Source organism: Ammospiza caudacuta, chromosome 3 (assembly GCF_027887145.1).
Source record: "Ammospiza caudacuta isolate bAmmCau1 chromosome 3, bAmmCau1.pri, whole genome shotgun sequence".
NCBI lineage: Eukaryota > Metazoa > Chordata > Aves > Passeriformes > Passerellidae > Ammospiza > Ammospiza caudacuta.
The window spans coordinates 82,344,500-82,488,189 of record NC_080595.1 but is presented as its reverse complement, the minus strand read 5'-3'; the positions used below and the strand labels follow the sequence as shown (position 1 = coordinate 82,488,189).

Below are 143,690 nucleotides of genomic sequence, written 5' to 3'. Positions count from 1 at the left end.
GTGTAATAATGTCCCTTCCAAGTACATTTATTATCATGGATCTAATCACCTTCTCTGCTACAGCTGCAGATGCATTGTAGTATCTTAAAAATGTAAATTAAATAATCCACTGATGAATCTGTTGTGCAGATTTAGCATATTGATGAAGAGGATTTCAGGTGCATCACAGAAGGGGTTTTTTTACAGCATGCATCTGGTTATTACTGATTCTTGGTGGGGAAAGGCTGTATGGTGGGATCTCTTTGCTCATCAGGAGCACAAGCTCCATCTCAATGGCTTTGCCTGAATTCAGCTGGGCTGGAGTCTGAGGATCAACCACCATGCCCAGCCCCAACAGGGACACCTGGGTTCTACACATGTGTTTTGGAATCAGCCCTCTGTGACCTCTGAATGTCTGAGGCTATGTAGTCTAATACAGAAAGGTGAGTTTAAGCGAGATTTCATCTTTGGCTGCTATTGGATCTTCTCTGACTTCCATATCTTTGAGTTTGGATATTTTTCTGCCTATCCATAGCTGCTGCCTAGTAAGAAGTAAATTTCCTAATCTTCCCACATAGTCAGTGGAACAAGAAAAGACTCCTTCTGATATTGCTTTTATCTCCATTGTCTCAGTTGTGAGCCTATGAGAGTTGCAACCCTGGTTTAGGTACTTAAAGATTAAATTGGGTGCATTTAGACTCGATTTCCATTCTCTGTTTGGTTACAACATTTCACCTCTAAGGAATGAAATATTTCTGTTACCCTGCTGATACCGTAGCACATGCTTTAGGAGAAGCTGAAAGGCAGGAAACAACAGTGATCACAAATGAAAAAGGAAAGCACTGTTGCTAACAGCAGAAAAATAACTTCTGCCCATCCTCCCGTCTCAAGCTGTCAGCCTGCCACTAGACCTCCCTACCCACTCACTTCTGCCTCCCCTGCTGGGCTGGGCAGCAGTTTTCCTACTTTTCTTTTTTTTTTTTTCCAGTAGAGTTTATAGAAATCAATGAAGGTAAGAAAAAGAAGAGAGCAAAGGAAATGATGAAGAGACATGGGTGACAGTTAGGGGGTGGAAGTGAAAGGGTGGGTGTGAATGCTAGAATGAGAAAAAGAGTGAGATTGCCTTTTGAAAACAGGAAGAGCTGATAAAGAAAAGAGCCCTGAGTAAAGCCATGAGTACAGGAAAGAGTACTCTAGACATGGAGAACACAGATCAAATGAAGAAGAAAATAAATGGAAATGAATGAATAAGAAGAGTAAGACAAGAAAACTGAGTTTGGATAAGCTAATTTTATTTACACTTCCAAATAAAGATTTCTTCCTGAAGTCATCCTACATCATAGTTAAAAACAAAACAATAAACAAACCAAACAAGTGATTTCAGGCAGATAAGGATGACAACTCATACTGCCTGCCTTCTTCAGTCTTCACAATAAACATATGCAAATGGCTCTAAGCATGGAAATCCTGCTGCAAAACTCCCCTTCTGCCAGAAGTCTTGCAATGGAGAGATTGCAACATGGATAAGCAAGTCTTTGGAAGCCAGGCATGTATGCCACTTCATCTTACACCACTTGCCTCCTTTTTCAGGTACATCTATAAAAATGACTGAGAGGAAGATGGGGGCAGATGTACACGAGAAATCAGTACTTTGATAGAAAGCAGAGGTTTGTGGTTGGGTGTGTCTATCTCAGCTCTCTGGACTTTCAGAGGCCTCCCTCTTCCCCACGCTCCAACCTGCTCCTGCTGCTGCTTTTCCCTTGAAGGACTGTTAGGTTACTGCTGCAGAGTTTGAAAAGCAGAGATGTGAAATATCCTGCTTCTGTCACCATTGCCTAGTCAATGCTTTTCCTAAGACTCCTTGAATTAGCTGGAGCAGGGCCAGCTGGACTTATTGACAATTACTCTGAGGGAAGGAATGAGTTCTTCCCCATCTTCCATCACTAGAAATCAAGCTGGCCAGAGGGAGAAGAGGTTATTTTTATATCAGATAACAGTGTTTGATGGAAGATAAGCAGAAACAATCAAAACTAAACTATAGTTTTTCTATTTCTTGAAAGTAGTGTTGTCTACCAGCTTTTGCTAACTATAGGACTTCTGCTCCACAAAATTACCTTCTTATGGATCTGCTCCAGACTCACTATAAGCATCTGCAGATCATGGAGAAACAGGAAATAATGGCAGGGAAGAGGGAAGCAAAGGGCACCCTCTTTCATCTGGAAAAACAAAAAGAATGGGCAACGTTTTGCAACCCTTGGTAAGATCGTGTAGGAAAGATGAAGATTAAATATCACCCATAAAAATAAGCAAGACAAGCATAGAAGCAAAAAATTAATAACTAAATTACTCTGATCTTGCCAAGGGCCTTTCATTTATGGTGTTTACCTTTAGAAAAGCTGCAGGGAGTCTATAATAGGAAGATAAGCCAATCCAGAATGCCTACAGCAGCTTCCCTGATATCAGTAAAAGATCTGCTCTGAGGCATGTTCCAGGTTTTCCTATGGTGATGAGCTGGTGGCCATGGCAATCCAGCTAGATGTTTGTTTGGTCTGCTGGTGGTGTTGAAAACCCTGTCTGTGGCAGGGGCCTCTGCTGTCCCCTGTCAGCAGGCTGCTGCTCTTCTCCTGGGTAAGGAACATGCACCTCAGTGTGTGTTCAACCTTACCACATATGAAACAGTACATCCCCCAGGAAGTAAAAAGCAGGCTGCAAACAGGCTTCAGTTTAGCCAATTGAATTTTACTAGTCCAGTTTAAAAGATTGTTCCTGCATCTTCTAAATTAGCTGATATGGGGGTCAGTGAGACTTGTAAGAACTGCTTTGCTTGGGTGACTTACCAAAAAGACATTAAAGCAGGTTAGTTGTATGTGTGATTTGCTTGGGAACATATCGACAAATTTCTCATACATGGCTTCAGTCCTGTTTCTTCTAGCAACTAGTCAAGTTGCTGCTAGGACTCTCCCCATAGAGCTGGAGTCCTGGCAGATGTTCTTAGCCATTTGGAAATGATGATCTGTAGGTCGTTGTGACATAAAGTGTGAAATCCAGCAAGTGCCAGCATGAGGGCTGCTATTCTGGAATTCCTAGACACTCATTTTGTGGCCCAGTGTCCTCTGAGAATATCCTCACTGATCCTTGTTGATGCCATATTTATACACCTTGAATTCCATCTCAGTTTATCAGATGGTGTCACATGCTATGCAGTCCAGGGAGACAGCCATGGTCTTAATTTGTTCCCTCTTTCTCCTACCTTCCCTATGCTCCCATTAAAAAGTATTCTTTGCCTGGCTCCACTGCAGTCAACCCTTTCGTTTTTTTATGATACCTTATTTTATTGTGCCTTTCAAGTAAGAAATCATGAGGACAAGCAGTTAATTTGGCTTTTATTTTAATGAGCTGTAAGACATTCTTGTCTTCATCAGTTTCTTTGGACTGTACCATGGAAATTTTATACTTATGGCATTTTTTTCCCCTTCTGGTTCTTCTAGTGTTTATTTTTGTCATTTCTAGAGAGTATGAGCACTGAGCCCTTCTGTTGATATGTCTCAGGTTTTGTGTTGCACCAAACTTCTTCATGAGGGTCCCCTCTTCCACATCATTTTAGCCTGCACGTTATTTAGCTGAATTTTCTCAAAGTTGCAATTTGGGCTGTGTTGATTCACATTCATTTCTGAGTTGTGTATGTACAGAGAAGGAGCTGTGCATTTTTTTTTCAAGACATATTTATAGTTGTTTGTCTGACCACAGATTGCTGACGAGGAGATTTCCTTGGAGATTGCTTGAGTTAACTTTGAATGTGGTCAGTGGTGATGCAGACAACATACTGAGCTCTAACATAGTTGCTACAGTTCCCACAAGTCAATTACTGAGTAATCTCAGTGTTAGTTGCTGTAAACAGGGCAAGCTTAGTGTGGATGAGCCTAAGGCGAGTCCAAGTGCTAATCAGCACACTGAAGTACACCAGGTTCATATCACAGATGCTGTAATTACCAGCCAGGAGGAATCAGAACTGTTCTCAGTGAACTGAGTCAACTAAATACTGGTAAGTGTGGACATTGGCCTCAGAGCTGATATTCAAAGTTAAGCTTCAAGTCAACATCTGAAAATACCGAGCTTTTGGAAATAGGTCTGTGACATGAAACTGGAAAAGGAGGCAATTGAGAGGCCCTGAAGAGAGATAAAAATTGGCAACTAATATCTGGTTTCAATCTCCTAAATCACAACTTACAGAATTGCTGTGGCTGAACCAGTTAAGCAAGGCCTGAGTTTGCTGGTACACAGAAATAACCTGTGTCTGCCTGCTGTGATGGCAGCCACGGCTTTCTCCTCTTGGTTGTGCCAGCAAGCCTCCACCTGTGCTAGGAATTTAGCTACTCCCAATGTCTCTAAAATATGTACAAACTCATCTTCTCATGATGTGCTGGCTGAGTCCAGGTGATAAAAACAGAGCAGGAATTTCTGCTGCCCTGGGATCAGTGAACACAGATTATCCTGCTGCAAAGCAGGTTATCAAAAATGAGTTTCTTACTAACGTAGAAATAAAAAGCCTCAAACTGTATTTCTCTGGGGCAGGAGGGACTAGTGTAAATTAATTGTGTGATGTCACCAAAGCTTAGAGGCTTGAAAAATAAGGGAAAGGAGGGGAAATATTTGGTTGCCATCAGAGTAATGACTACAGTACTGCTATTGTCAAACCTGCATTATGCAGGGTGTAGATGTTTCAATCAAAGGGGAGTTTCGTGCTCTCAGCACAGGGGTGGGATGTGCTCTTTGCCTGACAGATATTGAGAGGGATAATTCTCTAGCAGCTTCCAAGTAAACAGAGGTGAAATTGAAGTTTTCACTGGGAGATCACACTGTATTAAGCAATAAAATTTGCTCTGACTTACACTGCGAGTGGCTGTGCTGGCTCCCAGGTGGGTGAGTACGACAGGGGCAGCGTGGGTGCCACTACTGCACATTGTTTGTTTCTGTCACTATTCTTCCTGTTTCCCGAGCACTAAAGCTACCAGTAAGTTAACCAAGAGCGACAAAATTTACTTTGGCATGTCTCCAAATTCCTCCCACCAGCTGTAACTCATTGTGACTTAATTTTGGCCCAATATTTCCTTCTTGTTGAAAAATTGCCCTGCCATTCCCTTTAGCTCTTTGACCTATGACTCAAAAAGCAGCAGCCTTGGCACTGCTTGTTACTGTGAGCCCTGGCACTTGATGAAGAGCTCTCCAAACAAAACTCTGTGCCTAAGTAGACAAAAGATACATGTCTAATTAAACCTCTCCTGCTGCCCACTTTTTTTTTAAGTTTATTTAAAATGTAGGATTATCGATTTCTCTTCACATTAATTAGATTAAAATGCAGTGGGTATTTTCCTCGGTCTTTTTCCCCCCAGAGGTATTATCCTAACTTCATTTAGATTCTTGTCTGCTCAGTCCTGCTTCATATATTGGCTAGAATTTTTCATGCCCTCTGCACCATAGATTGCTGTACTCCTCAATGCCCCTTGCATTTCACCCTGACAGGTTGCAACAAGTGTTGGAAAGCATAAATAAAGAAATATTTTTGCTTCAGTAAACTTGACTGCTGTTCAAACATCAACCAACCATGGTGTTTGTTTTAAGATACAATTGTTAGCATGACCCCATTAACTGCAAATTTGCTTGTTACATTCTCAGAAATCTGAAAAATCAATAGGTAAGGACCATGAACTCTGGAAAAATGCACCCTGTTCATGTGGCATAGGAGGGGAAAGCTGAAAGTGGAGTAGCCCAGGGGATATCAAAAATTAAGAAGTTCCCTCTCAAAAAAACTTTTCTTGTGAAAATCTTCCTTGTAAAATGTTAAAACAAATTTTTCTTCTTTCTGGGAAATTTGAAAGAGGAAAAAGTAGCTTTTTAAATTAAACATGATCTAATCAATATACATATATATAGAGAGAGAAGGGGGAAAATAGAAGAAAAAAATAAAGGAATTAGATGAAAACACCAGAAAAATGCAATGGCTTAAAAGGTGTAAGCCTGGGGTCAGAGATTGTCATGCTCATGAAAATTTGGCTGTAAATGGCTAAAGGTAGGGAGAAGCAAGCTGGTTTTTTTTGTTTTGGTTTGTCTTTTTTGTACTTAAAGCAGTCATAGCGAGAGTTACTGAACTCACTGAAACACATTGCATGAAAACTGTTTCTATTACAATTTAGTTTTCTGAAAATTCTATTGATCTGACCTCTACAATAGGTAGGTGCTGAAAAAACAGAAAATCTCCTCATTTTGTTTTCCCTCCCCCCCAATGTTATCAAGACCCCCAAATGTTCAAAAGGAAGAGTGGTGGTAGTGGCAATGTGGTAACACACACCACCCAGATGGTTCTTTCTAAAAACGTTTGTGCTGCATATATTACTAGCCATAGCATATATTCTCATTCTGCTCCAGACACTTTCATTTGCTGCAGCTTCTTATAACCACCATGTGCTACTTGGGATTCTGCTAAGTGATGTGACTTACATGTATCACACCTCAGTGGTTCTTCTGTTCTTTTCTAAGTCAAGTCACTTGGAGAGTAGGAGTTTTGCATGTATGTGTTGCATACATAGTGTGAGGCTCTTGGAAAGCCTTTCACAGGCAGTGCAGGCTGTGGAGTTGGTGCTTTGATAAAGGCTTCATTTCATCCTAAACTAGCCCCAGAAATTTCCCTTTCTCCAACAAATGAGGCTGTCACCAGTGACAACGCCCTGGCTGGAGGAAGAAGGTGAACAGCAGCTCACCTGCAGCCCAGAGCCTTGCAGGAGGGTGCTCAGGTGCCCTGAGGTACCTGCAGCATGAGGCATTAGGGTTTGGTGTGGGGGCAGTTATTGTGTTTTGCTTGTTTTGTTTTCCATTCAGTGAATATTGCAGAATGAAATTCTGTCTCAGTTGTGGCTACAACAAAACTGAGCTGTGCTGTAGACGCTGACGAAAGCCATCCTTAGCCTTATTACTATAAACCAGCTGAATAAATCTATCCAGATTGTCTACTGAGGTACAGAGTAGCATCAGAGATTTGTTGTGATCCTTCAGCAACATTCCTCTTTATTTGGGTTGTCTCAACTCTTTATGATCTTGCAGCTTTCCTGTGCTGTTGCATATACCAGTATAAACTGTTACACCATGGAATGTCTGGGATGATGGTGTCATGAATAAATTGACAGCATTTTCATGAAAATACTCAGGGAAAGGTGTTGATGGAGAACTTGCCTTGCACCAACCAAAAATGTTCTGGAGCACTGTGCTGGGAAGAGATAACAAGATATTAGTAGCATAGTTAGAGCAGAGCAAACTTTGTCTAATCTGAATTTTTCTTGCACAGAGAAGGAAAGTCCTGTAGATGGTAACAAGTCCTTTGGCTTGGCACCAAGCATGGACATAATATGGGTTCATGCTAGAAGTATAATTGTTCTAGGTTAAAAGCAGTTCTTACCACTGAAGTTTTGTTGAACATTGCAAATTTGGAGTTGATTCCCATCTGCAGAATTTCTATGCTTCCTTTCTATGCAGACACAAAGTCCATCAGACAAAACAAATGCAAAATAAAGTAAACTTCAAATTGGAAACATGATTTGTATTTCTTAGAATCTACTCCCTCACTAATCTAAAGAGACAATGTTTTTCCTTTGGTCAAATATTTAAACTATTTATCCCACATTTGACCTCAGTGAAGCACTTGTATTTATTATATTGATTTTGTCTGCTTTATTGTAAAGCTACTGAACTGAATAACATCATATAGAAATTTCTAATTTTCTTTTTTGAAGGCTTCTGTCCTGCACACTATCTCTGGCTCACAGATGATCAACACACATTATTAGTATGGGATTAGCTGGAAATTGTTCAGCAGATAATATATCATCATTGTAGATCACTTCAGTGGCTAAAGCTACCTTTTAGCTCTGCAGCATTTAAAGGATTTTCACAGTTCACTTCTAGGCATGCCCAGTCCCTTTTCTTATCTTTATACAGCCATGGTTATAAATTGTACAAGTCAGATCAATAAAAAAGGATTTTGAAGAAGGGTGAAAATAAATGTCATGCTTCATAATTTCTTTTAAGACATCACTATCTTTATTATTGTCACACCTACACTTTGCTAAAAATAAGCACAGGTTAGAAGCCAGAGTTAAATTCATTTTCAGATATGTCCTTTTCAGGTGTTCCCAAAGAAATATTTGGAACTGATATTATACACCACCACTCTTCCAAGTTATATTGCCTTCAAAAACTCAGAAGCAAATCTCCAGGCTTCCAGCCCAAAGGATTCAGGGCATTGTCACTCACTGTGAAATCCCCTGTGAGCCTTTTGGGCCCTAAAGCACTCTCAGAGGAGAAAACACTTGCCTGATGCTGAATTTGGGGGCTAAAGCTGCTGGTGGTTCTTTTGGAGTTTCATGTGTATAAAGACCTGATGGAAAGGGAGAGAGGGGAGTAAGGAGGAGAAAGCCAGATTCTGGCAGTGCAGGAGGCACTGGGCCCAAGTTAAACCCCATGGAATTCCATCTGAGAACACTTTTTCCTCTTGTGAGGGTGGTGAAACTCTGGCACAGTTACCCAGAGAGGCTGTGGAATCCCTGCTGGTGGAGATGCCAAAACCTGACTGGGTACAGTCCTGAGCATCCTGCTCTGAAAAGGTGAGGTTGGATGAGGTGTCCTCCAGGAGAAATCCAGCAACAAGGGGCTGAGGACCATTCCAGCCTCATCCATTTTGTGAGTCTGAAATTTCCCACTGGCTCCAGGAGCTGCATGTATCTTGCAGATGCCTTAACACATTGAAAGGGATGGTGCAATTCAGCATCCCCTGAGAGAAATCTACCTGTGTGTCTCCTTTCACATGTGTGTGGAATCCTGTTTCCTTTGGAATACGCAGCACGCAGACTGAACACTTGGAGAGATCATGTCTGAATGTACAAAAATAAAAGGAGGGAGGGAAGAGAGAAATCTTGCTGGGCTGAAAGCTTTATTGTGAGTTATACTCCTGCAGTGATCAGTGAAAGCAGAGGGAAGCCTCTTCCTGTTAGGAATTACCAGGTCAACCCCTTCATCTGTGAAGACTAAAGCTGTTGAGAGAACCTGCAGAGGTTGTATTAGAGTTATTGACATCCCAGAGATGTCTAGTTTACAACATCAGGATTACATTCCTCTGAATTTTCTTTGTGATCCAACAGCTGATGGTAGAAATGCAAAAATAAAGTATGAAATAGCTCATTTAAATGCTCTTTTGGCAGTTTTTCTCTCTTTAAGGAGAACAGATTGCTGTATGTATATGGATACTTTTTGTTTTGAAGTGTCCTTCCTTTACTTTTGTTACAGGTTTTATTGTGGTTTTACAGATGATGAGATAAAATGAAATTTAACGAGTCTGAAAGAAAAATGAAAGCTAGAGAAACAGCACTCACTGATGCCTCCTTGGTGAATCCATGCCTGCTACTCTGGTCTGGGGCACTGCTGTCCAGCAGCCTCAGCAGACTGTTCCTAGCCCAGATGCTTCTTGTACAACACCAGGGTTGGAGGGATGTGCAAGGCAGACCCTGTGATGTGGGGGATGATTTGGAAATGTTTAGGAAGCTCTGCCTTGTGTTTAGCACTCATCTTTCTTTGTTCCAGCTAATCAATAGTGTCTGTTGCATTTTCTTCTGGTGGGGCTTGACTGTTAGGATTTATTGGCTGAGGCTGCAGGAGCACTTATCCTCCCACCCCATTGCAATGGCAATTTCTGCATTTTTACACATGCTGCCCTCATTTGAGGTCATCTTGATACATCTGACAGGCCATCAAAACACACCTTCAAATGACATAATCAGACAACTTGTGCAAATAATTATTCTGAGAAAATTTTATGCACGAGAACTACTAATTAGAAGAAATTGAGACAGAGATGGGGAAGGAGGCATCAGAGATTGAGAGACTGGGAGTGAAAGATGGATCCAAAGCAAACATATGCCACCCATGCTGCCAAATTGTTTGTTTTAAGGGGGGATTGGGGTTTAGCATGTGTGAAAGCACAGTACTGCTGTCCACCTTGATAAACTATTCTGTTGTCTCCAGTAGACAAAATTGAAGGGAATTTAGCATGCAGCAAGCCCACAAAATTGTCTGAAAATTAAGCCTGGGTGGAAAAGCTGAGAAATCCAGGATTGATCTCAACATCCTGAGCTTAAATAAGATTGTCTGAGAGGAAATGTGATGGCTACAGGTACACAACAGGAAACAGTGAAGAGGTCAGGGATGGAGTATCACTGCTAATGAGTGAGGACAGAACAGGAATAATGGGCTCAGTGTGAGGCTGGACTCAAAAGGTGACTACAAAAATGGCACAGTATCCAGGCGGTCTCTTTGCTGTTTGTGATGTTTGAATGGCTTTCCCAGGCAGAAACTGCAGTTTAACAGTGAGCTGATGCAGCCTTGCTTTCTGCTCTGGGAGGATGTATTTGCAGCAGAGGCTCCCTTGGCAGGGGAACTTCTCAGCTTCTGCTAGAAGTTGGTAGAGTGGAGCTGCAGGAAGGCACAGTGTAGGGAGGGAGCAGGAACCTGGAATGGGGCAGGAAAGAGGGGGTGCCCTGTCCCCCAAATCAGCACACCACAGGGTGGGGACAGAAGTACACTGCAGAGGCCATGGAAAGGAGAAAAGTGAGGGAAATGGGCAGTGCTGCCAGAGGGAGGGAAGAGAGGAGGTGGCCCTTAGGAAGGACAGCCAAGGGAGGTGAATGGAGGCAGCTGGACAGCCCAGGAATAGGAGGATTCCTCTGTGTGTGTGCACATTGCACTGATCAGGGGGCTGAACTTGCTTTACTGAGTAACTGAAAACCCCAGGGTGCTGCTGCTTCCAGCAGAGGTGGGCAGCACTGGGCACATAATTTAGTGCTGCTGTTTCCTCACTCCCCAGGGTCCCATGTTCCAACAGAGGGACTTGGAGAGTTCAGAGGTGGGTAGTCAGAATGATCTTTGGGAGGTGGGCAAGCTCCCATTTTGGAAGCTTGGAACTACACTTTCTGAAAGCTTGTTTCCAACTTCAGCAGCACTGAGTTGGGTTTCTTCCTATAGCAGACAATAGTGCCTCATTATTAAATACATTGATTGCTTTATATGAAGATGGACACTCCTTAGCTTGGCTACCCAGGACTGGTAATCACTTGTGCCACATTTACAGTATAAAATACTTTCCCTCTGTTTATGCCTTGTTTTGTGATGTATTTATTTAGAAAGTGCAATCATATTTCTTCTCAGCCCAGGGTGAGCAAAATGAACCATCCTTTTTCACTCTTCATGACAAATTGTGATCTCCTGCACATACCAGTTAACCTCTCTTTACAACTATTCTGCTTTTAGCCCCTCTTTCTTGTGTGCAGTGGGCAAAACAAAGTTGCAGATTAAAGCTATTTTCTCTTGATACAGATTCCTCATCCTTGCTGGAAATGTATGATGGTTTCCTAAGCATTCATTACATAATTTTTTGAGTCTGGTGAGTACCAGTAGAATAGGTTTCATTAGTCTGACTTCAACAGCCTAAAAGACTTGAAGACAACTTTGGAAACAAGGGAGAATGGATAGAATAAGGCATAAAGTAAGGGGTGGATTCTGCTGCCTGTGCCTGGTGAGCAGGGCAAGGTGCCACTGCATTGTGCATACATGGGGTGTTGTTGCAGGGAGGAATGCCAGGCAGGCAGAACTGCTGCTGCTTCAGCAGCTGCACTGCCTGTGAGGAACTGGCTTACAGGAGGCAGGATGCTGTGAGGATGAAAGCTTTGGCAGCAGGGATTTCCTAGAGGAGTTTTCCTGGGCCTGTCCCTGTGGGAAAACTCCCAGCAATGTTTGCAATAATGGTCTCCACACAAAGGGCAGTGTGCTGATGAGCTGGGTTTTGGCATTGCCTATAAATGAGAATGGAAGGCAATTTTAGGATAGATTTCACAATAGGGTGAATGGATGAAAGAGGACCCAAACAAAGGTTGTGATCATGGTGTGTGAGCTATGGAAATATTAATGGGAAATAGCACAGTTTAGTGCTGTTGGGGGTGGTGTGCCTAACTATACAAACAGAGACTTTATGGTAACTGGAACCTTTACAGAGGAGTCTCACACAGACTCAGTGGCAGCCACCAAGTTGTGTGTGCTGCCCAGTATGCTGTACAATAGTTTTTCCATGCTCCCATTAGCAGCTCTTTTGCTGTGAGGAAACTGAACATTGTCCTTGCTATGGGATCTGTGTCTGGCTGGGCTCCACAGGTTCCTGTGAGGCTCTGAGCAGGCAAGAAAGCCCATTTCCACATGGTCCCCTTGGTCTGGACCAAGACATCTGTCACTCTGATATCACCAGCAAGTGGCTGCATGGTACCTGCAGCAGCCAGGAAGCAACTGCTTATCCTTAAGGACATGGAAGACTCCAGGATGTAAAGCAGTGCTTTTGCCAGGCTTGCCCATTGATGCATTTCAGCATTACTTTCACAAATGCATTACTTAGGTCTCCAGTTGTAAAAATTCACTTATCCAACATTTCAAATAATTTAAAAATAATTGTCCTCTTTTGGGAGGATGTTCTTTCTTGTTAATATTTCCCAGTAAGGTGGTACCTGGTCCATATTTTAAGTCATTCTCAGGAGTGCAGGATCAATCAAAATACTTTTTGCAAAGTATGACTATGCTATTCAACTTGATGCAATTTGATTCCCTCTCTAATGTCATCCTGAGCAAACCTTTAATAAAGGACAGCAGAGCTTGAGCAAAACCCAAAAACCACATTCCCATTTTGAACTTACCTCAGATTCTCCTGCACTGCACATTCACAAAAAAATCAGGGTGTAGATTTAGATGGGAGATGTGACCAGGGGGGAAATGTTTTCTGGCAGGTGCTTGTGGTTTGTTTACCTGCATCAAGAGGAAGGACATGACTGAAGAGGTCCATTCACGGCTGTGCAAACAGCAAAAGCTTGCCGTCAGTAGATGCTTGTGTTTCCACTGCAAAGGTTTAGTGGCTCTGTATTGTACAGGTCCTTGAGTAATGGCAGCAAACTCTCCTTCTGGTGAGGGCACTATTGGAGCTGCAATAAACTTTCCTCCCAGATGAGCAGCCCACGGACATGGAGATGGTTGGGCTGCTGGTGCCTCCATCACAGCCAAGGGGATTGGAGCAGGATGGTGGCACAGCCTTCAGATGGAGCTCCCCACGAGTCTGGGGTGAGGGCTGCAGGAGAAAGGGAGGTAAAGTCTCTGGAAAGCCAAGATACACTGGGAAGAGGTTCTGGCAAATGTCCACCAAGGCTGCAGTTATAAGGATGAGGAGTGTGACCAGACTGAAATACAGATCTGGGAGATCTGAATTACCCCTGGGAGAGGAAATACCCCTGGGAGAGGAAATATTAATTTCTGAATAACTTAGTCTATAATATTGTTGCTGATGGCTGTTTCCTTAAGCAACAGTTTGCATGTATGCAGTATATTTAAAATCAGCTTTATGTAGAAATTATTTTAACAGCCACCAAAAGGCAAAGAGATACACCTAAAATATCTTTACAGGGAGGGTCACCTGCCTGTAAGGATGACCATGACAACATAACGATTTGATGGCTGAAGGTGTTATTGATTCCTACCCCTGCACCACATCCTGGATGTTGGCTGTACAAGAGACTGTTTCCAGAATCTCCTGGCCTGGAATGACGAAGGTGCTGAACTGAGACAAGTCACAATCTATGTTTGAATCCCAGTGTTATTTATAGTTTCCTAGTCATTGAAATTACAGCTCCACCTAAATGATGACCATGACACTGGTAGTTGTTGCAGCATCTGAAGATACACCCCCTGAAAGGAGAGGAGATTTACTCTTTTCTGTGAGTTGAGAAATCTCATACAGGCCTGTAAAAACAGGAATAATATAATTTATGCAAATTTAACCTACTAATTTGCTCATTATGGACTGTCAAGTGTAAGAGTATGCCAAAGGGATAGATAATAATTCTATTGTAATGTGAGACATAAATTCTTGCATCTTTTTGTTAAGCAAAGTGAATGTACAAAATAATAATGACTTGCAGAAACAGTGGAAGGCTGCCTCAGATTTCTCTGCTTTTTTATATATGTAACGCTGGATTGTGGAAGTAAATTTAAAATTGGTCCTCCTATATTCACAGCAGCTTGAGTCAAGCATCTTGGCAGGACACTCTCCTTGAAATTACATAAGGGAATTAATTTTTTCAGGACTTGAACTTGTGGAAATGTTGAAGCATGTCCAGCTAGATGGCTGTTAAATGTCTTTAATCAGACAGGGTTTTAGGCGAAGCTTTCTCACCACAATATTAAGTTCTTCAGGGATTTTCTTCCTTCTCTAAGCACCTACAAAACCATAGGGATGATGGACAGATACTTTATTCCTGAGTACTGTTAGCTTTTTTACAATAGCCTGAATACTTTCTTGTTATCATATTAAATTTAGAAAAAACCTGAATGTATGTGCTAGAATTTGACATGAAAATTAGGTTGAATAAAGAAATACTAGAAAAATATTCATTTAATGAGGCGTATATTAGCTCTCCAATTCTGACTTCACATTTTCTTTTCAAAGTGTCCATATGTTTCAGGAATCTTTGGGTTAGAAGTGATTAGGTATTTTTATCTTCAGCTCCTGGCTATCTCCACTTCTCAGAAATAATGGAAGTTGCTCCTCTCATTTTTTCTTGAAATTTGACAATGGAGAGACCTCTTTGCTCGTGTGTTAACAGAGTTCCACAGATTATATAAACCTGCAAAACATTGATTTTGCAGATGAGGGGTGTCAAATTAATTTGAATTATCCCTTTAAAGAGCTTGTACACTGATTAAATATACTAAGTGACATTTAAACTAATGAATTGTAGCTTTGTACAATTGCATATATTAATACAGCATTTATAGTATCCATGGCTGTAAAAATGCACATTCTCTTAAGAGCAGTGGTTCAACTTTAATTTTAAGAGGTGTTCCTAATTTTCACCCTAGAGATTTAAAGGTTCTACAGATGAATGGTCCATGCCACATTTTGGGCTGGAGAGGGTTATGAAGCTCAAGTCCACACTCAGCTCTCAGCAGCAGGGGTGTAGCTGGCCCTGCCTCTGCCCTGGCCCCTATTCACGAAGGTCCCCACTGCTGCAGAGGTTTGCCCAGCTGGACTCCTCTGCAAGACAGAGCCCTTTCTATAAAACAATAAGAGACGGTTCCAATCTGCCAGTTTGATTTTTGGATGCAAAAATCTACATTTCTATGAATAGTTGCATAAAATTGCCTCGAGTAGCTGAGCTGGGGTATCCCCAGCCCCCCTGGATGTGGTCACTGGACCCAGCTGCTCCAGCAGCACAGAATCTCTGGGATTTCACCTTCTGGCAGAGCTGAGCTGAGCTGGAGAGCACAGCTGGCTCCTTTGGGCTCAGGTCATGCTTTGCTCTCAGTGCAAGGCTGTGTGAGCTGCACCTGCAAGCACACTGCTGGCATGTGCTGGCACCTGTCTGCATTAGCAGCTAAAGGGGCTGGAGCTGCCCAGGGACCATCACGTGTTCCCTGTTGGCACACATGGTGCAGCACGAGGGTGACAGGGACTGCATCAGCAGGCAGGTCCCAGCAGGGCTGGGTGCCCCTACTCAGGCTGTGCATGAAAGATCCTCATGCTCCTCTTGTGCTCTGTGCAAGGGAACTGATGCTGCTTAGTGAGTGATATTGTAGGCACAGTCAAGGACAGGAGGAGTCTGAATTATCTTCTTGGTAGATCTGTAATGAAGCACAGGACAAGGCATAAGCCCGAATGCTCTGTGTAGGACATTTACTCAAGCTGGTGGAGCTATGTCCTCTTACTGTCACAGTCTCTCTGATGTGAATTTGTATTATGGCTCCTCTTTGATACTGAGGACTTTGTGCTCTTTAAAGTTCTTGAGTGGGTCTTTTATAAGTGGGAACTAATGTTAAATGCTTCCCTGACTTGGCTTGTCAGCTGCTTAATGAGTCAGGAGAAGAAGGACTGCAATATGTTTCTGCCAGTGGAGTTTAGCCACTGGCTTTTCTGATTTGTGCAGAGCTGCTGGGATATCAGCCCACTGGCTGGTCTGGGAAACTGGTCTGGCAGTGATGTTCTGGTTTGAACCAAAGTGCTCCTTTGGAATGTTATGTCAATGTGAAGCAGAGGAAATGGGTTTAGATTATACAGAAATCCTCACAAAAATATATCTCCTTTTTGTGTTAAATATTTTCTAGCTTTTACTTCTTTAAAATTAGAATATATTCTCCCATTTCTAGCCTTCACCTCCACATAATGCTTGTTTTTCTATCTATCCACTACAACATTTTTCCTTAAGTAAATAAAAAGATTTAATGAACTGCCATTCAGAATAATTCCTTTCCCTTTGATGCCCCACTGTAATTTTCTTATGGAAACAATATTATCAGGCCAAATAATATTCTTCTGGCTCCTTCGCATGTGATTGTGTTGTAACAATACTAAGTTCGTGGCATGTGAGATGTCCCTTTGAATCAATACAGGAGTGAAGAAAAGGGGAAAAAATAAATTATTCAGTGTGGTTCAGATTTGCTCATGCAAGTGAGTAAGCTCAGAGCTCTGAAGTGTAGTAGCAGTCAGAAGTTCTGCTGCCAGCCTTCCTCTCATAAAGTCACCTGTTTTTTTTTCTCCCTGTATTCAATGTTGCATATAATGTGCACAGATTGACAAGAAAGCATTGCCTGCAAGGCTGAAAGCAGAGCATTGTGTGCCCTAAAGTGCTTACTGCGCACTTCTAGGAGGATTTAGGTTCTTGACTCTTGGAGATGATCTGTGGGAGCTGTGTGTTGAATACCCATGTACCCACTCCAGACAGAGGGAAGGACCCTCAAAGAGATAGGCTAATTCTTCCTAAAGCTGCCTTCCTTCCTTTTCCAAATTTTGGGAGCAGTGAGTTCGCTTTGGGAGTACAAAAAATTAGGTCTGCTGCTCTCATTATAGATGGGGACACCTGTGGTGAGTGGACACCACCTGCCTGGAGTCCAGGTTTGGAGGAAATTGAGTGGAGGGAAAGAGGTTTCCTGTAGTACAGCCAGGGGTCCAGGGAGGCAATGGCAGGAATGGTGCAGGCAGCTGACAGGAATGAACCATTTACCAGTCCCTAGCTAGAGCTTGTACTAGGGAGAAGACTGGGGTTCTCCCATATGGATTCCAAGGAAACTGGTTTAGAAATTCTGCAGGATGTGAGGGATGAAGTAGAATTTCAAAGTTAAAGCACAGGCACAGTAGGAAGTGCTGCGTTTTTGCTGTGTTATAGTCACTTACCTTTGCCCACTCCTGCTAAAGAGAGAAGAGGCATCCTTCGACTCAGCCAGAAGAGCCAGCTGTTTTCACATGCATCCAATGTGATGGATCACTCCAAAATCAGGGGCCAGAACATCTGGAGCTAATGTCTGGGGAGGGAGATGGCAGCTCACATGAGGAGAAAAATGAGATATGGTGTAAAGTACTCAAACACAGGAAAGAAGCTGTGCCCTTGTGAATTCCCAACTCTCAAATGTAAAGCCTTCGTAGTGGCTTTAACTACTGCTCAGTGGTGCTTCTGGGAATCACAGAATATTCTGAGAATATTCTGAGCTGGAAGGCTCTCACAAGCATTATCAAGTCCAGCTCATAGGCCTGCACAGGACAGCCCAAAAAACCACACCCTCTGCTTGAGAGCATTGTGCAAGACCTTCTTGAATTGTCTCAGGCTTTGTGCAGTGACCACTTCCCTGGGAAGCTATTGATGATATTTTTACCCGATGAGAGGGAGAGATCTGACTCCATCTTATCAGAAGGCTAATTAATTACTTTATTGTACTATATTATTCTATACTATATTACACTATGTTACATTACATCTAAACTGAATCTGCCAAGCAGTCAACTCTGCACACAACTGCACAGAATGTCATGACTGTCAGCTGACAGTCCTCACACACACACACACACACACACACACTTCTTGGCCCTGACAGGCCAAGGAAAAAAAACACCATCACTTTGGGTAAACAATTTCCATATTGCATTATACTTTTGCACAAACACAGGCATGGCAAATAAGATAAGAATTGTCCTTCCCTTCTCTGAAGTTCAGAGAATGTGAAACCCAGAAATATTCTTGGGAAGTCGTGCCTTGCTTTTCTCTGTGAAGAGAAATGTGGCTACAGGGAGCCTGTTCCACTGCCCACCCCTCTAAATGAAGAACCTTTTCCAATTATCCAGCCTAAACCTCCCTTCATACAATTTCAGACTGTTTCCTCAGGTCCTGTCACTGGTCACTACAGGGAAGGGATCAGTGTCTGTTCCTCCTCTTCCCCTCAAGAGGAAGTTACAGCTGCAATGAGGTCTCTCCTCAGTCTCCTCCAGGCTGAGCAGACCTGTGTGAGCTCAGCTGCTCCTCAAAACACTGAGTAGTTACATCTCTTCTGAAGATGAAGGCCAAAGCTGTTATTACCTTTCTATCATCTCTTGCAGATGGCATTCTGGCTTAATTCTGGTATTATTTCAATTTACGTGGCAGAGAATCACAGCTGTAACTGCTGACATTTACTCTTCTCCACAGAGAAGCCACGTACAAGGACCTAATTCAGCATAGCACTTTAGTGCAAAGTTTGTCTTCCAATGAAGTCTGACAAGCTTCAAGACAAATGTGTGTGTGATGGAGAAAGGGTCCATGTAAAGGTCTGTTCAACCAGAACCAGTGTAGGGTAACACCTGCCTTCCAACCCCAGCTTAGCTGGTCCAAGTCATGCTGCTTTACTGAGGCTAAGAGGGCAACTTGAGCCCCTCTGCAGAAAATAAAGTATTTTCAGTCTCCAATGGTGGTGTCTCAGTACTTTTTGTAACATTTAAATCACTTTAAAGGGTCTTTAAGAATTTACAGTAAGCCCTCAAGTTTTTCCAGAAGCCACAAATTAATTAGCTTGTTCCTTAAATTCCAGCAAGTTAAGTGGAAATGCTTCAGAGGTTCCTTTCCTGGAAAATGTAAAACATCCTTTGATTAACTCCCCACTTCATGATAATGAAGGCCTGGGGTTTTTTTCAAAGATTTTTAAATTTAAGATCGAAGTAGGGTTTTAGTCAGTGTTTGAGATTAAACTGGTACTTTTCTCAAAGTTGGAGGGAAAGAATTTAGTTGGCCACCAGCAAGGAGAGAACCTTCTGCCAATGAGAGAAAGACCATCCAGCTCTGCCTGCTGGCTGAGGCAGCTTGCAAAAAAAGCCCAAAGCAAGGTACTGCTGCAAGTTACAGATGGAGACAGAGCAGAGGCTGGGGCTGCAAACCTTGTGGGTGCACAATATCATAGAAACATAGAATGGTTTGGGTTGTGAGGGACCTTAAAGATCATCCAGTTCTGACCCCCCTGCCATGGGCAGGGACACCTTGCACTAGACCAGGTTGTTCAGATGCCCATCCAGCCTGGCCCTGAACACCTCCAGGGGTGGGGCATCCACTGTATCAGATCCACCTGCTAGCTCAGTGCTCACAGCTCTCTGTGTCTCTCACGAGCCTGCAGAATGAGCCATGGCTCAGCAGATTTGTAAGGGTGTTTGAGAGAGTCCTGTGGACACTGCCCCTGCACCAGGCTATCCACATGTCCTGTCAAACCATTGCATTGCCCTGGTGACCAGTCAGCCCTCTTTCTTGCCACAGCCTCTGGAAATTTCGGGATCCAGATGTCTCCTCCTTGGCTTGCCTTTCCTTTAGTGCATACATAATTGTCCATCTTTTTCAACTGCTCTCAATGATGTTATTGGCTTCCCTTCCCTTGGTGCTTGTTTCTAAGTCCTGTTTCCTGGATCCCCTGGCTGGCAGATTTGAAGTCAGATCTCCTTATAGATGACAGTAAAGGGTAACTAAGCCTCTTGCTTAGGAAGCTGCTAAGTGAAAAGGTCAGATAAGATCTAAAGGGATTTGAGAGACTACAGAGAGAGAATGGGCTCCATACAGGTGCTGAAAACCACGACCTGGCCAGTTCCTGAGCAAAGAAATCATATTGTCATCTACCTGGAGATAAAATGGTGAGGGAGAGGTGTTCTTTCTTTCAGAAGGTCTAATCCATCCTGCTGAGGTAGGTTAATTGCCAGTTCCTCAGCATAGGTTCTGAGGGGTTTGGATCATGCATCTACAGAAGCAGATGTTGGACATTACACCGGTCCTGACACTGAAGCCTTCTCAGATGTGTTCTTGGAAGAGCTCTGTGGGCCTACACTGCAGTAGAGACTTATGAGCAGGTGTAGATGTGGCATATCTGTGCCAAAATACATAGCTTTACTGTAGAACAGGCAGCTTGAGCCAGGTCCTTGAGCCAGGGAATGGCTTCAGGCAAAGCCTGAAAGGGTTAGCAGAGCCTAAAAATGAAGTTTAACCCACTATATCCCTGTTCTCAGCTCCTCTCTGCAGTGAGACTGAGGGCTAGGGAGACATCTCCACGGCCTTCTGCATCCATGTTTACTTAAAACCTGCTGTTCCAAGTCTTGGGCTCCCTGGTTCACTTTCACTAAATTCTGGGTGAGAAAATTTTCCCACTGAATTAAGTGTTATTTTTGCATTGTAAATCCTGAAATCCTTCATGGGTGAGCACTATTACACCTCCAAAGGGGTGGTATTTATTTTGTGCCAGTGCCTGTGAGCCCTGACTGTACAAGATGACTCCACAGACCTAGGTGCTGTACCATTATGCCCAGCTAGTTGAATTTGGAAAATAGCAGTTCCTGAAGTGTTTAACATTTTTGCTGCCCCACAGGATCCAGATACACACGTGCCGTTGTGACATAAGAGGGCTCATTCCCCCTGTCTGAATGGTAATTGCCTCACAGCCCATCACACTGCTCACCTCTCAGCAGGCCCTGGGTGAGATGTCCCCTGTCTCCTCCTTGCCCTTTTCTGCCTGATCCTCACCCCATATATTATATTTTTCTCTTATGTAGTTGCAGGGGTCACTAGGCCTCACATTTTTGCCATCTCTCTGACATGCTCAGTTTGTTTTCCCAATACTGGTGAAACCTTTCTAACAATGGATGTATCCTAAACTCTCAATAACCTTGTTTTAGTTATGTAGTTTAATTTGGACAAGGCAAGTTCACTGTTAAGGAATACTTGCAGTGTGTGTAGAGTGTGAAAACCTCTACAAACTCTACTGGTGGTTGTATCCTTAATGCACAAGTTATTACAGTATGGTTGCTAAAAAGGCTTTGTTGTTTTGCATGACATTGGCTCTTCAATACTAAAATCTCATTCCTTTAGAGGGGTAACTTGGTTGAGTACAGCAACTGACAACTAAACTTCAACTAAAGATTCTTCTGGTTACTTCATATGCCACAGAATTAAAATTTTGATGATTGTCTGGCTCATAAGTGATTAGACTTGGAGACGGGAAAAAATTTTATACCTGATCTTCATTACTAGCTTTGTAACAGTTGATTTTGTTTTCCAGAGGAAACAAAGTAGGAAGTTGCAAAGGATGAAAATATCTGGGAAAAAGACAGTTGAGGGGAAAGACAAGAGTGTAATAAACTGAAGCCTAATGAAAAGGCATTCTTAGAGGGTAGACAGAACAAATACTTGTGCAGTGGGTCATGAAAGTCTGGGGAAGACGATCAGCCCAGCAAAACACTGCTGCAAGGTGGTTGTTTCTGAATTACAGCTGTTCAGGTGCTTTCATCCATCTTCAAAGTAAGAATAATGGAAACCTCTTTCATACTCTCAGGTCAAAATGTACTGCTTCATTTTTCCTTCAATGGAGATATTATGGAAGGTTATGAAGTAGAAAACATTGCTGAGTTACTCCAGGAGAATTGAGTTCCTCTCCTTCTAATGACAGTTTTGCTCTGTAATACATCTAGGTTTTTATACCAGCCTACTGCTTTTTTTATTTAGGTTGTGACATAAGGCAGGATACAGATTGTGTATTTCAATGACTGTAGTACTATTTAAGGAAATAACAAAAGCCAAAGTAGTTGAAAATAAAATACCCAACCTTATTTTAAAGGGAAAAATTGCAAAGCAAGCGTGCTACAAGGAAAGGCAGTTGTATAGTCTCAGAAAGTAGGTTAGGGTACCCAAGAGACAATTTAAATGAGCTAGTAAGGAAAAACAGATCTGGGACAGTTTTGAGATATTCCTCCGATGATATTGTAGAAATGAGTAAATCCAAGGGAAAAAAAAAATCACATTTCATATCTACTGTTTCATGTTATGCTGATTTCTCAAGACCTCAGAGAATCGTTTGTATGTGAACTGTGGCAAGAGAGAATGCCAGGAGGAGACTAACATATGTGACCCAATGTCACAGTAATATAGCAAAATTTACAAGGAAAGAATGGGTTTTGTTTCTTATGATTGAATGTAGGAGAACCTTTTGGGCTCTTTGTTTTTTTGCTGTGCACAGTGTGTATCCCTGCTAAACTGTTATAGTTGCTATCAAGGTTCAAGAATAAAAGCCTGCCCTGGCTGGGATGTCACAGTTTAGCAAGATACACAACAGGACTTAATACAATTTCTTGGGAGGGCGCAGGAGAAGGAGTGAATCATGGCACAGCTGAGATGAGGAACATGAATTGTGGCGTGTGGGCTGGGGAAGGCTCTTGCTAAGGCTGCTCTGAGCACTTTACCTGTGGCTTCGGCAGCAGTGTCTCGGTACAGAAACTCATATGGTGCAAACAGCAGTCAAAAAGTGAAGCACTGCAAATACAAGCCATCAGTTTAGGCTCTTGCTAGCCAAAGGCAAGTCTTTGTGCCTGAGGCTGCTAATGGAGGGGGCTAATGTGGGCAGTCCCTGCTGCAGTTTCTGTGGCTCTGGGCACCTCGGGGTTCTGGTGCTCGGGGTGCTCTCACTCAGCCAGCACAGGAGGAGTTCACAGTACAGTCAAGCCTCAAATCTTTCAGCTTGGCAAGCTGGTCATTTTTTCTCTTAATGTAGAAAGGATCCTTCATTTCAAACACAGTAAAATACTGACAGGCAGAATATTCAGTGGTCCTAGAGCAGCTTTTATGCCTTTGTTCAGTTACGCTCTAGTTGTTCTGTTAGCTGAGAACCTGCCATAGGGGAAAACACCACTTACACCCTGTCCTTATTCTTCTGTAACATCCCCAGGTGAACAACACAGTTTAAAAAAGCCCTCAGTATGACCTTCTATCTTCTTTATGACATGGCTCACTCACCTGAAAATAAGATTTTATCTGTTGGTAAAATTAGAAACCTTTGTGTGAAGTCAAATTTATTTCTACAGCAGTTTGTAATGACATTTATTTCATTTGGGATTAAATTCTGCAATTTCCAAAGCAGTAACTGTGAATACTGCTAAACCTTATGCAGCAGAGCTGCAATTCTAAGCCCATTACAGACTAAGATAAAATTTCCAAATCAGCTGGAGCTAGGTTTACAATATAGGAACAGGAACAACATACAGATTTCACCCCAATGTTACCAGTTTTAACAATTTGGTCATATAATTATAGCAAAAGAAAGTGTGTATGCAAGTTTGCTTGCAGATGTTGATACTGATATAGAAAACAGAATTCAAAAATTTAAATAAAAATCTTGAGGAAAAGCTGGGGTTAAAAACAGAGGAGAAACTCTGTCCAGCAGTGTGTGACAATCAGACTCATCTTTCATCCCTCAGGATTTCCAGAATCAAGTACTATTTATATTTCTACCTACTGGATGATAAGGAGGAACAAGCAGTTTTGTGAGCACAGGTGCAGATGAAGCCCAGTTTCCAGTGTGATGTCTGACAGTCGCATCCTGGCCCAGTGGATGTCTTATCCTTAGGGAACAGAGGGACCTCATAAAAAGGCTCATGTAGCTGGCACTGAGTTGTGGCTTGGACTACAGCTTTTCCATTTGTCAAGGCTCTTACAGTATGTTTTCTCTCTCCACTACTTGCTCAGCCCTTGTGCTTACAATTCTTGAGGAACTAGAATATGTCTGCATTTTTTCTCTTCCTCTGTCAACTTCTGGCTGGGATGAGCCAAAGGGTTCAGAAGTTATTAGAAGGAGACAAGAAGAAAGTGTGGAAGCATTAAGCCTTGTTCCCATAGAAACATGTGTAAAAAGCATTTTTGTTGTCACATGGCAGGCAGGGAGAGCCAGCTTGCAGCTCCTGAGAGCTCGGCCACAGGCAGGGGAATGTGCGGGTGCTCTCTGATTTGGATCTTCATGTTCTCAGCTCTGTGTGCTGTCAGCAGGGCAAAACCAGGCACCAGGAATACCTCCCTGGTTGTCTTCTTCTGGCTGCTAATTCTGGGCGAGGTGGGGACTGCATTTTGGAAAAGGACTGCATGCCTGCAGCAGGGAAGGAAAGCATGTTTTCAGCATAGCCTGACAGAGAGCCAGGAGAGGCCAAAGAGACCAGGCAGCTGCTGAGATAAGCACTGGATAAGGCAGCTACTGAGATAAGCTTCCAACTGGATTCAGAGAGAGAGATTTCTCCTTAGGGCTCGGAGGGACTGCACAGGACACACTGCAAACTAAGAGCCTTGATGAGGAGACCAAAGTTTAGCCCAGAGGCTGGGATAGAATCACAGAAACACAGAACAGCCTGGGCTGGAAGATTACACATTTCCAACCCCCCCCCCCCCCCCCCCCCCCCCCCCCCCATGGGTAAGAATACTTTTCACTGCACCACTTGGTTGCTCTAAGTCCCATCCAACCTGGTATTGAACTCATCCAGGAATGGAGCATCCACAATTTTTCTGGGCAACCTGTTCCAGTGCCTCATCACCTTCACAGTAAAGAATTTCTTCCCAACATCCAACCTAAACCTAATTTCTTTCAGTCTGAAGCCATTCCCTCTTGTCCCATCACTGCATGCCCTTGTAAAATGACCCCCAATTCCCTTGTAGGCCCCCTTTGGGTTCTGGAAGGCTGCAATAGGATCACACCAGGACCTTCTCTTCAGGCTGAACAGTCACAACTCTTTCAGCCTTTCTTTATAGGAGAGGTACTCCATTCCTCTAAAAATCTGCCCTGCAAGGTCATGGATGGCAAGGAAAATACTGGCTGACATTTTACCTGAAAGTTGATTTTTTATACGTACAATCTTATTTTGCATGTGAAACAAAGTCTCAGAGGTGACACTCCCTTATTGTGGACTTTGAGATCCACCTTTTGGTTTGTAGTGTTTTGTGGTGAACCAGTGCTTTGGCCCTGCAGGGTTTCACTCCACATAGCACTCAGCTATAGCATAAAGATGCACAGCAGCAGAGTGTGGCTGCCTTGAGCTGGGAGAGGGAATGGTTCCACTGTGCCTTGGTGACAAGGACTCTGTTCTGGGTGTACACATTCTGCATGGGTGCCCTGTGCTCATTATGCTCTGTCCCTGGGAATCTGGGGACTTTTCTCATGGTTTATTGAGGTACACTGAGTGGAAGTTGGCCAGAATGAGCAGAGTTTCGAAAAACTCAGGCCAAATTCACATATTTCGTCATTGTGTATTTTAGAAAATTATATTTCAGTGTCCAAGTTTTCATGTTGTATCTGGCAGCATGCTGAGCATTATGGAGAGATTTTCTCCCTCTAGGTCCTTCCACATTACTTTCCCATGCCAAGCACAATATGTCCTAAAACATCTCAACTTGTTCTGCACACTGAGGGTGTCCTTTGCACTCCTGACCACTGCATGTGCTGGGTCACTGTGCAGAGCAAAAAGGATTATCCATTGAAGATGCAGGTTGTCAGCTCAGTGGACAAGATTCTACATAGATCTGTATGAAGGGTGTTTTCTGAAAAACTTGTGTAGGGTCTTTCCTGAACTATTTAATAATGAGGAAAGAAATGGTAACAAAGCCCAGACAAAATCTCCATATTTTGGACTTTCTCCATTGCTTTTGCTGAATATCCATTTCCATGTATTACTAAAACCTTCTGGGACCACATTCTGCTCAGTAAAGCTCCTGGTTTTGCCATCTACAGCAGGATTTCAGCTCTTAAATGTACTGCACTTAATATAAGTTGGCATTCTTGTACAAATCTGAGCTGACATCCCTGTATATGAGTGGTTACCATGGTCATCTCAGGTCCTTTTGAAAATGTTGTTCTTAAAGAACAGAGCAGTTGCGGTGTTGGAAATATGGAAAAGAGATGTGGAAGAATAATAAAATGATAATTGGAAACCATAACAAACCCAGTTCATGGCTTGAGGTGACTCCTGTTTCAATTTTGACAGTGTGATTCTGTTATAAATGTTCCTTTCTCTTTCCTCGCTGGGGTGATGTTACATTCTGGTGCAGATCCGAGATGGCAGGGTTGAAATGCCAGGCATTTCTACCCTCCTTACTTGCAATTCCGCATCAAAGAAAATGAAAAGTCTTCCATAAATGTATATGTAGCTGTGGCTGAGGGGTGAGCAGTTAGCATTCTGTTAAAGGCCTGATAATGCTGAGCTAATTAAAGATAATTCAGGGTATCTAGGTTTTGATTCAGTTACTGCAGGCCAACAGTTTTTTTTTTTCAGAAAAGGGATAAAATTTATTCCTCAACTATTTGGTTGGGGAATTTGAAATTATTTTTAAAACAATTTCTCTAAGCATTGATAATTTTTTCTATCCATGTCAGTTGAATCTGACAGCTGCAGATTTATGTCAGACAAATTCTTTCTTCTTTACATTAAAGTTTTTGTAATGTGTTCTGCTGGTGTCTTCGAAATCCTGAGGTTTTTTGTAACCTGCCTAAACTTGAAAAACTGATGAAGATAACCAATTTAAATTTTCTTAGAGAAGAACTGGGTCAAAAGTTTTCACCTAAAATGTGCTGCTCCTTTTTAAATTATTTTTTTCTTTATTAAATTCTCTAAAACATTGAAATTGAAATCTTCAGACTTCCAGGATGACATTTTTAAGGCACAATGCTTTCTTAATGTCAACAGTTGTTTGTGGGTGTAGCTTGCAGGTTTTAGAAAACTAGCTCACTCTCTTAATGAGAAAATGTCTCCAGTTTCCTCATATAATGAAATGTGAAGCAAGTACTGTAAAGGAAATTCTTGCACAAGGAGATGAAAAAAATCACTTGTGGTTGTGCTATCAGTCAGTTGCAGAGCTAGCATGGGTGCTCGGCCCTGGAGGGTCTCCCCAATACAGCTCATTCAGTTCCTAGCTTGAATTGATGGATTTTAACTATAACTTCCAGCTGGAAATGGGTGGTTTGCTGTATCCTGTTGTGCCTCTGGGAATGGTGGCTGCTTGGCAGGGCTGAGGGCAGTGTTGTTGTGATGCAAACTTTGGGGGTGTCATCCTTTGGTGGTTTACAATTTCTGTTCCTGTTAAGGGGTGTGCTGAGTGATCCATGACTGAATGTAGCCACAGAGACCCATCTTATCAGCATTTCTACCCACCAACATCTTTAGTCTTTATTCAGAAATGGAAGCTATTTTAAAAACAGCCTATGAATACGATTCAATGATGTTGTTGTAATTACTGTACCAGACAAGATGGCTCATTTCAGGAAGGGAAAAGTAGTTACAATTGCAGCATTTCATAAAAAGAGGCTTTAATTAAGTTGAGAGGCAAAATATAATAACGACCTTCTTAATGTAGACATGCGGTATCAAAGATCCTTCGACTCACAGGAACATTAAACTGGTAAAGGTTTCTACATCACCATAACTCTTGAATTCAGCACTTGCCAAAATGAATAGGATCATAAAATAGACAGGTTCTTATATAGCAAACTATGGAAGGCTTACAGAATTTAAAAAAAAATTAATTTGGATGAAAAAAGTTTTATTCACAGTGAATGGTTTACTAGTGCATGCATTGGTATAGTGAGAGATAGAACATCCCTGAATTAATGAAAATTACCCAGGTTCCACCTTACTTCTTCCCAATAGAGCTAAATCCTGGCCATATCTTTTCATACATACAGTGCTATTCATATGTGCACTGCTCCCACCAAAGCACTGCCAGTCATGGTAGCAACTTCAATGGCTTTTCCCATGTCCAGTGGGAGTCCTTCAGGGGCGGTCCTGTGATGTTCCACACTGAAAATATCACTGGTTTTCCCGAAGTTCTCCAGCTCCCGTGCCTCCCTGGAGGTGTCTTTACATCCTACCCCAGCTTGTACATGTTGAATTCTTTCCTCTCTCTCTCTGTTTTTATTTATTCTCCATCCTTGGAAAGTGACAGGGCTTCTCTTTGGGACTTGGGATACAAAAACAATCTCAGTGGAAGCAAATAATTTTTTTCCCAAATTCTTATTCTCCACATAAGCAACAGATTCCTGGTGTTATTTAGAAAGCCAGGCTGTGTTGGCTTGATCCCTAGGACTGCCTTTGGAATGAATGATCAGCCTGGGCCAGCTCCTGGGTGTCCCTTCTGCTTCCATGACATTGTCAAAGCCCCTGGGCTTGGCTGCTCTAGCAGCAGATGGGAACATCAGGGAGTAGCACTGGAGCTTCTACCCCAGGAAGGAAAGGGTGAACTTTTCTGGTCAAATAAGCACCAAGTGCCCCTTGTGCTGTGGACTTGGGCGAAGTCTTTAAAACCTTCAACTTAAATCAGAGACTTCATTTCCTATCTTTGACACAGAATTTTTTTCCTAAGTCAGGTAGGTCAGTGTCACTAAAGATAACTTTATAAGCCTGACTCCACTTGCAGTGATAATTTCTGGTTTACTTCAGTATGACTTAAGCATTTGGATCTAAATTTTCTCTGTTTATGAAATGTGGATCCTTTGCTTCCTATTGCCAAACCTGGCAAGTGTGCTCTTTTGTGCATGTGAAAAAATTTGTATAATATGATACTGCTACAGTAATACTATTAATTATTAATGAAATTCTGGCACAGAATAGTAAATGAAGGTCTATTTTCTTCAAGAACTTCATTGGGGCTTTAAAGTGGGGAGCAAACCAAGACTATGGTGCTATAGGCTACACTGTCATTTAATGGTAATTTAAATTATAATGACCCTTTTGGATGAAAGATATTTTGTGAATCAAAATATTTGCATTCATTCTGTATTTCAAAGCTACCCTCCTATTGCTGACTGTCCTTACTGGGAAGGAGCAGGCCTTTTGGAATTCAAATGATTTACAGAGATCATCATTCGCTGGGATGCCTCCACTTTTGTTGGCAATCTATCAAATAGGCTGTCAGTGGGAGTCCAATTCTGCAAGATGAAGAACAGTCAAATCCACTGGCTCCACTGCACCTCATGCTGGTTTTCAGCCAGGTTTGGAGATGGGCTCCCAAACACCCATTCTCAGCCACGGCTGGTGGCAGGGTTGATCATGGCTGCTTGAAATTCTTTCAAAGGTGGGAATGTTTCACTGGCAACAGGAAGGATGCTGAAGGCTCCTGGACAGGGTCTTGATTATACAGCATCAGCATTTTCAAAAATATCCCCAGAAAAGCATTTTCTCTACCTGTAATATTTTAGTTGCTTGGGGTCTTTTTTGCTCATCAGGTTTGTTGACAATGATCAGAATTTAGTAATAATGTAAACATCATCTCTTTTCACTATAGTATGTGCACAAAACTCTTGGGAGATAAATGACCTTTGTCTGGTTAAGGGTTTGGTTTGGTGGACTCTGCCATCTATGTTTAACCAAGAAATTTCAGGGGGCATTGTCTTGGTCTGGAGCCAGGAAGCAGTTTCCCTGGGCTTGGGTTATCTGTCTGCAGGTTTGGGTCAGCTCTCATGGCATGGTCCCACAGACAGGGACTCTTTAGGGCCATCTGGTTTCATGCAAAGGCTTCTCTGAATGATTCTTTGCTGGGCTACCTGGGAAATCCCTCCTCAGTCTGGCTGCTCTGCAGCTTTCAGAGGTATCATTCAGCTGTTTCATTTCTGTTCTGGGGCTGGATGTGCCATGAACATCCCTTTCCTGCTCTCCTTGGGGGCCACATACACCAGCTCCCTCACATCCCAACTGTCCTGGGGCCCCCTTTCCCAAACTGCCAGGAAAGCAAGGTCATGGCAAAGAAGGGGGAGGAAATGTTTTTCTTCCCATCTGTCAACCCCCACATTATTAACATCTGAACTGTGTCCAGTGGTGGACAGTCTAGTTCATCTGAATGGTTTGAGGCAAGTGCTTCTTGTTTTTCAGACCAAAGTGCAGAGATCAGTGCTCAGTGTCTGTTTCCCTGACAGCAGAACACTAATTTTGTGGGGAGGGAAACGCTTGGGAAGATTTAAAACAGGAACCTTTTGGCTCTTGAAGCCTGCTGGATAAACACTGGTTTTGTTCCTGGCAGATGTTCTTAGCACAAGTCTTTGAGAAAGTAGGATGTGAGGCTGGGCTGTCACTGAATGCCTGGGTGGTGCAGGGTGGTGCAGTGCACTGGCAGAAGATGGGCTGGAGGAGACATGGCTCTGCCACTCTACACAAAGTGCTTGAGAATTGATGAAACAAAGGGCTAAATAGGAGCCTGGTGATATAGTTAATGTTGTGATCGAGTTGTTGAACCAGAAAAAATTGAGAGGCCAGGGTGCTCCTTTTTGTCCCTTACCCTCTCTCCTTGCCATCTTTAGCTGGCCTCTGCTCATCATGCCCTCCTGTCACATCCAGTGAGCAGCTGCAGGCTTTGGCTGCCTCCCCAGCCCTCCTCCACTGCAGCTGGAGACAGCCAGGGCTGCTGCTGACCACACTATCCCAAGAGGCTGGATGAAAACACTTTCATCAATCAAGACTAGGTTATCACATTCTTTAAAAATAATGAGACCTAGATATGAAAGCTCTTCTTGTGTCTCCAGCTGCACTTACACCTCTGCAAATCCTTAAGCAGCAAAGTGTCCCACTGCTTGCTGTGGTAAGGTGTAGAATTAGCTCACTAATTTAAAGATGTAAACCCATGGTAATATTACTGGGTTATGTTCTTATGGCTAAAAGCTCTTCTTATGTACTGCTGTCCATTTAGGCAATATTAATGCCTGGATAGGTAAAAGACAGTGTTGGGTTTCTGTTGTTTTAAGTTCCTTCTAAGTTGCTGTCAGTTTGGGAATTTAAATACTGTGTGTGGGTAGAGTTACAGTCAAGCTGTAGAGGTTCCATTTGGATGCTGAGTATCAGGGTTATTTTCTGATCCATGGAGATACTATGTGCTTTGTGCGAGGGAGGCAGGCAGTGGTCAAGGATACTTGAATCTTTTATGACTTATTTGATAACTGAATCTTTTCTTCCTATTGCAGCAATCAGACTAATATATTCAGTTTTCTGATTACTTTCTGAATTCATTCAGCAATTGCAAATGTTTAAGCACCTTCACAGATTTTATTATCTGCAATACCAGATTTAAGCATATTAAATAGAAATGAAAGGTAAATACTGCTTTTTTTCCATTAGAAGTATTTCCCATTTAATTTCTGAGATGTCACCAGTATCTGCATGATGCCGGTATCATATGTAGAGAATGAATTTGCCTGGTAAAACATGAAAAATAAGAGCATAATATAGGTTACAGTTTCAGGCACAAGGGATTGCTCAAATGCACAGACCTGCCTAGGGGATGATCCAGCCCTTCCCAGAAACATGGTTATTTTCAAAGTTATAGAAGAGTGAAGCAAGAGAGTGAGCATGTGGTAACACGTTCACACCTTCTTTCCATCTGCACCTCCCATCTGTCGAGAGGCACAGGTGGTATTTCTCCAGGTTGATGCTCTTCAGTGGGCTCCTGTCCTCCTCCACATTTGTGTAACTCTGTTTTTTGCACCCACAGGCTTTTTGTAACCCTTGGCAAGGAACTCTAGAGATGTGTAATCAGGTATTTTCTGCACTCTCAAAATTTTGTCCAGCTGGAGAGGATTAAATAAAACTGATAGGAGACAGGCTGAGAAAGTATCATCCTGCTTGTCTTCTTTGTCCCACCTGGACTTTGGAGCTCTTTGTGGTGCCTCTGATCTGTTGTCTCTCTCTGGCCTGAGGATGACCAGTCCTGAACCCTCCTTGCCCTGCTCTGTGTCCCTCCCAGCTCATCAATGCTGCTGGAGATGGAGGGCACCTGACCCACGCACCGAGACCTGGAGGTGCTCTCTGCAAGGCCCCAGCACCACAAGCACAATTTCTTTACTGTCCTTTGCTTCTCTCCTTATTTTTATTATCACTATTTCTAACTGCAACTGTGCTGAATTTTTCTAAACTATCCCATCTATTAACAATATGGAAAAAATAATTCAAAATTCATCTTAGGCAGGATTAGATTTTTTCCATGTTTGTCACTGTATTTTTCCATTAATTACCTGCCAGCTTGCTGCCCAAGTACTGCTCAGTGAGATCCTTCTGAAATTCTTTAATTTTTTTTGTTCTAAATAACTCCTTGTCAGCAGCAACATTTTTTGATATCATTATTCAGTCTCTTTACAGCTCATTACATTTATTATAACTTTAGCATCCTTTTCCTGAGTAGTAATGGATTGCTCAGAAACCACTGTCATGGAAGTAAAGCAAGAGCTGTTCTTGTCTATTTATCCACATTGAATTTAATTTGCCATTATAGAAAATTACGTTGCTTTAAAAAACAGAAGATATTTATTTAAACCAGATTTTTTAAAAGAAGCAAATAATGAAACACAAGATCTGTTTTGAGATATGAAATCATGAAAAGTGTATTAGGGCAGAATTTGTTATAATAGCTGAGAATTTAGGTTGATATAAATTAAATAGACTATTTAAGAATAACATTGCTTATTTTCAAAGCTAGAAAAAGTAAGACCATAAAGCTCATAAAAATCACCTCACAAGCATCTAAAGCAGGGTGGGGTTTTTTTTGTCAAAATAAGAAGTTTTACAGCTATTTCATCTCAGCAGGAATTCAGCAGTGGATTTTTTTTTTCAGCAAGTTCATCTAGTTGAGCTCAAAGCAAAATTAATTGAAAGCTGAAAAACTGTTTCAAAATAGGAAAAAATGAATGTGACTTTTCTGCATTCTCATAGAAGTGGGATGTGAGGAGAGCAGTTTTAATGGTTTCAATGTCTTGACTGACCCTGTCGTTACTGATGGCCAGTTCAATTAATTTACCATAGACAATGCCTAAATTAATAAATAAGAAACTTTTTGAATAGCAATCATGTCTCATTAAGGATTTAAGGACTATACAACCAAAATAATTGTTGTATGTTTTTTATTTTTAAGTTGCTATTGTGCTTTGTATCTGTATTTTTAGACAAAAAAATCTTGATCCCAATTACCTAGGGAAAAAACCACATGCAAAGAATAAATCTTCAACTTATATTTTAAAACAAGAAATTATGAGCTACAATAAAAATTTGCAAACCAGACATACAGATAAAGTTTATCCACCAGTCCTCACATAGTACCTCACGTATCTCAGTCTTTTATTAAGTTTTAAAATATTGTATCCTGGTGAATGCTAGAAAATAAGAATGACTTGTTTTTTAGATTCAAGTGACTTATGCAAGATATGAATAAAATTAATTTGTTCCAATCTGCACCTGAGAGAACCTATTGCAACTGATGAAGATTGCGGGTGGTCAGAGTCCACCCTTTAGGAGAGAGCTGCTGCCACTGTAGGTGCTCTAATCTCATAATATTCCTTCCAAGTTTCTAAGCAAGATACCAATAGAGCCAGAGAGTCACACACAATATTGGTTTATGGCAATGGGGTAAATAAAGGCAAATGTCTGGGTACCTGAGTATATTCTGGCTAAATCTTGGTGCAATTTAGCAGCTATTCCAGCTAAACTTAGTCATTGATAGCAGAGATCTCCTGATTTGGAACAAACCAGGTATTCTTCTTGGTAATGCCTCTGATACACTGAACTTGGGCAAATTTTGATTTTCAGGGACCTTGGTAGTGACATGCAAATGGCCCTCATGCTGCAACTTGTTTGCCAGCCAGAACAAATCCACATAAACCCATTGACTGCAAAGAAGGCCTGGCCTTGTTTATGCACGTGTGTGTTTTACCTCTAATATAACAGAAACGTGGTAATTGTTCATTTTGGTAATTGTTCGTTCTGGTAATGGCTGCTATTTTTCATCTACCCCCTTTGAAGTATGAATTAACTTTCTTGCTTCTTCTCTGATGAGCTAAACAGGGTGGCCTTCCTGGAGGAGGATTCAATCAACATGCAAATATCAGATTATATGGAGAATAGATGACACCTCTGTCTCAACCTTTGGGAACTTAATTCATGAAGCATTGCAAGCAAAATAATTGCTTCTCTTTTGAGTCTGTAATTGCCAAGTACACTATATTTGGCATTCAGGGAGAAATTATCACTGTGCTATCAGATAAAAATCTGGAGCTAATGGGAAACACAAAATTTCATGTCAGGGAAATACAAAACAAGGTCATGTAATTTCTGCACATAATTGTGATAATGTAAGGCCTAATTCAGTAAGACCATGAAATTCATCCACTGAACAGAAGTCCTGATCAAACAGGTAATTCTAGGAGTGGATTCCTATTTAAATAACAATAGTGAATAACCTTCCTAACTAGATTTAAGTTGGGATAACAAGGCACAATGGTAAGCATTCAGATAAGACACATTGGATTTGATAATAAGATGCATATGTAGATAATAATTTAAAAGTTTCAGGGAGTCAGGTGACTTGGTTTTGTGACATACAGCTTTTTAAAACAAAATATAAGGGCTGACTGATTAGGGAGATAGTATCTCAGTTGCTGATTTGAGGCAGAACTTGAAAGCAGATGTGCTCACCCCAGATCAGTGATGTAGTACAATCAGGCAGGTTGCTTTTGACTGTGGTATTTTTGTGGACAGACCAGAAAAAGGAGATGGAGCTTCTCTTAAAAAGCAGATTAAACATGTAAAACCAAAAAATACCCCACACTTTAAGCAAAGAAAATGTGACTAGAACTACAATATAAAGGAAGGGTGTTAAATGTTGAAATCTCATGTGCTACACTTGCCAAAGCAAAATACCTGTAATGCTGTTACCAGCTTCAAAACAAGCCTTGTGTTGGTAGTGTTGCCCCCCAAGTTAATGCAGTGCTCTTGCAATTGCTCAGGCAGCAGAACACTGACAAAGCTGATTTTTTTTAAATATGAGATGAGATGAGATGAGGAGGAGAAAAAAAAAATCTCTTAATATAAAACAGGAACAAGAAATAGCATGGGATAAAACAAGAGGTAAGGACTACTGTGCAGGTTCTGCCTGTCTTGGTGGCCTGGAGCAGTTCAGAAGGTGTCCTTCCCTAGGGGCAGTGCCCATCAGGCAGCAGGAAGGGATAATTGGATAATTGCAGGTGCATGAGGATGTGTGAATGAATGTGGGGACGGGTGGAGCCACAGCTGTGGTAAGAGCACTGCTGGAAACAATTCCCATGCCCAGCTCTCCCAGCCTGGCAGCTGGTGGCAGGGAAGGGGCAGCTCCTAGCAAAGGGACCAGGCTGGCCACACTGCACATGGCTTGGCCCTTGGGGATGACAAGGTGAAGTGCTTGGCAAGGGTGAATAAAGGTGAAGTGCTTGGCAAGGGTGAATAAGGTGTCTGTGTGCACATCAAAGGAGACAATCTGCCACAGCAGGTGGGAGCCAGTGACTGGGGCAGCGTGGTGCCCAGTACTGAGCTCACCTGCCTTAGTGCAGAAACATGCTCTGTCTTTCCATGTATGATGCCCTGATGTGCCATTGCTGCAATCCTTCTGACAGGAGGCACAAGCACCTCTTTTACTCTGCTTTTATTGCCACTTGATACAGTCCATGGAAATGAGCATGGCCGTGCCTTGGGCTAGGTGAGGGAGTGAGCAAGCTCTGCCACCAATGCTGCCCATTGAGAGGTAAGATTGTCCCTTGGAGAGAGATTTTCATGGCTATTAGATAAATCTAGTTAGGTTTCCTTGTGCTTACATTTATGAGTATGTTTGAATGAAGAAAAGTCACGCTCCTGTTTCAGGATTCCCTTGCTGCAGTGTGTCTCTGCCTGCCCCTCAGCCATGTGTTGGTACCTGCTGGGAGCAGCCACAGCCTTGGCCAGCTGAAACTGCAGCTTCTCACACAACAGGACCCCAAGTCAGGGCATCTGGATGCTACCATAGGGTCAACAGCAGCCTATGGGTGGAGGTGGACAACACAAAATTTGGGAAAAAGAGGTATTAATATGGGACATCTACTGCTGCACTCCTGAATTTCAGAAACCGATATCTTCTGCATACACACACAGCTCTGTAACTGGGATTATTGACAGGACTGACAGTGCTCTCACAGTATTGGAGTGACATTGCAAAAATCTTCATCTCTTTCATTACCAACTCCAGAAATAAAGGATGTCTTATGTTGGCATCTGCATTATTTGCAAGATGTTCTCACTATTCATCACAATAATTTTGTTTCTTCCCTCTTTCCTCTTCTCCTCTTCTGTGTATAAATGCAGCATATTATCTAGGTTCCATGATTTTCTTCCTCTTATTTTTTCTCAGAATTGTATTTCCGCATAAGACTGCCCATGCAGTCTGATATTGCTTCCTTTCTGAGAGTATTAGATTTCTCAACAGATGAAATATGGACACTATTAGATGGCATTGACTTTTTTAAAGCTGTAAGTAGTGGCTGATAAAATCAGTAACACAGATCATTTTAAGTGACCTTTCATCCTAATAATTCTTTGGCTTTGTCTGATACGGAAATTAATTTTACATAATGTGAGAAGATATATGTATGGAGTCTTGCAAGAGCATATTTTCTTCTGAGTTACTGAAACTTGCAGCTGTATTTTCTCTTTGAAGTTTATGTCATTCTTTGTGGTAAATGACTGAAGATGCTCTCTGGCTCTCTGTGTTAAAATTTTGTGCAGTGGCAGATGTGGCTAACGTGCTGTGTAGGTATTGTGGTCACACTGTGTGAGTTTTATAACTCAGTGAGGGTCTGCAGGAGGCACCTGTGGCTGGCCCTGCTTGGCTGTTTGAAGGTGGCCGTTTGCAAGGGTTTATTGTCAGAGACAGCAGCACCTCAACCACAGTGATGTCAGTAAGGAAGATATTGTGAAGGTGGGGTGGCAAAGGGGCCTCTACAGTGCTGGAGTCCTCCCCAAGGCTGTGACAGCAGCTGGAGAAGGCATGTGTGGCTGAGGATGAGTGTGGTGGGATGAAGCTGTGTGCCCAGAGACTGTGCTGTGCAAAGAGATCCAGCAACTTGTGATCTTCAAGGAGGAAGATTTGCATAAAGAGCTGAAAGAAGGTCCAGCACATCTGTAACCCAGAGGTGTTGGGTTTTCTTCATTTACCATAGACAGATTGGTGGAGTAGATCCCCAAATCCAGAAAAGCCAGTGCCCCAGCCTCCTCTGGAAAGGAGCTGCAGGTACTCAGTAAGGGGACGACAGAGCTCCCACTCTTGTCCAGAGACCATTGTGAAAGAGGACATGTGAAAGAGGACTGGGCTGGGAAGAGCATCCTGTGGCATTGGGATTGGGGTGGGAATGGAGCCAGATGCAGAAATTGCTGCTGCTGGAGAGGGACTAATGGCACCTGCTTTATGTGAGCCATGGAGGGGGACAGAGCAGCTGGGGGAAAGCTGTGCTGGTGACAGAGCAGTGATATTGTCAATTCATACTGTGGTAACACTCAGAGGACAACTTTTGGGTGTCTGCTCTGTTGAATGCTGGGTGAACATGTAATTGCCATCAACAAATGAGGACAAATGTCAGCTTTGCTTTGAGGCAAGAACACCCTTTAAATGAGGGTAAACTAAAGCCATGAAAGGCCCAAATTACTTGAAAATGTCATGTTCTGCAGTATGGTGCAGGGTAATACAGAGAAACATCTTTTGTGGGTAACTGAGCATGGAATCCTGGAGCTGTAACACATGACCATGGAAGGTCTTCCATCAGCTTCTAACTTAATCTTGCATTTTCTATTTTCAGAAACTGTAACTGGGCATTTTAAAGGGGCTAAAGATGACTGCTAGCACCAAAGTTTGACTTTTTTTAAAGGCACTTGAGATAAACCTTGTTTAGTGTCTAATCTTTTATTTTACTAAATATGAATATTATTCCTGGTAATTTATATTTCATCACCTTTTCTCTGTGCTTCCAGACTCTTGGAGGAGAAGAATATTTAAATTTTCACAGCTGTGTGAATTTAGAATTACTAAACAATTTCCATTCTCAACTCCTGTTTTCAGTTGATTCTTCCTTATCAAATAAGATTGAATCCAAATTAATAACATATTATACTACCTATCCCAGAGGTTGGTGGCTTTGCAAGCTTCAGCAAATTTGATCCATCAAATTTGGAAAAAGCCTCTCACAAACCAGTTTAATTTCCTTAAGTCAGACTTCTTGGAGCTCTTTAGCCTGAACTGCAGTGCCTCATTTTGGAGCAGGAAATGAACTCAGTAGGAGGGTTTGATTTGCAACTGGATCAGTTTTCATTTTTCCCTCTCCTCAAATCTGGCCAAGACATAAACCTCTGAAAAGGAAAAAAAAAAAAAAAATCCCTATTTCACTTACACTTTAGATATATGGTGCTGAGGGTGAGTTCTCAAGTGATTTCGTCTCTGGACTTCAGGCTCCAGCCCAACATAATCTCAGGAATTCTTCCTCTGTAGTCAGGCATGGGAGCCAAGGATGAAGGAATGCCACACTTGCAGTTCAGGCATATGGATGCATAAGGCAAAGCTGTGAAAAGCAGGTGGGGACAGACTAGTGAGTGGAGAACAGATGTAGAGATAGACAGGGTAATCTGGATGGTAGGAATGGGAGCAGGGTAAAAAGCACAGTAAGAAGCTGGGATATGAAGCAAGAGAAGACAGTGGGGAGGCAGGTGGGTTTGTAATCAATGGAACATATGACCTTCTAAAATCAAGTTCAGGATGGGTGAGTTTCTTCAGCATGTCCCCCAACAAATGGACTGGAAATAACACCAATTAAAATGTGAATGTCCTCCTACATAGAAGGTGGAGGTTTGCTGTCAGCTTCATGAGCTGAGTTTGAAGGGATTCACAGATCGAAGCAGCCCAGTGGGGTGAGGACCCCTGCTTTGGGGTGGAGCATAGGGGTCATTGAGGTACCTCACACACACAAGAGATGATGGCTGGTGCATCAGAGGGAAGCAGAAAAGCCCTGAGACATTCCAGTACAAGGTCTCCTCAGGCACTGAGTGGGACAAGCCACCACAGAGGAGCACTGCTGCCATATTAAGCAGACGAGTCTCTAGTGATAGCATTTGAACAATACCATCAAAATGCTGGCAGACATGTTTCAGAACACTCTAATATCTTGTATAATATCAGCTAAGGAATGAATTGCTTTTCCAAGCTTCATCAAGAGAACTGGGACAGATTGGCAGAGCACATCATACTGCAGGATGCGTGACACTTTGAAGGAGGGGAGTACAGGAGACGGGATAGACTGAATTTAATACCTTTTGTATTAACCCTGACAGCAGAAAATAGAGCTCTGTGTGTTTCTATGCTAAACCTGAAGTGATCCATTCCCATATATGCTGAACCCTAGCACTTATTGCCATCTGGGTTAAGGGTCTGCCTTACTCCTCGAGGGAAGGACTGTGAAGGGTTGATAGCACTTGAGCGGGGTTGATGCTGAGACATAATTAAAAGGCAAGGCAGGTATTAAAATTAGTGGGTAGACACAGGGCATTGATCACAGGAAAGTGACAGTCCTGCAGCTGGAGCACAGGCTGAGTGTGATACCTTGGCTGGGAGAAGAAGGGAGAAGCTGGCAAAGAAGTGAGGGATGCAGTGAGTCATGAAGGAAGGAGGATGGGGGGGTGTGGAGTGCTTTGTGCTTCCATTCAGTGCCAGGGAGATGTGAGCAGCAGTATTTAATTTGTAAATGACTGATGCAGGCTTGGTTTGAAGAAGTAGCCTTGAATCTCTGCAAAGTATTTTTTGGAGCTAACATTTGCAAGAGCAGTACATTTCCAATACGAGATCAGTGCTCTCAAATCCAGCTGAGGGGGCTTTTGTGGAAGGTGATTCACCTTGCAGGGAGATCAGGTGCACCCTTGTTGGGGAATGAGGGCCAGGAGACCACTGAGCAGTTTCAGCAGGCCCCCAGAGCAGCATTGAGGGGCTGTTGGCTCTCAGACCTTTCTGGAGTGCAGTTATGACATTCCCACATGGAAGGAACCTCTTCTGTGCTGCCAGTTACACCCTGAGTTTGACCACCTTGATGGGATGCAATACAAACCATCCCATAGTCACTGAATGGTTGTTTGTAGACTGTTAAAAAAATTAATGATTTTGTAAGAGCAAACTCAGTTAATTGAATTTACTCATTTGGAAATTTTTCCTGAAGCCTTGTTTGAGATCTGCATGCATTTAGTATATGCATGTCTTGTAAGTGCCAGAAGAAATTGAATATGCAGGTCATGAAACAGACCTTTGGATGGCCTCTCATTTAGGGAAATGAAGGGATATTTCAAGCAAGACTGAAAAGTTTCCCTCCAGGGAGAGGCTTTTCTGGCAGAGATGACCTAAACTGTCCTTTTTGATCACCATATCAATACAAAGAAGCGTGTTGGGGTCTTACTTTTAAAACTGGGCAGGTTTTAAAGCCCTCAAATACTGGATTTAGCAGAAACACATAATGTAACCATTTAATGTTAACAATATATTAATGTAAATTTCATATTGAGTGCTGCCTCACCTGCACTTGGACTGAGACTAAAACAGAGCAGTTCCTTGGCCCTATCCCCTTCAGTCTCAGTCCCCAGGCTGAGACCAAGCTCAGGGTTTCCTTCCTGCAGAGTGAAGGGAGAAGTTGGCATGACCAGAATCCTAACATGGACCTGGGCAATGTCTTGATCCCTCTACATGCAACAGAGCCTTACAAATATTGTTGATACTATTAATAGTTCCCTCAATAAGATTATTATTATCACTATGGGCTTTTTCTTGCCTTGCAAAGGTCTGCATTAGAGAAACCAGCCTCGAGACACATTTTCAGTGAAGAAGCAATGTGGTCAACATACCCAGAGAATTTAGGATTCATCCCAAAGTAACACTTTCCTGTAGACAGTTTCCATGGGACATTTTCTTTGAGTACGAATGATCTACCTTGGAAATATGATTCTACAACTTTACTCATGTTCTTCATATAAGTAAAAGAACATAAATTATGAGCTTTGGAGTCTGAGTCAGGGCATATGGGTAACACTTGAGAGGGTTTGCAAACTGGTTCTCCTGCTGGCTCCATCATATTTCTATAAATGCCATTTTCACTGCTGATACCATTACATAGGTCTAATGAAGCAACACTGTGTCGAGAGAAGGAAATAAACAGAGAAGGAAAAAAGCTTCAGTTTGGAGATTAAATTTACTTTTCTTTCTTCTTCTAGTCTCATTAGCTTTGTATTACTCATGTAATTCTGTGGTCACTTTTCAAGATCCCCCTGCAGGGGATTTTGCCTCTTCCCTGGGAAGAAGGTTATGCAGGAATTTTCCAGCTGTGCTCAAGTACTGAGCAAATACGAAATTTAAAAATGAAAAATCTGTATTTTTAAAAGGTGAGAGCCATCTTTCTCAGAGTTGCAGGACATGATAGATGAAGTTTGGAAGGTTGTTATGAACATGAGTGGTGCTGCTGCCTGATCTATTTGTTATGTACTCAATTTGTGGCTTAGTTTTAAATGAAGCTAAATGCTAGCTGTCAGTCTAGCTCAGAAATGGTACAAAATCTGGGATTCTGGCTGCAGAACTCGCGTTGCTCAAGGCAGCCTGCATTAATAGTCTAAGGTAGCCCATCTTGCTTTTCCTACAGTACACAGTCAGCCATTTGGGTGATCTATATGCTACTGTCTACTGTAAGTGTTGGTGATACTTTCCATGTAGAAAATTCCATCAGTGTGACAGATACGCACTGCCAACACATCAAAATGGAAAGCCTGCTGCAATTCAAATAGAAATATCCTGGGAGGTTCTCAGCTATGTTGAATTAAGGCAGGAAGAATAGATCAAATGTTTTTTTCTGAGCTCAGTTAACTCCATGAGAACAGGACACAGCTGTGAGTCCCTTCAAGGCAGTACACTTGTCTGCCAAGTTAGAAGGCAATTATTCTTCATAAATCTGTCTTTTTAAATCCAGGCAGATCGATTGTCTCATCCATCCTTTGCCTATGCAAGCACCCAGAAAGGCTCTTTTAGCACCACCTACAACCAAGCACCCCTCTGTTCAGGAGAGCCCCACCATGGAGGTGATGGAAGCCCTGGCAGCCCTGCACATTCCTTTACAATGATGGATGTAAAGGTACGTTCATTTTGCTCACATTTTTAGTGCTTTAACCAAGAAGTTCTGGTTTTAAACATCATCCTGGCTTTAGGCATCTGACCTCTATGCAAAGAAATAGAATACTCCTAAAAATTTATTGTCTAGCTAATAGGCAGAAAAGTGTTGCAAGAAGACAGGGTGGTTTCCTTACATCCACGTCATGGTTACATCAGTGTAGAGCTTCCAGAGCTGCACTAAAATTGGCTTGCTTACAAGACAGTCATCTCCTAATAGCCCTATTTTGCCAAATCACCCAGGCTCTGAAAGTCAAAATGGCTTCTGCCCCTCCTGGTGACCTGTAATCACCATCAGCATCCAGCAGATCCAGTGAAAGCAAAATCTGTTGTGAGCAAAGCCTACATAAAAATACGTGCTCATTTTGATCTGAGTAACACGCTGCTGATTTCATGGGGGTTTTTTCTTCTTTCAGATAGAGAGAATGCTTTTCAGTATTTGCAAAGTGCATTTTGAGATTGCTCTGACTACAGCCATTACTGCTATGGTGTGTCTTCTCTGGCTGACATTTGGCCTAAAACCCCAACAAATGCTATAAGAAAGTGAGAGGAGTTGGCATAAATTGTTCTCTCCCATGCTGCAGTGACACAGCAATGAAATAAAGGGTGTTCATTTTTCTTCTCTTTGAATTTTATTTTAAAGAACATATTTATATATGTATCTATACTGTTATCATGAAACAAAGCAAGGAAATGAGATGTTTGTCCTTATTAATAAGACTCCAGACAGAATCCAGCAGGAGAAGTGAGACAAGGAGAGATGAGGGGTGGGATGTAGTGTGGAACAGATTCAGCTGCAAGCCCTGGGCCAGCTGCTTGGTGGCACTGGGTATAACTGGGGCAGCCTGGAAACACACCCTAATGTAAATACAGTGGAAAAGTATGTTCTTGGTATGAAAAAGTATGGGAAATTCTGCTGGCATGTAGGAAGTTTCTGATTTAACTCTTTTGGCATCACAGAACTGTCCTTCAGCTCTTAGTCCCACCTCTGATCACAATATGACCAACTTAAAAGTTAGGTGATATCGTCCACACCCTCATTTCACTGAATTTTGAAACTCTAGGATGGAGAAAACATTGCTTCCCTGGATAACACATCCAGTGCTGGACTATTCACCCTCATGATGAAAATGTCTTGCTTGATTCTCCTGCTGCATCTCTGACTTCTCTCCCTTGTCCTTTCGAGGTGTGTATCTGTGAAGAGGTGAAGCACCTTTGAGATGCTTTGTCCTTCCCTGTAACCCACCATGCTATTCAGCAGCAGGAGGCTCCTTGCCTCCAAAAAAGCAGATGAAGAAATTAGGCCTGAGCCAGTATATTCATAATAGATTCTGGGAGACTGAAAGGCCATGTGAATCTCAATTTGTGAATCATTTCTGCTGCAAAAGCAGAACAAATTCACAAAAGTGGGCAGCTGGGCACTGGTACTTCCAGAACAGGAATTTGAGGGGGTTTTCTTTAATCTTGATTTTGAAGAGACTTAGAGATTAACAAGGAATGATGGAAGAAAGAAGGGTTAAACAATGTGGAAGCTGAACAGCAGAAACTCTGCTCTTATTTTGACCCATCTGTAATTTGTTGTTTATATTTCAGCTCCCCACAAATGGAGAGAAAAGCAATGGGCATTACTTTCTCAGCTCCAGAGGAGACCAGAGCAAAGCCTGCTGGTGACTTCATGGGGTCTTTGCTCCAAAAGCGCTGAGGTGTCACTGAGCTTAGACAAGAGGGCTTCCACTTTCTCCCAGCATCTCCACTGCAGTGTTGAACTTCATTTTTAAACCATGAAAATGTGGAAAACTGCAGCTGTGAATCCTCTGATAAATCACAGAAGAACAGGGCTAGAAAGAGTCACAAGGGCTCATTTAATTTTTTCTCCAGCCTCAAGGCGGGTTGTACCACTTCATCATTTCCAACCACCCCCTGTCTGACCTGTATGTAGGATGATGGAAATTTCAATCTCCCTAACTGCTGTCCTTACCTGCAGGATTTTTTTTCCCATGCATGCTCGTAATTTTTGCTTGCTTTGATTCAAGTTCATTGCTCCTGCTTATGGTAGACATCCATTTATGACAACATTTTATGTAGATGGGGGATTATATTCCCCATCAGACTTCACATATTTAGGCCAAATCCATATTCAGTCAGCCTCTGCTCCTGGGGTGTTTTCTGCCCTTGTTTGGCAGCTGGGCTCTCTGCAAGTTCCTCAAGACCCAGCACATCGTTCTGGTGTGGAAGGGTAATTTCCCATTGCATGGGCTCTTCTCCTACTATATCCACACTGAAACATCTATGTTTTCAATTGTCATTCTGCCCTTTTCCTGCCTACAGCTCCCACCTGCTTTGCTTTATCCATAAGCTTACAGGCATACTTTCCATTTCTCCATCATCTGAACCCTCAGCAGATGCTCTTCCCTTTAATTGACCCTAATGTTTTCAGACACAAGGGAAAAATACGGGATGCTTTACCTGCCACCCACTTTAGAGCCCTATAAAGCTGAGTTTCAGAGAAATGGATCTTGTTCCCCTTGGAGCAGGAGCCCCACAGCAGAGCTGGGTGCATTTTTGGCTGATCCTGTAATTCTTCCTTCCTCTCTCCATTTGCTTCATGTCAAGTCAAAAAACTCCTGTACCTGCAAATGAAGGAGAGAATATCTCTTTATAGTACACACCCCTTCTGTGCACATTGAATGGCAGTGGCATGTAGCAGAGCCTTTTGCTTTGGAAGACACCAATGCTCTTAGTAAATGAAATCTCTAGAAAATCACAGCTCACCACTATGAAAGAGTCCTTGTTTGATGATGTGCTAAGGCAGTGCCCAGTAACTTTGTCCTGGTAATGAATAATGCCATAGCAGGGAGCTTGTGGGAGCAGGAGCTGACACAGGACAGACCCTCTGCCAATTCACATGTGTCCTCAGTCAGGAGGTATGACTGGAAGTGCCTGGTCCTGTGCCAAGCAGGACACTGGGCATTTAAACAGCTCCTCTATAGTAGTGATAATCTCCTTGTTGGTCTGTGAACAGCCTGCCCCTTCTGGCTTGCATAAAACTGAATTCTCAGGTGATCTGCTGCTGTTTCTAAGGAAAACAGGTGATCTGCTGCTGTTTCCTGCCTCTCTGTGGGTAGGCTCTTTTACCAGAAAACAGCAAATAAAGGCAGAGTTGGTCTGGGGGATCCTGTGCAGGGTCTTGTGGAGCTCTCTGAGATGCTGAGGGCTCTGGGACTGCATATCTGCCATAAACCAGTCACCCAACACTGGCTCCTCCAGCACTCAATTGAAACATGCCCAGTTCACAGCCTGGCTGCATGTGTTAGCACACAAACCATAAAAATCCCACATCTCCTTACCTGAGAGGAGTGAGTTAAATGGACAATCCCAAAGATTCAGCATCTAACTGGGCACAGAAATGGCTTTAAACTTAGGAAAATGAAAGAAAACTTCTCTGTTTGCTTGCTGATGACTCAGGGCTCAGGGTTAATGTTTTCAAACTTGCCATGAAAACTATGGACTGGAAATATAACTGGTTAGGAAATTGAAGGTCTGTGTGTGCAAGCAACACATTAATTCCAGCATCTGGGACTTTGAAAAAAGCCTACATGTGATATGGTCTGCAAAAATCCTGGGATTTTATGAACCAGTGGTAACACAGTAGGCATGGCAGTGGAAGCAATGTGCTGAATCACTGCTGAAACTCTTACAGGAAAGGGGACCCAGCCCAACATTTTTAGGAATACACAGTAGACATGGAAGTAGAAGGGAAACAGGTTAAACTAGCGTGTAACAAAATATTTCAGAAAATATCACTCCCTATTTACACCTGAGGCATGAATGCTAACCTGAAACAATTGTGCTCCTTTCTTTTATGCTTTCCCTACCAAGCAGTGTTACTGTAGATTTCTTCTCACTTCATCAAGTTATCTGGTAGGGGCTGCTTTCTCTCCCTGGGCTGAATCCACCCCAGGAGGAGCTGTCTGTAAGACTGTGCAATTCTGCCAAGTCTGAATTGGATCCACTATGCTCAGTTGTCCTACTAATGCATCTGTCTTGGGTCCAAGTGCTCTCCTGGTTTGAACTATAATTATCCTAAAACTAGATTTTTCTAAATTTCATTCCCTTGTTGCTTTTTATAGTTCTGTGAATTAATTATTCAGAGCTGTAGAAGTTCTCAGCAGTGCTTTTCCATAGCTTTTATGGACATGGATGCATTTCACTCATATAGAGCAGAGAACTTCAGATGGGGACAAGGGAAAGACTTTGTCCAAATGTTAATCGTGCTGAGTTCAGCACGCTCTCCTCTGACACCATCTTCTTGAATCTTTTGAGGCACAGATAATCTCTGAGGCTAAAAGTGTCTGTATTCCCTCCCTGGCTTTTTTAGGCTTTAAAGTCTCCCTTTCCCTGTTACAGGTTGGTGCCACCTGTAGCACTGTGGGGCAGCTGGGGCTGCTGTGAGCGTGAGGAGCAGGGTGGCTGCAGAGCTGAGCACTGCCAAAAACACCTCCACATTTTGGCAGGGATGGGGCTGAGCTGCAGCTGGGGTGCACTGGAGACTGGAGGACACAGGTTTCTAGCCTGGAACCAGAAGCTGGGGAGAAGTCAGCAATCTCATTTTGCTGCTGAGGGACAGTGGATGTGTGTTTGGGAATGGCCAGGTTCTTGGGGGAGAGGGGTCTCTGGGGTGCAGGCTGGGGAAGATGTGTCCAAATAAATCTTTGTTTGAATTTCACTTGAGCAGGAAGTTAGTAGGAATATTTGGAGGTCGCGGAGGCATCGAATCACAGACCCATCGGGCTGCTGCTGTCACAGCTCCTCTGGCTGGCTCAGCTCGGCCTGAGCAGTCCCCAGAGCAGGTGTGGGGGGAGATGTGCCCACGTGGAGGGGCTGCTCCTGCCCTCAACAGGCTCACCCCATCCTCCCAGGGAGTTACAGCCCCTTCTTTCACGGGACCCCTTCCCCTGGAAAGAGCACTCACACACTGGGGGTTTCCATCACCCAGAGCGGGGAAGGGGAAGGTCTGTGCTGCTCTGCCAGGCCCTGAGCAGGACCCTGCTTTCCCTGCACTTGGCTCTGCAGAGGCAGCACAGCAGCAGCAGCAAATGAGATTGAGCCTCTTCTGCCTCCCACATCCTCCTCTGGGTAAATGCAGAGCGTGTACTTTAATTAGTGATGATACATGAAGGAGACAGGAGATGAAGCAACATTCAAATTAAGTATCTGCAGAGCTGGTGAGAAGGTAAATATGAGCTCCTAGACCTGGGGATTTTCTTCAGTCCCTTCTTTTGCCACAAGAGTTTGAGTTTTAATTCAAAAACCAAACAAATCGTTGCTGCAACATTTTTTTCCACCAAAACACACCTTTGAGGTCCACCTTCACAGGGCTCCGAGCTTTATGGCACTGCAGAGCCCAGGGTGGGCTGGTGGGGCTCTCACTGCAGCTGGGGCCAGGCCATTCCCAGGCACAGCATTCCCTCAGTAAAGGGCTGTTGTTGTTTCCATGCTGCAAACCCACAGTGAGGGTGGGGGACTGACACCTGCACCATGCCAGCCCTCCTGCAGCACATCTCCCTTTGACAGAGCAGGTTTGGAGCTTTTCCCCAGAGGCAGAGGCTTCAGTGACTGCTACCTACCCTGGCTCCTCCCTCCCACCCCTTTGCTCTGTCAGGGGAGCTGTGAGGACACCTCTGCCCCCAGCTCTGCATTGATTTCTGCTCCCATGATCAGGAATCCCTGCTCACAGCTGCGTCCTTTGTACCACTGCTCATCCTGGGACACCTGAACAGCTCCTGCTGCACACTGAGCATCCTCTTCCCACTGTCATGGACAGGCCTTCAGAATGAAACTGGGTGCGATAATGAGCACAAATATTACACAGGTGTCAGAAGGATAAATTAAGACTTATTGAAGAATAAATTAACCTTGCTTTAAATTTTTTGTAAGTGCTAAACTTCCTCGGTGCCTCATATGACAGATTTTTGTTTGCTTTTGTAAGTAATAGAGTATTTTATTATTGGACAAAGCACATTTCATAGCAAAAAATGTTTCTCAAAGCATTTTGAACTGATAAACAGCAAGTATTCCCCCACCCTTTGCTATGATTTCACTTTAATAATGATTTTGGTGTTTCAGTATGAGTCAGGCAACAGCAGAGGAATTGCTGAAGAAATTTTGCTAAAAACCTCTCTGAAAAAACAGTTATGAGTCAGAGGAAACACAACTGAATTTTACTGGCTCGGGACTGGCTTGGTTGGATCTGTAATTTCAGAAACCAAATTCCACATCTGGAGCTGTCTACAGTTTAGCTATTAATAGGATGTCTGTGTTTTTACTTCAATGCCACCACTGGGAGATGGGACCTGCCCTGAGGGAGGGGTGGCTGCCACCCATGGCAGGCACAGAGAACCCCACTACAACAGGAGAGCTCCTGCAGTGGTGACTCAGAGCAAGCAGCCTTGCTTCCAGTGGAAAAATGCATTGTCAGTCTGAAAGGAAAACATAATTAGCAGAGGCCAGAAAAGGAAGACACTGGAAGACCCCAAAAGCTCCAGAGTCCCTACTTTTGCTTTCTGCCCTTGCCAGTGTAATTTATCTATCTTTTTGTTATCAAAAATTAAATTTTATGTGCCATTAAAGGCTGGTTGTTTCTGACAGGATACCAAAGAAAAGCAGCAGTTGTGTCATTTTTGGGAGCTCATGTGTGCAAGGGCAGAAACATGTTCTTTGCCTAGTTGAAGCCAAACTGTATATTAATTAATCAGTGCTGAAACTCTTACAGGAGAGGTGACCCAGTCCAACACTTTTAGGAATACCTCTAGTTTAGGAACTTATTGGATGCTCTTAATTATTTCTCAGTTTCTGTCAGCATAAAGGCATGCCTTTAAAACCTCTGTCAGAATAAATTTTGCTCAGATACCACCAGCATGGAGCAAATAACTGAATTTCTCTTACTTGCCTGGATATAATTTGATATGAAACACCTGGTATAATGATAATATAAAAAAATCTGGTGGTATTTGCATGGCATTTGGAGCTCAGAGGAGCTGCTGTGGCTCCAATAAGCTTTGTGCCTTTGAATGCTGTCAGGATCAGCTGAGCATGGCTGTACCTTGCCAGGACACCAATGGGATGGTGATAATAACACAGTGTCACACATTGTCCAGGATCCTGCTAGTGGGCTCTTTTATTGGATTATTGTCTATTTGGAGAGGGGAAAATATCCTCTGCTTGAAGCAGATTGCCTCATGGTTTGTGTTGTGATAAAAGGTGATCAAACATCCATGGAAACTGTGAGGATTTTTTTAGTTGCAAAGTTGCTGCCTCTCTCTCTGTTGGTTTTATTTAAAAAGTGCATGTTTTGGTAGAGCTGTGGCAAAGGCAGTGCAGGATGCTGGGCAGGGCTGGAAAGCAGCCTGCCCTGGGGAGGAGCCCTGTCATTCCAGCCATTCCAGCAGGAGTCCCCCACCCTTGGCTGTCACATCCCCCTGGGTGAGCAGCCCAGCTGGGGGATCTGCTGCCCTGTGCCTGCCCCAGCCTGGCCCCTGCGGCTTTGTGGGGTCCCCTGTTGGGCACTCAGCTCATGGGAAACACACGGGGATGTTTCAGGCCAGGGAGTGAATGTGGCTGTCTGCATGCTTGGAATTAAGTGTGGTTTTCACATTTGAAGTCAAAGCTTGAGGCAGGGGAATCAGGACATGCCTGCAGGAGCATGGAGGATCTGGTGATTATCTAAATGTGTAATCAATACCCCCATTTACTTACTAGTGTGCATTTGTCAAATGTCCAACAGTGTGATTACCCTATTTCAGTACTTTCTTCAGGCATAAAGCAACCTTTCCAAAATTACTAACTTTTTTCTCATTGAAAATGTTGTTAATTAATACTTTTAGTGTCCTCCCCTGTGATTTGCTTTCTCTTAATTACCAACATGAGCAATACAAGAGTGCTCCACTGCCAGTGCCAAAATTAAACTGACTTTCTCCAAATTGCACTGACTGATCCACATGGCTGTGCCTTCAGGTACTAAGCAGGAGACCTCAATCCCATGGGAAGTGCTGCTTTATGAGGCACTCTGTTTTCACAGAACCACAAATTGATTGGGGTTGGAAGGGACCTTTAAGAGTCATCTAGCCAAACCCCCTGAAATAAGCAGGGACATCTTCAACCAGATCAGGTTGGTCAGAGCCCCAGTCAACCTGCCCTTAAAAGTTTACAGGGATGGGGCATCCACCACGTCTCTGGTGGACGTGCCAGTGTCTCACTATCCTCATTGTAAAACATTTTTCATACTGTCTAGTCTAAATATGCCCTCTTTTAGTTTAGACCCATTATACCAAGTCTTGCTATAACAGGCCCTGCTAAAAAGTCTGCCCCCATCTTTCTATAAGCCCACCTTAAATATGGAAATTAATGTCAATAATAAGTATTTCAGGGTGGTTTCATGCCGAGGGGAGCAGCATGAGGACATGGTTGGCCCAGCAGCAAGGTCTGAGCTCTGCATGAGAAGTGCAAACACAGTGCCAAGTTCCTTAACCCGAGGGTGCTGGGGAAGCAGCATCCTGCTGCCAGTGCAATGCCCTGGCTTTTGCAGGGCTCTGGAAGGTGTCCCAGAGCATGCAGGCTGGAAGGGCACTGCAGCTCCATCTTGTTGGCTCCAGCATCCCAGGAAGTGCTGTCAGATTTCTTTATCTTTCTCTTTTGTTCAGCCACATGGAAAAAAGTGGTCTCAGCAAAACTGAAAGTTGCTGTGGGGAAACACCAGGCTTAGAATATTATTTTTTATTGCTCTGATTGAACAAAGATACCTGGCTTTAGAAAAGCTTGGCAAGGCAAAAACTATTTTTCATTTAGACACATCAGTGGTTTTTTTCATACTTATTTTCTGACTTTTGCATTCTCCAGTTGTGTTTCAAAATAGAAAAGAGTAACAGTATTGGTACTTTCTGCTGCAGTGAAACACTTGAGTCTTCTTCCTCCATTCCCCCCTTTTCAGCATAAATTTGCCATGTTCAATGACAAAACCAGAGTTCACTCTGTTACATCTCACAGAAACAAGTTTTTCAATGGCTATTTCTCTCTGTGGGAACTCATCCATTTCAAGGACTCTCTGTTATTTTCTGCTCAGCCAAATTAGACATGTCATTTTGTGTTTAGAAACTGCTGCTGCTGCCAGCATGAGGAAATAGCCTGGGTGGGAATGCCAAGCCCAGGTGGGAATGCCAGGGTACCACGGGCAGACACCCAAGGCCCTGTGGCTCTGCCCTGATGGTGGATGTGCTTGTGCAGAGACCCTGTGGCACAGCAGGGCTGCTGGTAGATGCAACTGGAAACAATCATGAGCAGGCTATGGAGTGTAGGAAATTCCAATTTTTTTGCTAATAGATACAGCTAAAATGCCCCTGGCCCCAAATTTTGTTTGATGATGATTCCCAGCAAATATTGTAGCAAAGCCCAGAGTGAAAATCTCTAGCAAAGCACCATAGCGAGAAATGAAGCTTTTACATTTTCCTTATTTAGCAAAGTCTTTCTCTTTTTGCATAAGAAACTTTAATATTAAAATCTTGTCTAAAACACCTAACTTTAGTGTCTGACATAGCAACTGCAGCCTGGGAGGCAAAATCAGGTCCTTTTTAGGTTTCCATGTAATAAATGGATAGACAACAGTAAATTAAATGAAAACATGTCAGTTTAATTCATAAATTCTTCACCTCTGTCAAGCCTAATTTTTTTTTAATATCTCCACCCTCAGTCTTTCTATTATGGGAGAGAAAAACCACGCAGCCAATTTTCCTTTATGTTGGTTTAATTGTTGCTCTTTTTGACTTTGAAAAGGATACCAAGTGTTCTCATATATGTAAATGTGCCTGATGGCTTTGGCTGTTCAAATACTGAGGCCCTCCCGTAGGCACTGGGGTATCCCTGGGGTAACCTTAATACAAATGTAGGTAGAAAGTGCATTTTTGTATTTGTCCAGCTGTGCAGGCTCACATCTGCTGTTCTCAGGCTTGCTGCCAATCATTGCAGCTCTTACCATTTATTTTTCCTCGCAGGGGAAGAAAGCACCCAAGACTATCCTGCTAAGAGAAAGAAAAGCAATCATGCAAAGGTGGACTATTGACACTATTTTTCTTACTTTCTTTTTTCATGTCTGATGTTACTGGCATAGTCGTGGGCATAGTAAGTAGGCTGGAGATGAAAAAGCATGCAAAAATTACATTAAATATTGTGTTGTAGCTACATTCTCTGAACACTCATTTTCCCTTGCTTTATGTTATATTAGTCAAAGTAGACAAAGAGCCTTTGGAGGTAGCTAGCAGATTTCCTTCTCCTGCCTCTCCCCATCCTACAAGGTCATCTAAAATAGGCCAGGGAAGTGCACTAGAAAATACTGCAGGGAACAATCTTGCTTTGGCAGGAAAATGAATTGTAAAAGTCTACCTGCTCTTTTTCACTCCCCAGTTTCTGTGATCCTGAACACTGGCAAAACCCCTTGGCATATTTGTTTGGGTAGTACATTAAATACTAGGTCTGCTGTTCAGGTGATGCTGCTTGCCTGCACAGAAGATAAGAACCATGGATGCAGCTGGCATTTCCCAAGTTATGTTTGCTTGGTTGGTCTGACTTGGAAATGCAAAGGAGCACAAAGAGGGGTTAAATGTCTTAAACAAAGAGGAGGCAAAGGTTCAAGCCCCAGCATCTGGTAACAAAAATAAGAGGTTTTATAGATGAGCATCCATCAGTTTATCACTGGAATTCAAAATCTATCAAAGAAAATAATGTTCTGATAAACAATTTTTCTTATTTCCCCAAGCACCTGCCAACCAGCTTGGTTTTATCACAGGTAAATAGCACAGGCTCATGTCTCCATTATCATTCTCATTTGAATTTCTTTAAAGTGATCCCTCATTAAGGGATTTCCAAAAACAAGATTAAAAGAGGATTTTAAAAACAATTACATTGTCCTTTGAAACGTTGCTTTCTTCTTCAGCAAACATACATTGTGAGGAAGCTCAGTGATGGAGGGGGCCTCAGGGCTGCTCCTCCAGCCTCTCCTGCAGGGTTGTTCTGCAGATGGCCCAGCCAGGCAGGAGCTCCTTCCCAGGCAAAGCTGCTGGCCAGAGGCTTCCTTGGGGAGATGCTGTGTGCTTCCAGGGCTGCAGTGGGGGTGACCAGGATGTCCCAGCTCCAAGTCAGAAGACATGCTTTTGGCTGTCACTGCTTGCAGAGCAGGCAAGTCCTGGCTCTTCTGGGAGAGGCAGATGAGAGCCAGCCTGACCCACAACAGCCTCTCCTGCCAGATGCCTGGCCATGTTTGGAACACTTTGTCACCTTCAAGAACACCACCAGTGCTTTCCATCCCAATAATCATGGCAGATATCAGAAGAGCAATGGGAAAAGAGGACCTCAATCCTTAATCCTTGCCAGCATTTTCTTCCTTTGCTTTTTGGTGCTGGGCTGGCCAGGTCAAGTCGATAAACTGCTCAAAAAAGGTAAATACCACTTTAATCTCTTCCTCCAGTTAATCATGGCAAACCACAGGAAGGCAGATAGTAACTCAAGATTAGCAATGGCCTTCATAAGGCTTCATAAGCTCACATTATTACTGAAGAAATTTAAAAAGCCACACACCTCAAATACCTTAGTTTCCATCTAATCCTTTGATAATTAAACCCCAGACAGCAAAAAAAATTCACACATTATCTTCAAATTCCACGTAGTTGGAATGATGCAAATGAATCAAATTTAATCCCTCTTTGTTTCTCACTCCTAACTGTGGAAACAGAATGAAAAGCAGAAAGAAAAATCAAACAAAAGGTGAGATGCCAAAGCAGTTGTAGATTTAAGTTTGTGAAGGTCCATGCTGGGTCATCATGGGGTTATTACAGGTAGGCTTAGCAAACACATCCCATCAAAAGAAGAACTTTGAATAAACCAAATATACCCAGTGGGACCAATTTTGCAAATGTTTTCACAGAATCAGAGAATCATTTAGTTGGAAAAGACCTATAAAATCATCAGGTCCAACAACTAACCTTACCGTGCCAAGCCCACCACTAAACCATGTCCTTAAGTGCTACATCTATGCATCTCTTAAATACCACCAGGAATGGTGATTATACCACTCCACCCAGGGCAGTCATTCCAATGCTTGACAATGCTTTCTATAAATGAATTTTTCCTAACATCCAATCTAAACTTTCTCTAGCAGCTTCCCTTGAGGTTGTTTCCTCTTACTCCACCACTTATTATCCTAGAGAAGAGACTGACATCCACCTAGCTATAACCTCCTGTCAGGTAGTTGCAGGAAGTGATAATGTCCCTCATGAACCTCCTTTCTCCAGGTTAAACACCCCATCTCCCTCAGCTGCTCCTCATAAGACATGTTTTCTAGATTCTTCCCCAGCTCCACTGCTCTTCTGGGAAGGGAGAAGCAGCCCTCACAAGCTCATTGTAGGAATGGATCTGCAGCCTCTTTTCATCTCAGACTGTTTTTGAGCAGTTGTCAGCTTTCTATGGCCATTTTTCTTAATTTCCCCAGGGATTTCTGAAACTCAGGAATTGATCTTTAGCAAGCATTAAGACTCTAAATCATCTGTCATCTTGGTGGTATTTCTCTGATTGGCTGTCTGTGTGGAGTGAACCAGCTTGCATGCTGGAAAGCTGCGATTCACAAAGAAAGAAGTTGGGCATAAATGATAGCAACATCTCATTTGGATCTTGTTGTGTGTTCCCCAATAGTTGTTGAATACAGAATTGTTTTCAGTGTTTATGCAATTTCTTGTGGGATAATACACATAACATTAGAGGGTCTGGAGAGAGCAGCAGCCACAGGCATTTCATAAGTACCCACTGCCTGTGGGATGTCCCTGAGCCTCCCAATGCTGGCAGTTCGTGACAGACACGTTCAGAGCTGGGCTGAGCGGGGTTCAGAACAGCACAGAGACCCATCTGAGGATCCCCCCACACAGAACACAGTGCTCACAGCTGCCAATCCCCATTGAACCTGGGCAGCCTGGAGAAGAGCCACTGCAGCCCCAGAAATGGCTGCAGGTCTCATCTCAAAACCTGCCCACCACAGGTCACAGGGCAGCGCCACACAGAGGGAAACCTACTATGGGTGACAACCATGCTGACAATGAAACTGGGCTAGAGCACCATAAACTGTTTTCTCTCGCCAGACGTGAGCCCTGAGGGCTGTAAATCCTGGAGGAGGCCTCAAGTAGGTACCTGTGCCATTGCCACCTATTCCTGGGCGGGGTGGTGTTGTCACCTGTGCCAGTGCCCTGGCAGAGTAGCCAGAGTGGCACGGCCGGAGCCACAGCCCCATCCTCGAGTCCAGCCGCGCCTGCTGGCACTGGGAAGGCTTTACTGGGAATGCTGGCACGGGGAAGGCTTTGCTGGGACATCAAGGGCATTACTCACATGTCTTCTCCTGCGAGGAGAATCCAGCTTCAAGCAGGTGAAGTTGGCAGTGCTGGTGGTTAGATAGAGTTTTCCATTATATGTTCGGGGTTGAGTTGCTTCTAGTTTAAACTGTTCAGGTGCTTTAGTTTCCAATTTTGTTCTTTTCCTTGGCTGACGTTTTTATTATTTTCTTTTTAAACTGGCAGGATGGTTCAACTATTTTTGAAGGGCCTTGGAGAAAATGGTTATTGTTAAGTAACATTTTAATCTCTGTAACATTTTCTTCTCTTTGCATCTATGTATCTAGTTTCAAGGTATTCCAGCTTTGGAGTACGTGTGAAAGGTTTGGTTTCTTTGTGTATTTTTGTTTGGTTTTTTTTTTTTTATTTTTTAATTTTTTTTTATTTTCACCCTATGAAAATCTGTTGGACTTAATGCAAAGATAAGCTTTGAAAAACTGCTTTGATGGTTTTGAAATTTTTCTGTTTGTTTCCCCTCCCTGTTTTGTCACTTAGATCTTATAGTATCTTTTACCCAGTGTGGCCTTGATTTCAGCTCTATTCAGTTCTTATCTCAAGACAGCACTGAAGGTGCTTGTGGAGAATCCTATAAGGGGAGGCAGAGTGAAAGCTACCGATAAGGCACAGTGACAACTACATTAAATTCTCCATATATTTTTGACTTGAAAATGTGCTGGGCAGGAGCTTGGAGGGGGCAGGTGGAGAGGAACATCCTAACAGGAAGATTCACTTTGTGCTACATGCCGTATTTCTGAGCAATGCTTCCAATCACCTCCCTCAGGAAGCAGGTTAGCATCAATCCCTAAATCCCCTCCATTTTGTGATGGGGTACGGGGAGAGGCTCTGCAAGCTCATGTCTCGCACAGAACAGCGAGGGAAGGGTGGGCGCCTGTCTCCAGCGAGAGGGACGGCACCCGTCCGGACTCAGCCGGCGGCACCGAGTTCACCTGTGCCGCTCCCCACCCTGACACGGGACGGGGGCCCTGCGGCGACAGGGGGCTTGGCTTGTCCCATTGCTCTGTCCCGAAGGAAGCCTGGGGTCCGTGTGCTGGGAAGGGGCTGCCCTCGCTTCCAGCAGCCGCTCCAAGCGGCTCCCGCTGCCGCGGTCCCCCCTGCGCCCCCGCGCACGCAGTGAAGCACTGGGCACCTTCAGCCGCGCTACGGGATACGTGCAGGGCCCGGGGCGAGCTGCGGCCGCGGGAGAGGTCCCTGTGCGCCGTTCCCTTATTTGTTTTGGGGGTAAAAAAAAAAAAAAAAAGGAAATAAAAGAAAAAAAGGGAGTGGGTGAAACCCTCCAACACCAAAAATCAGAACTTTTCCCGCGCCGCTCCCGGTGCCCGCGGTGCCGGTGGAGCCGGCAGCGAGCTCCAGCGGGGCGGGCGCAGCTCCCCGCGGGCGCGCAGCCCCCTCTCCGCGCTGCCCCCCCGGCCCCGCACTTCCTGCCCGCGGCGGGGCCCCGCAGGGCGGGCAGGGCGATACCAAGTGTCCGGCGGGCGGGAGCGGCGGCGGCGGGCGGCCCCAGCGCGGGGCCGGGCGCTGCGCACGCCGCGGGGCGGCCGCGGAGCGGCGGTGCTGTGCGCTCCGCCCCCCGGCGCGCCCGCTGCCCCGCCGGGGAAGTTGCGCTCCGTCCCTCGCTCTCCCTGGTCCCTCGGCGACGGCTCCTTCCTCCCCCTCCCTCCCTCCAATGCGCCTCCCGCTCATTTCCTCTTTTCCTCCCCGCTCGCCGCCGCTCCGCAGGCGCGCGGCTCGCCCGGGCGCCGCCGCGGAGTTGTAGCTCCCAGGAAGCCGCCGCGCCCCCGCGCAGCCGCCGCCGCCGCTTCCAGGCCGCCCCGGGACCCCGCTCCGCCAGCCGGGTAAGCAGCCGGGGCTGCTCCGCCGCTGCCCGCGGAGCGGCGCGGAAACTTCGGCGGGGCTGCGGGAGGTCTGCGCGCTCTCTCCTGCCGCGGGGACTGTCGGAGAGCGAAGCGGGAGGGAAGGGGGAGATCCCTGGCTTTTGGCGGGGGTATTTTCGGGAAGAGAGGGCTCAGAACGTCCTGCCGGGATTGTGGGCGCGGGGCGCTCCGCGCATCTCTCACATCCCCGCGGGCGCGGAGCGGGGCGGCTGCTCCCTTCGCCGCCCGGAGATGCGGAGCGGATCCCGGCGCCCTCTTCGCGCCCGGAGGATGCGAGCGGATCCCCTTCGGCCGCCGCGGGGCTGCGGTGTCAGCGCTCGCCTCGCCCCGAGCGGAGGGAATTGCCAGCGCTTCCCCTGCCCTTAAAAAACCCCAAGCCGTGTGTGTCTGTGTCCTTGCACGTCTGTAGGTGTACGGATATCTGTACATCTGTGTGTGCATATCCCCGTGCAGCCCGCGTGTGTGCTCGGCTGTGTGAGAGCCTCCCGATGGTGAGGGGCGTTTCGCAGCTCTGCTTTATGGTGGTTAATGGTTTACCCGGAGAAGTTCCCGACGCATGAATGTTGCAGGGCCCTTTGAGTCAACTCCTACAGACCCGGACTTCCTATTGCCAACCTTCCCAATCGGCCTTTTAAAAATGCTGGCGTTTGCCTCTGGTGAGTTGGCTTTTTTGTCCGTCTCCTCGCCTGAGAGATGTTTGGGGCTGTGCTGGAGGCCGGATGGCTGCGGCCAAGGTCACCCCAGTTCCCTGGAATCCGGGCAAGGGGGGACACCCTGCTCCTGTGAGGTTGTGGCAGCAAAGGCATCTGCCAGCCGTGGTTTGCATCAGGCTGCTGGGGGACCTGCTGGAGCACATGGCTCCAGCACACACTGCCAGCTGCTGAAGTAGGCAGAATTGCAAGAAATAAGAAATAAAACAAGGCGAGTGTGTTTACAAGAAAGTTTCTATGTAAATAAGTTCCTGCACGGTTTGGGAAAAGGTCATCTAATGCATTGTCAGGAACGAAAGGTTTGCTGAGAAAAACAGCTGGGTGCTCAGTAGGTCTGTGTCTCCTGCTCATAGCTGGGTGAATTATACCTATGTGACAAAATCCTGAGCTTTTTCACAGGAATACTTGTAGTCAAGCACTATAGCAGAGCAATGTTCTGTAATCCCATTCTCAAATAAAAATCTGATAGGAAGATCAGATTTTCTCTGTGGGAGGAAGAAAGGAGGAAACAATCACTCCCTCCCCAAAATATTTTCCGTTTTTCCTAATGGGAGCTATTTGTCGTAATTTTAGGTTCAAAAGCTCTTCTAGCCTGACATGAAATTTGAGCAAAGGCTGGGGGACTGTTTCAGCTGCCACTGCTATCATGCTGTCGATGCTGGAGTCCACCAGCATTGTTGGATGCTTTGGGCCAGGGAGCAGAGCCAGGAGGAGCCTCAGTGCTTGTTCCAGGGCGGAACATCTACCTTGCTCCTGGCCCCTCAACTCTTCTCAGGTGCTTGGATTGGGGACCCTTTGATTCAGGTGAATGGATCTTGGAGCTGAGTGTGTTTGCTTGCATGTAGTGTAGTGGGGCTCAGGGAACAAGGTAGATCATCTCACATTTTCCTTGGGTTCGGTGAGGAGGTGCTGGCCAGCCAGCATCACCTTGTCCTCACACCTATTCTCTGCATTTCTTTGCTTCTTGCCTTTCTCTGTGTAGAGGTGGAAGTGTAGGAAACTGTGAGGGGAAAAAAATGGGTGCCACTGTAGAGTGGCTGTTGCAACACTGTTAGGAGCTCTGCTGAGGAGTCAGCTCTGCTGGCAAAAAAAGTGCTTTTGTTGGCATAGCTTAGTCTGTTCAGGGAATAGCTACAGTGCTGGAGTGGGGTTTGCTCTTGCAGCTGGCTGCTTGCACCGGCAGGAACTTGTGTAGACAAACCTTTCTAGCTCTCAGATGAGGCTGCCACTCTGCCGGTGCGGGCGATGCTTGGCTCGCTGCATGCCGCAGCTGGCACTGTGGTGCCCCCATTCTACCAGCCGAGCTCATGGCCATGGAAGTAACGTGGGGCAGTTGTTGGGAGATGGGGATAGAGATTAATTTGTGGCCTAAACAACATTAAACTTGGATTATGAGTCCACAAAAAAAAAAAAAAAAAAAGGAAAAAAAAAACCAGAAAAAAAGAAAGCGTGTAATCTGGGTTTAGAAATGTTGCAATTAAAAATCCACATGTGACGTGATTTTTTTTTTTTTTTTTACAAGCAAGGCAACATTCTTCTGAGTGTTGATTAATTTGACACGGGGGAGACAAGAATGCTGGTAGACCAAGGGGGCAGTGTGGATTAAAATTCGATATCATTGGGATTTTTACTTCCTTTCAGTGATGTGAAACTGTAAGCAATGATGTTGTGCTGTTTGCATGTGCAAGATGCACTGATACTCATGGGAAGAGGATCTCACACTTTTCCAAAGAATGCTGGAATTTCCTTCAAGCATGACTTTTAGGTCAGATTCAGGAAAAAATGCAATGTGTTTTCCATTTCATGGAATAAATATGGACTCTTCTTTTTAAATGTTTTCTGTCATATTTTTTGTTCATTATCTGTATTAGAAAATTGTTTGTGTCCAGCATCTGCATCTTCATTGAGCTTAACTTGGATACAAGTTAAATTTCTTTTAGTAAGAGGTTTAGCTTGCATTGTGTTAACCGTGTTACTGTACTGTGTGTGATCCTACCCAAGGATAATGAAAGGATTTGCTTTTACAAAGTTTTTGAAGTTTAGCTTTAATAAACAGAAATTATTTTCAATCAGTGCTTAAAATTTCCATTGTTCCAATAACCCTCTCCCAGCTGGAGAGTATATGCAATGCAAAGAGTTATCTTCACTACATCAGTCTTTTGCTGCATAAAAGGTTCCACAAGTCGGTTTTGTTTTGCTAACCTGCTAATTAACCCACTGATTTCTGCATTTCTCGACTTACCCAGATAGATATCCTCTGCCTGTTGTCATGCTCTGCTGGCAGAGTAATTGTGAATCCTTGAACAGTGGGGGCAAATGCTCCACGAGGAGTTCCTTGCTTTCCCTCTCAGAGTCTTTCAGTGGATAGGAGAGAATTTTCATCTGACTCTCCTGGAAATGTGACCTTTCTGGAAGTCTGGTGTTGCTTAATGACTGGGAGACCCACAGGGTCGACCGCAGGATGAATTATGCATTCTCCTGCTCTGATTGTGCTGGAATTAGAAGGCAGGAGCTGAGGGGGGGGGAGGGCAGATCAGTCTCGTAATCTAAGAAGTATTGCAGTTTTTCTGGATTGCACTGCATGAAAGATGCCTTTATTATTATTATTATTATTATTATTATTATTATTATTATTATTATTATTATTATTATTATTATTATTATTATTAAGAAATGCTGCTTATCATTTGCATAGTAGGTTTGTAGATACCTGTGAGTGACCAGTGTGAAAGAAATGGCAATGCTACTTGGGTTGTTTCAGTGTTTCTTGTCCTGTAGGTGTGTATCTTTTTAAATTCAAAAAGAGTAGCAAGTAATTTAAGGAATTCTCCCTGATGATCAATGTGGAAACACATGCCAAGCAGTATTCTGTTCAAAAGATGCCATCTACAACCTGGCCAGCCTTTTTCTTCCCTTGCATGCAATGTCTTTCCCAGTGATTGAGCTGTCTGTCTGCAGGGGCTCAATCTACTTGAAAAAGCAGCAAGAAGACTTAGACATAGCTGTAGTTGCATGCACTTCAGGCATCAGCCTCTGAGAGCTTCTGCCAGCTTTTTTGGTGACTCCTTCAAATATGTTCTAACCGTTTTTTCTTTTTCTGCCCTCTGTTTTTAAAGGAAATCAGGCTGTCTGATGGGGAAGAGTGCAGCTGCATAATTGCATGTTTAACAGCTCGGAGGGAAAAAAGAAGGATGCTTGCTAGTATTTCAGTTGCTGTAATCTTAATGCATTCAGAGAGGTGTTTAAGCTGATGGTATCCCTTTAAATATCCACTTGGGTTGGAAAACGCTGGATTGGTGACAGAGACTTCAAGGGTGGAAGGCATGGCTTGCACCTACAGAGATACTTGCTGAAAAACAGGCGTACTGAGATCCTGATATGTTTGCCAAGAGCAACAACTAAACTTGGGCAGCTGGTTTAGCAATTAAATAATGTTTTTGTTTTGGACAATGGGTTTATCATAATGAATTAGCCGGTGGACTAGTCAGAGTGGCAGAGGGGTTTGTTTTTGATTCCCCAAGCATGCAGCATACCTGCTTTGGGCACATTCTTCCCAGCAATGGAAGTGCAAGAAGCATTTCACACGAATTGTCTGGGAGTGGGAGCGTGTACTTGTGCATCCCTTGTGTGTAAACTCCAGATTCTTGTAATCTCCTGAAAATAAAAACGTGATGGATGGTATAGCTTGGGCATGGAATAAGGAAATACACGGTGCCTTGTGCCTAGAAGTTGGCATGTGGCTCATGCGAAGTCATTTAGAATAGTCGGGGGCGGCGGAGGGAGGAGGGAGGAAAAGAAATGCCTTCAGGGGGCTGGGCGCCCGGCGTGGGCGTGCTGCAGGCCGGCCTCGCCAGCCCTCCCCGCCGCTCCTCATTCACCTCTGCTCCGCACAGCCTGGCCTGGCTCTGCAGGAAGGAGCTTCTCCTTGCTCGGAGGTAGCAGGAGTTTTTTTTCAGGTTTCTTTTTTTCTTTCTAAAGGGCATTATGCGCAGGATGCTCTGTTCTTGGCAGCTCGCCCACTGTGTGAGGGGAGAAAGCTCACTGGTTTGGTCACAATGCAGATAGCCACTGTCAAAGCCAGTTAGCATAGGCAGGGCATCCTTTCCTTTTTCTCTTAAATAAAGCTTTTTAATTTTTTTTTTTTTTAATCGGAAAAATTTAGTTTCTCCAAACACAATCACTTTTTCTTTCTTAAAACTTATCTGGGGAAAATTTCTTTGCAGGGCAGTTGAGGGTTGCTGGCTGGAAGCTGCCAGTGTGTGAGAGGAGAGTGGGAGTTCCATGGGAAGATGTTGTGGATGCATAACCATTAGCACCGACTTTGGTTATGAAATGTGTGTTCAAAAAATAAAAGCAACCAAACTTTGCAGTGCTTGGGAATGGCCTAGAAGCAGCAGCTGTTTCAGTATGTTAGAAGATGCTTGAAAGCCCTGTATCTCCCTCACAAGAGCTGGAGGGAAGGCAGCAGCTTGAAGCCACAGCTTGGGAGCAGGGGCCTGGCAGGAGCTGCCTGGCCAGTGCGTGTCACAGGCAGCTGCCTTTCATCATCTGCAGGGTGATCAAAGCACTGTCCTGGAACAAGCTGGGCTTTCTGCTTTTCCTTCAAGCTGCCATCCAATTCAAGGTTCTTTTTCAACAGTCAGTACCCCTGTGTCTTGTGTCTTCTCTCTGATCTTCCCTCCGTGGTGTCCACTCTCCTAAACCTCTTGTACTGAGAGGGCTGGAGTCATTGGACAAGGACAGGGGGGGAAGAAAGTGGGATCAGTATAAAGCCCTCCATGGTTAGTCACCACAATTTTTGCTGGGCTGAGTTTTATTGCTCTTGAGCTCATGTATGTCATCTTTGCTTCAGAGAGGTTCTGGGAGGCTTTCCAGAAAATGGGTGCTCCTGTGTGTAAGAGTTTATTAAAGGAGGCACTTATGCCAAATAAAACGTGGGTTGAAAACACAGATGTTTGACAGTAGTGGAATCACATGTGTTTCTGAAAGTCAGAACCATTTAAATGGGAATGAGCACGTGCTTGTGTCAGCCTCTCTAGTGGCTTTGTGCAATGAACCCTGGATGGTTGCATCCAGGGGGAGGATGACAGACCAACACCACCCCTGATGTAAGAAGCCTGATTTCCCCAAATCCCATGGGAAATTATTTCCCTTGGCTTAGGCTTGACGTGAAGCAAACTGGCTGAAATCGGTTTGGGAGACCTTTTAATTTCAGGTGGTTCCCCTGCTCATCAGCTGGGGATGGTTCACTGGGTGCTGCACTCCCAGGGATGGCTGAAGCCCCTTCTCTGGATGTCAGCAATTTGGTCACTGCATCTGCCTGTCCCCACAAGGAGCACAGTGTGAGCCTGGGGTGCTGTGATCCTCTGTGCCCGGCTCATCCCAGGAGCAGCAGCTCTGCCGGGACAGTCAGGGTTTCTTCTAGGCTTATCAGAAGATGCATCAAAAGATAATTTTTTTAAAATGGAAATTAGATTTCATTCTAGCTGAGGGTAATTGAAGTGGTGGTAATGGTCTGAAAGTAAATGAGATTCAGCTCTGTAGACTGCAGCCACAACTTTCTGTTCTGCTGGTGTCACGCTTCTTAAAATGGCATTCATTCCTAAATCTGGCCCTAAAGCTCTGTTACAAGGAGCTGTGTTTGTTTCAGGAGACAGGAAAAGATCATGCTTTTATTCTTTCTCTAGCCCTCATCTCCCATTTCCTTAAGGATTCCCTGAACCTGCAGGCTGAATTTCCCAGCCAGGTTTGTTCCCATGGGAAGCCTCCTGACCTGGGGGAATTTTCAAGGGAGCAAAGAATCTGTCTTGTCCTGTTCAGATGGAACAGCCTTCCAAAGAGCTTGCAGTTTCAGGGTGAATAATCTGTGACTCCAGCCATGCTTCTTTACCAGTCACAAAGAATAGAGGAATCTTTGTGGGGGAAATTCCATTGCTGACACCTGCTGAGGTTCCACTGGACTGTCCAGAATGGAGGATGGATGCAATTGCTGAGCCTCTCACGGGGGGAATCTCCCTGTCTCTCTTCTGACAAAATGTCTTGGTGCACATGGGGTTTGCCAGATCTGCTCTGTTCAGTCACACCAACTGTGATTTCTCTTCTCTCAGGTTTCCTGGTGTTTGACTGTGTCTTTCATGGCCCCTGCTGGGGGCTGGTGGCAGGCTGTTCTCATGGTGTGTGCTGTAGCTTCCCACAAGTCCTGTCCCTTAAGTAAGACATGCTGTTCTGAACTGATAGCACCAGAAACAGCTGAATTTACTGAGTGCTTGCTTTTATGGGTGTAATTCAGAAGGCACAGTTTGGAAATGAAGGTGCACTTGCTGGCCATTTTCAGAGCTCTGATTTATTGCTGGACATATTCAAGGATGATCTTCCTCAGATTTGGCTGAGCCATCACGTTCTGAGCACTGGGGCTTCACAGCCAGGTGTTGATTAGTCCCATTTGTGTTGGGACATTTTGAATTAGCTGTGCTGAGCTTTGTTTTCTGATGTTTGATGCCCACTGCAGGTACTGGGGTCTTCTATGTATCACTAATGGGTTTGATGGCTTTTTATGCTTGGTGGGGAGACATGTTTCTAACAAAAACTTCTACACTGCTTGCTCAGTTCCAGGAAAGCATTGTAAAAACATTGTGGTAGAAGTTTTGGTATCCTTAAGGTGTATGCATGCAAAAGTCCAGGCTGACTATTGAATATTAATGGCTCCTCAGGGACTTGTGAGAAATGTGCCTTGAGGTGGAGTAGCCTTAGATGGAAAGACAGAAAGACAGACTGTGGTGTGTGAGTACCACAAGAGGTTTAATGCTGCGCCTGCGGCTCTCCATACCAGCACACTCCCTGTGTCATGCTTGGTGTTCAAATGCAGTGAGGCCTGAGGAAGGTGTGCAGGTGCTGGGGCAGAGCAGTGCCACAGGCTGAGCCACTCAAGGCCAGCCACCACTGCCATGTCTCTCTGTGACAGTGACATCCCTGTGCCAGGTTCCGTGGCTCTGGCTGCAGCCTGTGGCTGCTGTGCTGGGGGGCTTGCAGGTGCCAGTTTGTCACTGCTTGTCTCCTCGCCTCCCCCATCTCACCCTGCTGCCCACATCAAGCCATGGAGATGCCAGGCTCCTGCTCATGATATCAGCCTCCATTTAAAGCCCTTTCTTAACTGGTAGTCAGAAGTGGATGAAAGGAGAGGGAAAAATCCCTGGCTAGAATAGCAACGGTGACAGGTCTCAGAGACGTCAAGGTGGTCACTGTCAGACTTGTCCAGGAGCCTGGCTTCTCGCAGGTTATGGCTCCCACCAAGCAAAATGACAAGGGGACTTCCAGCATGGTTACCCTGGTGTCTCTGTGGCTCCTGAGGAGGAGTTTGCCCAGATGTGTTCCAGAGAGCCCCACCTGCACGTGCCCTGGCTGTGCTGGGACAGGCTGTGCCAAGGTGAATGGTGCGCTGCAGGAGGGCTGCCTGTAAGGAAGGGACAGCCTGTCCTGGCAGAGCAGGGAAGACCCCTCAACTTAGAGAAATCTTTGTCACCTGAGGTTGATATTTTCCAGCCTCTGAAACGGTGATTGATGTGTGCTGGAAGTTCTGCACTTAACATTGCTTTTCCAGCTCTCTGGAGGTTAACAAGACACTGGTGCATCTGGTTTTTGCTTCCCTTCCAAGATGGTTTTCCCCTTATAAAGATGAGAGTGTGTAGATTTTTTTAAATTAATAAATGATTTGCCCAGGAGCACTGGTTTGTGATAAACTTAATTTAAATGCAGCTGCATATTCGGTAGCTGGAGTGTGGTTTTGTGTACCATAAAAGACCCTCAATATGCAGAGAGGATTAAGGTTATGTGAGGCACTTTGGCTCTGGCATAACAGCTTATATCACTATAATTTGGGGTTTGAATTAATTCGGGTTTCATTCAGTCCCTGGAAAACTTTTGAACTATTTCAACTATTGATCTCTTTTATCCCTCCATCCATATACTAGCTATATCTTAGCTAGTATAAATTAGTCTGCTGTAATAAAAGGCAGTTGACATTAGGTCCTGTGTAGCTGCTTAGCAAATCTTATTTTAGCAGATACCTCCCTTCCCGTGACCTTCCTCATTCATTCTATCACTCCCAAATCTTTATTGTGTAACTTGAACGTAATGTTTAGTTTAGAGCATCCTGTGAAGCAGGGAAATGCAACTCAAAAAGGGGCTAAAAAGGGGAAGAGAGAAACTTCCTGGCCAATGAATGTATAATTGCACAATTTAGTTAATTGTATTGGAAAAAAGTTTAAGAGGAAATAGGATAAATAACTGGCACTGCTCTGTCCCCAGCTGTCTGTACTGTGTTTAGCTGAAGGCTGATTGCTAGTGTGCAAGTCAGACCAGGCAGTATGTGGCATTTGTCAATAGTCTTCTTGGGGAAAAAACCCCCAACATCTAAGCAGCTCTGTGATCCAGTAAGGGAAGTCAGGAGGGACAGGAGCCAAAACTGACATATAATGCAGAAATGCAATCTGGAAATTTGGGTTGGGGGAATTTCTTCTGCCTCCACTGAGATGAATGTGTGGTGGAGTAGCCCATGATGTGTTTCATGAAAGGCCAGGTTGGCATGCAGGTTTCTCCTTTGCACAAGCTTCTTCTGGCTCCTGTTGATTTCCCTGTTGTTTCCCTGAACCTGGCAGGGATCACTGCTTGTTATGATAACATCAGTCAGAGATAAGACTCTTGTACAGAAGACTTCAGGCTGTCAATGGTTTAACCACCACGTTGCAGCTGTGTTCAATAAATAAACCTTAGGGAATTCTCAGAATGGGGCTTTTGGAGGTGTGGAACAGTTAGTCACTGCAGACCTAAGGTACTAATGTCGGTCCTGCCATTTTGGAGTCTGCTCCAAGTGTTGCTGTGCTATAAGGAGAGCTCCAGCAGAGCAGATGTGCAATGAACATATATAGGGCAGCTTGGAGCATTTTCTAAAATCCCACAGGAAAGATCTAAGGCAATAGATGTGTTCATTTGGTAGGATTTCTGTGACTTCTGTGAGCCCCCCTCTGATGTCTCACAGCTAAGGCATGGTGTTCCTGCTTGGCCAGGAGTGTAAGTCACAGCCTTCCAGAAAAGGATGTTGGTCTCTTACTCACTTGGAGAGTTTAATTTAAGCTCCCAGGTGAATATCTTGTGCTCTCAAGGACTTGTTGACTTACCTGATAGACCCATGGCCAAGAGAAACTGAAGGAAAGCAGGGCAGAGATTATACCACCAGCCCTGACACACCCAGCAGACCCACTCTCCTTTGTTTTAAGCTGCATTTTTATTTGTTTGGTTTGAGTTTCTGTTTGTTTGGTTTGGTTTTTTTGTTTGTTTTTTTTTGTGGAATTAAATTGTTTTGGGTTTTGTTTGGTTTTTTTGATGGTACAATAAGGGGTAATGGTTTTAAACAGAAGAAAGATTGCTTTAGCCTAGATGGAAGGAACAAGTCTTTTACTGTGGGAGTGGTGAATCATGGACACATGTTGCTCAGAGAGGTGATTGATGGCCCATCCCTGGGAACATTCATGGTGACATTGGAAGGCATTCTGAGCAACCTGATCTAGTTGAAGATGTCCCTGCTCATGGCAGGGGTGTTGGGCTGTATCACCTTTAAAGGTGCATCCCAAGCCAAACTGTTCTATGATTCTACCTCCACAATTCTTTGGGGTTTTTTTCCCTGCTGAGGTATGGACCTGGCTTTGCATTTCACTTCACTGTTGCAGGTTAAATTCACCAAGCAGTGTCAGGGTGGCTTTGTGAACAACTGTAAGTACCAGTGATACAGCAACAGGCTTCAGGTTGCAAAAATTTATGTTGGAAGGTTGTCTAAGTAAACTGCAGAAGGGAAACCCTGGAGGCAGAGAGCTGGCAGGAATTGGACACCTGCTAAAAATGCAGGCTGCTTTACAGCATGTGAAATCAAAGCAGCCTTGGGAGCCTGTTAAACTGCTCAGCCAATAGGTGTAGAAGGTGTTCCAAATAAGCAACACATGGCCTCCAAAGAATGTTTTGAACACCTCCCTGTTGCTATTTCCTGATACTGTCAGTGCCTGGTGTTTCCTCCATGCTCTGGCATTCTTACTATTATTGTAGGTACTGAGGGTGTTGCAAGCACATTGCTTAGGTGAAATGGTAATGGGACAGGTGCCACTAGAGGAATCTGAGGCAGAAAAAGGAGGGCAGCTGTGGACACAGCATCAATCTCTCTCAGCAGTACCAGCCTCTCAGGTGATGCACAGTCCAAGGTGTTTCTGCACTGCAGCCACAGCAGGGTATTGAGAAGAACACTTGAATTAGCTTTTATATTAGCCAGTGTCTAATTCCCTAACTGTAGCGCTCTGGAGGTCAGGAAGGGCTGCAAAACCTGCCCAGGAGCCTGCACTGGGCTGTGATGGTGTCTGGGCTCTCTTAAGTCAGGTTGGCAGTGCTCCTTTGGTGGCCAGAGTGAACTGACCAACAGCTCTGCTGGAATGTAGGGGCCTTGGGGCCTCTGTTTCTGCCAGGGAGTTTGTTTCCTGGCATTGTGGGTTGAATCATATGTGGAGGTGGCTCCAGGCATGGTGGCTTATGGGTCTGGTGTGAGAGATGGGGAGGAGAAGGGGGTGAGACCTGAGTGAGCTGGCTGGGGGGTCTGGAGGAAAGTTAGAGTAGAATAGAACAGCTCAGTTGTGAAAATCCTGCAATGACCATTGAGCCCAACTGCAAAGCCACGGGACAATTAGTTCTTGCCTGTCCATGGAGTATTGCTGCCCACACGTGAAGGGAACGGCAAAACCGTGTGTCCTACAAGCCTTCATCAGTTTGTATTTGCAAGAAAAAGATTTAAAAACCCCACCCCATATTTATAAAACAGCAGAGTCTATTTGGAAAAGGAATTGCAAATAAAGGAATGCAGAGCCTTGGTGTAGTCCTGGGAGTATCTCGGCTGCTGCGTGCGGCGTTTGCAGGCAGGGCACGCCACCCACAAACGTGACAATGTTAATAACAGTATTGATTTGTCTTCATGCAGCTATGAAAGCTGAACCTCAGAGGTGTGGGAGGGCTTTATTGGTAATTGGCATCAAGATTGATGAAGGATAGTATCAACCCAAGGGGAGCACATGGAGGCTAGAACAGGGCAGGGTGAAACTGTGACCAGTACAGGAAGAAAAGTGGCCACAGCACTTGAGGCTTCTCCATCGAGTAGAAAGAATCTGCTGAAAATGTAATGCCTATGACTCAAAGTAAAGGAATGGGCTTAAAATCACTTTGGAGAACAAGACAAAAGAAAAGGTGTCTGCAGTGCCTCTGGTACAAGCCAAGGCCTGTCCAAGGATTTTGCAGGACATGGCAGAGCTGCAATGCCTGCAGGACCGGCAAGTGTGGGTGATATTTGACCTCTCAGAGGGAGTTTTACCCCTGTCAGATCAAAATGTGTTCTGAAAAAATAATTTGTCACCTTGGTTTCTCACGTCTCTCAGTTAAGCTCTCTTTGTAAGGAGGATCTTTACATATGATTGTTTGGAGCAGTCTTCTTAAGCTTTTTGCTAACAGCTCTGAAAATAGTAGACTGATGCACTCACCTCTTCCTGCCCAGCCTCCAAAAGTTTCTGACATCTCTTCCTTTAATTCTGCTTTGTAATTGAATTTCTGCCATGAGTTTCTTTTGCTAATTCATTTATAGCGTACTTTTAATTGTCAGTGAATTTGAATACTGCATGGACTGTAAACATAGAAATTAATGTGTGCTATCCAGTTACCCTCTACTCCAGCAGGTTGGAACAGTGGTTTTATATTATTTCAGACATCCCTGAAAGTCTTTTGGGATGCCAAATTCCATTTACTTTGAGCATATAAATATGGCCAAATAATATTGCACTATTTGACTTGTTGGATGGGGAAAGTACAACAGTTTTGCAGCAGCAACACAGAAGAGAAAGTAAAAGTTTGTGGGTTGTGTTTCCTATTTTGCCATTGACCAAATTCTGTCCCTATGTTGTTTTTCCATTGGGGTTCCTTTGTTTTGCAGCTTGGAGAAATAACATCCATCTCTCTGTAAGATAAGGATACTAAGTTTTTATCATGAAAAGATGTTGAATCTAAAATGATTTGCTTAAATGTTTTTGTTGATGCCAGGTTGCAACATTTATGAGTGCCTGCCCAGGGATCTCAAGAGTAACAGAAAATTTCATGGTAACAGAAAATATATTGGAAGTTACTTCCTGGGAGCAGAAGACTGGTGTAATTAAAACCTGCCCTGATGAGGGAAGCTACCAGGATAAAAGAGGAATACAGTCATTTAGGGGGCACACACTTAAGGGGTTTTCTCTTTGCCTTTATTTTTCCTTCTAGGCTTTTTGGGCTTTAGGGAAGTTTGTTTGAAGCTGCTCCCCAGATGATGGAAGATGCATGGGGAAGGTTGGTGTTCAGTACAAGCCATTCAAGCAGCACCACTCACCAGTCATAGGGCACCTTCAGGGGGTGACTGGTGACCCCAAGTCAGGGCAGGATACCCTGACCTCACCTCTGTGACACTTGTTTTGTTCTGTAATTTGTAGAAGGAGCTGTATTTCCACTGGCTGTTTGACTTCTTTTCAATTTCTTCTTGGTGTTTACTTCTGAAAACCTGTGGAGAATTTGTGAGGTTACCATAACAATCACAAACCAAAATACATAGTGCTAATTTTTTTAAAAGGAGGAGATGGAATTGCAGTGCAGTCACTCTGACTTTTATTACAGTGTTTTTCTGGAAGTTAATAAATTATTTCCCACGTAGTCATCTTCTGGGTGCTTATGAGTAACAGTCAGCATGGGTTAATTTGGAGCAAATAATGTCAGACATCCTAATTACTCTCTGAAGCAGGCTAACACGTCCTGTAGATAGAAAAAGAACAGATGATATGATTTACTCCAATCCTAGTTAAGTTTTTGGTGATGTTTTGATATTAATTAAAAAAAAAAAAGAAAAAAAAAAAAAACCTAAGGAAAAGAAATTTGGTTGAAACTTATGGATAGTGCAAGGCTGGTGTGCTGACCATGATCCAGACTTAGCTTCTGTGTGTGATCAAGCTCAGAAGTGGTGTTGTGTGAGAATTTCCAAAAGTGGACCCAATGGCATGGGTCATTGTTACTGATGCATTTGATAAAATACTCAACAAGTAGGACCAAACTAGGGGATATTACAAGTACTTGGGGGGAGAAAGTTATTTGATTTTCAAGTAGCTTTGGACAGAACCAGAAGATGGCCTTGGAGGGTCCATCATTCCCACCAGAAGGCTTTTAGTGTGGGTTGCATTTATCTCTGGTGTATAGAACACTCGGGGGTGGTTGGAAGTCTTCCATTGAAAAGTGTTGTGGGGTCATGGTGGGTCATACATTGCTTTTGCAGCATCATCCTGCCCCAACAGCAACAGACACATGCTTCCATAAACAGGGGATGGACTTTGTGTCCAGTGTTGGGATCTCCTGATGCTTTGGCGTTGCTGGAGTACTAAAGCCTGCTTGGGGCACTGCACCTGAGGGAAGATGTAAAAAAATGGAAAATGCCAGCAAGGATCTGAATAACAGGACTCAGGGGGAATGATGGGAAGGAATAAGGGTGTTTGGTCTGGAGAGAGGTTGTAGGATTGGCACGAGGAGTTTACAGTGTCTGCAAACAGCAGCAGCTTGCTGTAAGGGGAGAAATATGAAACCCTGTGTCTCTAGGGGTTAGGGGAAATGAGTGTGAGTGGTATCATGAAAAGCAGGAACTCCTCCTTGTAGGGATGGTGAAGTGTCAAAAGGAGGCTGTTGGGAGGCTTTGTCTGGGATGTCTGTGGCTGGGGTTTGACCTTGGCCAGGCCACATGTGTGTGCTAGGTGTGGGCTGGAGGCACCTGGGAGCTAAGCACAGTGGGACGTGTTTGCAGAAGTTACAGGGTTACTGGGTCAGACAGGGATCTGGCAGGAAAGAAGTTGGTCTATTGGGTTGGAGAAGATGAATTCTTCCAGCTGAGCTTGGCCTTGCTGGTGAGGGAGAATCATGGTCAGCTCTGTGAGAGAAGGAATCTGAGCAAGTCACTTGCTTTCGATTTTCTAATCCACAGATTTTGAGAGATTAGGAATCATGGGAGAAGGTGAACCTTGCTCCTGGTGCTCTTATCTGTGACTCCTTGAAGCCTGATGAACCCTCAGCATTCAGAGCTGACAGATGCTGATGGGATGCAAATTGCATTATTTTTTTTCCTTGAGAAACATGCTCAGTGAAAGAAAAGTGATTTCTAACCTTTCAGAGCAATGCTCAGTGGCTGAAGTAAACTTGGAACTGGCTCTCTCATATTCTTCCTTTATTTTTTCCCAGTTTTTACATCTTGGTGTAAAACATCTGTGGTATGAGCTGAGCAAACCTTCCAAATCTGAACTTAAGACTTACTTATTTTGGAAGATGAATTTTTACAAAAAAATATTTAAAACAAAAAGGGTGATTTCAACAGATTGTTGAACATCAGAAGAATTTGCTGTCTGAATTCAAGACAAATCTGTACATTTTTCAACATGGAAATATTTCTTATTTCAGGACAAATAATAAAATGCAAATACACAATAAAGCTGTTTCCCATTGTAGGGTAAGAACTGGAGCAGGGTTTTTGCATGGTTAGACTATTTCTGGTGTTTTTTTTGAACTGGAAACAGTAGCTTTTACAGGAGAAGCCAAGAGTGTGAAAACTGTCACTTAGAGAAAAGCTGTAATGTAAAGCATGTTTGGTTTGTGCCTTCTCTTCCAGGTAATCGAGCCCTGTGGACCTTCTCTGAAGAGATTCCAAAATAGGTGGTGAGTACTTTGCAGACCCTGCTTCTTTTGAGGCACTCTATAATTTAGTAATAGTAAAACTAAATGAGAAATAGAAAATGCAGGCTTTTTGTTCTGCATTGAGTGCGGAAGTTTGCATTTGCTGAGTTAATGGTGTGCTTTAATTTTAAAGCTGGCAGGGCTAATCTTTAAGCAGGGGTTTGTTGTCAAAATGTTAAGATTTGCACTTAATAATAACCTTTGCACTAAAAATAATTTCCTGAGATTGCATAAGTGAACTGTTACATCTAAAAAAATACTTGACTTTAGAGATAATCTGTACAAATTATGCTGCATTTTTTACTAAAAGCCTACACATCCCACTGGGGCGGTGTTTTCTGTGTCAGAAAGCAATCTCAGATTTTTTTTTCCCTTCTGTTTTGTCCAAGGTGTTAATCTAAAGGAATGCAACTTCCAGAGAGTTATATGAGCTGCATAACCCATGCTAATCTCTGCCACATGTGACTGATTTTGTTCTGCCTGCACCCAAGGCTTCCATGTATTTCATTTTTATGCACTTCATTAGGTTCTTATTTGTGAGTAAGTGAAACATTAAATCAGTCAAGAGCTGCAGGAGGATGAGATTACTAAGAACTGCCAATTGGTGCCATTGCAGGTGCAAAATGCTGATGTCAATCAGTGCAATTTCTTTTCCTCTGCTGGAGCTGGTCTCTCTGATGGTGCCAGCTGAGACTTTGCTCTGTAACACCCTTTGCTGTTTGTTTTCGTTGTTTCTAGAGAAATACATACTCTATTTCCTTTTTCAATTCTAGATTTCTTTCCCACGAGATGAACCAAATTATATAATTACCCATTAATTCCTCAGGAAGTTCATTCTTTCGTTGCATTTCCCTAGTGCACAGGATACAGGCCATTAGAGCTCTTGTGTGTTCAGACTGACTAATGAACCATGGCCGAGTGCCCCAAACCTCTAATGGACTCCTCTGTCTTCCAAATCTGGGCACTTCCCATAGATCAGATGCCTTTTGATACACATGGTCCCAGGCTGATTTGAAGTGTCCATATAGGTGAAATGTAGCCATCTGCACTGATCATTTCTCAGGGCAGGGGAGGATGATGGAGTTTGGTGTGTCTGTCAACTTAAATATGGGGAGGATGATGGAGTTTGGTGTGTCTGTTAACCTAAATATGTGTTCGCTGTGCTAGAAAATGGTTACTTGGTATTTATAAGGGGCTTATTTAACACCCCTTAAATGTATATCTTATCAACTCCCTCTTTCAGCATTCCTTCCTTAGTAAGCTGTCGTACACTTATTTTCTATATTGAGGCTTGCGTACCTAAAACTTGAGTTTTATGAGCCCAAATCACGAATCCCATGTGCCTTTCTCAAGAATGCTCTTGTGAGCAGTAGCTTATGAGCCCTCCTCTTCCCCAGCCCTGCAGATAGGATGGGATCTGTATTGTAAACCTGCATGGTTTGTATTGCTAATTTCTGTTCTGGAACCTGAATATTCAGTGGATCTTCTTTGAGAGGTTGAAAAATGAAACAAAACTCTTCTTCTGAGGACAGAGAGGAGTATGATATGGGTGACAGTAATATCATGTGTACAAAATCCAGGTAATTTTAAACTGTCTCTTTAAATTGTACTTAAAATTGGATTTTCTTGTTTTCTTGTTTCAGGTAACACCTGAAAACAGGGTATGAGTAAAAAAAAAATCACTTGTTGATACTCCAGACTGTTTAATATGTCTTTCTCCTGGGTAGTCTCTTTGGGTAGTGCTTTGAAAAGCTCCTGTGGTCTTACCTGGGAGCTTACTTTTGTTAACAGAGCTTAGAGTTGTTGGGTAGTTGTACATCTCATTTTTTGATGCTTCAATGGTCCGTATTCCTCATGTTTTCAAGTTCCGGTGTGTCCATGATTTCAGTTTGGGAATTCATATGATCCATACCAGCAGAAGGTTCATCTCCAGAGGGTAACGGCTCCTGTATGGAGCCTTACAGTGGTCAGGCTGCTTCAGTTCATGTTTAACATGGAGTAAGAGGCAGACTTGAAGGCAGACCAGTCCTGAGACGGATGGGTATTGTCCAAAATGTAATGTGTGGCCAGTGGCACATGGATGGCTTCAGAACAAAGTATGAAACTAAAATGTGTATGAGCCTGCCTGAAGGTATCTTCATTTTTACCCCAGCTAAGCACATCTGGAAGTGAGGGTGCTGGCCATGGAAGGGGGAATTGACATTTGGATGCTGTCCTGCTGGGATAGCACAGGTCTGATACAGCAAGCTGCTTACCTGTGTTTCTGCCTGTAAGCACATAAGCAGCTCTGGGCAGGGAAGCCCAGGGAGCCAGACACATGATGGGACATGCACCCATCAAGGCCACCCTGCACAGGACACCTGAATGCACAGCTGGGCCAGGGGCTCTGTGCCTTGGCCTGTTCCAGGGTGCTGCTGGGTGGCTGTGCTGGGAGGTCAGAGCTGGGATGTGGTCAGGAGGGCTGTCTCTGTCTGGGTGCAGTGCAGGGGCCATGGTGCTGGCATTGCTGTGACCTCTGTGCTGCTCTGGAGGAGCACATAAGTGGCTGTGGCCCATGGCCAGGGAGGGCAGAGGATGGGACATGAGGTAGTGTGAACATCATTTCAGAAACTGCCTGCTGCTGGCATGGACCTGGGGCTCTGAGTCTGGAACAGGGCTCCCTGCTTCTCTGGTCCAAAGCTGGTGTGTTTGGTGCATGAAAGTGAAAGTTTTTGCAGCCAGACTGACAGATCTGTCCTTCCAAACTGGCTTTGAGAAACATCCTATTTTTAAACTGAAAGCTGGGTTAAGACCTCTGCAGCCTTTGTGTTTGTGGGTAGGAGGGTCCCCGTGAATGGGAGGTTGCAAGAAGTACTGGAGGGCTGAGCTTCTGAACATATCTCAGGATCACCTGTGGCAAGACATGGAAGTCGGGGAATGTTCTTGCCATTGGTGTTGGGAAATTTGTTGGAAATATGCTGTTCTGTGCACAGAGCAAGGGCAGGGGCATGTCCCCATGACCTGGCTCTGGTCATCACTAGACATCCCCCCTCACCAGGATCTCCTCATCCTTGAGTCCTGGTGCCTTTCAGCTTGGCTCTGCCTCTACTGCCCTTGTCAGCATTTCTCTGCCTTCTCTACAGCCTACCTGGATCCCCATATCCAGGAAGGGTCCCATGGGATCACCCTTCCTGGTGAAGAAAAAATCCCAGCAGCAGTGCCAGGCTGAGCACCAGGGCAGAGAAGGAGTAGGGAGCAGGCAAGATGTGGGAATTTGAGGCTGTATTCTCCTTCCCCTGTGCATTATCTGCACTACAGCCTTGAAAATCTGCCTTGTTTCAGAACTCAAACTCAAGTCCTCTTGGGGAAAGGCAGACCTTTCAGTTCTGTTAACTTTTCCTGTTACCTTTCCCTCCTGTCTGGAGGGAGCTGTGAGGGCCACATGTCTGCCATACATAAATCTATACTGTGGGTACAGGTAGGGGAGATGGAAGTGCAATTAACTGGAAAATGTGTCTTAAAAAAGAACAAATGGGAGCACAATAGCAAATGAAACACCTTTTGTGAGTAGCTTATGTAACAAAGTAATTGAAAGTAATTCATTATGATTTAACATGTCTTCAATCAAAGCTTCCAATTTTTTCCTTAGCCACCTTTAAAAATTGCTATTTGAGTCTTCAGCTTTTACATTCTTATTATAAATAGGTTTTACTGATGTCTCCTCTGTTTAGAGCTTCTGTGTTGTACTGCACTTTTACTTTCCATATTCACTGTTTGCTCATTCAAGGATGTTAAGAAAAAAACCCCAGAATGACTGTGCAACACTGCTGTTCAGCTGTGTTTGTTTTATGAATGAATCTCCTGAGTGCTCACAGGCTTTGGAATTGCTCACTTTTCAAAAACTTTTAAAATTCAAACTTTTTCCTTAATTCTTTACTGTGATGGGAACTAAAGCAGGCTTTCTTTCTAAAAAAGTAAACACTTAGCCTCTTAGCCAAGATTTCCAAGTTGGAAGATAGTGAGGCTCTGTAACTGCCCTGTTTTCCCCACTGTGCTCCCCCAAACTCCACCTGCCTTCTCCATTTTGTAGAGATGTTGCTATGTAGCATGAAAAAGGAGTGGCTCCTAATGCAAGTATCTCGTGTTGATTCACTGCTATACAACTGTTCATCCCCTAAGAGTGTGGGATTACCAAGCATTATCATGCTCAGATTGACTCAGGTAGTACTATTTTTATTTAAGCTGTATTAAGGTATCGTTGTGAATCTTTGGTCTTGCAGCATGGGTGTAATACGATTTACTATTTTTATAAAAAATCAACATGTCTGTACAAATCCTGTCTATGGCAAGAGCTGCAAAGATTAGTCATGAACTCAACACTTTTTTTTCCCTCTCTCCTCTACAGTGAGTTACTACATTTTTAATGTTCCTGTGACCTATACTGTGCTAGCCAGGCTCAGAATAAAATAAGGTGGTGCCTTGGCTTTTGCTGTCAGGGACTTGCTGGGAGAAGCTTTGGTGTGAGTGGGGGGCTTTGGTGAAAGTGGGAGCAAGGTTTGGGAGTGCTCAGTGGAGTTTCCTGGGCAGTCACCAAGGGAGTGCAGTGGGTTTCACCCACCTGAAGCCTTGAGGACCCTTCTAATTCAAGCAAATGAGACTTGCCATGACCAGCAATTCTGTCCATCCACCTTGCTGGCTTTTATATCAGGCCCCACCGGTCTTAATTTTAAAAAATGGTAATTTAGAGTGGATCCTTACCTTGCTCAGGTCCTTCTCATTACCCTGCAGCAGCTTGGTACCCTGGTAATGCAAAGATAAACATGCATCCTAGCTTGGCTAAGGGATGCAGTCAGAAATATCTCCAGACAGCCTGTCTGTCCAGCTGCATGCCTGCCGGTTGGATAGACTGCCAACCACTGTGTTTCCAGAGGGGAACTAAATAAATCATGGCCTTTCTTGGAAAGGGCATGCAATGAGATGAGGCCTGATTTTCCTCAACTGGGACAAATATGAAGATGATCAAAATAAGTTCCTTTGCTGAGTGGAGTTACCACTAAGAGTCAACATGGTTTGCAAAGATGATGGGTGCAAAAACTGCTTCACTATATTGCTTCCGTGATCTAGGAATTGCATAGCAGAGTTACAGTAGCCCAGGGAAATATTCCCTAAAGCTGCTTGGATGCAGCTCCCTTTCTGGGGAACTCAGTAAAGTGGAGATTGCCACTCCTAGACTTCCCACCTCCAGAATTCACTGGGATGGGGGCTGCTCCAGGGCTGGGAATGCAGCACTGTCTCCTTAGGGGGAGTTTCTGGGAACCTTTCTGACCTTCATCGGCATTTGGAAGGAGGGCTGATGAAAAGAGAAGCTGAATGTGGGCATCCTCCTGGGCTCTGTATCCTGGGACAGCCTGGCTGGTGAGCAGCTTAATTGCTGTAAGTGGCTTATGGCACCCAAAGGCCGCAGGAGGCAGCCATGGCTGTGTTGAGTGTGGTCTGCAGTTGTGTATGACATACAGAACGACAGAAGGAGCATTTCCATCCCCATCAAGCCTTCATTTGAAAAAAGGGGGGCATTTAATATGGGGGGGGGGGTTACAACCTTCTTCTTAATTACCAGGAATGCAGAATAACATTCAATAACTGCTTGACTACTGTCTGAAGTAGAAAAGAAACATGTAATAACGGTTGGATGCTCCATGGTTCTGTGTGAGCAGCACAGTGTCCAGTGAATGGGGAGAAGATACTGTGGGTTTGCCAGTGCAGATCTCCAGCCAGGTTCTTGCAGAGTCCTGTTCCCTGCTGACCATGAGCTGTTGCAGCAGGTATGGAAATCAGCTGGTGAATTCTCCATTACACCGTTTAGGGTAAAGGAACATAAAGTGCCAATTTTGCCATAACAAAATTCATGGATAATTTTGACATAGGATGCACATTGCTTTGTTAATGGTTTTGTTTGGCAGGCTTCCTTTGGGACTTTTTTGGGAGGGAGGAGTTCCCCCAACAGCACCAAGTGTTGCATGTACATCTGCTGTCATGTGTAGACATTGCCTCCTCCTGCACAGTGTTCCAGTGGAGTTCCAGCAGAGCATCAGTGGGGCTGCTGGGGTGCAAACTTTTTGTGTGAACAAAGAGAGTCTCAGCTAAGCCAGGCAGTTTTGTTTTCCTTCTCCCTATGCTTTTGGTATTTATAAATATCACCCTTGGGCTACCATAAAATCTGGTCTCTTAGCAGTCAAAATCCAGCTGTTCCTTTCCAGAGAGCTGATAGGAATTCTCAGGAAAAGCAGACATGGCCATCAGTCCCTTGTCTAGATTTTGTTGTTGTCTGGAAAGAAGCATTGGGATCTGCAGTTGGACTAGATGATCACTCTGGGTCTTCTTCCACCTAAACTACTTTGTTCTATTCAATGCAGACAGGATTGGAGAGCTGGAAGAAGACTGGGCTGTAGGTCCCAGCTGTAGCTGTGTTCCTGATTTCGAGCAGGAGTGGTGGGAGATATTTTCTTTGCTAGATACTTGCTGGATGACTATCTTATACCCTAAAGCCCAAAAATTCATTATCTCAATATTGAATTCATCAGTAAATTGAGTGTAGTAAATCTGTTACAGTAAAAATGAAGTGAATTAAACTACAGAAGTTTTTATTCCACCCAAAAAATCGTATTTGGCCTTCATTGAATTTCAAAGAGGATATAATTTGTCATTTTATTCAATGAAATGCCACAGGCAAAATAATTTAGGAAAAATATTACTTTTTGTAATTTGGGGAGGAAATTTCATTTTAGGTATTTACCATCCAGAAATTGTTTTGTTGCACATCAGTATTAAGACATATCCTTATGGGTGTAGATCATGGCTCATTAGTTGTTATTTAACATTACTGCCTATTTGTCAGAATAGTTAATTATCTAGTTCTGATAATTTATATTGGAATCACTAAGGCAGCTTGTTTTTAAATCCTTTCTTTTTCTAGGTGAAAATACCTTCTCTCTGAATGATAAGGAAATATTTTAATGCTGCAACAAGGAGCACAATAGATAGGTATGTTAATACAAGTGCCTGAAAATATAAAATTGAGAATGTAAAATCTGTGCTCACTGGTTTCAGAATATGCCAGGAATACCTTCCCCGAGTTTTCACATGTTTTGTAACTGTTTTGAATCTGAAGAAAAGAGCCTTTTTCTTTCATTTTGGTTGGTTATTTTGTTTTAAGTTTGACCAAGTAGAGTTCATAGACTCAGCTCTTCAGTCATAGAGTGAGCTAAGAGGATTGAATGGTCCCTGTTTTCCACTATAAAAATAGTGAGAGGTGAATTTACCTGCAAAGTGGCACCTGAGTGGACGACTGATAGAAGATAGCAAGTGCAAGAGGAATTTCACAGCCGACAGGTACTAAATTTTGAATTTTGTGTGGTACCTGGGAAGTGACTTCTGAGAGTCCTCCTGAATCAGTGTGTTTTAAAGATCATAGCGTGGGACTCTAGAAAAAAGGGTTTGGTTTCGCAGGTTATCTGGTTCTTCAACTGTTTCCAGATGTTTAGCAACTTTGTGGTAGCGTTCCCCTCCAGCCATGTTTTCTCTGCACCCTGGATAAAGTGGGACTTAGTAGGAGAGTGGGCCTTGTCATGCTTTCCACCCCTTCTGAATCCTTCCCATGATGATAAAGAGTATCTAAACAAATGCAGAAGTTTTATTTTATTTCTCATTGCATCTCAAGCATCCTTCTCCCAAGCTCTGCAAGATGCCCCAGCTGAGGATGATGATGTCTCTGCCTGGACAGCCAGGCATCCTGGGGGAACTGAGCAGCATCCACCTCCATGACAGCTCCCATGCAGAACACAGCGTTTGTTATGCCTTAACTTGTAAGAAATGGTTTAATAATGGGAATATCAGCAGACCCCTGGGTATAATGCTGCTGCTATATGCTTTCATAAATCTAAGGTTTAGGTATGACAGTTACGATACATGGCATTGGGAGTATGTGAAACAGCAGTCATTAAACAAAAATGAGCTTTTAAACTAATGACAGCTGCCTAAATGGCTTTGCAGTGAAGCAGATTCCCTGAGGCTACCATTCTTCAAATAATACAGGTCCTATTGACTTTGAAAAAAGCAGGAAAATATTTTGTTTTCATGCTGTAGTACTGCTTTTGCATTCATCCCAAAGGTCAAGCTGTGAAGCGTTCACTAGGCTTTAAACTGGAAGTGTTAGGAAAAATGAATGGTAATATTTCCAGTAATTCATTCACTGTTATTCCCCTGAATTAAGCCATATGCAATACCAGGAATTCACACCTCTTCCAAAATGAGTTTAGAAGTAAGTATGGGGACACTTTTCTCCATCTAAATTCAGCTTAGTGTTTAACTCAGTAGGTAGTTCTGCATAGTAGCTCTGCTATACAGAATTTTATCCAAATGTCTTTATCAAAACCTCTTTCAACTCCTGCTGGTTTAAAATTATACACAATAAAGCACCATGTTGCTTTGTCTCCTTTGAGGACATCATTCCCAGCCTAAAGCCAAAGGCTTAAAGATGCATGTTTTGTCTTTTCCTTCATGCCAGATGTCCTGATGGACCATGGCTACCCATATCTGAAATGCATTGGCCAGTTTCCTTGAAGATACATTTTAAGCAGGTTGATGGTTGCAGAAGACCAGCCTATTCTCAGTCAACCACTTCCACATCTTTTTGACTTTGGCTTTTCCCCTGCCCAAGTTTGTTTTCTTCCTGAAAGTGCTTGTTTGGCTTCTGTCTTCCTGTCCCCCTCATTCTTCATCTTTATCAGAGCTCATGGGTTTATTGTTCCTCCTTTTATTACCAGAGATAGCGGAGAGTGCAGAATAACCCATACTGTGGAAGGATGTTAAACAGCAGAATTTGGTTGTTTTGCATCATATCTCTTCATACCATAAACAACTTGGAGCCCACTTCTTGTTCTATAAATCCAGCTTCAGCCTTGTACTGACCTTGCTTGATGATTAACTCCAGATAGCTCCATTTTTATATAAAGCAAGCAATTCCACTACAATTGCATTGAAATCTGTTGAGAGCAGTCAGATTTCACTTTCTTCCTGTCATGAGATGGCAATTTAAAGCTGAATATTCAAATGCTCTCTGATGTTCCTTGTAGCCCTGCAAGACTGAGCAGAGATTAGGAAGGATGGGATGGAGGGTGGGTCAGAGGTCTCCTAACAAACCAGGGATGTTGTGTGCAGCTTTCAGAACCTGACAAATTCTCTTGCAAACCTTGCAAATTTCTCACCAGAAATCCTGACTCTCTGCAGGCTTTGGAGATCCTGGGGAGGCCTGGATAATACACTGTTCTTTCCACCACTTTTCTTGTTTGCCTCTGTAGCCTGTCCTAGCCACAAAGGTGCTTTCTGTGGGCAGCTCTCTGTGGAAGAGGAGGGCTGTCTAGTGGTGGTGACTTCAGCCATATTGTCTCCTAGGGATTTGTACTCTCATCTTCCTAGGGAGTATGCTTGAGTCAGGGGAGAAGAGTGGAAGAAGAAGAGTTGTATTAACTAAAACATGAACATTTGAACAGACGGCTGACCTCTGTAACACCATGAACTGTTTAATTTTAGAAATTTGCAGGCTGTTTCAAGTTTGTCATGCTCCTTACAACCATCTGAGCATAGATACACAACGACTTATTAGCTTACTGCAAAGCTTTGTTGTTTAATTTCCTTGCTGTTTGAAACACTGAGCTTTAGGTTGAATAAGCAAGATCCTGGATCATCAAGGGGAATGATTCCCTTAGTGACAACTTCCTTTGAACCACTGAAGGCTGAGGGAGAAGAGGTGCTCCCAGTTATGGTGGAAGGAGCTCAGCTCCTCTGTTTTTCTCACTTCCCCAGCATGCTCAGCCCTAGCACAGACAGGGGCCATGGAACAGTTAATTGTGGGCAGGGAGGAGACAGATGATCATCCTGCCCCAAATCACTTAAACGCCTTAGGAGTCTACCCTTGCCTGTCTGAATGAGCCAACTAATCTTTCAGTGAGCTGCACTAGTGAGCACTGAGTTATATATGGTACAAGCAGGGAGATGACACAAAATGATCAAATTCCTCTATCCTACCTCTACCACAGCAAAACCTGTGCATCCTTTGCTTGCTTAATCATAGAAGAAAATCATTGTTTGAACAGAATTGTTTCTGGCTATGGGGAGTTCTCATGCTCTGGAGGCTTTTAGTCAGGGTTGCATATCTTTTGAAAACAGGTGCTACAGGCCAAATGGGTGGTGACTGGGTACCAAAATTCTTGGAGAAATTATGAATGAAAAGGTATTGGACTAGATCAGTGGTTCTCAATGCTTTTTGTGAGATCACAGTGAATTCCCAAGAACTGTGCTTCAGGCACTTGTGTGGCAATTTGAAAGAGCAGTATCTGCTTGGTGACCATAGATAAAGTCTTTGGTGCTGTCCTGGAAACCTGCTGGGATGAGTGATGCCAAGAGTCCCATCTGGAATTCAGTGAGTCAACACTGGAAGAATAGTTGAAGGACTTGAAAAATGTCTTTATAAGGAGTGTACCATGTTTGTTAGTCCACTAAAAGTGCAAGAAAAAATATCAGTGCAGCATGTATTTCTTTTATAGAGATCTGGCTTATCACTATGGTTGCCTCTTCTTAATTACTGCTAATGCTTCTGAAGGCTGTGCAGTTGGAAATGGAATGTGGCTGGCCCAGAGTCAGGGCACAGCAGCTTTTATCAGGACCACTCAGAGGCAGACCATCTGCAAAATGTATTTATTTTTTTCTCTGGTTGTCTTCTCTAAATAAAAATGTGATGCTGTGAGGATGTCCATTCCATCTATTCCTACACTCCACCAAAGTTGCCATTTTCTGAAAAATTGTTTTTGAAAGTTGTATTTGGCAAATGTCTGTTTAGTTAATTCCTCTCTTGCCATTGCTGCTTGTCCGTGAAACCCAAATCTCTTTGTATCCAAGCTGAGCTGTAGCTCAGATCAGAGTATTCTTTAAAGTGTAGTTGCTTTATGCTCATTTGGGGCTTTTTTAGCTCCCTTCCTTAGGCAGTGGGAGAAGTGCAGGCACTTCACACCTGATGGAGACAAAGCTGGTACCTGCAGAGCCAAGGGCTCTTAGGGAAGGGGTGACACTCCCGTGGTCAGGGCTCCTTGCTCATCCCAGGTGTTGGAGCTTCAGCACCCCTGGCACCCCCTAGCTATAACCCAGGAGTTTAACAGGGATTAGCTTTGCAGGAGTGAGTGTCTTCTGCCTGCAGAAAAACGTGTGAAGGTCCTGCAGGCTTGGGTCTGTAGCCAACAAAGAAGACCTCATAATTACCGTCAACAAAATTGTCTTTTCAGGAGAAGACTTGGAAGAAGTAGCTCTTTTTTCTTTTTCAGAAAGTAATTTCTGGTGCCCTCTGTGAAGTGAACTTAGCTGCTTGGGACATAGGATTTTATTTTAGAAATAAAATAGTCCTTCATCGTAGAGCTCTATTCAATAGTGTGATGTTCAAATCAGTGGGGAAAAAGGGGCAGTCCCTCTGTGACACTGATTTTTATGGCAAATTTTTTAAACTGATTTAAACTTTTAAAAGCCTTTTTTAAGGCTTTCCCTGAAAAATGTGAGCTTAAGCAAATCATAACATGTTTTCCCCACAGTTACAGTGATGTAATCCAGCTTTGGCCATCCTTGCCTGGCAGTGGGTGTTTCTGGAGGAAGGTAGAGAATAGGGACTGTAGTTAGAAAGGCAAATGCAATTACAAGAGCAAACAGTTGTTTATATTCTATAAAATTGGTACTCATTGCTCTCAGGTTCACCTTCCTTGCCTTAAGGTTTTCTCATTAGAAGCAGTTTCTGTAAATACCATCTCTTCCTTTCCCCTTGGAGAGATCTCAAAGAGCTGGGCTGGAATTAGTGTCTGGGTAATCAATAAACTCTAATCTACATGATGGGTTTTTTTTCCTTTAAGTTGGTTCTTTCTGTACTGAGAAAACATGTCTAAAGCAAATGTAAAATGAAGAAGGGTTAGATCCAGCTTGACTCACTGTTACTATATGTGCTTACAATTTTGCAATATGAATATCTTCCAAAACAATTAGAGTTATTGCAAGGTTGACAACTAAATGATTAATCTACTGCCAGACAGCCAGTGCAGTAGTGTCTTTGAAACATTTTTTGTGCCTCCTTCCTGCTGTTCTTTTCCTCCAAGTCTGATTTGAAGATAGAACACTGACCATAAAATAAATTGTGATGAGTGACCTGCTTCTTTTTCAGTCTTCTCCTTTGCTTCAGCATTGTGCTTCTGTCCTGCATTGAAAAGTGTGTAATGAAAGGATCTGAAAACTGCCCTGAGCCAGAACATCCAGTCTTGTATTTCATTTGAGGCACATGCTTAAATTATCTTGGGGTTGGTTGGATTTGTTTGTGCACTCAAGTGCAAGTGCAGTTTTAATCCAGGTGAATAACGATACTTGAAAGATTTTGTTGATGGGAGGTCACAAGTGTTTTGCTTTGTGTTAGTGGCATAGGTGCAGAGCATGGGAAAATATTCATTGGTCATCTCTTTGTCTGGAGCAGTCTTTGTAAGGGGAATACCTGCTTATATTCTGGTTTTCTTCTCAGGAGGTCTCTGCTTTTGGCTACGTAGTGTGGAGGGAGAACTTTTCATGCTTAGTTTAGGAGCTGAATATGCTGCTGAGTTTAGAGAGGTGACTAAACACTGTAAAATCCAATAGTTTGTGACAGAAAAGGCAAGACCACAGAAAAGATTCCAGTTTGTTTCTTCATGCATTCTACAGACTTGTACATTTTTAAAATTTTTACAGCTACAAGTCTTAACACTGTGTACTATGCTGCATCGGGACAACTGACGCAGAGGAACCCTCTCAACACCTGCTGGTGCTGTGGATCTGCCTCTGTGCTAGTTAGTTTCTGGTTTTAATTGTCTTCCTTTTTAAAGAGATGTCCTCAAATGTGACCTGAGGTTAGAGGCCATGCTGTTCCTCATTACCCTGAATAGCAATGATACATTTGGTTGGATGCCCTGTTGAGCCAGCTTGGAGCCATGGAGCAGCAGTGGAGCTGGGCATAAGTCATGGAGTTACTCACAGCTTCTTAATATTTTCCTTGTTTTGGTTAGTAGTATAATGTAATAATAATTCTGGACAATAATAAGTTTGCTTCTCTGGCTTGTGTGATGCCAATTCTGTTGTTGCAGAGGTTTTGCATTTAGCTCTCAATGAACATCAGGCACAAAGCCAGTTGCTGTGTGCATGGTTGACCACGACTTAATGAAGCTATAGCACATTTTGTCTGTGCTTGGAAATATTTCCTTGTCCCTTAAAGGGAACTCTGTGCTCTGACAGTGACGCTTTCATTGGAGAATGAGAAAACTTCGACACTGGCTCCTACTGCCCACCTTTACAGTCCCAGCTTTCTCAGGTACATAAATCACCTTTCTTAATTCCATACAGTAGAAGAAACAGTCCTGAAGTGCTCATAAATTATGTACTTTGCATTTGCTCAGTATGCTGAAGTTTGGGAGTGAGCTTCAGGGAGATATCTGTGCTATGTTAAGGTTATTCAGAGCAAAGCTTGGTTTTGGTCTTAATGCCTTTGCTACCAAATTTTACTAAATAAAGGTGAGACAGACTGCTCCAACCCAGCAACAGATTATTATTGTTTTGTGGGGCAGCTCTGGTGTCTCTTCAGAAAGGACTCAAATGACCAGCACTTTTAAATAAACAGTCTCTCTTCCTCTCAACCTCCAAGTTTGGGAGACCTGTGCTGAAGTCAGAAAATGGATGCAAGGGGAGCATCAAGAGCACTTTTGCCTCTGGGTGCTGTGGGATGAGGCTACAAGTGGAATGATCCCATTTAACCTCATTTTTAAGATATTTTGCTACATTCTCATCATCGCACATCATCACACTCTCATCATCCTCTTGCTTAGGTTTCTCTGTGAGGTCGTTGTGGTCAGCACATTTCAAAATAGCAGATTTCATGAGGCTGTGTTGATTGCAAAGCCCAATGTCGTGTAGTTGCAGGGAGTAGACTCCAGCCCAAACAAATTGCTCTCCTCTTGGATGCTTGCCCTGGGGATAGGCTGTTCACCTCTACCCTGACTAGAAACACTTTCAGTTTCAGCTTGATCATGGGCTGTTTAATAGTTTGAAGGATTTTTTGTCAGTGCTGTGGGTTTATTTTTTTCCATCTGCTGTTCGCCATCCTGATGCAGTAATAACAAAAGCTCTTTCTGCTTTTATTTTAAGATACATCAACCAAGTGCTGTCAGTTTCCACTTTCTGTACTTTTTTAAAAAAAATTTGTATCATTGAAGAACGTTTTGATCTTTGCTCTTTATTTTTATTTGCATGACCTAATTCAACTTGACTTTGGCAATTTCTCTTTCCCCCTTTGTTTCCTGACCTCTGACACAGCTGTCTTTGATGAGCAGCCCTTCTTTTCCATTCCTCACATACACTCTGCTTAGCCCTAAAAATCCCTTTTCGGTGATTTTTTTTTCCATTTAGATCAGGACTCATTCCCTACATATCTCCCCTACTTTGGTTGGAGTTGCTCAGTACCAACTTTTTTTTTTCCATCTTTGCCATACAGATATTCTCAGCTTCTTACAAGTGTGTTCTTGAGCACTTCTATCCAGCTGACTTCCATGCTGAGTTCCTTAGATTCCTCAAAGCTTATGGAAAATAAAAAGATGAATTTTTGTGTTTCCCTAAATCATCTCTCCATGATTGCAATTGCCTCCAGAGTTGCTTTCATTGAGGACTTTTAGCTACTTACAGTGTCTAAATTAGACCTGCCCTTTTCTGGTTCAGCAGCTGGAGGATTACAATTGTCTTCTGCTTCCAGGAATATCTGTGGTCCGCTCTTTACGTTAATAGTGGGTTCTTCAGTTGAGTATTTTGGGAAGTTGCAGTCCCACAGAAAGATAAGCCCTGTTGGCATTTCTGTTTTGCTGTGAACCTGGGAATCTGCACTGCACTGCCATGCAGGCTCTTTAGGGTGTAGGATAACCTGTGATGTGGCCCCTCCTTCTTCCAAGTTGTGTTGACCCCATACCACTGCAATCCTTTGGAGTTTCTTATTCTGCTACCTGAGTTTTCTCTTGCAGTGCCCTTCCTCTTGGTATCAGTATGTTAATCCATGCTCTTGTTTCTTGGTCATCATCTGTGAATTCTGGCTAATTATCTAACATCCTATCTGACTGCTGCTATTAATGTTCATATGCTCTTTGCCCTCCTAAGTTTGGGTATTATGTGCTTTTTTGTCCACATTTACCAATCCCCCATCTGTTTATTAAAACCAGATGTGGGAATTAACTGATTTTCTTGATTATCCTGTCTCTAGAGGTGTCTTTTCTGTAGTTTAAAACTCCTGTCTGTGCCTGCTGTGATCACAGAAGGACGTAGCTCATACATAGAGAAATATCCTTTTTTTCCATGAATGCCTTCTGCTGGTGGAACATCCTAAAACTTCCCTTTCAGTGTCAGCTCTTCAACCATATGGATGACATTAACTTGTAATAGCTTTTCCTTCCTTTTGTAGCATCTAAAGGTCCTCAGGGATGATGCTCAGAGTCTAAGGTTGGTCTCCCCAGACTCTCTATAGCCAAAAGGGAGGCAGACACCACCAGAGAGCATCTAAAATAGGCTCCTGCTCCAACTTGCCTTCCTGATCTACAGGCAGAAAGACTATCCTCTTCTGGGCTAAATTTAGTCTTGAGACTGCTTCATGCCTGTGGTTGAGTTCTCCATCTGCACACTGAGACCAAGAGCCCTTCTCTTACTGGAAGGCCAGAGATAAACCTCTGGGGGAAAAGGGAACTAGAATACTCTTAGTAAGAAGAATCAAATGAAGTGGTATAAATAAACAGAGCTGAGGACAGTACAGTGGAGCAGCCAGGGGTCACAGAATGGAAAAGAAGATGGGGAACCAGAATATGATGGATAAGAGTCAGGCCTCCAACATGTGGGCTGTGGCCTTGCAATCAGAAGCAGCTGAAAGACTTTCCTGGTGCAAAGACATCTTGCATCATCTCTCCAAGCAGGAAAAATTAGTCCAGATTGCTGTGTCTAAAGAATTTTTGTTTTATTTCCCATTAGGAGGGTAGACACAAAATCAGATTTCCACTCCAAGTTGTCTTATATTTTTAGCCTGTGATTGGATTGCAAATGCACACTGGATATTTACATTTCTGGAAGCAGACTCTGGTGCTGTTGTCTTAACCAGGATCCAAGTTAATTTGCTGAGCTTCCAGATGGGAGCCATTTGTTTCTCTATTACACATTTGCAGGAATGCTTGATTTAATCTAGATTTTCTAGCTCAGTAATTTGCCTATTTTAGCATTCAAGCATTTTCCCTACCTCCCCCTCTGCTTTTTTTTCCCCCTTATCTTTGAGCTGAATTATCCACTGTGCAGAATAAAGAAAATTGGTTTTGCAAAAGGAGCCACCTGTCCATCATCCATCCAGTGTGGAAGCTCTTGGGGAGCTGATTGTCCTTCCTTCTCCTACAAAAGGTTTCCTAAGAGGTGCCTAAGTGCAAGGCATAGCTGGTACAGCCTCTCAGCCCTGTTTCACTTGGTTTGTTGAGCCTCATTACATTTTGCTATTGTCTTTGTTTTAAACTATTTAATGATCACCTTATTCTGGTCTAGTCCTTGTGCTGAATATAGATGTTGCTACACTATTGGCTCTTTTTCTGTTGTGGGTAGATAAGGATATTTGCAGGAGGAGGCTCATAATTTTCCTTAGCAACATTCAGCCTCCAGTGCATTGAGTGGCTCGTGATTGTATTATAGCCATTTCTTTAATGAAATTTTGAACTACATGACTCTCTTGCAATCACTTCTGCCTGGGGTTCTTAGATAGCCATGCAAGCACTATGTGTATCACTGCTGTGATGTACAGAGCACACTGAAGGAGCAGATGAGGTGCAGACAGGTAATGTTAGCTCATGAGCCAGCCCTTTTCTTCCTTGCTGCATTTTCCATAACAGCTAAGACTGTGGTAGGAAAAAATGATGCACCATGTTCTAGCTACTTTAGTTTCAGAATGAGTGCATTGAACCAGCTTGAGGTCAACTTTATTATTTCTTCTTCTTGTGTTACAAATTCCCTGTGCTCCAAATAGCCAAATGTCATTCCAGAAAAACACAGAAGTGCTGCACAGAGAGTTTGCATCCCTAAGCCCTGGAGACACAGCATGTCCAGGGTGACAGGCACGATTGAGAGCTCATCTTGAGCAGGTTGGGCCCACTCTGTGCAGTACTGAGCATGTGGATGGATGTGTACAATTGCTCTCGGTGGTTTCTGTGTTGCTTGTGGTGATGGAGCAGCTGAAGGAAGCTGGGGCTGGCAGGGAATGTGCAATAGGCAGCTGTCCTACATCATTCCTTGCTGAGGTAAGTTGTCTGTGAGGTGGTGATGATGGGAATGTGAGGCACCAGAAAACATCCTTTTGTTCTTCATCTGTGCAACATAAAGTCTTGCTGCCTCCTGGTCTGGGACTCAGGCCCCAAGGTGCTGGGGTGATGTTTTCAGCCAGGTGCCCCACCCTTACAAATACAGTGCCAAGTGGGATAGCTGCCTGTGCAGTCAGGTACCTTGGTGCTTGTGCCTTTTGGGCATAAAAGGGTCAGCTTTGGCTTTCTCCACAGCACATGAGCAGACAGGTTTTGGAGTGCTTTATCAGGTGATGGAAGAGATGAGGCAGGGGAGGTGAAGCAATGCTGTGGCTGTACCCTGGAAGGTGGCGCAGGCTCAGCAACGTGGCTCATCCTCAGGACCAAGGGCAGGGCATACATCTGGGACATGTTCCAAGGGTCAGGGCAAAACTTGATAATTCCCAGCACTACTGGCAGGCTGCTAAGCACCACAAAGGCAAAGGTGGAAATATTATAGCAAAAGATTATTTTGTTAACAGTTCTCGGGTCAGCCTGCCAGGTTAACAGACAGTAACTCAAACAGGGTGGGATTTCTTTAGAAGGAATAAAGTAGTATAAGAGATGTTTAAATTCTTGTCTTACATATTTGAAGACAATAACGAGCCATTAGTGGGAGAACTGATTTAATTTACTTACAGGAACTGAAATTATATGATATATTTGAATAGGAAAATAATTTTTTACATTATTTGATATAAAACTTATATGTTTTATTAGAATATTGTTTCTTATCTCTCTCTACCACTGTAAAAAAGGATGAATATAAAGAAGAAAAAATTGCACTTGTAGTAAGTTCTGATGTGTAGCTGGGAGATAAGGAAAAGGAAAAGGCCACCCTGGAAGTTTTCTCCTGCTTATGCTGTGCATGCAAACTCATTACGCCCCTCTAGGAGTTTCTCAGAGTCTTTTCCTGCCTCAGTGTGATCAGGACACTGAAAACACAGGATAATCCCCTATGCTCCCCCCAGTCACAGTGGCATGCATGTGTTGTGAAAATGGCTCAGCAAGGCTGCCCTGCAGCAGCCCCAGCTGGTTCAGGCTACCTAGGAAATCCTATTAAGTCACAAGTGTCAGTACAGTATGCACAACTTTGGTGCAGAGGGGACTATTTATAGCTTCAGTAAGAGTATTGTGTGCACAGGGCTTTTCTTTCACACCCAATCAGGGACCTTGACAGACTCACAGTCTCTTTTACCTGCTCAGCATCTCGGGTGCCAGACCTCTGAGAGCAGCAGTGTTTTAGCTGGAAATCCTCATCATCTTCTAAGAGCAGCTGGGGGCCATTGTGGACGAGGAGGCCGTGATTTTCCACCTGCCTCTCTGCACACCATCTCTCCTCTCCTGACTCACTGGGTTCAGCCATTTGGCTCCTGGGGCATGCTGTGCCCTGCTGTCACCATCAGCCTTGCTGTGGCAAGAGGAGAGGTGCCATATATCTGTCATATATATATATATGTATATATATATGTATATACACACACATTTCTGAAGCTCTTCTCAGTCATGAGTGAGCTTTGTGGGGTAAAGTGTGTATTATCAGGATGTTGGAGGGACATAATGTGGCAGAGCTGCAGGGTTGGTAAGGCAAGTTGCTTAGCCTTCATAGGATTATTTTTGCACCCCACTGGCAATGTCAGTTCATGGGTTTTTTTTTAAGTCTGACTGGGGAGATAGGAAGGACTCACCTATAAAAAGTTTCCAGGCTGGAATAATCCAGTGGTAGAGCAAGAACCTCCTTTGTGAGCGTTTGTTCACACTCCAGTTTTAAGCTTTGGCATTTGGCAAGCACAGTAATAGTATGTCAAGTAATTAACATGAATTAGTTTCAAAATAACACAGCATTGAGTGGAGCACAAAGAACAAAGTGGAACATGTTCCTTCCAGCAGCTGGCCTGGGCTGGGGTCCCCCCACTGCTATCAGCCCCCTGAGATCCTGCCACAAAGTGCAATCCAATGTGTTAGCAAAGTGTGTGAGCTTTCTGCAGGCTTACTGCATCATATCAAGTGAGTTGATTAGAGAGACTCTTGATTTTCCTGGGTTTTTATGTTCTTATTGGGAGCCATTTGTCAGTCTGCACAGAAATCTGATTAGCTGAGAATTGCTGTCTCTCTGGTATATGCTGACCTATAACGTGAAGGATGCAGCAATAAACACAGTCAGCTGGGCTGCTGGGGGAATCTGTAGGTTTGGAGGCTGGGAAGGAGATACTTGAATGCTTTTCCTTTGGGAACTTGATGATGTTTGGCCTGAGGGTTCTGTGCCAGCATTCCATGAGGGGGCTGGCAGCATGTTTCAGCCCTCTGGTGCTGCTCTGTAGGATGTCTGTGCCCAGCACTGTGGTGAGACAAGAGGGAGTTCCCTTGTTAAGGCAGGGGAGCAGGAGGCTGGTTTTACTGCAGTTTCAAATCTACCCTGTTGGCAGAGAGGTGGGGCAGAGCCTCAGGCAGTGGGAAAGGGAGCATGCTGCTCCTGCAGAGCAAGGAAATTGTAGCTGACTGTGGTGTTTCTGTGATACTTGCTAACAGTAAGCACACTGCTCCTTGCACAGTGTGGTTAGTTAGTTAAGTAGGTTTAAATTCAAGGCTCCTTCAGGAAATGGGGCATATTATAAGGCTTTTCCTTTGCCCAGGAAAAAAGCCTCCACAGAAAATAACCTTCAGCTCTTAAGCAAGGGGATAATTAACCCTGGCACCAGGCACCTTGGTGCATTTTCAGAGGGTGCTGGTTGGGCACAGTAAATCTTTGGATAAAGCATGGACAAGGTGGCTAATGACATGCACAACAACCAGCAATGAGCTGGTTTGAAAACCCAGTTTGGCAGGTTGAGATGGGCCAAGAGGCCTAAGCAAGAGTGGAGCAAGGGATGGTTATTAGCTAACATAATCTGCTGTCCTAAAGCCAACAGCTTACCACATGTTTGTTAGGTTGGACTGGGAGAAGATGTTCCACTTCAGCTCTGCTTCCTAAAATATACAAAAATGGTTGCCAATTTTTCCAACAGATTTTTTAATTAATTAAGGCATCGGCAGGGCTGCATTGAATCTGCTCTTTATCCTAGTGTAGAGGAGCACAGTGATTGGAGTGACCCAACCATCTTAGCTTCCACCTTTTTATAAACACAAACATATTGTTTTTGTTGGGGTTGCAGAGCAAAGTTTATGCCTTCAAGTCTTGTAGTGCTTGAAGCTGTCCACTGCATCCCTGAGCTGCTGTGCAAACTCAGCAAATTCTTCTTGTCTTGGAGGTAAAAGTCAGTAGGGAGGTATTGAGGCAGAATTCTTGTGATTTTATGTGCCTTGTTTTATCTCCTCAAGTTTGTTTTCATCAGAACTGGTGGCTTACACTTGCTGTCCAAGCAGTATTGTGTTCAGCAAGTAGTGAGGACATTTTTCTGCTTGGGATGAGGCATTGCCAGCAATCTCAGGCTGGTGTAGAGCTGGCATGGCATTTGCAAATGATCACTCATAAAGCCAGTGCTGTGATTAATTAGTGTTTTCAGAGCTCTGAAGCAGGCATTTCTGCATGAATAATGTTCATGTCTAAGTGGCACTCTGCTGGTATGGAGTTTCTCTTTGAACAGAAGTTGAAAACAGGTAATTTTGCCATTAGAGCCTGAATGTAGCCACATAAACTGTGGGCACAAACTGGGCCTTCTGTTAAGTGTATTTGCTCCTTAGAAGTTTTTGTTGCTTAGATTCAGAAGTCTTGCTGCTCAGGGTGTAGATATGTGTGTACTGACCTAATGCCCCCCTCCCTTTTAAAGAAGGTGAAGTTTCAATAGACATTTTGGAAAAACCAGGGGATTTTCAACTTTTTATTTTAACTTTGAGGGAAACGAGGTTCTCTACCAAAATTTCCTAAGGTGAATGGGTGGCTTCGTCCTAGCTCAAAAGTTCAACCTGTTGACTGTAAAACTGTCTGCTGCTGGGAAACCCTTTAACTCTTTCCACCTGCTGCACCTCTGAAACTAAAGTTTGAGGAGTCACTTGAAATCCTGTAGCTTGTTTATCTGAAACACTCAAACGAGTTACAAGGAATGACATCTGAGGAGCTGCAGAAGAGAAGCAAGACCCAGCTTCTAGTTAGTTAGTAGGGATTCAAAGCTGTGGTTGAACTCATGGGAAGGGACTCATAATCCCACACTAGCTCTTCCTTCTCCAAAGAGTCTGCAGTGAAGCTTTGGAAGTGTGAGCTGCAACTTCTGCCAGTGCTCGTGGATGTCCTGGTTGGATTTTGGGAAGGAGAGAAAGGGGGAGACAAGCTGAGAGCAGAGTCACCCTCACTGACCTCTCTCTTCAGGTTTTGCCTGCTCTTGGAGAGACTCAATTCAGTGTTTGAGAGACTCTTATTTTGCCAGTGTAGGACCAGGGATACTGAGGGGCTAATGGAAATCTGTGGAGTGGTGTTTGCTCTACATCATTGCCCGGGAATTTCTGAGCGTCGGAAGGATGCGAAATGTAAAACCCGTCACTGGGTGGAGTGAGCGCGAACATGTGGTTTGTGCACGCGGTTTTGCTTTTTATTTACAGGAGAAAAAAAAAAAGCTAAAAATAAACTGCTGGCTTGCCTCCACTTCCTGGTTCACACAGGGCTGTGAAGGAGCAGCCAAAGGGATGGGGTGGCCAATCCAGCCTGGAGATCCTCCTGCCTGAGCTCAGGGCACCTGGAGGGGTGAGGTGAGAGGGTGAGTACAGGGCAGCCAGCACCCTCTTGGGCAGCCAGTGAGGAGAGAGCTGGTGATGTAGGGCTGTTCCTTCTCTGGGTGCTGGGGGGTGGCACTGCAGTCAGTTGGTGTCTGTCCCACCCAGGATGGCTCTACACCAAAGTGCAAAGTTCCTCTACACCCATAAATATTTGTTGTGGGGTGAATGTTTATGTCCTCCATCAGCCCCAAGTGTATGTTTTGGCAGCGAGGGAAAGGATTGGCTTTAAACCCTAAATTCCAGAGAGTAGTTTAGAGGTCTAGGATGGCTTAGAGGTCTACATGTAATGGGTGAGCAAGCAGAGAAATGGTGAAGCCATGAAAACATGTAATGTAATGGCAGCCCCTTGTGCTGACGCAGCAGTGTGGTGATAGGGTGGTGTCACTGGTGCCAGAGCTGAGCCACTGGGCACTGTGGGACTGTGGCCAGCTGTGCCAGCTGCAGAGGGCTTGGCTCTCCAGCCAGGGAGGAGCAGTGCGTGCTGGGGGGGTTTGCTGAGCCAGTTCTGGGAGAGCTGCAGGGAAGGGAGAAAGGCATCCCCTGGCTGAAGGGATGGTGCAGCTGTGTTTGTCAAGAGTTGCCCTGGGAGTTTATTTTTCCATTAAGGTTACTACATTTTGGTTGTTTGTTTGTTTTGAAAGAAAACCTAATGACACTGTGTAGGCAATGCACAGGTGATTAAAATGTTCATAATACAAAGATGTTTATGAATAAGTTGACAAAAGCAATAGGAAGTTGTATCATGTTCTCTGCTCTTTACAAGCAGGATTGAAATTCCCCAAGGTTGTCATCAGTAAGGTGTTGTGGAGTCTGGTTCTCACCCAGGCTGCCAGCAGAGATATTTATGTTACCCGTGTGAGCTAAATTTGTTTTACTCCACCTTGTTTGAAACCTCCATGAAGCTGCCTTACTTGTCTTAAATCTAAAAGAATGGTTTGGAAAGTTTTCAGGAAAGTCTGAAAATCCTCCTAAATTTTATCAGTGATTTCATGTCATTAGTCCTACCAACATCTCTGTATTTACATTGCATATTTACTTCACAGCTTGGTAGTTCTCAGAGGTTTAGAAACCTCCTGGAAAAATTTGTATCAAGTAGTGAAGCAACCTGATGGGTAATCAGTGGCTTTGGTCTTTTGTGATCTCAGTTTTCTGGTCTATATTAATGTATTTTCCCCACAGCTTGGAGGAGATGGTGCAGGCAGGTTCAGTTGTGGGCTGGTGGAGTGGCACCAGGAAGGTGTGGGCTTGTTGGGCAGTGGGTTGCACATCTGGGGTGGCTAATGAGAAGCATTTTAAAAGCATCAGAGGATAATGGGTATTATGTCTGTATATAAAAGGTACTTTAGACAGTGTCAGTAGGGGTTGCAGATGGCCCATCTAGCTGGCAAAGCATATGAATGTCAGAGCTGCATGGAGAAGCATCTTGCCATACTTGAGACTTTTCTGAAAAAGAATAAAATTGATTAATGTAACTTTGTGGAGAGAGAAACATGGCTGGTGTGGTGCAATTGGGCAATCTGGGTTTCTTTCCACCTATTCTTTTCCTAAAGCAAATCCCAGCCCTGGTGGCTCCTTTTCTGGATGGCCTTGTGGGGATACTCTGGGCTGTGGCCACTGAGCACCAAAGCACCCAGGGAAGAGATGCTCCAAGGGAAGAGGTGCTCCAAGGGAAGAGGTGCTCCAAGGGAAGAGGTGCTCCTGCATTGACTGGAGCACTGGCACAAGGGCCAGGAGTTTGTTTGCCATCACCTCATCCTTGCTGCTGTTGCAGCCCAGGGATGGCTTGTGGCTTTTTATGAGCTGCAGGCTGTCCATCTGTTTGGTTTGCCTCTGTGGGGGAAGAATTGATTCTAGCACAGCGATGCTCTTGGAGCATCTGACAATTTCAGCTCGCCTTGAATTTTGTGACTAATTGCTGCAGCAATTGAATTTGGTGTCTGAAGGCAGCACTGCAGTCATGCATGATGGGAGGGGACAAAACTAATTTTTCTGTTTAGCTTCTTTGAACATTTATTTTAATCCAGCCAGTTTGGCCAGTTAGTTGTTGGGTATTTGGCTGGGGTTTTGTTTATTTTGAGGTGTGTATGTGTTTATGGGTTTTTTTGTTCTTAAGAAAAAAAGAATAATCTCTTGCCTCTTTTATGTAATATAATTAGACAGCAGAGCAAACTATTGAATGGCTCTGGCTAAAGCTGTGAAAAAGTATTTTTAACTTCATGCTGTTGCATGAAGGGTTTTCCTTTTTTGCCTTTATGATGCTTACTGCCCTTTTATATTTTAGCATCTGTTCCTGTAAGAACGTGGAAGGAAATGAGCTGGCTCAGCAGAAACTGAAACCCAAACTAATCTCATGCTGTAGTAAATTCTCAATAGTCTCATTGTCCACGAGCACTTCAGCAGAGAATCCGGGAGGTGGGGATAGCAAAACCACCATTAAACCTGAAATACATGGCAGAGAAAGCACCAAAGCCCTTTTGATGTTTCCCCCAGCATCCCACAGACTTCACTCTGTGGGCCATGAGCACAAAGGCCAACAGCAAAGCACCTGTGGCTGTGGCTGTGTCTGTGGGCCGGGCCCTGCCGGCAGGGCACTGCAGGCTGGCTGCTGTCACCTGTGTCTGTGGGCTGGGCCCTGCTGGCAGGGCACTGCAGGCTGGCTGCTGTCACCTGTGGCGATGTCTGTGGGCTGGCCCTGCTGACAGGGCACTGCAGGCTGGCTGCTGTCACCTGTGGCTGTGTCTGTGGGCTGGGCCCTGCTGGCAGGGCACTGCAGGCTGGCTGCTGTCACCTGCCTGGCGGCGGGGCAGCCGGGCGCTGCCAAAGCTCCTTATGGGCTTTGTGAGGCTGGCTGTCCCGCAGAGCCCTCCTGTCCTTTCACCCCGTGCTTCCCCGCTTGCATAACTGCCTGAGTACTGCACTCCCTGCCCTCCTTGCCGTGCCTGCAGCACTCCTGCATCACTCAGCCTCTCTGCTCCAATAAATTGCTTTACAGCCGAGTCACGCCTTAGGTGAGGCTGGAAGTGTTTTGAGGCAGAGGCACCAAGTTTACATTCTTGCCTATTTTGTTTTGCAGATCTGTTTCATGCCTAAATTCGCTGGGATTATTTACTGAAAGTATATGGAGAATAACATTTTTCATTTAAAAAAAAAACCCTGGTAGCTTGTGAACCTGTAGTGCTTTCTCTGGTCAGAAACTGAAAGTGAAATGGATTTTTTAATTGCTTTATCAGACTGAGGGAAGTGTGGAGATTAGTAGAGCATACACAGAAGGAAGGAAAGCATCTCTCGAGTGCTTTAATGATCTGAGTGGCTAATTTGTTTAGTTTGAGTTGTCACTGAACCTTCAGTTTGGCACTTAGGGTTTTAGTTTGTTAAATAGAAATAAATAAAGCATGGAAATGGAGTTTTTAACTATTGTGGCCCAGTGTAGCTGTGCATATATTCTTCAGTCTGTCGGGCAGGTTTGCTCAATCTGTATTGTTATTCCCCAGCTGGGCTTTTCCATGTGAGATGTTGACAGGTATGAGGAAGGTGTTCCTGACCCTCTACTCTGGTGGGACCTCACCTGGAGCACTGTGTCCAGCTCAGAAACCTTCAACATAGGCAGGGGCATGGACTTGTTGCAGTGAGTCCAGAGGAAGGTCATGAAGATGGTCAGGGCGATGGAGCTCCTCTCCTACGAGGAAAAGCAGAGAGAGTTGGAGTTGTTCAGCCTGGAGAAGCTCCAAGGAGACCTCATTGCAGTCTTTCATTATGAAGGGGCTTATAAAAAAACATGGAGAAAGGTGGGGTATTTTCAGGGGCCTGTAGTGACAGGACAAGGAGCAATGATTTTAGACTGAAAGGGGGTAAGTTTAGATTGGACATAAGGAACAAATTTACTGTGAGAGTGGTGAGAACCTGGAGCAGGTTGCCCGGAGTTGTGGATGCCCCATGTCCTGAGGTACTCACAGCCAAGTTGGATGGAGCTTTAAGCAACCTGTTCTGGTATAAGCTATCCCTGACCATGGCAGGGGGTTGAACTGGGTGATCTTTAAAGGTCCGTTCTGACTCAAACCATTCTGTGATTATGTGATTATTTCAGTCTGATCTGGTGCCAAAGTTTGCATCTGTTTACTGGCAAGGACTAATATTTATACTGTACTTTAACAACTGTTGGCACTACTGCTTGTTGAAGGTAAGCAAAATTCCTCTGAGTGGAAAAACTGTTCTTCAAGTTTAAGACATGAGACCTCTAATATTTTCAGTCAGGGTAAATGTAGTGATATTTAATGGACTGGGAGGCAGCATAGGAAGAAGGACCATAATCTTTTTTTTCTTTTTTTTTTTTAATTTTTTTTTTTTTTTGTTTGCCAAGCATTGCCATTTATCAGGCAGCTCCTCTGTCTTTAGCCCACCTTTAGACCTGCTAACGACTGACTTGAAAGGACTCTCCACCTCATCAGTGCAGGGTGATGTTTGCTGCTGCAAAATGTGTTTCTGCAGCCAGCTGCCTGGCAAAGCAGGGAAGCCCTATCATCTGCCTTTCAGCTTGAATTACCCACTTTTTGGCACAGCAACAGGCTCTATTTGGCCCAGTACATAGTGCCTGGCACAGCAAAAGCAAGATCTCAGCTGCCACTTCTCTGCATTGCAGCAGGAGCTCTTCAGCATCTTGCTTTTGTTTTGGGGCAGTCACTGGCAGGTGTTCCCCCTTGCAGAGCTGGAGCAGTAGGCTTTGCCATTAGTTAATTTTAACTTGTACTAGGCTAGGATGTGCTCTTAGTGAAAAAATCCACTGCTTGCGTGGATGCTTGAAACTGGGCTACTCATATCAAATGTAGCATGCTCTGGAGTGTGTGCATGCATTTCCATGGATTTCTCCTGGAAAGCTGCAGGCTTGGAAATTCTGGCAGTAACACCATCATCAAGAAATTGGATGTGTTTTAGTGGGGTTATTTTTGGGCAGAGAGTGGTGCTGTTTTTCAGGAGCTCTGTGAGCTTTTCCTGAGGTGCTCCCAGCCCCTGTGAGTTCGTGGTGCAGCCTTGAGGAACGTGCTGCTGCAACTTCCTCCCTGCTGAAAGGAGCACATGGTGGAGAAGCAATTTCCATAGGAAAAGTCAATATGGGGGGTTTTATGCACACACAAATTTTCTTCAGTGGCATGCTGAGACATTTTTAATGAGTCACATATCAGCAGTGATGGGCCATCAGGGTGAGTGCCCAGCTGAGCAGAGCTGTGCCTGGCCAAAGATGCCTGCATGCCCCAGTGTACATCCAAATGCCATTATGGCATAGCCCAAAGCTCTGGCAAACTTGAGGTGTTTTTGCAGAGTTTCTCCCCATCCATTGGCTTGCACAGTGATCCAGTCCAGAGGGACTTTCTGGTTTGCAGATCACGTTGTGTTGCTCTGGTACAAATGCTGCTTGGATCTAGGGGAAGAGTTGTGCTAGATCCCTGTTGGCCCACCCGTGGGTTAGAGCAGCAAAGATACATTTCTTTTGATGTAAAATTTCTTTAAAAAGGGAAAAAAGTGCTTTTCTCAGCAGCAAATCTCTCATTGACTACAAGCACCATGGATCTGTAAGTGTGCATGAATATCTGCTGAACTGTTTCTGCTGCTCGTACAGTGGATCCTGAAACTCCTCACACTCCAAGAAGCCTGCAGCCTGCTTGAAGCATTCAGGGGTATTTTCAGTCACCTTTTCACTGCTTAGTGAGGGGGGATTTTTTTACTGTATTTTCAGATCAAACTGCCTGATGGACTTTCTGCTTGTTTCAGCTGTTCCTCAGATGTGCCAGATGTGAGTCTCACCCTTTATGAGGAATAAAAACACCTTTGTTTTGAATAAAATAGAAATATATATGTGTAATACACAGATCCTGGATAGCAAATAGAAAGTGATTGTGGTCTCCCCTAGTTGAGGGTGTGGCTACATTTGGTTCTTTGGTTGGCTTTGTCCAGCCCTACTATTTTGTTTTTAAAACAAATAGGCTATTATTCCCTGTTCATGCACTGGATGAGTGATAAAAGTGGTCCTCTTCATTCACCTGTCACTGAGAGCTAGAGAAGAAACTGGAAAAATCCTTGTATGACTCGCACTACTAGGTTTTACATGTGGAGATGTTCCAGTAATGTGCTGGAGCACTTACATCTTGGCATTGTTTTTCCTCTGAGATTTACATCTCATCCATTAGACCTTGTCAGCAGATGGGTTTTGAAGCTCCACATTCAGGGATCAGATCACGTATCTGGTGCCATGACACTGCCATTTGCCGTCAGCTTGGAAAAAGATCAGGATGCCATTCTGAGAGAGCAGGGCACCCCTTTGGATGGCAGGAACAGAAAAGGCATGAAACACAGGGTAAGGCTGTCCCTGAACAGGGGAGAAGCTGCTCACTGGAAGTGTGGAGGAGAGCCCAGGCAGAGCTGAACACAGATTGACCCAAGGCACTAAGGTCAAAAGGCAAATCCCCTTCTTGGAAGAGTTCCCAGTGCAGATAAGGAAACTTGGTGTTGAGAGGGTGCGTGCGGTGCCAGGGGTCAGGAGGCTGTCACTGCACCAAGTGCAGGAGAGGATTTCTGTGACACAGGGAAAGGACATTTTGTGTCTGAGAGGAGGCAAGAAGAACCTGCTCAGTTAAACCAGGAAAGCCAAGGCTGATGTGGAAGTGATGGCTCTCTATCCCTGTGTGCAGCAGAGGGGAAGTTCCAGAGAAGACGTTGTTGGGATCAGAGCAAATGTGGTTACCAGCACTGAATATATTTGAGGTGAAGTTAGAAGTTGATTTTTGAGCCAGTAGAGGAATGAGGCCTTGACTGGAGTGATGGGAGCAAAGCCTGGCTGGCTTTTGGGATAAAGGTCAGGAAGAAAGGCAGTGACTGACACTATATCTGCCATATCAGGGCCTGAACATAGTTTTAACCGAGAGGAGCAGCTTGTCTTCAGGAATACTGGAAATAATGAGCATTGACTGCATTAAAGTATATTAAGCTACATCCACTCTGACATAGGTCTGTACAGAAGCCATTAGGACAAAGCTGAGTAACAAAAGCTAGTAGGACATTAGGACAGCTTGGAAACATCAAGAAATAGAGAAATAACCTATAATAGCTGTGTTGAATTTGCAGGAATAGTGGCAATCAGCATCTTTGCTTCAGTGAGTGCCAGTGGTGGATATGCCTTTCCAGGGCTGGCAGTTGAGCAGTTCTACTGCTCTCAGTCTTGGCTGCAAATTTGTTGTTGGCATGGGTTGCTTCTTACTGCACTTTGTCTTATTTCAGCCCAACAGTCACCCCCCCACAGCAGAGTGCTAGTCAGATTGCCATGGGATGTGAATTAGCAGGGAAAATCCAGGAATTTTATAAGAAGAGGACATATATTGAGAGCAGTTTGCTGTCCAGTGAACCCAGAGCCTAGCAGATAATTGCTACAAGAAGTAGTTTTGACTCTTTTGCTCCTTTGTAGAGCAGGAGAGAACTTTCTCTCACAAATTTGGACCAAGTACAATTTCAATGTCTGTCTCAGCAGGTCAGTATCACAGATGTCTGTTCCAAACTGCTGGGTAATTGCTTTGTGCAAAGACATTAATGAAATAATTGTTTTCCTCCAGGAATGTGAAATTTACTTATTTGATCCCATGAATCCCATTGAAGAAATGGCAAAGCCATTTCTTACTGTTCCAGAAATGTATGCACAACTCAGTTCTTTCTGACCTGCCTGTAGCTTTGTTTTTGTTGTGAGAATATAATTTGGGATATATTTTTTCCCCATTGCTTCTTAATCTGTCTAGCCTGATACTTTTCAGACCTGTAGTTTCCTTCCTTCTCTCTCTTATTTTCTGTTATTAAATCTTCACACCACTGAAAATGTCTGAGATGTAAATTTTAGCAATTTTGGCACAGCACAGGTCTTCTTTTGGGTTATAATCAATGGATGCTCTAGCAGACTAAGGACAGGTTGAAAAACAACAAACAGGCTTCTTGCTGTGGGCTGATGCTCAGGATGGAGAACAGGGAAGCTTGGGGTTATTACAACTAATATGTACCCTAAAATGGATGGATAAGATAATTGATGTGGTACTGTACAGAGGAAAGATCTGGATGTTTGCAAGTATGCATTATTGTATTTAGGGTCTGATTCTGTTACATCCAAACAAAGTAAATATTCCACTGGTATTTGTTAGGAGGGGGATGGTTTTTTGTAAGTGCCAGTCATTTTCTTGTCAGTATTGCTTCCAATCCTGGCTCCCATGTTTATGGTCTGTGTGTGGAACCATGTGAGAGGAAGGAGAGAGGCAAGGCTGGAAGATCCCATGTAGCTGCAGAGGTGGGGAAGGTGGAAAGGAGCTGAGGGGGATGGAACAGATTGAATGTCTCTGTCCATCAGAATAAACGTGCTGCTGCAGCCTCATAGGCCACACAAGAAAGGGCTAAAGGGTAAATGGGTCTGAGAAATGGCATGATGTTGCAATGGCTTTACAAAGTGTAAATGTACACTTTGATATACCTTTTTCTTCAAAAGATGTGCTTGATGGGCAAGTCTGGCTCTGCACCTTTGGTGGCAGAGCTGAAAGCCCTGTCAGAGGTTTTACAGGCTTTTTTGTCTGGTTGATGCCAGTCACAATGGGGTTGTGGGCAGCCCTCCCCCACTTCCCACCAGCCTGCTGGAAACTCCAGCAGGGCAGCAGAGTTCCCTAGGAGAGCCCCATCAGCCTTCAGCTGGGTCCCAGTCAGGCAGGACTTTCTTTCAGCAGAGCTCAGGAGGAGGTTTATTTAAAGCCCTGGTCCTTTCTGTGGAGGAAGTAGGAAGCGCTTCCTCCCTGTAGATCTCTATCCAAAGCTTTTGTCCACTTTCTTACAGTCCCACCCTGCTTGGAGTCGCTCCAAAACCCAGCACGCAGCCAGAGCTGTGTGCTATTGTTCAGCAGGGTCATCCCTAGCTGCAGCTCCTCTCCTTTTCTAAAACACAGTTTGGGCACCAAATGCTGAAGAGCTCTTTCCTGAGCTATGGCATGTATAAATGCCCATCTGTCTACTCTGCCCCACCATCCTCCTGCAGTTGGAAATGTCAGTTGCAGAGGAAATATGGGGGTCGACCTTCCTTTGGGAGGCTATTTGATTTTTGCCACTGACTTTTAGTTGTGAAACTTAAAGGAGGTCTCAAAATAAGTCTGACAAGTCATGATCTCTGCCACAGAGGGCCAAGAAGCTAAAAAAATAACGTTAGGCACAAGAAAGCAAGAGCCTAAAATGCTTTTAATGTACTACTGCTTATTCTCTTCAGAGCAGGGGTGGGGAAATGTGGGGTTATTTCTGTTATGCTGTGTTTATCTCAGAGAAGTCCAGGAGCAGGATCATGCCTGTGTTTGCAGGGGAGTAAGAAGAGTCTGAATGACAGGCTCAGCCAGGGGAGAGTGTCAGTTGGAGGATTTACCTGGTTCTTCCATAGTCCAGACTCGCTTCAGCTGAGCAAATAAAACTTCATCCTCCTCTGGCAGGAACCTCTCCCCCAATGCCAGTGTCCAAACATCTCTATCAGTTGTAGAACTGACTCCTCTGACCCTGAGGGTGGTACATTTGCTGGCCTTCCCTTTTTTAATGTATGTAGTGCCAACAAACAGCCGTTAGCAGGCTTGAAGGCAAAGGGAAGCGGCCTTGCTGTTGTGTGCTGAAAGATGTGTGTGCACCCCCCAGGAGAAGGCATCACTTCAGAAACTTTCAATTCCTGCACCATCCTCCACCAGCAGAGCCCTCCTTTTAACCACTGCCACAGCCTTTAAACACTTTTTTCCTGTTCCTTTCAAGAGGAAAAAATAAATGATAAATTATTGTGTTGATCTTACGCAAACGTCGCATTTACGGAAAGATCTTGTTGACATGGTTTCTTGCACAGGATACCTTCTTCTCCTGCAGAAAAGTTGCTGAAAGCTTCCAGGAAAATAGATAATGTTATCCTTGGTGAAGGGAAACTAAAAAAAAAAAAAAAAAAAACAAACCAAAAATATCAGCCTAGTGTGGATCTTGGTTTGCAAAAGATGCAGAATTTGGTTGAGTAGGATTTTTTTAGTCCCATTAGAAGTGGAGCAGACTAGTAGTTGATACCAGATGTATTTTAGGGTCTTTTCAGAGACCATAAATTAAGATGTTACAAAATGGCTGAGATCAGTATCCTGAGCACCTGCTTTGGCCATACCCAGGAAAGCTTATCTGTCCATGGCCTGATATGTTAAAACCTTACGGATTAGGCACCTTTTTGCATTTGCTAAAATGAAGTTCATGAAGATCCTTCCACCTGAGAGAGCAATTTAAAGGGGATATCAGGAGCAGATTTTCTCCCTCATCCCCTTCTCCTCATGTGAACATGAAAGTCCATCTTCAGCATCAGTGTTGAGAGAAGACAGGTTTCCTGTTTTTGCAATCGAGACCTTCACCGATGCGGCACCAAGGCAGTGGGACAGGATGTGCCCCACATGTGGTCTCAGGTGCAGGTCAGCTCTTCTCATCCCACGCCTGTTGGGATGCTTCCTGCTTCAAAACTATCACATCTCCTTCCTGTTACTATACCCAGTTAGGGAAGAAAATACACCCATTTGGCCGCTACTGGCATCAATTAGATATAAATATAAAATTCAGCATGATTTGATTTTCCATTTGTTTCTTACCCAGCTTGCTAACAAAGGCTCAGCTCCAGGCAGCCCTCACCCACAGTGCTCAGAAAAACACATTTGGTGTGGGTATTGCTGGGGATGGAGCCCTGTGGTGGAGGTTAATGAGAAAAGTGATGTCTTGAGTGCAGATTGCATGATTTGCTTCCAAGATGATTTGCATTGAAGTGTTCAATGCTACACAGAAATGCCAGAAGAGAGAAAGGATTTCTGTAGGGCTGTTCTTGGTGCCCCTAAAATTACCAGCATCTCTTCTTTCTCCTCTGATATGAAGCACTCCCTTTCTTGGAGGCAGACAGTCATATTGTTCTTCTGCATAATTTATAGTGAATGCACTTAAGAGCAAATCAAACTCTTGAGTGTTCAGGATTAATGGAAGTTGCAGCTACTAAATGTGTGGGCTGGGACTGGAGGTGTCCTGCCATGCTGCTGCACCAGCCTCCTCTTGCTTTGGTATTGACAGCTGGGAGAGTCCAGTCAGTGCTCTCTGACAGCTCAGTGAAGTCATGGTGCCCATTTTAGTAGGGATTTTAGAGGAACTAGTCACAAAATCATATTGTTTGCTGTTTTCTGGAGATACCTCTCCCATTTTTAATGATGGAAGCTGAAGTGACAGGTGAGAGAAGGTATTATTACATCCCTGAGCATCATGCATGGCCAGAGAGATGGTTTGTCATATCACTGCTGCTCAAAAGGGCCCATTGTGTTTGGGATCCACCTCACAGGAGCACCATGCTCATCCCTGTGATCATTTGCTCTGGAGTTCACACCATCAAGGCACTGCCTTGGGCAAACGGGGAGCCACCAGCCTGGGTGTGCCTTGGCATGGGCAGGACAGCAGAACAGTGCAGGACAGCTGGGTGTCCACATCCCACCATAAATGTTGCTATAATCCAACACAAGGTGCCTGCCATTGTGTTCTCAAGGCACAAAGGCTGCCCTGATAATAACCTGAACACAAACCTTGCATCATGTTCCTGGTGTGACACTTTGTCCAGGGGCCATGGCTTTTCTGCACAGGATAGTAGTCACTGTAATTTTGGCTCCCTGGTTCTAAAAGTTAATTTTGAAAAATCCCTGAGAGATTGGTACAGTCACATGCACCAACTTGAGTAATATCCTTAGGTATTCTAGAGCTCGGGCTGATTCCTGCCAGCAGATTTGGTCTTCTGCTCCTTGAATTGCTGCATCCAGCAGAACCAGGTTCCTTCCTTATGAGTGGGATGCTGTTCTCATGTAGTTATTTCACTCTCAGTTTTTAATTCACATCTCTGTAAGGAGAAAAATCTAGGAAAGTTAAACTCTAGGTTTGCTATTAGATTTGAAACTTCAGTGATTTTTCCATTCAACAAACAGGAAGATAAAGCTGTGAAGCAATTTGATTACTATTATTTACCACTGAAGGGGAAATAAAATACTGTTTTGAGAAAAATTTTGTTTTAGTATTTTTACAAGAAATTTAACTAGTGGCTTTTGTGCTATTTTGAAGTGATGATCAAAATTTAAAAAAAGGTACTTTAGAAACCTAGATTAATAAAATAAATGGGTGCATATATATTAGATGTCATATTTTTGGAACAAAACCAACCTGTGTATTAGTAGTAAAAATTGTTAGCCATAGCTGTGAATTTGGACATTGAACATGTTAGTAACAAAGAATCTTTCTCTTTTGGTTGATTTTTTTCCCCCTCCAGTATATCTTAATACTTTCAGTTAATGTTGAATTTTTGTTAGAGGTAGCTGATTGGCATATCTCCAAAGCCACATTTTGTAGCATATTTTTGATGCCTTAAGTTTTAGCTTTCATTTTATCCGGATTCTGTACTGCATTAGTGTCTAACTCTGAACTTCATGTGAAGTGTTAGCAAGTTCTCCTCAGAGTTTAGTCAGACAAAACAATCCCTTTCCAGCCAAGAGCCAAGGACACTGTTGCAGTTTCAGGCCCAAAAACTATCATCAACAGCAAATTGAGGAGAGCAAACTGGGAGGATGGGACTTCATAACCCGAAGCTGTAACTGGACAATTAACCCCAATATGTAAATGGACCAAAACTTATAAAAGTGTAAAAACTCGTGACTTGGAGTCCATCTTGGGTGTAGCCTCAGCTGGGCACTTGTACTGCCCAAGGTGGGTCCTTCAAAGGCCTTTTAAATAAGTACATACTTTATTCCTTTAACACTGTCTAGCCTCTGTTCTAGGTAGCCTCTCAAGGCATCATTTTCACTAAAGATACACCTGCTAAAGAAAGCTTCTTTAGTTAAATAAAAACGTTTCTTTTCACTCTTTGAAAGCAAGCCCAACTCTCTTCCCTGCTCTTTTTCAAAGTAGCTACCCTGAAATGCCCTTAATTGCCCCATATCTCAGCACAGTACCTGCAGCTGGGGAATGAAAGGATGTCAGATCTTTTCCTTGTTTTTTTATTTAGGTATCATTAGCAGTGAGGATGGTCTTGCAGACCATGCCTGAGGGCTGGGTATCATCTGTCATTGTCTAGTTAGCCAGTGTCCTTGTCCCCAAACTCTCCATCTTCTCCACAGGAGTGGCTCTGATGCTGTGGAATTAGCTCAGGTGGCATTGGTTGGCTCTTCTTACTGACAGAGTTTGACTAATTATTCTGAAATTTAATCTGGATTCCTTTCTCTCAGGGCTGTGATTATTCTGTAGAGAATTTTTCTGTGATTTACCTTCGTCAATTAAATAAATGTATCATAGGAAACTTCTAAAATCTAATGAAAAACAGCCCAACTGTGCTACTTCTGTGGTTTTAATTATATTATCAACACATTGCCTTGTGCTAATCTTTGTCACTTTTCTTCTCTTTTTCTAAAAGTGTTCTCTCTGATTTCCCAGTTCCCATCAGGATCCTTCCCCTATCCTGCAGGCCAGCATTCAATGAGTTTTATTAAAAATTATGTATTACAATACTATATTCAGTGAACATGACGTGGGTTTTTCCTCATGCAACCCAACCTTCTCAGAAAAAGACCTTGTGCACTAAGACATTGTGCAGACATGTTTTCCTTGATCTGCAATATTGTGTAAACAAACTGTAATTTTTTTAAGCCTTGCCAGCTTTGCACAGCATCTGAAAAAAATAGGACTGGCTGCTTCTCCCTTGGTTTTGTTTAAAAAGAAAGGACAAAGGGAGGAGATGAGGAAAATCCACTCATGATTTTCTTTTCCTGTCTGCAATCACAGGCTGCATTACTGCCCAAACTGCTCCCACCCAAATTAACCCAATTTCCTAATTTACTTGAAATATTTCTGTGCTTTTCTTACTGCATTGGGAATATTTGCCCTTTACAGTAATAAGCTCTTCTCCCTGAGATGGAGAACATCACGGAGAGCTCCCCAAAGAATTGCCATGTTTCTGGTCCCAACATGGGTCTCGTTTATTACTCACTAGCAACAACTCATGGATGTTTGGGGGTAGTTTGTGATCCATGGCAAACTCTCCTCTGCTGGTGGGGGCCGGTGTTGGTGGGCACAGTGGGCAGCAATGGGTGCAGCAGGTGTCAGCATCCCCACACTCTTTGCAGTGACTCCAGCACCTGGGAAGATGCTGCCACAGGGATCTGCAAGTGCCTCTTCACCACACACTTGTGATCCGAATGTAAAATGGTTCTCAGGTTAATGTACTGATGCTCCATGTCAGTGACTAACTGATTTTTCCCTGTAAATCAGGAATATAATCCTGAACACAGTGACTTCAATAGATGGGAGCAACCCAGACACCTCCAAGCGAATTTATTCTGTTTCAGCCTTTGCAGCTGACTCTGTGAAATGACTGTGCCAGCCTTTGTCTCGCATAGCTGTTTGCAGGGTTGGAGAATTTGTAATTATATTGTTCTTTGGCAAGGTGAGGGGTAGGTGGTTATTTATAATGGATTTTCATCCCAGACATGGAATCAGGTTTTCAAGACCATGTAGTTCCTGGGTATGTGTTTATGGGTAAACTCACACAGTGAGGTGGCTCGAGGTCTCTTTACCAATTCACTCTACCTTTCGAAGGACATTCAATGAGCATATGTGAATTGTTACTGAGTTTTCTGAAACTGAAATGTGGGTGGTACATTGAGTGGTCCTTCCCCTTCACGCACTGTTTTTAATAAACTTCTGAAAAGGATTAAACTTGAAAGTGAGTTGCAAATAAGCAATGTTTCTTATATAAGTAAAAGCAGAATTAGTTACTGAAAGTGAAAAATTTAAAAAGATCATTTATTTATTTAGGCTGGTCTTTTCTTCAGTTGTCAGTTTTTGTTTTTCCTTCTGTTTCCCCGAAGGCAGCAACAGAAGCAGCTTCAGCCCCTCTTGACAGGAGCCTTTTGCATCTCAAACCCTGCAGGCTTTGAATTTTTTGTGGCATTATTGATTAAGATATTTCTTTTATCTCACTGCTAAATTATTAGCTTTTCAAGAGGTGAAGATACTCCTTTTTGCAATTCAGACTTTATCAAAAGGTGTTACTTTGGGCCCCTGTCTGCAGCCTGGGAAAATGTGACAGGTGCAGCAGTGGCTGGTATGTGGGTGTCAGCTTTTGCCGCAGGGCAGGAAAGAAGTTCACACGAGTTTACCAGGCAGGACCAGATATCTATAGCAACGTATTTGTATATCCTGTGCCTTGTCTGTTGCAACGCTGGTTGCTTAGGATACTGACATTAAAACATGTAACAAAATCTGCTCTTCACTCTGGAGTTCATTATCTGTCCCAGCCCATGGAACTGCACATTTCCCCCCATCCCCAGCTCAGATCAGAACCCCTGAGCAGCCCTCGGCAAAGCACGGTCCAGAGGATGTTGTTATAATCCTGTTTTGCAGCCTGTTGCTGCACGATCATTTTTTACCTACCATCACTAGCTGGGGTGTGTGGGAGCCCATCTCTCTTTTAGAGCTTGGCCCGCAGGAGCTGGAGGCTTCCTGAGCACCTCTGTGTGTGGCTGAGCTGGTGAGAGCTGCTGCTGCCCATGCAGGAAATGTACTCTCAAGGGTGTGCTCCTGAACTGTGCCAGCACACATCTTCAGTGCCTCGGGCTTGCCTTAGGACTGCCTGTGCGGAGTTTTTTTGTGGTGTGTTGTTTGGTTGGTTTGTTTTGTTGTTTGTTTGTGGGGCTTTTGTTTGGGGTTTTGTTTGCTTATTTGTTTGGGAGTTTTTTGTTGTTGGTTTTTTGTTTTGTTTTTGTTTTTTTAATACAAGGATCAAACTTTTAAAGATAGAGCCTCAGTGACAAGTCTGATGCTTTAGGTATTTTAATAAAAAAAATATTCCACCCCTGTTTAAATGGTTCTTGCATTTCAGACCAACCCAGAGCAATGTTTGCTGCCTGGCTTATGCTGTTCATTTTCTTTGGGCTCCTGCAGTCATGGAGCAGCTTCATGACTGTAACAGATTTGACACACTTACTCTGCTTTATAAGTGAGCACCGCAAGAGAAATGATGCTACACTTGCCCCCTGCAAAGCAGATAGCTCAGATAATATGAAGAGTATTTGTTCTGTTTCTCTGTGCACTGTCTTTCTCAGCTGGAAAGCACCTCTGTCCTATAGACAGGCATTTCATCAATTTTCCTCTTTTTATTAGCACTAAATTAGTATCCAAGGGGGTTTGCACAAGGAAATACTTCTCTAAGGAGTTATTCCTCCTTTTGCAGCCGTAACTGATTCACTGAGAGGATCCCATGATGAGCTCATTTCAAGGCAGTTTTGCTTTCACAAGCTTTGCAGTAAAAAGCTGGTTTGGTCTCTGGCTTTCTGGGTTACATGGTCAAAACACACTTCTACCGGCTGTGACTGGTGGTTGACAGAGGGCTCTTGTGAAAGTGGGATGCACTGAGCTTTGTTACAAGTATTTCAAGTACTTTAGTGTGGGGAAACTGACAGCCAGTCCATCTGTCGGTAAAAACACAGAATTGCTACATTAGCTGTTTCAGACTTTGCTACAGTTACCCAGTGCTGTACGACCCAATCTGGTGGTTTAACCCCAGCCCGCAGTGGGACGAGGATGAGAACTGAGGGGGAAAGGTAAATCTGTGGGTTGAGATCAGAACAGTTTAATAACTGAAATAAAAGAAAATATTATTATAGTAATCATGATAACAATTGTAGTGAAAAGGGAGATAATAAAAACAGAGAGAGGGGTAACATCCAAGAGAAACAAGGGATGCACAGTACAATTGCTCATCAGCTGCTGCCCAGTGCCCAGTGCATCCCTGAGCAGTGATCAGCCCTCTGCCCTGACAATCCCCCCAAGTTATATTCTGACCATGACAGCATGGAGTGATATCCCCTTGTTCACTTCAGGGCACCTGTCCTGGCTGTGCTCCCTCCATATTTCTTGAGCACCTTCTCACTGGCAGAGCACAGGAAACTGAGAAAGTCTTTGACTTGGGGTGAGCCCAGCTCAGCAGCAACTAAAACTTCAGCGTGCTATCAACATTATTTTCATTCTCAAATCCAAAACACAGCCCTGTGCCAGCTACTAGGAAGAAAATGAACACTGCCCCAGCTGAAACCAGGACACCAGTGTGTGTCTTTGCCTCAGTAAAAGACCTTTTTGCTCATTATTGGGCTTTTGCTATGAGATTATTGCTGATTTTTTGTAAGCCTAGAAGGACAGAGGTTACATTCAGGTGGGAGTTCTCTGGCAGCTTGGTTTTGAGCCCGGCTAGAATTAATTAGAATTAGAACAGGCACCACATAATTTTAACAAAAATTTTGGTATGAAACTGGAACAAAAGTTCATCTGCATTTCCCCCTGTTTAAGCCTTACATGGCCCGGGGTCTCTTTCACGAGCAGTGATTGACTTGCTAAGGCCTCAGCTCTGCATTTAGACAACCAAGATGCTCCTTGTCTGATCACCTCAAGGGCATTCCTTGGATTGTTTTTCTTACTGCTGTGATAGTGCCAGATGCTCTGAGGGCTTTTGCTTGTCAAGGAAAGCAGGGACAGACCTTGCTGCAGTGTATGTGATATCTCTTCCCTGGATTTCACCCTGGTGTGATGGGAATTGAGGGAAAGGCAAGCCATACTGGAGTTAGGTCTCTGCTAACTGCCCAGGGCAATATTGGGTGCAAGGATGTCTCTTCTGCTTTGCTTTCTACACCCACTGCAAAAAGTGATTTAGCTGGTAAAGGCTCGTTAAAAAAAAAGCAACAAAACACAGCCCTAATCACAGGACTGACCAGAGCATCCCAGCCCTGCTCCCTGTGATTTCCATTAGCAGCCATCCTCTGAGTGGTCTTGTGGCTAAATCAGCTGCTGAGCCTCTGGAAAGTGATTTGATGAAAGCATTTTATAGCAATCGAATGAAATGTCAGTTGGATGCCAGCAGCAGGGGTTGCTGTCATGATTAATGAGATATTTAGGCATTTCATTTTGAAGGAGCTACCTGCAACACAATTTAAATCAAAGCTGGTTTTTTTAGATGGGCTTTAATAAATTAATGTTAATGTTGGTTATTTAATTATTCACATGAAATTGGTTACAACTGCAGGATTGCATTTGGGCTGAACATGTTATGAAGCCTTTCAGAAAGCTCATATGCAAAAAAAGGTTGTGTTCAGAGCATTGCACATCTTCTGATATAAAGTGATGTGAAAGAGGAGGAAGGGTTGAAAGGGCCTGTAATTTTTTGAATGCAAAGATTGCTTGAATATAAAGCTTTTGAAGCTGATATTTAATGAGCATCTCTTCAAATAACAAGATGTATCTACCACTAGGAGAAATAGTGAAATCTAGTTCTAGATTTATTTATTTATTCTATTAATCTAGAATGATTACCCTACCTCTGTTGTCTAGGGGTGTCTATTTTTCAAGGGAACAGGAATGATAAAGATACTACAGCAATAGGGAGAAATTATATTAAACCTTTTCAAACCACTTTTAACTACCAGTTGAAAGTTTTGCAGTCCTTAACCCTGAGAGTCAATAAAGCTGAGGCAACTTCTGCTTATGTGTTAAGTGGGCTCTGCTGTTCCTCCTGCCCCTCTCCCAGGGAATTCTGAGGCACTGGTTGGTAAGGCAGGGACTGCTTTTCCAGACACTACTTGTTACAAAGCATCTGGGAATCATGAAGTGGAGGGGCTCACTGAAGGCTGGAAACTGCAGACACCTCCTCACTCAAGGAGAGGAACATACTATTACAATTTCTGCTCTTTAAAAAAATGGATCACATCTGATCTATTATTTGCTCCAAGCTGCTCTTTTCTGCAATTTGACTTCAGCAGACTGGAATATTGTGTTTTCTGCCCTCGGCACTGCAAGGATGACTATCTGGGGCAGAGAAGATTGGAAGATGGAAAGGCAGTGGCAGTGGCTGAGAGTTAGTGGTTTAACTGGAGGGCAGCCTGATGCTCTCCTGGGGTGATGCTGGCAGCGACCAGGAGCTGTAACATCCCTGCATGTTGGGAGCAAGCAGAGGCATGTCAGGTATGTGGAGAAAACTCTGCAATATAATGGACAAAAATAAAGCTTAGGAGTTGAAGTATTGGCAGCTTTTCTGGAAAACAGAAGTGCTAATGATAACACAGTTGTCCGTTAATGCACGGAACTAACGAGCAGCTGTTTGTCTCTGAGCATTAAGCCACAGAGCAGGATGTGGATTTTTTACATTGCTGAGGCAGTGCACAGACTAAATGGAATACAAATAAAACAAGCTTACATTCTGCTGTAGAGCAGCTTATTTTTTGCTGACCTTTAGCATTTAAAATTCTTTTGGGTTCTTATGCATGCTTGGAATTTTTACTCTCTGGGAAGTGCTTAGCCCCTGTTTTTCCTGGTTTCTGCATGCTTTGCAGCTCAGCTCTTGCAGTTTTCAGGTAGTCTGCAGTGTTGGCCTATTACTAACCTGTCTTCTGCATTGGCTCTGAGCAAACCCAACAGGCACAACAGTCTGTGCAGAGAAACATCATTTATGCAAACCAGTCACAGGAGTTTGTGCACACTTGTGAATAAACTTCTTGAATGTAAGGAAGGACATGCAACTCAACCTCTAGCTCGGCAGCACAGTTTGATATTGCTAGGTAGCCATGAAAGAATGCAAGGGATAAAAGTAAGAAATTATCAAGGTTTTGTTTATTTCCTGTTGTTGCACAAGTGCAGATTGACCATCTTTCATTTTGCTGAAAGAGCTCTCTTACTGCCGGGCAGTCTCACCTTGTGTGGCACAACACAGGCATTGTCAAGAGAGAGGAGAGACCCAGCCCTCTCCTGATATCCTGACGAAATCCTGGATTTAAATGTGCTTTGGCCCTGGTGAAGGAATATTGAACCTACTGAATAAGCTTCTCTAAAAGCATAAACCCAAGTAAACTTGAAAAGAATTGCTTTGCCAAACATTTTGCTTTAAAAAGCCTTATTCTCTAATTCTCTGGGAGGGCTGGAAAGGATGAAATCCCTTGTGCTGGTGCTGCTGTAGCAGTGATCCATCTGCTCATGCTGCCTTCATGGCTGAGAAAAAGAGGGAGAAGCCTTTTGGGGTGCTGCTGTTGAGCATGGGCTGTGCTGAGCTTACCCTTGCTGCACCCTCCTGTGACCCTCAGGTGCCACAAGGAGCACCAACCAAGCCCCACCATACAGGACCAAGCTCCCACTGCTGTGGGACAAGGGATGCAGGGAGGGAGGAAAATCTGGATAAGCCAAAGGGTTTCAAAGAGCATCAGGACAATGCAAACATGACAGGCATGGAGCTACCTGCCCTTCTTGCTTCTTGTTCAGCTGCATTTACTGTCACTTTTGAATAGATAGATTTGTCTTTTCATCACTGCTGCTGTCCCTGCCCGCTCCCACTCAGTCATGGCAGCAGATCAGCCTGTGTAGGAATCCAGAGCTGGGCATTGCAAGCCGTGTGATGGAGGAGTGGGACTGCAGCACAGAACTAAAATACTGAGCTTTATTATTTGCCACATAATAAGGATTAATAATAAGAACGAATATTTCCGAAATACTTCCTCCTGAACTACCTTCCCCTCCACAGCATATTAGTCACTGAGAGAGCCTAGAGGAGAGGAAAGGAAGCCAAATTAAATGAAGTCTTTTCCTGGTGATTTATAGCATCCTTTTTCTCCTCTTACCCCCTTGCCCCAGGGGGACCCTCTGTTTCTAGAAGGGTTCTACCTCTCCCCAGCCCTCTCTGCCTAGTGTGGCTGGAGCTCAGGCAGATTTTCTCTTGCTTTGCAGCTGCTGAACCCAGACCCAGAAGAGGATGGGGAAGCAGAACAGCAAGCTGCGCCCCGAGGTGCTCCAGGACCTGCGTGAGAACACCGAGTTCACAGACCACGAGCTGCAGGAGTGGTACAAGGGCTTCCTAAAAGATTGCCCCACGGGCCATTTGACTGTAGAAGAGTTTAAAAAAATATATGCAAATTTTTTTCCCTACGGCGACGCGTCGAAGTTTGCGGAGCACGTCTTCCGCACCTTTGACACTAACGGCGACGGGACGATCGACTTCAGGGAATTCATCATCGCCCTGAGCGTCACCTCCCGGGGCAAGCTGGAGCAGAAGCTGAAGTGGGCATTCAGTATGTACGACCTGGATGGCAACGGGTACATCAGCCGTGGGGAAATGCTAGAAATAGTGCAGGTGAGCATTATCTCTATTGGCCATCTTCTTTGTGGTGATGTAACCTCTTCAGAAGACAGCTGGAGATGAGGGATGTGCTGAGCTGGGTCACTCCTGCCCCAGGAAGGCTCCTGAGCCCATGGTTTTGTAGGACCCATGATGGGACCTACAAGATGCAGATGAGGAAAGGCCTGAGATATGAACAGGGCACTTGTGCAGCTGGCCTGCAGCCAGAATTCTGGGGGTTTCTTAGTGTGATGTTCACAGGATCAAAAACCCTAAATGCAAATTCTGTTGACCTGATTAATCTCAGAGTTAATGCTTTGAATCTTCAAATGTGGAATATGAACTCTGGATGAAAGGCTGTAGCATGCCTTTGTGTCCCAAAGGCAGAGGACCTGTATACCACAGGCTGTAGTGGGGGCAGGCAGCACAGTCCCCTGCGCCCCTACCCCACATGCTTGCAGGGGTTTGGCCTCAGCAGTGGCTGCTTGTCACCCACTGTGCAGCTAGCTGAGATGTGTGTCCTGTGCAGTGCAAGGGAGTCATGCATCAGCCAGTGCCCTGACACTGGTCCTCATGCTTGGGGTGGGAGAATTTAGGTGAAAGTCTAGGACTGCAGACACTCTAAAGAGGACTTCTCATTATTCATGTTCTTGTAAGTCAGAAGAAGCATTTCCTTATCCATTCCCAAAGGCAAACTACCCCTATTGCTGTGTATTCATATTTGCCATAATCCATGTAGCACCCCACATACATACATACAACTGGGTGGAGGGTGAGAGCCAGACAAAGAGGTGCTGGCTTAGCCCTGCTGCACCATTGTCTCCTCTATTTCAGCTCAGTCCTGCTCATACATTAATCTAGACTCTGGCTTTCAGTTAAACTGACCCAGCTCTTCTTTTGAAGCACAAATGAATACAGGAAAGAAAAAAAAAAGAAAAAGCTGCAGTCAGAAATTCCCATTCATTTTGGTTTATAAAGTCCTGCAGCTGCCTGCCAGGGTCAGCTGTCTTTTTTTTGTTGCTACAGGCTTAAATTCTTTTCCTCTGTCCCATGCTTTATCATTTGGGTTATGTTTTTCTTATATCTCTTTTTTTAAACTTTTTTTAAATACTCAGGCAATTTACAAAATGGTTTCATCAGTAATGAAAATGCCAGAGGATGAATCCACTCCCGAGAAGCGAACAGACAAGATCTTCAGACAGATGGACACAAACAATGACGGTAGGATTGCCACTGGCACCCCTTCCTAAGCTCTGGAAATAGAGGTTTTCTAGCCCAGCCGTGGTAGATGGCAGAATTTTGAGAGAGGGGAGAAAGGGTAGGAATGTCCCCACTGGTGCCTCTGGCCTCTGCCTCACCTTGTTGAGTATCTTTGGTCCATGATAAATAGGATGAATAACTGAGCAGTGAACAGAGGGTGAATTCTCCTGCTGGGGGGCTGATAGGGGAGCAGTCCTTCCCTGGCATTTCATGGGTTAATCCCCTTCTGCAAAGGCTCCTCTGAAATCCCCATGTCTTTGGGTTATTTTCTCTGGACATAGCACAAACTTGGCACAAGATTTTGTTCCCACTGCCCTTGATAGGGTGGCACTTCTGGGTTTGTCATCAATATCATGAGTCCTGAATGTGGCAGGGCACATGAAAGCAAAAATTCCCCAGATCCATAACACTTATTTTCTCTGTGTGTTTATGGCATGTATAAACACATGGTCACACACCTCTGTTGCACTGAGCATCAGGGAGTTGTAGCAGCTCCCAAGCCAGGTTGTGGAGCTCCTTGATCAATTATCTGACAATGCACACATCATAACCCCTCCACCTGTGCTGGCTCATTTCCTTGGGTTTGAAGAATACAAGCAAAAAATGATCAATTTCCTTTTTTTCATCAGCCTGATGACATGTTTCCTTTATTCCCAGTTGAGGTGGAGTTTTTGCCTGGGAATTACCCTGTCAGAGGCTGAGGTGGCAACTGCCCACATCAGTCAGGAACTGTGTCCCATTGATGTGCTCAGTGAGAGCAAAGACTTGATTGTAGCACTGAGATATGGAGACTTGAAAAAATACAATTTTATGTACATAAAGGGTCTGATTTAAGAGGATTTTATGGCTGCATTTTGATGTCTGCTACTGCAGTCCCCAGGGCAAATTCCTGGCCTTGCTGAAGTCCTCAAGTATTTTACCTTTGACTTAATCAAAACTAGCACTTCATCCCCTGGCTTAACATGTGGAGGGCCCTAAAATAACATTATTAAAATATTCTTGGTCTGCAGAAAGTAGCAATGTGTGCAGATGTGTAACAGAGTAGTAGTCCCAAAATCTGCCATATCCATGCATCCTCTATCTGTTGCACTTTGTTGCTGAAATAAAATCATCCTATTCCCAGTAAAATATCAGCCCTGCAATCCATGCAGTGCCAAGGAATAACATCTGCACATGTGTGTCTGGTGGCTGAAAATGTTTCTTTCCCATCTGACTGTTGGGCATTGCAAATAGATTTTGAGTTGGGCTTTGCTTTTAAGTAATACAGGGCAAAGGGCAAACCAGTAAATATCCTGATAATTAGGGGACCTCTGCTTTTGTTAAAAACACTTAGTTTGGGAACATTAGCTTAAAATCCAGAAATTAGTGTGCCATGGGTTTTTGAGCTTCTGTAATTTCTCTAAGAGGAAGGCTTGCTCATTCATGGAATCATAGAGCTATGTCCCTAAGTGCCACATCTACACATCTTTTAAATGCCCTGGGCAGTCTGTTCCAATGCTTGACAACCCTTTTGGGGAAGAAATTTTTCCTAATATCCAATCTAAACCTTCCTTGGTGCAACTTGAGGCCATTTTCTCTTGCCCTATTGCTTGTTATTGGGAGAGGAGTTCGTCCCTGTTCAACCTGTTTTCAGTGCTGGCCACCAGGGTCATTCCTCTTCCATCTCTCCTGGGGCTGGTGCAAACTGGCACAATGAGCTGGTACCTCTCTCTCTCTTTGGGTGCATGTGGCCAAAAGTGGGAGCAGGCAGCTCCCAAGTGCAGGATAGGATGTTTGTGTGTGGCTCCTGTCTCGAGCATAGCAGTTTGGGGTGGGTAAGGATAGCCCTGGGGTGTTGTGTGAGGGTAGGGTAGGTGAGAACACAAGCTAGATGGGAGATTACTAGACATATCCAGTAATCTAGACATGTTTAGTAATCAGTTTAGTGTCTGGGGTGCAGCAGGTTGCTTGTTGCCTCGTTTTCATAGGGAAAATTTCTTTGTTCATTGATATTGCCACATCCTATTTCTGCCATGAATGCTGGAGCAGGGGAGTATTGGTGCTAGCTACCTGCTGGGGGGCTGGGTGACCCCACCATGAGGTCTGGAGGACCAGATAGAATATTTCCTCCTTGCTGTACCATGACATTCCATGGGACTGTTGGTGCCAGGGGATGCTGGGGTGGTTGCTCCTTCAGAGATCAATTTTCAGCACCTCAGATTGTTACAAGGTCTATCCAAGTCAATTCCTCTGGCCTAAATTAAAGATGTATAAAACAGAAATGCTCAGGAGCAACACATAGCAGTAGGTGTGCCCCAGGGCTGACTTTGCTTGTAAAAAAAGAAAAAAACAAAACCATCCTATTCCTAGGTACACCCACTAGGGCACAGCAAGTCATGGAATCATGGAATAATTTGGGTTGGAAGGGGCCTTTGAAGGTCATGTAGCCCAACACCCCTGCAATGAGCAGGGACATCTTGAACTAGATCAGGTTGCTCAAACCCCAGTCCAACCTTGTAGATGCCAGAGAAGCCATGACTGCTGAGCCCCACGTGTCACAAGAAACAAGAGGACAAAGTGGGGATATTTGGAATATTTAGGTTTCAAGTGTTTATAATAAAAACATCATTTCAAAGCATACATGTGTTCAGGTACCATACCTTGTGTTCATGTGTCATGTTATTCATATAGTCTGGTTCTGAGCAAAAAGCTGCCAAATGTTATTGGAGCAGTTGTTTTTAGATTTGGGACTGTCTTTTTAAACAAAGAAATAGCAATTATTATGCTGGATTGTTTTGCAGAAGAAAAATGCATTTGGGCTTAAAGGCTTGAGTAGGATTTAGCTGCTGTGCATTGCGCTAAATTCCCCTCGATGCCTTTGCGATAGATTAAATAGATGTTACGTTGCCTCGGTGAGGAGGGATTCTCTGCTACAGCAATGATGACAGGAACAACTGACTCTTTAAAAAATTATTTCCATTTTGGTTGTCCTCTCTGTCAGGTAAACTGTCGCTGGAAGAGTTCATCAAAGGTGCCAAGAGCGATCCCTCCATCGTGCGGTTGTTACAGTGCGACCCCAGTAGCGCGAGCCAATTCTGATGAAAGCGGACAGTGTGCTCAGAGAACCTCGGCTTGTGTCCTTCAAGCTTTGCTCGCAAACGGATGCCTTCTCAACCATCCCTCCACACTTCGCGGATAAGACCCCGTTGCCGGATCGTGTGTGTGCGCGTGTGTCCGAGCGAACCAGCCCTCGCTCCCCCACTAACACCAGTGCAGTTCTCCTGCGGCAGCTGCGGTTCTGCTTCCCCGTAACGTTACCATTCACTCTGCACATTTGAAACATTATTCGAAAGGTTTGTTTACATGCAGCTACGAGAGAGTTCAATGGCTGGCAAGATACCACTTCACTTAGTCCGTGAGAAAGGTGATGTTCCCGTAGTTCCCGAGAAGATGCTAGGTAGGACTTTTACCCAAAATAGCAGATGGTAGATAATTTATTTTGCTTCAGAAATTACTATGTTGGGGGAAAAAAAAGAAAATAAAAAAAAGTGGACTGAATGGAGTGGAAAGTTAAAAAAAAAAAAAAAGAAAAAAAAAAAAGCAGCTTTCCTGGGCATGGTTCCAATTTTCTTTTTGAGGAAAATTGCTTGCACTTATCTAATGGTCTTTACTTTCTTTTAATATATATATAAATTATATATATATGGTGAAGTAAAATTTTAAATATTTAGGTCATCTATTTAAGGCATAAAATAGAATTCAAGCTTTGTTTCTTCTAGTCGTCTGTGATTTATTCAGATCTTGGAGATTGTTTTTTTGTGATATTTATGCATTAGCAAATTGCTGTTCCAAAAGAAATGCATGACTAGCAGTTTGTGGATATTTCACTCTGTTTAATTCCTGAATGCAAATATTTGTTCATTTTTACTGTCAGTCATTCCGGTATTACTGTATTAACAAAAGACCTGAAAGGAGTTCATCCTCATTTTGTATTTCTCAGTGGAGTCCTACTTTCTGGTGGTTGCTGCGTTAAATGGCTTTTGAGTGCCCCAAGGTGACGTGACTGGCACTGCTGTTCTCAACTTGGCTACACCTCCTCCCTTTTGCTGTTGATATGTTAATAGTCTTGTGCATTCCAGTGTTATTTAATATCTGCCTAATGCCAAGAAATATTAATTGAAATAAAAGACTACTTTTCTTGTCACTGCCTGTCTTGATCTAAGCCATGAACCGAGATCCTAGTGTTGGGTATTTGGGGAAGGGCAAGGATGGCTCCCTGCACACCTCTCAGTCTTGTCTGAGACACATGGCCTTTAAATGCATAGGGGTTTTGGGAGCTGGCTGTTGCGGCTGGGTTAACACAGTGGTCTTAGTGCCTGTGGGATCCAGCTCCATCCCAGCTGAATCCAGGGTAAAGATTGCAGAAAGGTGACAACTGAGTTTCTGCTGGATGCAGAGCAACTCAAGGCAATGAAGGAAAAGCTGCTGGCCCTGCTGCCTGGGCTACCATGGCCACAGCTTTTTAAAATAAAGTTCCTGTCAGGTACCAGGTACCTGCTGGATTAACATTTGACATTGGTAGCATGGGAAGCAATTTTCTCCACATTCATCAGGTCTGCGAGTAGCTGCATAAGCCTGCCCTCTCTGCAAAGTAAAGTATAAAAAAATTATTTGGCCTGAAGTTAATGTTGAGTAATGAAGGGATTTTTGATGTGTAGAATGTTCTAGTACTGGTGAACTAGAATGTTCTAGTACGTGATAATACTTTATTAAAAGAAAGAGAGAGAAATGTTTGCAATATCCAAGTGGAAATACATATAATTAGACTTGGTCTACAATACAAACTTGTGTCAGTCCTGCCAGCAAGAGAGTGTGTTCTTTTTTTCCCCTGGAAATTCAAATTTGAGCAATTAAACCAACAGTCCTTTCAACCACAACACCCTGCTGATGAGGCAGCCCTGAAAGGGATGCTAATCAGAAGCCTGCCCGCTTTCCCAGGGCGAGGCCAGCAAAAAAGCCCAACTATTGAAAAAAAATCTAATTCCACAGTAGCTGATCGTCTGTTTCCAGCCTGCTTGTGTTCATGTTGTCAGTCTGTCTGCCAGGAGATGCTGGGGTGTTAGATATGCTGCAGATGTTCTTACACTAATGGCTCTTCTTGCATGGATTGGGTCCAAAAGCAGTTGTTTAGATGTGAACTGGCCACTGGGCTTTATCATTTCTGTATTGTTCTGAGAGTGTGAAAAAATGTCATTGACCTTGTCCTGGGATGGTACCTCTGAGGTGAACCACAACATTTGAATCTTGTTTCTGCATTCTTAAAATGAGTCAGGCATAATCGGTCAAGCATTGCATGATATCTTGGGTACCAAAGATTTAAAAACTGTTTCACTGCAGCATTCATAAATGCAGCAGCTCATTTCCATTTGCTTCTCTAAGTGGAAATTTTACTGCCTTTTCCTGGAATCTCACTTCTTCTGGTTTCCTTTGCTGACTGTAGTGAATAGCAAGTTTAAGTAGCTGTTTAATAAAGACCAAACTCTTCTCATATGGAGAAAAAAAAAATCTCCTTACAGAAGCTTATTTTGATAAATAAGCTTACCTTGTTTTTGCAGAAAAAAAGTGAAAGAACCTAAACTTTAGAGGTTAGAAAGTTCCCATTTCTTTGATGTTACAGTTTTTTCTCTGAAGTGAGCCAAGGTATCCATGATGGAGTTTCCTGCCCACCACTGACAAGCCCCTGCACAGCCCTATGCAGACACTGGGAATGTGTCCTGCTTCATCGGACCCGATTTCTTCTGTCTTTCTCTTTGCCTCTTTAAACTATCCAATCCTAGATTTGGGGGTTTTTCCAGTTATCTCTCACTGTTTTCATGGCTTTTAAGGAGTTTCTTCTTTTCAGGACAAGATTATTTCATTTCAGACTGGGACTGGCACAAATGATAAGTAAGATATTTGAGTAAGATATTCCCAGCTTGCCTTCTGGGAAGAAGTGAAGGAAGATGCCCAGGAAAGATGGACATGCATGGCATCCCAGGGAAAATGAGAGATGCTCTGAAGCCCAACCAGGCTGAGCTTTTCAAAGGTGGCTTCTGATATGGGGGACCTTTTAATTAAAAGGCCAACTAAGTACTGGAAAGGGTTTTATCTGCTGCTACCAAGCAGCTCTCTGAAAATCAGACCTGCTTCACAGGCTGAGGTGCATGCACAGTCACTGGGTGACTTTGTTCATCTTGGCTGTGCTTGAGCCGCTCCTTGGAGGATGTCTCTGCTTTCCTGGCTGGTAACAAGGACTCAGAACAATTTCCAGGCTCCTTCTCCAGGATGTCATTTGCATGTTGATACAGGCAAAGTTCAAAACCAACTAAGAAACCAATGAAAAGATAAGAGAGCTTTACTGCTTGTTGGGCTCTCAGGAATGTCTTTTGTAGAGGGACTCTTGTGTAGAGGGGTTAAACATTTGGGAAATCAAGTCCAGGTGATTAATAGGAAACTTCAACTTGTAAAGTGGTTTAAGTGTTTTTGTCAATTGTATTTTTAGTCAAAAATGGAGTCAAACTTAGTAAAAGTAGTTTAGTACAAAAAAAATCTCATAATTGTGTCCATTTTTACCTCACTTTAATAACCTATGTGATTATTTTCTTGCCATGGATATATTGAACACTCTGAAAGCTCTGGCAAATTACTACATAAATTCAGGCTTTTCTGTATGAATTGCAGGTCTTGTTAAGCTAATTCAGAATTATGTCATTACCTTTTGGATAAAGTCTGTCTGGTTGCAGCCTAACTCCAGCGTGGTTGGCAGAGGTGCTTGGGTTCAGTTTTGGGTGTCTCCCTTGCTAAGTTTGAATTGGCCCTTTGTTTTTAAATCAGGCCCTTTGCAATGTATTTTTAGCAATAGCCTCTGAGTAATAAACTCCTGTGAAGAACAACGTGAACATTTCTGCAAGCACGGGGCAGATGGTCTCCATGGATAGTCCTCGATCCATTATGCAGGGCTCTATTCATATTTAAAGGTTAGGAACAGCCATCGACTTTAATGGTCCAGTGGGCAGACTGGCATTTTGAGCTCCCTGTGCTGCACCAGGGCAGATACAGTGCTGATGAACCTGATAATTGCTGTTATCTCTTTTGGGAGGAGAGATGCTTTATTGAAAAGAAGGAAAAGGGTGGGAGAGGAGAGCAGAGCATCTCTGTGTAGGAGCTTTGGAGACGTGCCTGCATCGCTGGGAGCAGCGTGCCTGCAAGCAGACCTTACCTGGTGCCTACACATATCCAGTGTGGTGGTTTGGATGCAGACACACTTCTGAACACTCTCATGTTCACTGTGCCCAAAGGGCAGCCAGTGCCTCACCAGGGGGTCAGGTTAATCCCAGGCTTTCAGCCATGTCACACGAGTCAGAAGCCACTGCCAGAAGGAGGCAAGGAGCTGTCATGGCAGCGGCCTGGTGTCTGTGGGGACAGATGGGAAAGGTCACCATCACCAGTTGGGTGGGTTATTTTAAGAGCTAGCTGGCTCTTCCTGGTGGAGGAACAATTTATCACAAACAAAATCTGTATTGATTGAGCTGTCACTAGAGGGACTTATCTCTCACATGAAGGTGAGAAGCAGGATCCCTTCCTTGCTCCTCTCTACACACATTCCCACACCTTGATGTTTGGTGTTGCTGGGGTCTGGGTGGGTCATGATCAGCTCCCTCAAACCCTCCCTGCCTGTGGACTGTAGCTTTGAACACATCTTTAGTGTCTTCTCTACCCTGTACCTGGCACTGGGAGCTGAGTCACTAACACATCTTTAGTGTCTTCTCTACCCTGTACCTGGCACTGGGAGCTGTGTCACTAAATCTCTGACCACTGCCAGTTCACAGCTGTGCTTCCAGGGCACCCACCCCAGCTTTTTTTTTTACGTTTCCAAAACAATGCAAATCCTTCGCCCAGGACTTTGGTAGGTTCCTTAACATTTTTTTTTCTTTGAATAAACTGTTCCATAAAGCAGTATGGGAACTTAATGCAGGAGGTGGGTCACACTCTAAAATCCAAGATGGTCACAGATATATTACAGCAATTATGACAAATTACATGCTGGGTGAAATTTGCCTCTGCAGTGCTACCCAGGCCATTCTTCAGGAAATGAGGTGTAAGCAAGGGAGCCCATTTTTTATCTGGCACTTGGCTGTACCTTCTCTTTCCCAGCACTGGGGATGGGTTCTCTGCAGCAGAGAACAGCAGCAGGGACAAGTCCTGCCTAAAGGTCTCATCATGTCAAAGTCACCCAACATAAAGTTTCATTGATTTTCCCAGGTCAGGACATAGACAACCTTCCAGTCACTATTTGCATTTTGCTTTTTAGTTTCCAAGTAAGTACTACCCTTAAAGCCTAATGTGGGTATATATACACTGAGACAGGATTGAATCTAGATTTTCATCAGCAACATGTGGAGAAAAGTAGCCTGAGAGAAGACCTTATTGCTTTCTACAAGTACCTGAGAGGAGGTTGTAGCCAGGTGGGGATGACTAACAAGTAACAGGATGAGAGGAAATGGCCTCAAGTTGCACCAGGGGAGGCTTAGGAATAGAAGGAAAAATTTATTCACTGAAAAGGTAATCAAGCATTGGAACAGGCTGCCCAGGGAAGTGATTCAATCACCGGAGGTATGCAAAAGATGTGTAGATGTGGCCATGGTTTAGTGGTGGACTCTATGACCTTACAGGTCTTTTCCAGCCTAAATGATTGTGTAATTCTGGGCTCTGGCTGTGCATGGTTCTGGTCCAGTCTTTCCTCGCTCACAAGAGCAGCCATGTATTTCTTCTATGTATTAAAACACCTCTAATCCTTCCTTGAGACTTGTTTGCACGACAAGAAGATTCAAACTGCAATTCCCCACTGGTGTCTCCATTTTGAGTACATGCAAGGAGAAACACCTTGTTCCTCCCATGTGGGGTTTGGGTTGTAACTCAACCCAAGCCAGTACTGTGCTGAGCCTGCCCCAGCAGTCATGAGCTCCAAAGGAGGTGTCTGGCAGGCAGCCTCTCCTTTTCACCTCTGTAGGACCCTTGTTCCTGCTTCTAAGAACTGTTCTACTGCATCTTGGAATTTTCCTATTGCATCCTCGCAGTGGTGGTGGCTGCAGGGACAGCCCATCCCACACTTTCTACACATAGCTATGAGACTGTGCTGGAGATCTGTGGAGCAGGGCTGGGATGTTCCTTGCCAGGTCTTAAACCAAACACGAATAATGAGCAATAAGAAAAATCAGGCTTGTTTGAAGAAACACTGAGACGCCCAGCTCAGAGGAGAGTGCCAGCTAACTCATAGGATATTGGCTCATCCCCTCTTATGGGGAAACAGAACTGAGTTAGGGAGAAACAGAGCTGGTACAGATAATCCTCTGCCTGAATTTGTCTTTCATTTGGGTTTTTTTGGGAGCAAGATGTCTTTGTGAATGGTTTTTAAAGTCTTTTGGGATCAGTCTGGGGAAATGCCATGTGCTGAGCATCACAGCATGGAGCTGGGAGCATCATCCTCTTGGGGACATGGAGCCCTCATTTGGTGCAGCTTGTAAGAGCAGCAGGCTTCCCATCTCCAGCTGCCTCTGGGTTGCTGTGTGGGAGCTTCAGCCTCCTCGCTCTGGTGCAAAGGTCCAGTCACAAAATGGGAGTGGGAGAACAGACCCCTCCTCCCAGCAGACCCAGCTGCTGTGAACACACATCACACTCCTGGGGCTGCAGCATTGACTGAACACTTGTGTTTTGCCTCTTTATTTTTTTTCTTTAATGTTTTCCTGGACCCTTTTCAGGGTGAATTCCACTGCTGAGTGGATGCACGGGCAGCAGGCACAGTGCTGGCAGCTGGTTCCTCAGGGACAAGGTGGGTGCATGGACTGTGCCTTAATATGCCATTAATTATCAGGAACAAAAGACAAACATAACAGACACTTTCCTTAGAGAAAATAAAATAAACTCAGCTAATTTAGATGTTAGTGTTGCACAGCCATGGTTATTCCTTTGCCACTTTTCTTATGAACTATTAATACATGTGAGGCTCACGACAAGCAGGTTTGATGCCTGCTGAAGGACACAGTGCCATTGCATGTGTGTGGTGACACAGAGGAGCAGGGCTGCCTGCACGCTGTGGACAGTGCTGGTGCTTGAAATGGGTTTCAGGTGCCAGGGTTTACTCCACACTGCACCATCCTCCATCTCACCAGCAGCATCGTGTGCGGTGAGGCCTGGGGGAGCTGCTGCTGGCAGACACCCTGACCACTGCTGAAGAAATGTGATCTTTGGGGAAACTGGCTTTCACAGCCTTGCCGTGCCCCACCTGGGTAGCCCTGGGGGCTAAAGATAACTGTGTGTAAAAGAAGAACTTCACTTTTAATCAGGAAGGGCTTAAGTCAGCTTTAAAAGCAGCTGTTGAACCCTTCTGAATTACTTGGCAGGGAATTCCACATCCACTTTTCATTGAGTTGCTGGTGCTTCAGGCATGTCACCACGAGTCCCCTGTGGGCCCTGCTGACAGCTGCAGCATATAGCAGGGCTCCTCAAGCAGCCCCCTGTGGGACTCCAGCTGTCCCATGAGGATCCCAATGTCTTTTGGGACCAAGGCATCACGGGCCACATTGGTTAAACATTCAGGACTACTCTTTTGGGGAAACTCAACAACTCCAATTCTGCTTAGATCTTTAATAACTGCCAGCACTGCTGCTAGAAACTGTGAAAAAAACAAACAAAAAAAAAAGGACCAAGAAAGGTCTTTTCCCTCTTTTCCTTTGAGTGTGATGCTTTCCTGGGATGCCTGTGAGGGAGATACTGGCCACCCTGCCTGCATCTCTATGTGGCCCCTCCTGTGCCCACCACACGGTATCCAGATGATGCTGTCCCCACAGCAGAGGCCAGGGACACCTCAGTTGCTATGGAAACACAAAAAAAGGAGCCAGGAGTTCAATTTTTTTTTCCTTTCAAAGCAAAGCCACTTGCTTGAAACCCCACTTTCTATTTTGGGTGACTTTGCAGCCCCCATGTTCACATTCTCTGCACAGTTCACACATCCACACTAGGCAGGATGCTTCAAAGGAATAAAATATCCCTGCCCAGCAACCATGCATGGGATGGCCTGGCAACCAAGGCAGTGGAAAGGACCCAAGTCTTCTCTTTCTGTTCTCTGATTTAGCAATTGTCTGGCAAAGTTACTCTCAAGGCACTTGTGCTTTGCACTCCCCTGCACTTTTGGTGGAATTTGGCATCACCTAGAATACAAGGAAAGGGAGAAAGAGGACTGTGAAGGACAATTAAGATGAAATTCCATATTCTGGTGGCTGATTCTCAAGACAAAGCTCACAGCATCAAGCCTGACAGAGTCCAAGAAGTGTTTGGACAACGCTGCTGAACACATGGTGTGAGTCTTGGGAATGGTCCTGTGCAAGGCTGGGAGCCGGACTCGAAGGTCCTTGTGGGTCCCTTCCAACTGAGCATATTCTGTGATTCTACCATCAACCAGCAAGGTTTGTGCTGTTCCTTGCGTTTACACCATCATTTTTCTAATTTTATTTTCTTCAGTGCCAGCTGCCTTTGTTAGGCTCCTTCCACCCAGCTACAAATTTCAGTGCTCTTATGTGGCATGTGTTTTTAAACTTCCTTTTTATGCTTGAGCCAGCACCAATTGATGGTACCTCCCCCAGCAGCCCATGCTTGCTTGCTTTGGGTGTCCCACAAATCCCAGCAAGCCACCTCACAGCTGAACTTGTGGGCAGGCAGCAGGCACTGCTGCTAAGGGGACTTTCTTGAAAATGTCCATCAGCTGATGTCCAGCAGTGCACAAAGCTGATGGCTCTGACAGTGTTGCTCCTTACTGCACTGCTTTATACTCACAAGCACTTTCCTAAGGATAAGGCTAAATGTCCTGCCTCTGGAGTTGCCTTGTTCTTCCCTAGAATGAGCAATTCCCACCTCTGTCCTGAAGTCTGAGTCACTTCAAAATTTTCATCTCTGTCAGCACCACAGCTCTGTCTTAAAGGTTTTTTCTGAAGAGAGACTGCTGAAGTTGATTCCTTCCTCAGTAATGTGATTTAAATCACCCTTCAATCACTAGTCATTTCCTCACCTTATGGCAATAAGGACAAAATATCAGCTTAAATAAGAGAAACCTGCTTCTAGGAAATGGGTTCAATTTGGAGTGGGTTTTTGAGAAGTGGCAGCCAAGTTTGGATCAGTTGGTTTCTCTGCTGTGGGTGTATGAAGGGAAAGGGCACAAGCAGGAAAAATGGCACATTCTCATGTTGTGCATGACAATGATGCAGAAGGAAAGGGTTTCTGAGCGCTGTAGGGGGTGCTGCTGGAGCACTGTAGTCATCCCTGCCTGCATCCTCTCTTCACCTGCACCAGAAGCTCATTGCCACAGTGGGTAGATTTTTCTGGGTGGCCCAGCACACCCTGAAAGTCAGTGCTTAATCAAGCCCTGAAAGGTCAGGGACTCTATCACATTGATGGTATGTAGCCACCTCTATTGTTGAACAGCAATGAGATTTACCTTCCAGCTTGCCTCCAGGTCATGCCTTTTCTTAAAAACAGAGGGAAATTATTTTTAATCTGAAAAGGAGTGATGTTGGGGAGGTGTTAAGACTCAGCTTCAGAGGTTGGTGTGGTGGACTTGCCTCTGGAAACAAAGCTCCAAATTCACTTGCTCTGCCCATGGAGTTGGGAGAATTATTGGTACTTCAGAGAATTGACCACGGCCTTAGCAGGCTGGCTGGCCATCTGGATGACTAATTAGTGAGTTACAAGGAGTTGGAGCCCAAAGACATGCTCTACTGTGTCCTGGAAGAAAGGATGAATTTTCACAGTGAGTAGCTGGGTAAGCTGGGGTTTCATACAGGTGAGAAAACGTGAAGTGAATGTATTTGACCCAGGCAGGTTTTTAACTTTATCCATGTATCTTAAAGTAACATGTTTTTGTGTTTTTTTCATCCCAGAACAGTGATATTTTACTCTTTATGCCACCAGCAGGGTGGTGAGAAGCCAAGCTATTTAACTTCTTTCCCTTAACCAAAGTTGCAACCACTGCTATGGGTGACAGCGACCCAGACAGAGGAGCTGCTGCCATCTGAAATGCCACAGGAAAAGCTTTCCAACAGCCTGCTTAAATGAACAGAAAGAAATTGCTTGGATCAGCTGGTAGGCTCCTGAGTGCACCCAAAGAACAGAAGGATGAGTGTAATCTCTTTCTAGAATCAGCCTCCAGCAAACACGATACCAAATTATTAGCTGGGGTTTCTTTTAGTCACTCTAGGGCATGGTCTAAGGAACTCCAAATCAGTAAGCCTCATATCTGGACCAGGAAAAATCAGTAGAAACTATAGCAAAGTACAGACATTGCAGATGCTAAATAAATGTGATATATAAAAGGAAGAGATAGAATGAGCTCTTACAAATGGAAGTTGTGCCTGATAAATCTGTGATCTCTACAGGAATGAAGAGGTAACTCATTCTTAAATGGTCTGAAAAGGGATAGATAGATAGATAGATAGATAGATAGATAGATAGATAGATAGAAGTTCGCTGGTGATACAAGATTGTTTAGGATCATTAGAGATTAGGCAAAATATTGCAGAAGTTTTTCTCCATATTGATTCTGAGGCAGCAAAGCTACTACCCATTAACTAAAGCTTAGTTAAGTTACATAATATTAAAAATGTCTCTAAAAAACAGTAGTTCTAACCATTCATGCATGTTGAGATAAAAATTTAAATGGTATTGGGATCACTTTGAGTAGAGGTCTGAAAATGTCAACTCAGTGCTCACCTTGCAGGACAAAGAAGCTTTTGGAGAGCCTTACAGTTTAGGATGATGCTGACCTGGGTAAAATGGTTTCCTGGGCATTGCACTCATCATATGGGGCTACATTGGCCTCTAGGACCTGCCACTCCTGCTCTGACACAGCATGTCCCCCCTGTGCATGCATGCCCATGTTTCTGTGCCTTTAGCTCTTTGCTTGACAATTTAAACTCTCTACATGGCAGCTAGTACCTGGCTAAATCATATAGAGTGTCAGCCATATCTGTGCAGAGCAGTGGCAAGAGGCTTCCCAGCTGCCTAATGCAGGCAGGGAACATTTTGATCAGCCCCTCTTGACCCTGCAGCTAATGCAGGCCAGAGAATGTATCTTGATAATTTGTGTTCCAGACTTGTACCTTTGGCCTGAGGCTGGAGACGATGTCAAACATCTGCTGCTGGCCTCCTGAGGGTGACGTCAATGCTCTTTTGTCCTGAGTCTGGTACCAGCTCAGCTGCATCCATCTCTCCCAAAGATAAATTGTACTTTATTGTGTGGTATTGCTCAGGACAGAAAAATCTCATTAGATATCAGCAATTCAGCGCTTTACACTCATAGTAATAAATAATGACCAGACTAGTATTTTTTCCTCCTTTTCACTTTTTCTTTCTTTTCTTCCTTTCTGCTGGTGCACAGACTCTCGGGAAGAATAGAGGAGTTGGCAGGATGGCTGAGGATGGTTGCAGAGGGTCCCTGTGCATTACTGGGGACAGTATCAATGAGCCAGGGCAGCAGAAATGTGCTCTGCCTTTCTGCAGTCCCACTGGTATCCTCTGCCCAAGCAGGGTGGTTTTCTGCAGGAGACAACAGCAGTGGGAAAAACTCAGGGCCTCTCCCAGGTCATGTCTTGGGGTGTATCCAAGGGCACACCCAGATTAAGCTGTTCAGCCCTGGGTAAGGGGTGAGCTCCATGCATGCAGTAGGCGCTGTAAGACATCTGTCTCCAGCCCTCCCTGAGCCATGGGATGCTTCTCTGGTCAGGAGTGCAGGGAGCTGGGCAAGGCTGGACTCATCTGCTGCAGAGGTTTTTAGGGAACCCTCACTCTTCCAACCTGCCCTTATTTCTCATCGGCTGCAGACACTTCAGGGAGTCTCTGTCAAGTCCTACAAACCCCTGGACTTGGTGGCATTGGCAGAAGAACACTGAGAGCTGCTGGCAACCCACCTGGAGGGATGCACCCTGGGCAGGTGTACTGAGCCTCTCTGCTCTGACCTCTTCCCTCCCCACCATCTTTCCTTGAGCTCAAAAGCCAAAGGTTTAAGGAGTTATGTTTACCCTGCAAGCTCTGTTTCTCTCTCAGCTTGCCTCAGTGCCAGTCAATTCATTTGCTGGTAATAAAGAAATTTCCTCTCTTCTCCCAGAAATGCAGTGTGCAGGCAATAAGCAGAGCCTTGGGAAGAAGGTCCCGGAGCTAAGGCCCTGTGCTGCTGAGGGGCAGGCGGCAGCGGCCGGGCTCGGTGCGGGGATGGCTGCGGCAGGCGCGGGGCAGCGAGGCCCTGCCGCGGGCCGCGGCTGCCATCTAGCCATGGTGCCGCTCAGCCCTCACCCGCGCCGCCTTCTTCGGCTAGTCCTGCCCACGGTACCGCTTTGCTGCAGCTTTCCTCTTCTGAGCCACCAAGCGAAGGTAGCTTTAAGGTCTCTTCCTTTGGCGCACCCTTTGCAGGAGTGCAGCGGTAGCGGCTGCAGGGCCGGGCCGAGCCGTGAGGCGGCTCGGCGGCCGCAGACGTGCGGGTCGCTGGGCCCTCCTCCCCGCAGGCTCTGTGTGCCACATCCTTCCTCCCTGACATTCCCCTCTCCTGGGGGAGGGCACCCCCGCGGCCTGCTGCTGGCATGGTTACTGGATCCAGCGGCTGTCCTAAGAACACCAGCAGTACCCTAAACCTGAGGCTGGGAAGGCTTCTCAGCTTTTGAAGCCATTTGCTCCCTCCAAATGTTCGCAGCTGTCCCAGGAGAAGAAGCAGCGATCAGCACATTCAGCTGGGGACACAGGAAAACTGCTTTAGGAGGGTGAGAGGCTACCTTACAAGGGTCAGGGCTCCTGGGTGAGGAATCTTCACTCCATGGAGCAGGATGAGACTTTTCCCTTTGTTCCAACAGCGACGCTGTGTCTTTAGTTTAACATCCATTACCAGTACTTCCTGGCTACTTTTTCATTTTTTTGAGGCAGGACTGGGTCCTCTCACTTCAGCAGCTGCTCAGAGGCTGCTGCCCAGTTTAGATCCATTTTAGCCCTGGAGCACAAACCCTCACCAAGCAGAGCCCACAGAGGGGCAGGCAGCCAAGGCTGGTAGTGCTGGCAAACCCCATTGCTGAAGTGAGGGAACTGCTCTGCAGGGATCAGCCCCATGGCACTGCCAGACCCGCTGGGGAGCAGAATGTTGGCAAGCACACTAGGGTTGGAAGGGACTTCAGGAGGTCTCTAGCCCAGGCTCCAAGCGGGATCAATTGCAAGATCAGCTCAGAGCTGATGTGTCAGGTCTCAAAAGCCTCCAGAGGTGGAGCAACCCCACTAGTCCTGGCTGTCCCCATGAGGCAAGTTTCTCCTTGCATCCAGCCTGACTTCCAGGTTTCAGCTTGTGTCCACTGGCACTTAACATCAGCAATCCTGCAAAGCTGCTCTACAGAAGGTGGCATAAATCAGTTCCATAGACTTACTCAAAAAAAACCTCAAAGAAGCAAAACAACAGCAAACCTAAATTAACCCCAGCAAGAGAGAAGAATAAAAAACATTGCAGAAATAGCTACTGAAAGGACCAAGTCTGAGACTGGGCTCCAAGCAGGAAACTGGAAGCTGACAGGACATTTGAGGTAACAGCCTTAATAAAAAATTAAAGAGATCCCAGCTCTTTTTGAAGATTTTTGTGTATTAAAATCCTCACATCCTCTGTTTCCCATCTCTGTGAATGGATGGGATGAGAGCTTTGGCTGGGGCTTTTCGAGCTGTGCAACAGCTTAATTATTACTTTGTACATACTTTTTCCGTATACATACTTTCTTATTTGCATTTGTTCGCTCTAGTAACATCTCACTCCTGCTGTGCTCTAACATTGGGAGTGTGGGACTCATTTGAAAGCTTCCCGTTTCACTCCTTTCCTCCTCCTTCCTTCCCTGGCTCTGACTGACCAAGTTTCTTGGATGCATTATTTTGAGCTGAGCTCCATCTTGTGGGCTTTTCCGTGGCTAATTAGTCACCACGTCCTTATCTCCGGGAGGATCTCCCTTGGCTCCATCGCAGAGGAACAGCTCCCTGCTTTGTTTGCAGCGAGCTATAATCATAGAATCAATCACAAAGTTAGAGAATGGCTTGGGTCGGAAGGGACCCTTGAAGACTGACTAGTTCCAACACTCTGCCTCTGGAAGGGACACCTTTCCACCAGACCAGGCTGCCCAAATAACCCACAGGGGAATGAAACCCAGATGGCAGAAGAAGCTGAGTCCCATAGTACCTGACTTGTAAGGAGTTTGGGAGCCATCCTGGCGGGATGCAGGAGCAATCTCCCTCCCCAGAATGAGCATTCTCTGGCAAACTGGATTTTGTTTCGCTTTTCACTTCAGTCAGATGCTTTAATTGTCTAATGCATGCTTTGACTGCAGAAAAGTGGGACAAACATTGCTGAGAAATATTTTTTGAGCTGTTACTGTGAAATGCTGTTGCTACTAATGAACTATAGTTAACAGCAAGTAAAAGGAATTCTTATGCAGGCTTTTTTTTTAATCTAACAATGCAAAGGTTATTTTCTTCTTATCCTCCCAGTAAGGGTAGCAGCACTTCTTACTGAAGACTGCATCCGTGTTATCTTGTTCCAAGCATTGCAATCCTGTGCTTTGCAAGATTGCCAGTATCTTCTTTTTTCCAGCTAGTGAGCTTAGTAGCCAAATAAAAAAGGTGATGCTTATGCCAACTGAATGTCCAAATGCTGTTCTCACACAGTAGGGAAATGCTGTCTCAAGGTAGCTTAAATAATACCTGTAAAATATTTTGGGAATTCTTTGTACTGAGCTGCTACAGTTGCCCTTTTTCAGCTCCTTGCTGAGAAACTCAGCACTTGCTGACTTCTCAAGGTACTCTGAGCCTCCTCATCCCTAGCAGTGATAAGGTGTTGGTAGCAACCCAGCTGGAAGCTCTGGTCTCTGCATCACTGTTCTGAAAGTGTCTCTGCCTTTCCCTCCCTTCCTGAACTGCTGCCCAGCCTTGCTGGCTGCTCTCTGGACTGGAACATGGCAGCTGGCTCCATACCACAAAAGCAGGCTGAACCAATTAGTCCTTTGCAAAGCACTTAAGAGAGCATGAACTGAAGAAACTGTAACTGGAAGGCACTTCTTTTTTGTGGGAATACTGTGGATAAGACTGGGATCAAGTCTCTAAAATGAGTGAGAAAAAGAAGAGTTGGATTCAGCATGCTAATGCTTTTGTCTTCAGGCAAAGACTAACACATAGAGGAAAATTGTTGCTGCAGTGTAAGCATCAAGCAACACATTCAAATAAGGGTCTAATATTTACTGGACTGTAGCAATACTTGCAAGGCTGCATGGACACACAAGACTGCAGTATGCTCCTTTAAGGGAGCTCCCTTTGTTTGCCAGTGATTTCCCTGTAACACTTGTGACTTCTCTGTGCTGAAGTGGAGGGGACTCAAGGAGCCAGTGTTGTTCATGCCCAAAGGGCTCACCTTCACCCTCAGACTCATCCTGCAAAAGCCATCTTGGTGGCTGTGCCCCCCTGGGTGCTCATCATCAGCTTTCCAAAAGTGGCACCACCGTGGTTGAGTTGCTCTAAACACCTGTACTGAGAACTACAAAACCAACTGAAGAGCAAGAGCAAAGCTCGCCAAAACCTAAGTCCCAGCCCCAATATGCTCCCCACTCTCAGTGTATTTTTAGGGTGGTCAAGTACAGTGCTTTAGTGAGCTTAAGTCAAATTTGAATTGCAGGCATTTGTGACCATGGGTCCTGAAACCAGACCATGACCGTGGAGATACCAACTGCCTTCAAACTGTAAAGAAAGTCAGGTGATGCAATCAAAACCAGGGACACTCTCCAAAGCAAGTCTCTCTCACTTCTTTTTGTACTTATCAGTGCTTCTTTCAAGAAAAAATGAAAAATAACAATTATTGCAAATGATCGATGATTTTTTTTTTGTCAAATAATATTCATCTAAGGTCCTCTTGCAATACTTTGATAATAATGATTTTATAATAATGATTTTTTAACTTTTTTTTTTTTGTGGAAGACCGTTGCTTTTGATCTGGAAATCTTGCTGCAAACACCTATTTAAAGGATCCTAGTTTCTGGGGATGAGGTCTGTGGCAGAAGAGCTCCCTCCAGCAGCACCAGGTTTGTTTCTGCTCCTGCAGGTGGAGCCATGGGGTCCCTGCTCCGTGCTGCTCCCAGCTCTGGGTTTCTCTGCTGGTGAAAGTGAGGCAGCAAAATTGACTCTGCCATGGCACTGACACTTTGTCTGCAAGGCCTATGTGGTAGCCTAGAAAACAGCAGCCTAAAAAGTAAAATGTGAGTTAAGTGGTCATGCAGTAAGACAAGGGATCTCTGCCCTGTGGTACGTGGCCATCAGCAACTTCCCCTTGTCCCTTACCTCCTCTCACTCTGAGAGGAGTATTCTCCAATCTCTCCAAAATAATTTCCACCTTTGATTTTCCATCTGATGTAATTCCAGAGGATGAGAGTCTCTCAGCTTTTTTTGGTAAATGAAACTACCTGTGCACCAAAGAATGTCAGCTGAACTCCAGTACAGGACATGTATGGCTACATGGGGACTAAACTCAAGTTAGATCTCAAGTATCTTCACTATACACAAAAGAGAAATGAGGTGATGAGAAGCCATCTCAGGTAGAAGTCTTGGTATTTTCCTCAAATATTACTTTTGTTTTATATGTGTGATCCCAAGAGAATCGACATCGCCATCACTGGTGCCAGTGAGTGGAGTGAGCACCTGGGACATTTGGAGCACGGATGCCACAGTCCCTGCCAATGTGCCAGCAAAGCCCACAGTGAGACAGAGAGAGCACCATACAGAGCAAGGCTAGCAAAGGGCAAGCTGAAAGGCATAGGCTATTCTTGGCTCCGACTTTAATATTTGTTGAGCTAATTACATCAGACAGATGCAGCTGATCTCAATTTTTCTGGCACGCAGCTCCTCCCTTCCTCCTGTATCAGACAAGCCTGCCCCAGGGAGGAATAATTAAGATGTGCAGTTAGAACAACTAGATATGATTAATAAACACAGCAAAACAGAGCAAAGGCTTTAATGTCCCAAAAGGCCATCAAGGGGAGGTCAAACTAAACCATATGAGCTCACTGCTTACTTTGTTACGTCTTTGCTGTCCTACATGGTCCTCACTTCAGCAATAAACAAATTTCCCTACTGTGGATTGTAGGGAATACCCACGGTCACCCTATGACCAAATGCTGTCACTTGGGGTATTTTAAAGTCAATTAACAAATGGACAACTAAGATTCCATGGAAGCCAGGAGCCAGGCAGTCGTGAGATGAAGTATCCCAAAGCCCAGAATATCTGTTCAGCATAACTTGAGAAAGTTAAGTCTTACTTAAAGACACACCAGCATTATTGTAAACACTTACGACTCCCAAAAAGTACTAGAAGTCCCTTAGCAAAATTCATTGGGGTTTTTTTATACAGAAGATGCTTCAGATTAGCTGGTTTTCAACACTTGACACACTTGTCAAACATGGCTTAGAGAACATCAGCCAAGTCTATGACATACCAGCCATAGGAGAGAAAGGTAAAGAATTACAGTCAGCTACATTTCTTTTGGAGAGCATCATATGGATCAAAACGTTGGTTAGCATGTTTCTACAGTCCTGGCCTCCAGTAGAGATGTAAATTTTGGATTTTTGAAATAAAACCTAATGAAATAGCTGAAATAACAATTCAAGTAAAATGCAGATGAAGAAATTAATTGGCAGCCTGCTAACTTCTTCTCAGTGAAGCGCACTAACTAGTTTCCATAAGTGATTGCCTTTAAACTACCTGTTGGACATGGTCTCCACCAGCTGTGAGTAGGGAAGACAGACTGTGCCACTTGCCCATCAGGACAGTAGGTGCTAGTGCAGGTATCACATAAGGTCTCACTACAGCTGAACTTCCTTCTGACTCAAAACAGCCCCAGCCTTCAAACAAGGCACTTAGAAAAAGTAGCTACATGTTCTTTACACAACTGCAGCTCCTCAGAGTATATTTGCTGCACACCTGTTCAAATGCACTTAGCTTTGGCAGAGCAAGATATGGAATTGTTACAGTATTAACATTTGGTTACCATTTACTACCTCTGTTTACAGAGGTAATGTAAGAATCATTACATTTCCAGATGAATTTGGAGATACTAAAGGAAACCCTGGTTTGGATGCAGTGAGTTTCTATGAGATTAAGGCTATGGCTCCACTATGTGTATGTACTGAAGTCTGCCATATGCATAAGAATAAAGGCAAGTGGTATTTTAATCACAAGATTGAAGCTGGGAATAAAGCAAATAAAGAAAGTCACTTGGGATGCTTCAAGAGATTCAGGAATGAGGTACCATCACTCTTGTTTACCCTACTAATTCAGCTAATGGAGAGTTTCTGCTGGAAGCACAGGATGGAGGTTAAACATTGCCTTTCAGAGATGCTTGTACACAGCTGAAAAACAGCTTTATTTCTCTTATTGCTGGTGTCATTGTTTCTATCAGCAATGCCAACCTTTGGACAACCTTTCGAACTTTAACACTTACTCCAGTAAGTAGTTTAAGGTAGTTTAAGCTTTAAGTATTTACTCAAAACATTAATATCTTCCTCTTTACACATCAGGCATTTACTATGGCATGCCTGAAGTCTAGGACCCTTTGGCAAATAGATCAAAAATCCAGCTGTAGGACCAATTAGTTTATTAGAAACATTCTCTAATTTTAGTGCAAAAAGTGGCAGCAAACTAGCACAGGTTAAACATAAGTCAGAATTCTCTGTTTCAATAAGCAGACTATTTTATCACCAACACCCCCTGTTAGATGACACTAAGTAGAAAATACTAGGAGCTATCACATTTAATCCAAAGGCAGAAGGGTAGCATATCTTTTCATAACATTAAATAAGAGCTTCTAATCATATTGCACATACAAAAGATGTCAAGTCCCATTTCTTATCTCTTTTATACTAAAGCCCTAGGCAAAACAGGGCAGGGAGCCTGTCAGCCACAGTTTCAGCTTCCTGGGTTTTCCTGCACCATATTTTAGTTCTGGCACACATAACAAGCAGTGTGCCACCTGTGGAGCCTGTGCTCTGTTTTCTCTTTAATGACTAGATATGTTCATAAACATATCAAGTGCTGGCCACAGCACTTGCAGACTACCTTGCAGAAAACCAGCACTGCACTGAACCTGCAATATGCAACTTGGTACACACATGTTCATTAGTGAAAAATAAATGTGAATTCACAAGAGTTCACATAATATTCAATTTGTTGACAGTCAACTTTCTTCTCATCACATATGAAAAAAGATAATTCCATTTCCCTATCCATTGAGGGGGTTTCCTTCAGTTGAGAGAGCAACGGTAGGGGAGATCCATTTATTAATAAGTTCTGGGCTTGCAGCATCTGGTCTGCCCTCACATATGCTGTAAGAGCCATCTATGACACAATTTTCTACAGTTTAATGAAACACAGGGCCAGTTATTTCAATATGCTTTATTTTAAAACAGGTAGGTCACAAAGCACTAAGCTTAGCCCGTTCTGCCATACACAAGCTACAAATACTTGTTTGACAGTTGAGGGTCAGTCTTTAGTAGCATACATGAAAAGTGAATAAAAATCCATATAAAACAATATTCAAATAGTTTCCATAGGAACACAGATAATTGTGACCCATCTCCTAGTAATTTTTCTTGCATTTATGCCAAATCTAAATGTTAAAAAAAACACTTAAAAATTCTACCAAGAATTAAGTTAACAGTCCCCCAAATGCCCTAAATTCAATGACTAACCTTGCACTTAGTTACTAAATATTACCTATACATTAATACTAGCTGAAGCACAAGTTGCTGGATATTCAATTCCACTTTCCCAGGCACAAGAGACTGGCAGACTAGCAACATCCTGCTCCTCCACCTCAGCTAGGAACCCTTGCTCCTTGATCTGCTGCATTAGTTGCCTAGAAAGAAAAAAAAATAAAGAGTGAGTCAAAAACTGTTTCACTGCAATCTACCTAAAAATGTAAGGTACATTTTTTTAAGTTGTCAGCGAGTATGAAATTAATTCTTTATGCATCATCTGCAATCCTGATATTATCATAGAGGGGAAAAAACCTAAAAACAATAAAAGCAGAATCCATGCAGGTCATTTGTGGCTGGCTAGGCTTTAGGGTAAGTGCCAATACCAAGCTGATTTTACCATTTCTGTGTAGGATTTAGATTTGCAAAGACTCACCCATACAGTTGCATCTGTATACCTCATGCTATTCAGATTTACTGTCTTAGTGCTCAATAGTTCAGAATTTCAGATGTGAAAATCCCTGACAACTTGACTGTCACTTATCCCACAGCCTCACATTAGTGGGTAACTTGAATCAAGAAAAAGTATGGATAACAGACTAGGAAAGGAGCTGACCAGACTAGTAAGAACCAAGCAACTCCTTCCATATTCAGACAAGAGCTGTACTAAAACACAACCTCATAAGAAGTTCAGTTAACTGAGTTTTTGGACTTAGCTCATAGATTCATAGAAAAGTTTGGATGCAGCCCAGGACACGTTTGGCTTTCTGGACTGCGAGGGCAATGGCTGGGTCAAGCCTAGCCTCTCATCCACAGCACCTCCAAGTCCTTCTGAGCAGGGCTGCTCTGGATCTGCTCATCCCCTAGCCTGGATTCATAACAGGGGTTGCCCCCATCCAGCTGGAGCACCTTGCACTTGGTCTTGTTGAACCTCATGAGATTCCCATGGCCCCACTTCTCAAGCCTGTCCCAGTCCCTCAGGTGTGGGGTGGCATCCCATCCCTCAGATGTGTCAACAGCAACACTCAGCTTGGTGTCACCTTATAGTTCTAGTTATCTTAGGAATACAAGGCAAACAGTTGTGTCACTGCATGGCTCCTCATGTATTACTGGTTTTTACTTAGACATATGTAATCATCTTGTCCTTTATCTTTCACAGTTTCTAGTCCCAAATTTAGTTGTTCACCTCTAGAATATGTAGATGACATTCCAAAAGACTTTTGCCTGTCCTAGAAAGATCTGCAGCATAATCTCATTGATGCATGCCTCTCAGTTAAAGGCCAGCCTTTATCACAGAATATTCTTGTCAAAACAGAAAACACACATAGGCCTGAAAGAAGGCTGGGCTGTGGCCTTGGATTACAGTTATGTTTGCATAATTAAGCTCAGCATGCCTCAGACCAAATATTAAATTTTAACAGCAACCTAGTGATACAATGAAAAAGCAAATTATTCTCCCACAGAGCCATTTTTAGTTCAATTAGACACCGTTTTGGGGTGTTAAGGGAAGTCAAAAGGCTTCATATGTTGTGAAAACTGCTTCAATTGACTGGAGATTTCACTAAAGGAAAGAAAAAATAAAAGCCCTGCTTATACCGGCAGGGTTAGTAGAAGAATAGAGGTAGCTTCCTCTTACTTTTATGTCAGGAATTCCCCTGAACTTAAAGATATTCAATAAATTCAAAACCAACCCAATAGCAGAGCTAATCATGCTTTAGGGTAACACTTCTGCCCAAAAGTCCTCTGCCAGTTCAGCAGGCAGATACCAGTAGAGAGGTAAGGGCTTCCTCTTACAGGAAACCCCACTTTTACAGAAGGTGCAATCCATTAACCTCTGTTGCAATGCAGAGCACACAGGTTACTTTAAACTGCTGTTTAAGTTGCAGTTTCACAGTATCCTTGGACTTAAAAGGTAGTCCTGCTTTCTTTACTTACCTGCTTAATAACTTCCCATGGAGATCTAGCACTCTGCACTGAGCACTGAGCCAGAGCTCAACCTAAACCAAGGAATAGCTCTCAAACAAACATAGAGATCATACTGCGAAGCAACACTGTTGAATATCTCTGCATCCTGCAGTAAGCTAGTAATTCAGAAGACAACATATTATAACTGTGATTGACAGGTCTCTGATTACAAATCACAGAACCTAAATGTAAAGAATTCATAATGATTCTGTATGTTGTGCAATAATAAAACACTAGCTAGAATCCAGATTAATGAAGTCTCCTAACATTGCCCCTTTAAAACTATCTTTCCTATAAGCATGTACAACAGAGAAAAGTAATTAGTAGCATCAGCATTTTTCTAACCACACAGCAAAAGCTTTCAGAAGCACTGCCTTTTTCCCACACCAGGAGGCTTTACGAGAGCTGTGGCACCAAAACTACCCTTGCTTGTTAAGGGGTAGCCAACTGATACAAGCTATTTATTACAGTGATCTCAGAAGTACTGATGGATCAAGCTACTTAGTTACTAACCATGCTGGTCTTGACATCACATAGTGTATTGTTGGCCTCTGGAATCCATTGAAAGTAGAAGCTGCTGCAACAGTATAGGCACCCATGTTTTCAAACAGGATCCAGTCACCAACTTGAAGCTCCGGCATGTTGAACCGCTCAACAATCCGATCCAAGCCATCACACGTTGGTCCCCAAATGCTGCAGGAGTAGCAGCTGTCATCTGGCTTAGGCCGCTAAAGAAGAGTGGAGTTTAATTAGCTGACTGTCAAAACAGAACTTCCAGAAGCAATATCATAGTGTAACATTTCCCCTCTGAAGAAAAGGAAGAGCTGCTGGCAGGTTCTTCACCTCTGGCTTTGAGTTAATTCCACTGCGTGCTTCATAAGTTAAATGCCAGAGTCTGGCAACATGAAGGGAGCAGTGAACTGAAAAGTGACTGCTGTGACAAGGATTCTCCTACACCCATGATATGTGACTAGTATGTGATATTTCTGAACAGGCATACCTTTTGCAGGACTGGCTTAACATGTGCATGATCATACAAGATGCAGTTGAATGATCCATAGACCCCATCATTCACGTAGTACATAAGTGTTTTGTCATTTGTATCATCTTCATCTGGAAGAAGTTGAGACACCAGTGAGAAAAAGTCTTGAAAAGACACACAGTTGGCTAGATGTAAGTCTAGGGCTTGATTTACATACCATCAGAACCTGTTTGCTCCTTCAACACAATTTTCTTTGCAATTATGTTGACTGCCAGAGTGAATGCTGATGCAACATAGTATCTTCCTGGCTCTGCAATAATATTTATTCCAGAATCGGAAGGGAAGTATTTATCCAG

General features: G+C 44.0%; 2 protein-coding genes across 3 annotated transcripts in view; one reads left to right on the top strand and one right to left on the bottom strand.

Annotated features, from left to right (window-relative positions):
* The first annotated feature begins 57,254 nt into the window (after nt 1-57,254).
* On the top strand, nt 57,255-121,762 carry HPCAL1 (hippocalcin like 1). Of its 2 annotated transcripts, XM_058800893.1 has the most exons (6): nt 57,332-57,429; nt 72,919-72,965; nt 79,936-80,003; nt 115,934-116,336; nt 117,437-117,542; nt 120,562-121,762. In XM_058800893.1, exons 4-6 carry the CDS (start codon nt 115,959-115,961, stop codon nt 120,657-120,659), a joined length of 582 nt encoding a protein of 193 aa, XP_058656876.1. In that variant the 5' UTR covers nt 57,332-57,429; nt 72,919-72,965; nt 79,936-80,003; nt 115,934-115,958; the 3' UTR covers nt 120,660-121,762. The 2 variants fall into 2 exon arrangements, with proteins under 2 accessions (XP_058656875.1, XP_058656876.1); XM_058800892.1 differs by lacking the exon at nt 79,936-80,003 and having other exon boundaries at nt 57,255-57,429.
* Nucleotides 121,763-140,079: 18,317 nt separating this feature from the next.
* The window catches only part of ODC1 (ornithine decarboxylase 1), a 9,867-nt gene continuing 6,256 nt past the window's right edge, over nt 140,080-143,690 (bottom strand). The window contains exons 8-11 of the mRNA XM_058801019.1: nt 143,552-143,690; nt 143,353-143,465; nt 142,866-143,080; nt 140,080-140,548 (exon numbers count right to left, since the gene is read on the bottom strand). The exon at nt 143,552-143,690 is cut by the window's right edge and continues 24 nt beyond it. Coding sequence (XP_058657002.1) covers nt 140,407-140,548; nt 142,866-143,080; nt 143,353-143,465; nt 143,552-143,690 — 609 coding nt within the window. The 3' untranslated portion in view covers nt 140,080-140,406. The remainder of the gene's footprint in view (nt 140,549-142,865; nt 143,081-143,352; nt 143,466-143,551) is intronic.

Coding starts and splice junctions, on each gene's coding strand:
- HPCAL1 (XM_058800892.1), top strand. CDS start 115,959: ATGGGGAAGCAGAACAGCAAGCTGCGCCCCGAGGTGCTCCAGGACCTG. Junction 116,337..117,436: donor AAATGCTAGAAATAGTGCAG/GTGAGCATTATC, acceptor TTAAATACTCAG/GCAATTTACAAAATGGTTTC. Junction 117,543..120,561: donor GATGGACACAAACAATGACG/GTAGGATTGCCA, acceptor CCTCTCTGTCAG/GTAAACTGTCGCTGGAAGAG.